This window comes from Trachurus japonicus, chromosome 24 (assembly GCF_045865225.1).
Source record: "Trachurus japonicus isolate A0001 chromosome 24, Traja_1.0".
In the NCBI taxonomy this organism is placed as follows: domain Eukaryota; kingdom Metazoa; phylum Chordata; class Actinopteri; order Carangiformes; family Carangidae; genus Trachurus; species Trachurus japonicus.
In genome coordinates this window covers 8,238,080-8,359,975 of record NC_140930.1, presented here as the reverse complement: position 1 = coordinate 8,359,975, position 121,896 = coordinate 8,238,080, and the positions used below count along the sequence as shown (strand labels likewise).

The window sequence follows — 121,896 nt, the reverse complement described above, 5'->3', positions numbered from 1 at the left end:
GATTCATTACCTAAAAATGAACTTGTTTTCAGATCATTTTCACTTGTTTCAAACAAGTTTTCAACTGAAATAAGTAGAAAAATCTGCCAGTGAAAGCAAGTTTTTGTGCTTGTAATAAGAAACTTGCTCCACTATCAGATTTTTCTACTTATTTCAAGTGAAATCTGCTTGAAAGAAGTAAAACGTGTCTAAGAACAAGCTGCATTTTAATGTGATGAGTCTTATTCTAAGTAGAATTAGATTTGTTTTGACTAGAAATTAGACAAATATTCTTGGTAAGATTTTGAGTTTTTGCAGTGTAGGCCTACAACTAGATAATTAAAAAAAACATGATTTATTGTACAAAGACGGACAATCCATCATGTGTTTGACACTATTTTATTGTTTTTAAACTAGTCCATCCCTAAAATCTGTTTGCGATTTTGATGGGAGTTTCATTTTGACCACATCTTAGTCAGTTTATCCATTTACAAGATAACTGCTGATTTTTCCCCCCTTTAAATACATGTCATGTGTTGCTGCTGAACAAACCTTGAGTCTGAGGTAAGTTGTAGTTGTTTTTTTTACTAGGCAGGAAACTATTATCTTTTTTCATTTACTTTAATGTATGTATCATAGACTCAGTCTGACACAGCACTGCTCTTGCTTCCTTAAATAAATCCTGTTCAGCAGCACCCGAGGGAGACGGTGAATCGAGGTCTGACTGACTCTGAACTGGGCCACTGGCTGAGTCGTTTTAAAGCGAACAGCACAAAGTTTCCTCTGCTGCGCACCGGGCGGACATCCTTCCTTCCTTCCCTCACTCCCTCCCTCCTTTTCCTACATGGACGTTTTCTGGATCTGGTAGAAATTACAGCTGGAGGAATTGATGTCATGGAGCTCAGAGGGAGGTCGACAGGAATGCAAACAAGCAACGAGGAAAACATGAATGAAAAAAAAAAAAAAAACCTAAAAAAAGTGACCACCCTGAAGTAAAGACTTCTGGTTAACCGTCCAACTGAACTTCCAAGTAGTTTCTCCCTCATCTTAAGAAATCAAACCCACTAATGATGTTACATGTGCAACCACAACACAAACTCAAACATGTCTTAACAGCTGTGCTTCTCCCACTTCTGCAGAAATTAGCTGGAAAACACCACTTGTTCTTTACCGAGGAATCAGGCTCGGGTCCAAAACGTTAAAGAGAACAAGACCAAAGAAGTCGAAGAAGACGATAAGCAGGTTTGACTTTCATTTATTGACGTCCTTCGAATCCGTGACCTCAAAATGCATGAGTGCAATATACATGTATAGCAGAAGATACAATCAGCGGATAAATATAAAATTCAGTAAAATAGTACTCTAGTCATGTAAACTCTGTGACACACGTGTTATAAATCACTACATGCCTGCCCGTTTACCTAAAAACACAACAACTTGAGTGCGTCTTAATATCATTATCAATGCACACTAAGGTTTTTTTTTTTTTTTTTTTTGCTCAACACTAGTTTGAGGTCGAGTGAAAGTTCAGAGGGGTGAGGTGGTGATGAGGAAGTGTCGTCAGGGAGCTAAAACCCCATACAGGACGGGACAGGACAGGACATCTGTAACAGGTTCCCACGGCAGCCCGGACATACAGTCTGTGAGTTTTTCCATGACTAAGTTAGTGCACTTCCATCGTCCTCCCTCCTGTTTTTTTTTTTTTGTTCTTTCTGAACACCGGTGGTTTCCACTCCGCCATCTAATTCAATGAATGTGTGTTTTTTAAAAGCTGGAAATCAATTCCACTGTATTCCTATAAAGTGAAGTAATGGTAAAAACTCCGTGATTTTTTTTTCCCTCCGTTCAATCACCAAGTTTTACAGCTTCCATGATAATAATAATAACGCAGGAATTCCATAACCAGCAGGAACATTGTCTGTAGTAATTGCACTGTGTGGGCCAGGACTGCAGCACTGAGCACTACTGTAACTCTAAAACTCTTCGATCTATAGGAATATATAGAGGTATAAATAAAAGCACATCAGAGAGCAAAAAATCTTCATAACAAAAAAACTTAAGAATGGCCTTTTTTTTTTTTTTTTAGTGTTGGCTGATGTAAATGTTTACATGCTTGTGGTAGAAAATTACTCTCGCTCGCTAGCGTAGCGTCTAAAAGTCCCAAGTGAAGGCAGCTACGTCACGCCATGACTGTGCATTCACACGGCGAGCAGCGTCACAAACAGGCAACAAGAGATACTGCACATAGGAAAAAACTGAATAAATGTGGCAACAGGGTATCACAGCTATATTATTATTATTATAAGTGTTAAGGGTTCCCATGTCTTAGCAAAATGTCATTTAAAAGCTCATAGTGTCACAAAGACGACACAACTACCCCACAGGTAACAGTTGAAGCCTTCACTGGGGGTTGGTAAGTTTGTATTTAAAGGGGAACTATGCAAGTCAGGCTACTTTTCCCTCCTCCTCTCAGCCATGTGCATTTGTTTACAATGAAACCGGCGAGAAATCCATCAATCAATAGAGCGGTACATGACGTTAAGTGTATATTTGTGTAGCCTTATCTGTCATCTGTCGAGGCAAATGCAGAGACTGCTTGCCGAAAAACTGCCCCCGACGGGAACTCGCGTCAGCGGGTTTTGCATGCATCTCATAGCGTGGTGAATGTGCAGGTCACAACTTGTCCACCAAAGCGTTTTGGAGTTGTTGTATTGTGTATTTGATGAGAAAGGAAACCAAGAAATCCCATTAGCCTCCATAGCGTAGCTCTGAGCAGCTCGCGGCTCTGCTCCACCGTTCTAAAAATAGCTTGCACCGACAAATAAAGGTAACAAACCTACTCAGACTATAGGGATTGGCAATGGGCTAATTTGCCAAAATGTTTAACTATCCCTTTAACCATCACAATTACTCTGAAGCTGTAAAAATGTAGCATAGTTACGGTAAAAATCCTGCATAGTTCCTCTTTAAATCATGGATTTCCCACTTTTTCTTAGTCGTTTGTTGTCGTGGCTCGTTAGCTTAGCATTGTACCATTAACCAGGAAAAAGAAAAGTCAGCAGCGTCTGCCCCGTTTTGCACTCGTCACTTAAAATGTGTTACATATTAAAAACGCCAGCAGAAGAATAAGCTCTGCACTTTCGCTATTTGGTTTCAGCAACAGCTAAGAAACATCTCAAGTGATTTTTGGTTGCATTTCAGATATTTGATAGCTAGCGGACGTACCTGACGCGCATGAGGTGCTGAGTGTAACTAGGCTCGTTAGTTTTTAAGAGGACGGTTCCCAAACGTGTCTTGAACGGTGGGGAAACCTTGGTCCAAGTCGGTCGCGGTGTGAACGCACAGTGAGGAGCAGTGTGCACATTCTGTGAGGTTCGATCCCTGCTTGCTCTACATTTAGTGGGAGAGAGGAGGGGGAGAGAGGAGAGGAGAGGAGGGTGTTTTTGGCAAGACATAAAAGAAGATCCGACCCTTGTCATTGAGGAACCAGAGCTCTTTCTTCTAATACGGGGGGAGGGAAAAACACCAGCGCACACAGGCGGTGAGATAATGTCTTAACAAGCCACTGGAGATAATTATTACGAGAACATAATGCGGTCGTTCTAAAGACGGGGGTGTTTTTTTTTCTTTAAACCTAGATGTGGATGTCTGTAGTCATGGCAGTGTGGTCCTTCTCAAGAGTGATGATGAGGATGATTTCATTCAGAGCGGTGACTGGCCTCAGCTGTGGTTTTACCAGTTGTCTAGGAAGTCGAATCCAGTCTTCAGGATGCTGCTGCTGGTGTTGAACTGAGGAGGAGGAGGAGGAGGAACACACAGGCAGATGTGGTGAAAACTCTTTTTTTTAACTTTCATTTCAGTTTATTACTTCACTGACTGGCTTCAACAAATTCATTAAATGATGAGATTTATCAAAGTATCTCCTGTTTTTTCTGCAGAAAAACGTTTACAGCAAGGTTTCTTTGGCAGCTCAGATAAATTCCGGCGTATTTGCTCATTTGCTTCAGTTTGTTTGGGCTTGTGTGGAGGCTGTGAACCGTTCTCGGCTGCAGACTAAACATCCAGACACGCCGTGAAAAAGGTTGGATTCGGTTCAAACTTGGACTGTGGAGCGATTTGTTTTTTTTTGTTGGTACGAATGCAGAACGGACCAACCACAGGACTGTGTAGGAGGAACTCAAAAATCTAAAACTATACGATTAAATTAAATCTGCCGTCTGATTGAGAAGAAGCGTCTAGGAATCCGCTTTATTTGTAGTAGGATGCAGCTAAAACAGTGGTTGTGTTGTGCTTGTGGCCTACTTCTGTGCAATTTGGCAGTAACTCAAAAACAATTGAGCTAAATATAGCAGCACCATAATAACCACCATCTGCACTCTGACAATGCAAGACCGTTAAGTGCTGCCTGATTTTAACTTTTGAGTATCCTATAAAAGAGACATATTATTCTGATCCATATTTAAGAACATCCTTACAGTGTTATAAAGTCATATGTCCACGCAAAGTTGCACAACATGAGCTATAGCGGTCCTGCCGTAACCCACCAACCAGATTTCACGTGGTTTCGGGTCTCTCTGAACGCTTGATAACGAGATCTCCTCGACGTCAGGTTTTACCGTCGAACGCCCAAACTGCAAGAGATCTGCCCAAAACACGAACACGACACCCACACCCCAACCAGCATCTGTACGGAAACTCACAACTGTTTTCCTTCCCATAAGAAGACTAGGGGGTCCAACACATACGGACGCAACTCGTAGCTGGTCATGTTTGTAAAGCCGATCGGCATGTATTTAAAGGTCCGGTGTGTAAAATGGAGGGAAAACTGTGCTTATTCGCTCACACTCACCCCTCTCGTTGGCAAAAAAACTTGTTTACCACGACTGGGACGACTGGGAGTATTTCAAGAGCGATGAGGTGAAGATCTAAACCATTTTACGATATGTCTGTTGTTTCCTCCTCCTTCTTTTTTCCCCTCTGCATTCTTCTTTGTTGGTTTATTTATGAATGCATAACTCATAATTTTCCGTTGGGGCTGCTGTACAATCATGGCGGCGCAACATGGCGAACCTCTCTATAAAAAGACCCTTGCTTTATGTATAAATAAAAGATGAATTATAAGGCTACGAAAACCAAACAAATTTTATTATATAGCGATTATACACTTATACTAATATATTCATGGGTAGTATATTCAGATTTTGCCAATAAACCTTGACAAATCGTACACACTGGACCTTTAACAACGCAGGGTAAACAAGAATACGTGGGCCTACACTGAGCGAGCCAATCAGAGGAAAACGAAGCGTTTCATAAAGTGACTGCATAGCGGTAAGGATTTTTTTTTTTACATCCCTACGAGACAACTAAGGAGTTTTTGGAGCTGAAAATCGTGCAGAACAACTCTGTGGGTGTCAAAACTGACACAATGGTGAGCAAAAGCAGTGAAATGTGTATAAATACATCTCCAATAATGTCTGCTCACCTGGGCGAAGGTGGGGCTGCTGTTGGGTGGAGCTTCCTCCACTCTCTCCTTCTCGGCGGCGGTGGGGACGGGGGGGGGCTTGGACATCATGTTGGAGGAGAACATCTCGTCCAGCGTGTTGCTGACCGACGGCAGCGTGCTCTGGGACCGCTCCCATCCCGCCACCGTCGACGACACGCAGACGGGCGGGGCGGGGCTCGGCGTGATGGAGATGGACGCCGGCGTCGCGCTGACGACGACCGGGACGGGGACGGGGACGGGGGGAGGGGGCGCGGGAGGCTTGGGCGCTCTCTGCTTCGCGGGCCTGGTGGGAGGAGGCGGGTGGGGCTCCGCTGCCTCGGGCTCCTTCGGCGGGGGGACGGACGTCTCCTGTAGACAGATCATCAGTTTACTGCTGCTTTTCATTGTTACTGACACAAATAATATTAGATATTTTACACATGTTTCAATAAAACAAGGTGAAACCAAAAAAAGAGAACTAGCTGCCCTTGAGAAGACAGTGTAGGTGGTTCATGAGGCTGTACAGAGAATAAAAGTTTACAAAAAAAGTACAGAAAAGGCGACAAGAGAGGAGCTAAGTAGGGCATCCAGAAACAAACTAGACATCACTGTGGCTTTTTTTTCCTCCTGCAAATTGGCTTCATCCGCCATCTGCTTCTCTGACACTTGTGGAGGCTTCACAGATGCCATTTCTCTCCGACCGCGGCGAGACTCTATTTCAGGATGCGTGATAACAAAAGTGACAAGTGTTGGGGTGGGAACTTGCTTCTGTTGTTTCTTTTTTATTGTAGAAAATGCTTCGCTTGGACCTCAGCATTTAAAAAAACAACCAAATTGAAGGAGCATTTTCAATTTATCATGATGTAGAACAGTGGTTCTCAAAGTGGGGTCCGGGGACCCCCAGGGGTCCTTGGGTGGGTTCAAGGGGGTCCCCAACCTTTTACCATATTTCTTTCCAGAAATTTCTTGAATTTTTTCCAAAAATTCATGCCATTGGCTGTAATTTAAAGGTACATTGACTAAAAAAAAACAACATTATTCAGTCTCAGAACAAATATTTGTGTATTTCTGGTGTTTGTTTTAAAATGTTGTACAATGGGGGGGTCCGTGGTCTAATTTGTGTCAGTTTAGGGGTCCTTAATGTAAAAAGGTTTGAGAACCACTGATTTAGAACACCTGTAGACTTGAGTGTTTACCTGTCGGAGGTAGGAGGGGAGGGATTTCTCTCCCTTCTCCAGGGATTTGATCTGACTGGGGGTCAGGGACTGGAAGTCTGCCTGCTCCCCCTCCAGCCTGGACCTCTCCGCACTGATCTTCCAGAAAGACGACTCCTCCTCCGGCCTGCGGCCCTCGCTGACAGACACCTACACAACCACACAGCAACACAGCAACACACTTAGTGAGCCTGTCCTTAAATGAAATATTCATATAAAACTCAGCAGTAAAATTCCTAAAATAACTTTTGTTTAAAAAATCCAATTTAAGAGATGGAGGTTATCTAAGGAGTTTTTCTCACTGGAAATGTGTACAACTCAAACACGCCGACAAAGCGCTGGTTATAGATATGACAGGATGTTGTTGTGGGACAAACACTGAGATGATCTTACATAATACCCCAACTCCAACAAAAACACAGACACTTCCATGTAAACACATGCAGCATTGTTTGGTTAGAAAAGGTGAATCATACCTTGGTTCCAAGCTGGTTGGAGTGAGGAGTCTTCACCGACTTTGACTCTGCATGTGAGGCAGAGATGGTCTGGTCCGTGGAGCCTGGCGCCAAGCTGAAATCTAGTTGACTCTGTGATCATATAAACCAGGATATGTTTAAAATCGCCAACGGAGACAAAAACAAAGATGAATATTTCAAAACATGGTGAAACTCTTGTGAAACATGTGAATGAATGCTTTTGATTTTGTTTGTTGTTTTTTACCTTGGTCTCCCATGAGAAGGGGGCTGAATGCTCATCTTGCCAGGTAATATCCTAAGATAGAGACATTTACACTGTGAGTTACAGCTTAATATTACACATATAAACAGTGGCATGAAAAAGTTTGGGCACCCCATTCTTTTGCAGGGTGTTGCTTTCCCCTTTTCATTTTAGAATTGTCGAAAACAAAACAAAACAAACAAACAAAAAAAACTGATATTGCTAAAAATATTGTTAAGGAATGCTTCCTGTTTAACACTATGCCTTTTGAAGAAAAAAACCTCTTCCACATGCTTTAACTGTCTCACATTAACAGACATTTTTCCCTAAACTTTGTCATGCCACGTACTCAGGGCCTCGCTACAAGAGCGGTACAACAGAAGCTGTATCTTTGACTAAACAAGCCCAATAAAAAAGTATTTTTATTGTTCACACAATCACAGTGTCTCCTGGCAAAAGAGAAAATAAGATAATTATACACCGACAAGCCAAAACATTATGACTCTCAGATGAAACAGTTTGCAGGTTAATCTCATAATAATGATGTGCGTCTACTGTCTATGAGCACAGTTTGATCTTGTTGGATCTTAGAGAAAAGGGTGAGTGACAACTGTGCTGGAGCATCTCCAATACGACAACATTTGTGATGATCCCAGTCAGCGGTAGTGATGACGACCTACTGACACCAGTCCAAGAAGGGACAAACCAAGACTGGACATATGGTGTTGGGGGATACGTATGTGCTGGAAAAAGTCTGAGTTGTTGGTCCAACTGTAAACAAAGAGGATCTGCTATTACTAACATCTCTGTGTTAGATACCACAAGGCATCTAGTGGAGCAGTCGTCAAGGGTCCATACACCTCAGCTGTTCGTCTCTTAACTGGAAAGAGGAAACGTGATCACATCACATAAGTTTAGGCCTCCCTCCACTGGCTTTCTATCCAATTTAGGATAGATTTTAAGATTTTATTGTTTATTTTAAGGATTTAAATGGACTAGCGGCACATTATTTATGTGACCTTTTAAGCCTTCAAGCCCCAGTTAGAGTGACATGGTCTTTAAAAGCAGCTTATTTTAAAAAAATCCAAGATCCAGACGCAAAAACAAAAGGTGACCGAGCTCTGGAGCAAAACTTCTCTTATTTATAAAGACTACTGAAAACATCCAGCAATTTAAGTCATTGCTAAAGATGCACCTCTTCTCCTTGGCCTTTAACTCAGGTTGGATCTGGGCATTTCAATTGCATTTGTATATGGAATTGAAGCATGAATGTGTATTTGTGTATGTCTGAACTGTTTAAATTCTGTTTTAAATTGCGTTGTCTGATTTGGTCGACTATGGTTGGTTTTTAAACATGCTATACGAATAAATTTGACTTTTACTTGGTGCGTTGAAGTTGTTTTGGTGGACTGACAGCTTATTGAGCTTATAATGTTTTGGCTGGTCAATGTAGAGAGAGTGGACAACAACATACTATTACAAGAGAGAGGGAATCGTCAGATTATTATGGCCTTGTTTGATTAACATAACTGACCGTTCTGGCTACCCAATAGCCTATGTCTGTCGTCAATACTTTAGTTTATGCTTTATACCAGTTACAAATGTCACTTTTTTTTTTTTTTACCCAGAACAAGTTAACATAACAGCATTCATTAAAAAGGGTGACATATTATTTTCCACCTCCTGCTGACAGAAAGTTACAGTTCACATAAACATCTTTGAATTTGGAGATTTTTGTTTGTTTGCTTCAATGAAAATCTGTATGTAGCCTAACATTTGGAAAAATACAGACATCCCGCATGTATAAAACAAAATAGTGTCATATCAGTACACATATTATTTGGACAAAGATACTCAATCTGAAGTCTGTGCTGCGGCTCACGTCACGTCACGTAGCGACTCTGACGTCTTCAACGTATTCCAACGGCTACGTGGCTAGCTAGTAGTTAGCAACGATAGCAAAACAAGCTACCACCCGGCCTGTAAACACTAACACACCCACAAACCCCGACTAAATATGAATTAAAATGTGGTTTTTAAATACCTCGTCTCCGAAGTGAACTATCTTCTGTCCGGTCTGAATGAGCAGTTTGGGGTAACACACCACTTCGTCGCGCTCGACTCTGTGCATAGCGTATCGGGCTCGGATGTGCGGGTCCATCATCCAGTTGTCGATGGCGCTGTCCTGCTCCTGCGGCGTCATCTTCTCCCACGACGAGCCGTGCTTCTCCTTGATCTTCTCCCTCTCCTGCATGATCTTCTTCGCCATGGAGTTGATGGAGGAGAAGTACTCGAACTTCTTCTCCTCCATCCTGTGGCCATCGAGCCCCGCTACTACCGTCGCGGTGGCCATCTTTAGCCCGCTGCCTAGTTGCCAGCTGTTGTTATTGTGAGGAAAAAGGAAGCTGATGGGTGTTCATCATCAGCGCCGACCGTGTGGGCGGAGGGAAGGAAGGAGGGGCGCAAACGGTTTCATCTGTGTGTTACCGGCGCCATCTTGTGGTAATTTTTCAAACTCGCAACAACTTAAATTTTACCTCTTTTACATGATGGTAACACCAATTCTGAGCTCCCTTTACCATTATGATGTACCAGCCACACGATGATTTTGTTGCTGATAAATAATTGTATACGTGGAAGAGAGACTGGAGAAACCACAAGAAAAACTGAGCACATGACATGACCAAGGACGGAGGAAGTCATCATTTAATTTCATGGAGTTTGTGAAGGTAACAGTTAAGAACCAAAATGGTTAGATATTTATGTCCAAAAAATGTCCAATTTTCACTCTCGAAAATGAATTTAGTTGATCGTAAGTTTCATGAGAATTGTGTTTAGACCAAAAGAGATGAGTTGTGGTAAGCCTATCTATGAGCTAAGTTACAACATGAGGAGTAAACCTAGCATGAAAGTGCACCATTTTAGCTGTCATGGTTGCTGTGGGGTAACGTTAAGTTGAGCCCCATGCCTCATACACCTAAAGAGCGTATTAAATAAAGATCTGCATATGGTTGCAGTAAGTTAAGTAAGTTCCTGAGAAGAGGTAAAGCTGGTTATGGTAAGCCAAGCTTTACTTTCAAAGAGAAAGATGAGGAATTCTTCCCAAGATGTGTGTAATTGCAAAACTCCCCAATACAAAGCTCAGGTCCCAGCAGTTTGTGTTCACTTGCAACCTCAACAGGTTCAATGTTGAGTAAAGAGGAAGGAGGGGGGTGGGTCAACTTACCCCGCTCCTATATGCTCAACTTACCTCATACATGGGGTAAGTTCAGTTGTGCCACGAGACCTCTTTTTGGACATGCTTTACTACCAAAACAATTATGTTTACACTCATTATGTTTGTTTGTAGGGATGCAACACATCCTGAAATATATGCAGATATTAGTTAGTGACCCTGAATATAAAAAGTGGCTAACTTGTCTCCCCTAATTGTCTGTTTTCACCACATTTTACCAGCTCCCCATCCGTCTCGATGTCGAGGTTACCGAGGGGAGACAAGTAGAAGTTAAGTGGAGGTTAACCAAAAAGTCAACCCAAGAACAAAGGTAATACATTCAATATGTCTTTGTACATTTTAACTACTTAAACAGGCACGTTCATCAAAAATGCAATTGAAGTGGCTGGCCAAAGGATGAAAATAAATCAAATTTTCACCCTTTATCAACTATCTGGGTCCATAGCTTTGCTATAGCAAACTGCAAAACCAAAAAGATTTATAATTAAAAACCAGTTTAGGCACTCATTTGTCAATATATTGGCAACACTTTTCTAAAATGCAGTGTCATACAACCATCCTTATTTATTTTTAATTTATTGACAGTTTTGTGTTTATTTTTCCACTGATATGATCATTTGTTTATCAATATATATTTTTGCAACAGAGATCATTTTGCATGGGTATAATGGCAGTCACAATGAAACAATAACAGATGTGCAGCAGTTGACATGTAACTCCAAGTATGTTTTAATAAGTTATGCTTTTTTATGAATTCATCAAGTTTACAATCATTTACAGATGGTCATATGTCAATACAAAACATGAAAACAACTTTTTTCTAATTAAGATATTTACAGTTTCACAAGTCATCCTTGAAAATTTTAACGGTTTTGGAAACTCCGAAAAAAAAAAATACACTGACAACGAAAACAAGCACAAATAGTCTGCACAACAAGCATACAGTGTGCTACACAGTGGCTTTTGGCCAACACAAACTGGTACAAATATAGACAAAGACAAGCTGTATGGCCCATGCATTCCCAGGCATGAATGACCACAGTAAACATTAAAAGACCATCTGCCTCTTGGGGGCAGCAGTATTCAAAAATGGGCCTACAAGAATAGAAAAGAAAAAAAAGTTTGCTTCATTGACACTTTGCTTTTCAATGTATTCTTCTTGCACATGTTGGTGATATTGGATTACTCCCTCTCAGAAAAAGCCTGTAATATTCAGTACCAGTATGGATCCAAATTTCAGTTTCTGGAATGTTTAGGCTGGCATCACATATAATTTTATTAATTTTATTTACAAATAAATAACCTCTTGGAAATGAATGCATAGTTTTACCTTCATTATTGCTTGGTAGCTATGCAACTGTGTCAGTCTTGGAACAGTAAATCTAAATGTTGTTCCTCAGGCCGTGCTGTGACTGGTATCACAGAGGCAGAGCTACTCTTTTTTAATCAATTCTTCTCCATTGATACGTGGGTAAATGGCAATAGCTGTAGCTGGAATAGTTTTAGACTTTCGTCTGGATGAGCGACAACACATCAGGTAGAAGATCTCTGCGACGTTGAATAGAAGAGAGACACAGGACATTACAAGCATAAAGATGATGAAGATGGTCTTCTCGGTGGGTCGAGACATGAAGCACTCTACAGTGAAAGGACACGGGGCTCGGGAGCACACGACTCTTGGGTCCATGATGAACCCATACAGATAATACTGCCCCACGATGAAGCCTACCTCCAGAAGGATTCTGAACACTATGGTGGTCATATAGGTTCCCAGCAAATTGCCTTTAATCTCGACATGGCCTTTATCGTCAGAGTACTTGGGAGCTTTGACAATTTCACTGCTCGAGTTGTTTTGCGAGCGTTGTCTCAACTTGTTCTCTTTGTGGATGACGTGGAGCACGTGGCCGAGGTAGACCAGCGTCGGCGTTGAGACAAAGATGATCTGCAGGACCCAGAATCGAATGTGTGAGATTGGAAAGGCATGGTCGTAGCACACGTTCTTGCAACCAGGTTGTTTGGTGTTGCAAACCATATTGGACTGTTCATCACCCCAAACCTGCAAAGATCACACAAGAAAACGTTATTTTAGAAAAATCATTATCATCATCATTATTATTGGTAGACTGGTAGACATTGGTAGATTGGTAGACATCATCATTATTATTGGTATTAATAGACTTTGGACTGAGGGCTAAGTAAGAAGTCTTTAAATAATCTCAAATAAGAACTCAGTGCTGGCATCAATATGGAGGTCCACTGAAGTGTTGGGTGAAACTAGTGGCTAAGTATTCAATAACTAGGCCTAACCATTTAAAAATGTAAGTATAGGTAAATTCTTTTAGTCCAGACCAGAACTGTGTCCAGCCCCAATGATTCTTTAAAAATATGCAGACTGATGGATGAACAGCTCTTGTGCTGAATCAGATCATTTGTCTTCTGCAATAATATCTGAACAAACGGATGGTTGTCACAGCTGTGGACTTCCATTCTGACCAGTAGAGGGTGTTACTTCAGAGGCTTGCAGAAGTAATTCAATGCTACATCACTTATAAAGCCACAAAGAGTAGAATATGAACAAAACAATGAGAAGCAGACCTTCTCTGCTCCCGCTCCGAGGACCATGATCCTGAAGATGAATAGTACGCTGAGCCAGACCTTCCCGATGACGGTGGAGTGAGACTGGACCTTGTCCAGCAGAGAGGACAGAAAACCCCATTCCCCCATGGTCTCTGATCTGATGAGGAAAGTCAAATAAATATGCCAACTGATTGATTAGTATTTCAGATAATAATCATCACATACTGATTAATAATTCATTTCAATAATACCATGTAGTGATAGGACATTCCAGTCCTCAAGACTTTTAGAATATTGAGGAAAAAACCTCACGATTAATTACTAATATCTGCAGACCCACAACTTAAAACAGTCTTATTCATGTAGCCAACTACATTCAACTGTAAAACTGATCAAACTTTTCATATAAGCAGAAATCTAGTGGAAGAACCAATAAATTATCTGGTGCAGTTGGAAAATAGGTCTGTCTCATTAATATTTCATCATACTTGTATATATGTATATTTTTAGTCACAAATCATTCATGAATTATTCTTTTTAAGCATCACAATGTTGCTATCAAAAAAAAGAGTACAGATTAATGCATTATAGATAAATATCACCAGTTACTGACAGTTACTGGATGTCATCAGTTTTATTTTATTTTATTTTATTGTAAAGCACTTTGGTCATGCTTTAAAGGGCTATATAAATAAATCTTGATTGATTGATTAATTGAATGATAATGGATAAATCTGAATTGCTAAAAATGATTGACAGCAGCAGAAAGTCTTAAGTTTTGGAGACGTGACCACATGTTGTAAAGTCTCTAATCTACAGAATGTGTAGAACGTAAAGAAGGAGCTGTAAAATCTATTACATAACAAAGACACATGTCTAGCTAACTTAATGTATACGCTAGGATGTTTGGATGTAAGATACGAGAGGAATTCATATTCAGCTGGTGTTTGCATCCATAAACATAGTATTCATAAGGAGAGCATTTTAGTGTCTTAACAATTACACATATTTGCTTTATCTAATCTCAGACTCACAAAAATGTAAAAATCCATAGATAATATCGATCGTTATCCTGACAGAAGTAAAGTGAAAAGTTTCTCTGCACTCAGGTTTTGCTCACACACACTTATATCTGACAGTCTAATGAGGCAAGAAAGTATACTCCTAATAATAAATGTTCATATCAATTTAAATATACATGTGTGTCAGATTACTTGGCATTTTATACCAAAAATAATCACCAGAAATTCAAGATTGTAATCATTACATTTTATATTTAAATTTCAAAAACTTACCTTTTGAATTTCACAGGTCTTCTTCCAGTCTGATCAGTCACCAGCTGTGGTGTTGAATGATAGAGAGCCCAGTGCACCAAGGCAAGCCAGTCTATGGTACCTTGAACTTTAGATTTGATAGATTTACGCAACAGTTCTGAACTGTCACGTTGTCATGACATCTGAAAATGACAAATCTCAAGTGGACAATTTTTGGGCTGAGCACTGAAAAGATTGCACAGGTTAATGATTTGCAGCGCTATAAAGCAAAATCCACGGCTGCTCAATGTCATTGTTCATTATCACCATTGTAAGTTTTTTTTTTGAATGGTATGTATTTCCACAGTAAAAAAAAAAAAAAAAAAAGAGAGAGAGAGAAGAATTACGCAACTTTGGCATTTTACTTTTAAATAGATTTGCTAGTTACATATCTACAAAGTCAGTAACTAAATAAAACCTCTCAAGAGACAGAGGCTAATATGGACACAGTCCACATACCCATACAGACTACAATACCCCTGCACTGAATTACATCAGAACTCAACAGTCACATTCATTTTTGTTGAGACTGTGTCAACAAAGATTTTTTCTTCATACATTTGTGTTTTACACAATGTTTTAACAAAATGAGGAAATCTAGTATTGCAAGCTTCACAAAGACCCTTTGGAGAGATTTTGAAATGAATTTGTGTGTTGAGCAGATTCTGTAGATTTTTATGGATATATTTAATCCCCTTAATATAAATAATATCATATTTATATTATACACATCTGATGTGAATGTCCTGACCCCTATACATGTATAGAGTCATTAAAATGATCTTTGAGTCAGCAGTGGTGGTTAATATCCATCACCCTACCAACCACTCCCTAGTCCACTATGATAAGTATAGCAAGCATATACTCTTATATAATCAATAGATTACATAATTACCATAAAATGAATCAGCGACTATTTTGATTATCGATTAACCATTGAAGTGTTTTTTTGGGGCCAAATTGGGAAACAAAGTCACTGATCTCAGCTCCTAAGATGTGAGCATAGTACAGTTTTTCTTATTCTTTTATTACAGTAAACTCAATATTTTAGGATTTTTGATAGATTGTCAAAAACACCACCTTGAAAATTTGTGCCCTTTTGTAGAATAAATGATCAATTATTTTGTATAGAAGACAATCAGTATGGAAGGTGGCAGCCCTACTGTAAAAGTGTAAATCACACCCTCTAAATATTGTTTGACTTGGAAGTCAAAAGTGTAAAAGTGTCTACTAGTATTAAAAAACTGATGAAACAATATTTTCAAACTTAAATTGTTTATTAAAAACAGTGCAGTATACAAAAATGTTTCTACTTCATCAATAGAAACAGACTCTTCACCATGATCATCACCAATGTCATCATTAACATTCAATAAGAAAATCATTTGAAGTCGTAGATACAGTATGACAATAACTTAAAGGACACATACAACAGACAAGGCTCTGCTCACTCAGATAAATACACCATCAGTATTGCACACTTTCCATTATTAGATTCCCATTTAAAAAGTAGAAAATGTAAAATTCCAACAATATGGCTCTTTAATATCATTAATTTATGCAAACTTCTCCTTTCACACAGTGACAAAGTTTTTCAAAACTTCTGACAAAACAAGACAATACATTCTTACAACAGAGAAATCTGTGTTGGTTCTTTAATGACCACTCAGAAGTCGTTTCTCCTCCTTGGCACCATCCAGACTTCCTCCGACACTGTGATTGCTCTCCATCTCCAAGTTCATCTTGTTCTGCCTGAGTGTGTCTTCTGAAGTTGGCCACCGGGGACTTGACAGGCTGGCTGGGTTCTCTGCTGAGGTGATTTTGTGAGAGCGATTTTTGTTTCCACATCTGATCCTGGTGCAGAGCAAGTAGAAGACCTCGATGAAGTTCAGGAGCAGAGAGACGCAGGCCACTACCAGCATGAAGATAATGAAGATGGTCTTCTCCGTGGGTCTGGACATGTAGCACTCCACAGTGAAGGGACAGGGCTTCTTAGAGCAGGGGAACATGGGGACCATGACGAACCCATACAGGTAGTACTGTCCAACTATGAAGGCTCCTTCAATGATGATCTTGACGATGAGCTGAGTCAGGTAGCTCCCCAGCAGGTTCCCCTTGATCTTCACCTTCCCATTTTCATCTGTGTACTTGGGCCTTTTAAGCACCCGGCTGCCACCAGGGCTCGACAGCTGCTCCCTCAGCTTTGACTCCTTGTGAATGACGTGCATGGCATGGCCCAGGTAGACCAGCGTCGGCGTGGAGACAAAGATGATCTGGAGGACCCAGAAGCGGATGTGCGAGATGGGGAAGGTCCAGTCGTAGCAGACGTTCTCACAACCAGGTTGTTGTGTGTTACATGTGAACCCAGACTGCTCGTCGCCCCAAACGCTCTCAGCACCTGCACCCAAAACCATGATCCTGAAGAGGAAGAGGACGCTCATCCAGATTTTCCCAATGACTGTGGAGTGGGACTGGACCTTGTCCAGTAAAGTTGACAGGAATCCCCAGTCTCCCATTTTGAGAAATGATGTTCAGTCACTGATCTGTGATGAAAAGACAGAAATAACCCAGGTTAACACACAGGACAAAATCCTCATTTTGTAGTTAATGGCCCATTCCACACCTTATTACCTTAAACATTAACCACAACTTAAGATTTAATCAATGTGCTACTGTTGGAGAGAAAAAACTCATTGTTCTGTTAAATGTAGGCCTGGATAAATAATTTTTCTGTTTTTGAACACAAGATAAAATAAGACATCAAAGCCTACTGGACCTTGGGCTAGTTATTTTTCTAAAGTGATAATTACAATTTTGAACAGAAGAGGAGAAAACTCAGCAAGCATCATTAATGTAATAAGTAGAAAGCCAGTAGAATGAGGCTGGTATAAAAATAAAGAAAAATGGAGCAACAATATTCTGTATAACAGCTAAAATGATGTGCACTTTAAATACACTAAATATCCAGAAGAAAAACAGAATCACAGTATTTAAAAAATGTACATAAAGAAATAAATCTAGATATTGTAATTCATTCAGTATAGTGTGTTCTACCAATATTGACAATCACTGAAGATTATTTTCCTTAATTTTTCAAATGATCAAGAATCTGCATCAGAGAACAGAAATAGTTGCATCTTACCTGCTGAGCTGGAAAGAAAGGACTGTCTCCCAGTAGGGTAGATCACTAACTGAAGTTGGACCTTGGAGTTGTGGGTGAGGATAGGACAGCTTTGGACTGATGAAGGATCGCGTTGTGCAACACACATCTGTCGTAGTGTCACGTTGTGCCAGTCAGCAGCAGAAAAGATTGGGAAAGATGAGAACGAGCGGGCAGGAGTGTAATAATTGACAGGTGTTGAGTGGCTGAGGTCCAGCTCGGGGTTTAGGTTTTTGAAAATAAACGGAAAAGGTGTGTGAATCATTAAAACAGGAAAAAAATAAAGCAAGTGCTAAGAATACATTTAATTTAAAGTACTGAAGCATTTTGTTAGCACTGTTTTACATTAATTAAAATCAATAGTTTCAGGTTAGTGCAACATGTTACATCATCATAAAATGTATTATCCATCAACTTAGTTATATAATAATAATAATAATGGGCCAAAAGAAAATGCTGATAGCCACTAATCAAGTACATTGTCATTAGCTCACAGTAGATCATTTACAGCCAGTATCTTCAGAATGGGGATCAACATCCAAAAATACAAAACCACAAACTGTGAAGAATATAACAGAACTACATCTGCTCGAGGTTTGAGACATTTTAAGGGCAAGGTTTATAGTAAATACACATTGCACTACTTCTTTAGTCAACAGAACACAGTTATGTAAAAAAACAACAACTGTTTTTTTAAAGTAAATATTAAAAAATAATAGTACTGGTAATTATGTTTGTTCTTCTTGTGAAAACTTTTTCTCACAGTATCAACAACAATTGTTTTTAGCTGATGGAGCAAAACATTTTGAAATAAGAGTTCTGCAGGCTCATATATTTGCAGTGGCCCATTACCAGTAGCACAGCTTAAAATTGCATTAAAAGTTATACTCCCAGCACACTATGAACTAATTGCTTTGTATGCATTATAGCAACTGTTGCTCTGTGCACAGTGTGAAAGATTAATGGCCCAATTAAAAAAAAAACAACCAAAAAACTGCAGACGTTTGGAAAGGTAAGGCTACTCTCAAATGCACTGTAAGTTACACCACAAGAGAATGAACCTGGTGTATTGCTGCAGAAAAAATCAGAAAATGTAAAACGAAAAAACAGTACAAAAACCACACACATCACAATCAGATTCTGAATTTATTTAAGCAAAATTGTAACGTTACATCATCTTGAATCATTCCCACAAAGTACAAATATCGAATCTACACTATTTCGTAATGTTTTTTTATTATGTCACTTGAATCCACTTAAAGTCATTTGAAGCAACTTTTTTTTTTTTACATGTGACTGAGCTCTGTTTGCAGAAGCTGGCTTTTTCCCTGCACACACACACACCTCTCGCATTCCTAAAGCCAAAACACACAAATAATGGAACAAGCTACAACCACTATCACAGCCTCCACGCTTCAGATGTGGACCTCCCCCACGCTATCCTCGGACGGTGCGCTCTTACCGCCCTTGTCGACCCCGCCCTTGACCCCGGTGGACCCCAGCTTTTGGCCTTGTTGCAGCTCCAGCTCCTGGTTGGTACAGTTCTGGCTGATCTCGGGCCGACTTCTAAAAGCTTTCCTCTCCAAGAACGGCGGCGTCACCGGGGTCACGGTGTAGTCCTGCCTCCTCGCCATGCACTCCTTCACCGCCTTCACACACAGGTAGCACAGCTCGACCACGCTGAGGAAGAGGGAGACGCACGCCGACACCAGCATGAACCAGATGATGATGGACTTCTCCGTCGGCCTGGAGATGAAGCAGTCCACCTGGTGAGGGCAGGGGAAGCGTCTGCAGAGGTGACGCGTCTCCAGGGTGAAACCGTACAGAAAGTATTGACCCACAATGAACACAACCTCCAGGACTATCTTGGCCACCAGATGGAGGACGTAACTGCGAAGGAGGCGGCCACGGATGCTGATCTTGCCACTGCTCTTGGTGTACTTGGGGACTTTGAAGGCCTTGGTTAGGAACAGACTGGCCTGGTCTTGCAGTTCGGCCTGCTTCTTCATCCTCTCCTTCATCTTGAATTGGAAGAACACAGAGACAGAATTAGAAATGTCCCAGCAACCTTAAAAAAAAAGACTTCCTCACAGTTTACAGAAATATGTCTGAACACTTATTGTGTCTTGAAGTGACACCAGAAGTTGTGCTTTTAGCCACTTGAGCCTCATATCACACTGTCCTTGTCAAAGAAACTTTATCAATCTAATGTCTCTTGTAGGAGGACATCGAAAACAGCAACGCAAACTGACAGACACAAAGATACAAGGCCAGCTAACAGCAAACATTTCCTTTTCGCTGAGCTTTAGCCAGTTTTAACTCCTGCAAAATTAATATATTTAGCTGCTTGATGCTCTACTGTCATCAACAGTAAAGCTTTTACTTTGGTATTGGTTGTTTATCAGGAAAGAGCTACATAAAAGGAAAGGTTGATGAGACCATGCAATAGTGGCTTAAAATAAGTTACACACAACATAACATATGATAATCCATTGATCCACTGATTGTCTTAATTAATTCAGATTACATATAATTTTTTCTGGAAAAGCAATACTTTTATTCTGTACCCCTCTAAACGCACTGTGGACGTATTATTTTTGAAAAAATATAGCTTTTAATACGCATTCTCCATATTCAACCTTTACGATTTTGATAATCCCTAGCTCTTAGTACAACTAAGTAATGCTCTCCACTTTACTATCAATCCAATGCCAAATTCTACAATATGTTATGTTTTATGGAGGTGTGTCAAACATTGAGTATGGGAGCAATAAAACGGTAACCATAACCATAACCATAACCAGAAAGATCCTAACAAGATCATTGGAAACCGCCTGGCCTGACCGCCTGGCCTGACCCATAATAATACTACCACACCTTCTTCTCAATGTGGATCACATGAAGGACATGACCAAGATAAAGCAGCTTTGGAGTCGTGACAGCGATGATCTGGAGAACCCAAAATCTAACATGAGAGATGGGAAAGGCCTGATCGTAGCAGACGTTCTCACAGCCGGGCTGCTGAGTGTTACACACAAAGTCAGATTGCTCATCGCCCCAAACCTAGATGAAAAGAGACAAGAGAGAGATAAAAGAGGAGGTGGTTCAGAACTTGAGGAAGTTAAAGGTGTAGAGCAGGTTTATGGGTATAGTGAGTCCTGTTGATATTGTTTCAGCTCTTAGGCCTCTTTAATGAACAACAGATTTGTGCCCTGTTCTCCATCGGCCACCAACAGGATCATGTACCTTCTCAGCACCAGTGCGCAGGACCAGGATGCGGAAGACAAACAGCACAGTGAGCCAGACTTTGCCGATCACCGTGGAGTGGCTCTGCACTTTATCCAGCAGGCGGCCCAGCAGATCCCATTCGCCCATTTCAGTCGCCAGTTGTCCTGCTTTCTGAGTAAAGAGATGCATAAAACAAATCACCTAATCATGCAGCAAACCATAGTGAAGTCTGATAAGATTATTCCACTCATTAGTGAAGTATACATCCACAGAAACACCCCGTCATTGGATCTGTTATTTGTCATTTTGCAGAAAAAAGGTGACACATAAGTGGTTTTGTAGTAGTAAAAGCCAGAACAGGCAGACCCTCTCCCGAGGCCAAGCTTTTATCACTTCTTGCATTCTTGTGCCTTTGCTGATAGAAGCCATGGTCGCTGATTTCTAGTCACCAAAACATACTTATCTCCTGGAAAACCAAGACCCTAACCTTGGTTAATACCAACCATTGCAAATCCTAATTCAAAGAATGTGAGACATTGAGCTCAACCACTCGTGCAAATACAGATTGACCTGCCTGAGTAGATAAGGCTGCCAGGTTTATACTGTACCGTCTGCTTTGGTTTTGAATTGGTGATAAAGTTCTTTTTAAAAGTTTCTTCCACATTTATTTTTTATGCTTAAAGTTGTTTTATTTCGCTTGAAGATTTACAGGACTATACACATTTGCTATAATATCACTGAAGTTTTTCTTCTACATACATCACCTCACTGTCTCAGCTTCTCGTAGTTGTATAAATTCACTCTGATGTACACAAACTGCAAATGGCATCCATATTGATCTTAAACAGAGAACCTGTATAACTTGGTGCAACACAAAAATATTCCAACACAAATCCATAAAATTTGTTCCTGTCCTCACACACGATCAACATCACTTCAAGTTTGAGTCAAAGGCCAAATCAGATTATTAGAGAATAGTATTTAAAATCAACTCACCGTTTGAACAAACCCACTGAGAAAAACGGGTGAATGAAGAGAGCGATGCCTCCGGAGGACGCTGACAAGGAAGAGTGAAGGAGGAGAGAAGAAGAAGAAGAAGAGGAAGCTGTCCTCCTTGTCTTATCTTGAAGGACACCATCCTCAGCACAACAATGAACCTCCAATCCCAACACTGGTCAAAAACAGCAAACCGACAGCTCTGAAGAACAACACTGCTCTTTAGAGTTTATTTCGAGAAGAGGCGAGAGCCTTGATTGAAATTCAGGCCATTCACTGATCACACATGAGTCATTTCATTTCAAAACACATTTCATCCGTTGAAAAAGAACAGGAACATGAGCAGAGAAACAAATGCAGATGAGTTTTTTGAAAAGGTTGTGAACCAAATCTCAACTCTACCGGTAGAAAAAGTGTTGCTGCGCTTTCCTCTACCATTATCAACAATATATCTTCATTTCTGCATAACTGTATGCCAAAGAGCCTTTATTTCACTTTATCAATTCAATTCAATTCAATTCGATTCAAGAACTTTGTTTATTCTATATAACTGAAGAAAATTAGAAAGTACATTGAGTGACTGTTCCTGGAGCTTTCTATATTTTGTCTGCATCAACTATTCATTTAAATGTTTTCCTCAAGTCAGAGCACAAACATTGTGATTTCTGGTTTCAGAGGCAGCAGCCCCATGTTGACTCAGCACCACATGTGTTGACCAGGTTAACATACAGTTTCTGACCTGGTCGAGCCCCCGGGGTCACGGGGAGAAAACAGTGGCAGCACGCACGATGTCAGTGTCTAGTCATGGGCGTCAATGATTTACATCAACCTGATACTTTTAAGAGAAAAACAGCATGTGTGTCCTTCAGCACGTAGATCAGAGTCAACATTTCTGATCGTAGACTGGAAACCAAGCAGCAACCAGTCAGATAAAAATGACTCTGATAGTTTGACCATGAGGAAAACACACATGAAGTCACAGTGTACTCTTTAGAATAAACACAACACAGAATGATAATAATACGGGAATGAAAGAAGACTTTATTGGTCTAATGCTGTCACACAATGACACAATATATTTACATCAACACTTACAGTTATGCACAATATCCACAATATACAGACGTCTGTTCCAGTACTTCAGTTAACACCTACACATACTGAATGTATTTTAAATAAAATTTCTCAACAAAATAAAACATCACACCCTCAAACTTCATTGCATTTTAAAGTCACTCCTCTACCCTGAGCACATTCAACTAAAGCTGTCACTCTTCATTCAAGACCACACTCTTTCTTTTTTTTGAAGAATGCATAACACACTGCAGGCACGTCTCGGTTTATCTGAGCCATAGGTTTGATCAGGCCAGGAAGCCAAATAAGCTTAAGACATATTTACATTGGAAGAATATACTGTATTCTGGTTTGTACTTTCTTTTGGTCACAATCCAGTGTGTGTGTTTTCCTTTTCCATTTTCATTGGGTTTGTGCTGTGCAAAATAACACTCAAATCTGATGATATTGCATCAAAGATATTTGCTGTTTGCTGTAAAATGATACTGGGTTTGGTTTTTGGGCACAAAATGTTTGTAGTGAGTCAGTGCTGGTAAAACACAGTGCATCCCATTTATAACACATTACTCATTTTGGCCTAAATCCATACTAATGTGTTTGTGTCAGTTACCATTTTGCTTTATTATTGCCTTCTTTTCACTTTCTCTCTTTTTTATTTTTGTAACATTTCTGGAGAGGCTCCAACTTCAGTGTTTCAATGTGCAATACAAGGAAATCAATTGTTCAGAAGATTAAATAATCTCTTATCTAATACTTCACTGGGTTGAAACATACTGTAACTTAGGCTCATGCTATAAAAATCCTGGCACTCACCTTAACTGTGTCAGAGTATAATGCTCCAATAACCATCTGGCACTGGTGGAAATCAGAACGATAAGTAAATCAAAGTTTACAACCTGAACTCAAGTCACACCCAGTTTCCGGCCTCATGTATCTGCACACTGAAGACGTTTGCACACGTTTGCACACGTTTGTTTTCTTGGTTTCTATGGTGAATTTAAGACTTTATGACTTTGTCAGATTGCATCCCAGTACGACAGGAGTAATGTGTGTGTTTTTATTTTCACTCATCATTTCCAAAATCCCACCGCAAACGACCGAGAAACTGATACCAAATCAATAGGAGAGAATTCCGATAACTCCTTCAAGCAGCTTCACTCTCAACTAATCTCACAAGAAACTTAAATAAACCTCTACATATGACTCCTGTAACAAGAAGATCTAGTTACCGGGTTAAGACTTTGTGAGGAGGAGTGGTCAGCTGTTAGCCTGAGCTGACGATGACGCGTGATCCGAGAACCCAGACCCACTCGGGAACACACCTCATCAGTCCGTACTGCGAGGACGGAGAGCAAAAACACAGCCGAGGGAAACAGATCGTTAACAAGCTGATTTAACAAAGGATGGAAGAACTGTGAAAATTTGAAATCACAACGTAACTGGGCCGTGGTACCGACCTGCAGTGTATGAGGCCAGTAGCCGGTGGTCCTGTTGGAGACGCCCAGGGTGGAGATGGCGTGGCGAGCATAAACATCTGGCTTCGGCACAAACCAGCCTTCACACGGAGATGACGATGCAGATGTTGATGGCTGCTCCCTTGAGGCAATCTGGACACACCGACACATACACACATGTTATATAACAAGAACTGACACTTAAATATTTAAAGGGATACTTCACCCAGAATCGATATTTCACCAATTTTCTACTCACCGTCATGCCAAGGAAGGGTTCAGAGAACTTTCGGAGTTATCAAAACGCTTTTGGAGTTCCAGGGGGGGTCCGGCTGGCAACGGATGTTCATATAATGGCGGCGGATAGAGTTCACTTTTGAATCATCCAAAACACACCTCTGGAACTCCAAAAGCATTTTGATAACTCTGAAAGTTCTCTGAACCCTTCCTTGGCATGGTGGTGAGTAGAAAATTGGTGAATTATTGATTTTGGGTGAAGTATCCCTTTAATTTCACAATTAAAAACCAAACAAATTTGTTCTTGTATGGTCACAACATCATCGACACCACATCACACAGTTGGGGTATTGATAGTATTATTATGTCGGTGAAACAAAAATGCCTTTTTTATATACAAACACTTTTAAAAAACTTTTTTTTTATGCAGCCAAAAGAGCCCAAGTTTTCAAATATTAGATGTTGTCTGGTTCGAAACAATCGAATTAGACAAAAGCTTTGTGAACAAACAGATATCTTTCCACGTTCCTCACCTGGAAAGGAATCAGACTTTGAACGAAGATCCCTCTGCCGCTGTACTCAAGGTGAAGGGCTCTTGAGAAATGGTCCAGGTAGCCCTGAAAAGTCAGAAGAGAAGAAAGGGATTCGTCATTGTCTGGACAGAAGAATGTGTTTGTTTTTACATGGTAGACAGAAAAAGATAGAGAAGATAGAGAGATGCAGTTCGATGTTGGCTAAGATTTTACTGAGAAGTGGTTCACTCAGCTTGTTTTGATGAGATACTTGTGTTTATGGACATTATGATCAAATTTATTCATAAATTTGTATCTCATCCTATAACATATCAAACCCTCTGCTGTCACAAGCAGCTCTCAGTATGTTTCTTGTATGTGTATGCATAAGAGGAAGGAAGGAAGGAAGGAAAATGTATTTATATAGCACCTTTCACAGACAGCAGTCACAAGGTGCTGAACACAATCAGTCAACATTTGACCGACAGGGAGACAATCAACAACAACAACAACAACAACAACAACAATGAGAGGTTGATATAAACAGTATATAATCTCACAGTGGAGGCCGTCAGTGTCACTCTTCCAGGCAGAGGTCTGCAGCAGGCACCCGATGATATGTTGACCACAGCGCCGCGGCAGCGATCCACCATCCCCGGCAGCACCAGTCGAGCCATCAGAGTGGCGACGGCAACGTTTTTATTGACCGAGTCCAACAGGTTCTCCTCAGGCATTTCTATCAGGCTCTGGGGCTGAGTGAGGGACCCGTCCACACAGTTCACCAGGAAGCCGATATCTTTACCCCTCATGGCTTCTTTAATGGGCTTGCTGGCTGCCTGGTCCAGAGAGAAGTCGGCGAGGACAACAACAGTTTCCACTCCGTAGCTCTGGGACAGCGACGCAGCGGTGTCTCTGACTGACGTGTGGTCCTGAGTGACAAAGATAATGCTGATGCCGTGTCTGGCCAGCTCCTCTGCATACGCTCTGGCCACGGGCTCTGATGCTCCTGACAGGAGAGAGGATAATATATATGGATGACAATCATGCCAGGAAGAAGTGGCAATATGATATCACTGAGGTAATAACTCTCAGTTATCACTAGTTGATTGGTCGACTGCAAAGGGATTAAACATCAAGTCAGAGCATTTTCATTCAGACTCTTTAAATGTAAACAACTGTTGGAACAGAACTGGTCCATACACTCAAAACATCACTTTTCATACCAAATGTTTATAATAATTATAACTTCAATTTATATAGCACCTTTCAAAAACCCCAAGGTAGCTTTACAGTGGAAAAAAAGAGAACTAAATGACTAATTAGGAAAGAAAAAAATGTATGAATATACTCAAGACTTTGGGTGGATTATTTTCAGGCAGGTGAACAAAAATTAGGATGTCTACTCTGTTTAGCGGTTAATCTGTCAATCTTTACTATGTTTAAATTTATGAAAAAAAAGAGAACAGAAACAAAACAGATCCATCTAGTTCCTCTTTTCCTTGTCTTATCCACTGAGCTCTGAAAACTACTGTACCCCTGCCATAGCTCTGTGTCATATCCACATGTCACAGACAGATCTATACATTTACAACATTAAAATGAACACATGATAAACTCTCATTGATTCTGCTGCTGTAATCACCTTGCTGCCTCATCCTTACCATAAATGACAGCCCAGTCACCATATCTCTGGGTCAGCTTCTTACACGGGATCATCCTTGGCAGGAAATGCACCCGGACCAACGTGCAGCAGTCTCTCAGCACCATCACCGCCCTGCTGGCCGTGTACAGCGCACCGACGAGGGCCAGGGTCTCGAAATAAGAACCGCATGACCGAGAAACTTCGTTGTACAAAAACTGAAAGCTGTCAACCGCCGCCATCGTTGGATGCTGTTGCTAGTTCGCTAGCTAAAGCTTTCCTTTTTCAGTAGAGGACAGGTACAACGTTATATTTTTTAAAAGGTAACGTTGACGAGAAAGTCAGACGTGCGAATATGTCAATAAAACACTCCGTCGTTTCTACATAATACGTTTATGGTTAAATAGATGATATTTGACAGTTTTTAAGCAGACAGAGTTGGCACCTGTACGAGCAGCAGCCGGTGTTGTGGCCCTACTGGTTCCTAATTTAACTGGTTACGGTGCTGAACAGCTGCAGATGTTTTGCGCTCCCTCAGCAGATTCGTCACAAATTCACAAACATACACAACATATTACCAGCGAGTTTCAAGCCACAATTCACATCTACCGCGGCGAATATGCTGCTGTGAGTGAGCACTAACAGTTACGTACCAGCCACATGGAAAAAAAAATAAAGTGGAGAAAAAATAATCTTCACATATTTGCGTGGGTCGGGACTCGATCTCGCTTCAGCAAAACCAATTGCACCACTAACCACCTGTCTACCTCTGTGAGCCACTCAAGCTCACAGGTGCCCGCCGCTTCACTGGATATCAGTCAATTACGTCACTACAGGTAACGTTTTGACTCGAGCTGATCTCAAACAACTGGTTACCATCGGTTTGCCTTTGAAATACACGGACAATGCCTCGGTGTTTATTGTTCTCTTTCCTCCAGTCTAATCAACATATTCAGCGCTACACTTCTCTCCGCACAACACTACACACTATGACAAAGCCTGTCGTGTTGAGAAAGTGATGAACTAGCTCGGAAATACTGTCAAAATACGCTCAACAATATGTAAACAAAAGCGAAACACTTGAGCCACTGCGTGTAGCTACATGGGTGAAAAACGTACGACTTGCATTTAATCACATTACTGTATTGCGAATGTTTTGTGTACTTACATTTCTTTACACTTCTCTACAGATCTTATTAAACGCAAAGCGTATTTATTGGCGTGCATTAAAAGAAATGTCCATTTAAAGTCGCTGTGGTTCGAGGAAGAGAGGTGAAGTTAGCTCTGAGTCTAGCTGTTTCTGGCTGCGGTGAATATGATGCGTTCAAGGGACCAGGGCAGCGTCGGACGTGAGTCGATTGTTTGAAATGTGTTTATAGAATGGTCTGATGCTTTAGATTTCGTGTGCCGACATATTTTATCATTGCCCTTCGTAAAGGTATACATTTTAATTAAAACTAGTTTGACATTCACAGAAAAAACTGACGAACTAAACAGTTTTGGGTCCATGGCGATCTAAATGGCCGACGTCCGACGCTGCCCTGGTCCCTTGAACGCATCATAGTCACAGGCAGATCGAAACAGGTAGACTCAGGTAACATCTCTTCCGCGAACCACGGCGACTTGAAGTGAACATTTCTTTTAATGCACGCCAATAAATACGTTGTGCGTTTTATAAGATCTGTAGAGAAGTGTAAAGAAATGTAAGTACACAAAACATTCGCAATACAGTAATGTGATTAAATGCAAGTCGTACTTTTCAACCATGTACACATGCAGTGGCTCAAGTGTTTCGATTTTGTTTACATATAGTTGAGCGTATTTTGACAGTATTTCCGAGCTAGTTCATCACTTTCTCAACACGACAGGCTTTGTCATAGTGTGTAGTGTTGTGCGGAGAGAATTGTAGCGCTGAATATGTTGATTAGACTGGAGGAAAGAGAACAATAAACACCGAGGCATTGTCCGTGTATTTCAAAGGCAAACCGATGGTAACCACTTGTTTGAGATCAGCTCGAGTCAAAACGTTACCTGTAGTGACGTAATTGACTGATATCCAGTGAAGCGGCGGGCACCTGTGAGCTTGAGTGGCTCACAGAGGTAGACAGGTGGTTAGTGGTGTAATTGGTTTTGCTGAAGCGAGATCGAGTCCCGACCCACGCAAATATGTGAAGATTATTTTTTCTCCACTTTATTTTTTTTTTCCATGTGGCTGGTACGTAACTGTTAGTGCTCACTCACAGCAGCATATTCGCCGCGGTAGATGTGAATTGTGGCTTGAAACTCGCTGGTAATATGTTGTGTATGTTTGTGAATTTGTGACGAATCTGCTGAGGGAGCGCAAAACATCTGCAGCTGTTCAGCACCGTAACCAGTTAAATTAGGAACCAGTAGGGCCACAACACCGGCGAAAGCAGCAAAACATTGAGTCACGTCACGGCGTACGTCAGCGGTGATGCGTTCAGAACCCCATGAGAAAAACCGCCAGAGGAGACTCGCATTTTCGAGTCAACTTTAGATAAATATTGTCGCTGGTTAGAGTTGATTCTGCTTCAAAATATCATAATAATCTCCAGGGATATTCATATTCTTGTCATGTTTGACTATTTATAGCTCTTACTGTGTATATCTCACACCTGAATGCCATATTTCCAACGCCAACAAAGGCAGCGTGTGTGTTCTTTAAAGACTTCCCACAATGCACAGCAGTCAACGCTAAACCGTCGTTTCCATAGAGACGCAACTGTCTGTGAAGCAGGATGCTACCTGGATGAAAAAAAGCGTTCAGTTCACCCAAGAAAACAAGGTGACAATGTGATTTACAGCGTCCTGCCTGCATGCGGGATATTTCTGTTTACGTGGTTCGTTGTTTTTGTGCCTCGGCGAGGTGTTTGGGTTTCAGTCCCCGGCAGTGTTAGCTGAATTTCGGCTAGAGATAGCTAGCTAGCTATGCTACACTGGAGCATTTAGCCGAGGTAAGGTTAGCCAGGGAAAACATTAACTTTGTCTTTGTAAAAAACATTGTTGATCACATATTGATCCTGAGTGTGAGCACAGAGGACGACATTTCTGACTTCAACTGGATATTACATGGAATCAACTGTGTTTACCATTTAAAATACTGCACATTACTACTACAAATGAATGTTGTAGTCAAGACCATTACTGTATTCAGTACCAGTACTGATAATAATCATGTGGCTTGATATTTACATTATTCCTCAGCTAAAAATAAAAGGTAATTTTATCTAAAACTTCCACTATATTTGATTGAAAGAAAATTAGAAGAGCACAGCAACGTTGAACCTGCTACGTTTGTCTCTCCCACGTTTGACACTGGTGCAACAAAGTTTACAGATGGTTACACAAGCATATACTTTTGTAGAACGGTTTTAATTATCTTACATTTATTGAATTACATAACATTAAGTGACTATATTACCTTGACTGGTCTTCAGAGTCCAGCTCAACCGAGACTGAGTAAAAATGTAGTCAATTCAGAGACAAGACCAAGACCTTGAATGGTCTCAAGACTGGTCTCGAGACCAACATCACAAATGTCATGTAAAATGAAACAAAAACACCTTTGTTGTCAACATATCCACCTATCCTTGATTTAGATTTGAGTTTAATCTAGATTGAAGACAGATGAAAAGTCCTCTTGCAGACTGAACATTTTGTTCCCCAGTGATGATGAACATAGATAAAGATAAATGAGATTGCACACTCAACTCTCATAATGTGTTTTGTAGAGCACAATGTGTTCTTTTGTCATCTATCATTTCACAAGCTACTCCATAAGATGTAGAAAAAATGAATAGTAATTTCTAGTGATGGCACTAAAGTCAAAGTCAAGCAGCACATCCTCCCTCCTGAACCTGAGTTATATGTGAGCCTGCGCTACACTGGGAATTGCCCACCTCACCTCCCTCGAAAGCCAATTACTCTGTCCTGTTCCATCTCAAGGACCGGCTGTAGAGATGTCTCAGCTGTCAGCCGAAGACGAGGCTGAATTGCAGTCCTTGCTCAAGCAGCTCCTGAGAAGCATCAATGACAGGATCTCTGGCGCGCCGTCGACCGAATGTGCTGAAGAGATCCTTCTTCACCTGGAGGAGACCGACAACAATTTTCACAAGTAAGGCAGTCGAACTCAGAAAGTATGACACTAACGTTACAGGTCTGGATTTAGACTTTCCTCCGTCTCTGTAGGTATGTGTTTACTGAACATACAATAGGCCTCACTCTGTCACTGCTCTTCTTATAGTTATGAGTTTGTCAAGTACCTCCGTCAGTATGTGGAAAGCTCTCTGGGGACGGTGGTGGAAGAGGAAACCAAGAGCTTGACCAGAGGAGATGGGCAACATGCGATTGGCTCAGGTCACGACACCCTGATCCACGCTGTCACACGAATGACCAGAGACTCAGCTGAGTGAGTGAAGCATAAGAAAAGTTTTTGAGCTTTGTTTGCCATGTTTTCTCCAAATCTTCATGACATTCTTTCTTTTTTTGGGTTATATTCCCATATAATCTTTACATTTTATATGATATGTGTGGTTTAAGTCCTCTAGATTCTCTCTGTATGATTGTTTTTGGTAATTTAAATGTCCATTTATGTATTAGAATTAACATAAAGACAAAATGACATCGATAATACAGTGATGTATTTTCTGTTTTTCTGACACAGGTACCAACAGATGATGCAGACCTTGAAAAACTCCATGATCATTGTCGTGGAGTCTTTGATCAACAAATTTGAGGAGGACCAGATGAGGAAGGAGGAGATGTACAGAGAGAAGCAGCACAGTCAGTCCAACAGCCAGTACACAGACAACTGCTCTGACAGCGACTCCAGCTTCAATCAGGTCAGAGATAGATACAGTCGTCATTAAACACTATCACTTTATTTGTTTATTACCTCTTCGATATTATACAGTAGGTGACCCATATAGAAATGTCCGTTATTTTAGGAGAACGTTTATAGTACTGTAAATCCAACCAGTGACCTCTGAAACTGTTGGCGGCCTACTATCAAGCAGTATTTATGAATCATAATTTTTTTTGTTGCATCTCCCTTTGCAGAGCTACGCATTCATCAGACAAGAACAGCTACAGGTCTTGGCTGAAAAGCTCGACTCCAGCAGACCCAAAGAGGTACAACCTCCAAGTTAAAAGTTCTGATTTGTCCTTGTGCTTGTTCCTGTCTCATGCACTCTGTCACTTCACTTGTGTTAGCAGTTTCGGTTATTCTGTTGCGTTTTGCCCGAACCAATCAGTAGTGAGAATAACATATTTGATATGTCGTTTTCAAAGTCGACGTAGAAGCCGCAGCAGCAGTGTTTGCTGGGAGTGGGTAACTTACTGTTTTCACAAAAGATCAAAGGAATATGTCACCCAAAGGACCAGAGACTCCGCTGCGTGCAGCACAGAAAAGACTTTGAGCTTTGTTTTTCCACAAAGATCAAAGAAATGTGTTGACTTCTGTAGGTGAACTCACAAAAACCAGCAAATCTGTGACTGTGTCGTACTGGCTTGAAGACTCGTGTATCTAGATTGTCAGCTAAATATGAAGGAGACGGCACCAGAGCTAACTGAACAAATCTAACCTGTGGGAACAAGATGAAACTGGATGAAATGGACATGCAACTATGGACGAGGCGCTGCAAGCAGACGTCCCTTTGTTTAAAAGGGTCAGGAGGCGGCACGCAGGTGAACTATTTTTATTCTGTGCGTAGGTGCGCTGGGAGGCTCTGCAGGCCCTCTGCTGTGCCCCTCCGTCTGATGTGCTGAGCTGTGAGAGCTGGAGCAGCCTGCGCAGGAAGCTCTGTGCCGCTCTGACCGAGCCCGACCCAGACCTCAGTGTGAGTCCCAGTAACACAAGCAAACCAGCGTCCAGCAAACTCACATTTCAGCCACTTTTAAATACCCGATTCTAGCCATTTCTATGAAAAATGTCAGGTTTTTACATTTTTTTCCCTCAAATATTGAGCTTTTTCCTTTTTTTACATTAACATAATACCACAGAAACAAGACGGAAAAAACACTCAGTACAACGTTGGTCTAGACCAGGGGTGTCAAACTCATTTTAGTTCAGGGGCCACATTCAGAGCAATTTGATCTCATGTGGGCCAGACCAGTAAAATAAAAAAAATAATAACCTATAAATAATGAAAACTCTAAACTTTTCCCTTTGTTTTAGTGCAAACAAGTTAGAGTTAGAGTCAGTTTATTTGCCATTTGCAGAAAAAAGACCGCATTGGAAAAGGATTTGCAAGAGCTCAAGCAGGAACACTTAGGACAATAAGACAGTTGACAACATTGTTAAAACCTAGAATAAAACAATAAAGTAAATAAATACAATAAATAGAGACAGTAGAATAAAAGAGAACAATTTGCCCCCATGGATAGGCCGGTTTTGGCCCACAGGCCTCACGTTTGACATCCCTGGTCTAGACAGTCCATACACATACACCTCACCAATACAATGAATAGGAAACAGCTGACATCAACCTTTTATGAGCAAGAGCCAAAGCCTAGCCAAGGACAACACTCCAAAGCACTGAAGCCACTGTAGAGTTGGAAAAGTGGAGATATGGCGTCCCAATGTCCATGTTTTGTATTGCCCTGCAGCTTGAACAACGTGATGTATTTAAAAAACAACAAGCTTTTTCTCAATGACTGTGTGTATTCTCAATGACTTGTGCCTCTGCTCCTCACCTCCCTCAGGATCACGTCCTGCTGTTCTTTGCTAAAAGTTTCTCCTCCGCTCCCATGAACGTTACACGAGAGATCTACACCAGCTTGGGTAGGCCGCTCTGAGTGGAGATCACTTTGTTATAAAATGCATGTGCATCACTTTAATGTTTGAATGGACCAAGGTAGTGTGTTTATTGATTGAAAAAAAATACATTTCAAATAGTCAGGTCTCTTTTTTTTCTTTTTCCTCAGTCGCAAAAAAGAAGAAAAACACTTTCCCACTTTCATGCTGGTGCTCAAGGAAAGTGTAATGTTAATGTAATCAATACTTGGACTGATATGTATTGAATAAAGCATATCACATATAGTTGGACAGAAATGGTTCAGTAAATCATGCACTAGACGAGGAAGATTCTTGGAGGCAGGGAGAAGGAAATGTATCTTTCAGGGTTTGCTAGAGAGAGAGGAGACAGGTTTTCTATTGTAGCAGGGTGCAGGTGGAAACTTCCCTGATGGGGATGAGCAGCTCAGGTTACTAGGTAGCAATAGGAATATTTTTGAATTAAACCAATCAGACGACTCTGTGTGTGAAGGTTGACTTATCAGTGCTGACACATCCCTCCAGGAAGAGCACAGATGGATTGGGTTATAAGAACACGTTAGAGACGAGATCCTGGCTCTCTACACCCTCGGCATGTCAGATCTGTACTTATCAGAGGAATAAAAATTGTAGGATTTTTAGTATTTAATTTCCTTCTTTCCTGCGTTTTTTTTTTTTTTTTGATTTGGCTCCTACCGATCTGGAAGTGAATGTTTGACAAGAATCAAAACGGACAGAAAGAAATCCTCAACAGCTCGTATCTTCACTTATCTACACAGGCAGGCACTTCTCAGCTGTCTGCCTCCAGCCCTGAATACACAGAGCTCGCTGACAGCAGAAATCACTGGAATTATTGTTTACTGAATCAATAATTCATAGGCTTCAATGTCGACAGCTTCTATACGGAGTGACTAGCTCAAGGTTTCAGGAACGATATCTGCAATGTACATTTATTGTCTACGCTGCACTGAATATATGAACACCCCATATCATCTTTGTAATAAGTATATATTTTTTTACCTTTTTCAGCTAAAAGTGTGGAGACAAGTTTTCTGTCTCACAAGCTGAGCTTCCCAGCGGGCTCGGCTACCATCGACATAAACAGACCTGAGATCATCCGTCTGCTCAAACAGGTGCGGTGTCTCGTCTCTCGCAGCACATATACACAACATCACCATCAATCACCACACAGACGCGTTATAACTTTCTTTTTCCATTATCTCGGCTCAGATTCGACTGATGAATGACTTCCAGAAGGAGGTGACGACGTTTTGGATCCGTCATGCAGAGAAGTGAGTCGTCGTGTGGGGGATGTTTTGAACATATTTTTTGTCCACAAACTTTCTTTTCATTTGTTTCCACCCTTCTTGCAGGTACATGGAGGAAGTTATAGAGAGCACCTTCTCCCTCTTGTCTCTCCATCACGACCATGGCTCCACCTCTACTGGGACGGAGAAAGCCTTGGAACCAATTCACTTACTGGCCTTACTGGATATCAAAGCTGCCTGGTTTAACAAGTGGATGGTGCGTTGTATTGCAGCTTAAAGGGATAGTTCAACATTTTGGCAAATTGGCCCATTGCCATAATCCCTATAGTCATAGCAGTAGGTTCGTTACTTTTAATTGTCGGTGCAAGCTAATTTTAGAACGGCGGAGCAGAGCCGTGAGCTGCTCAGAGCTACGCTACCGAGGCTAATGGGATTTCTTGGTTTCCCTCATCAAACTCATCAAATACACAAATACACAAAAACACAAAACGCTCTGGTGGACAAGTTGTGACCTGCACATTCACCACGCTATTAGATAACAGAACGTTACCAGACAGAGTTGCTTTCTAGGTAAATTTGTGCAAAGCCGCTGCATTTGCCTCTAAAACAACTCTGTCTCATAATGTTCCGTATCTCATAGTGTGGTGAATGTGCAGGTCACATAAAAAAAAAGGAAAAAAAAGGTACAGCTGTCAAAAAGACTTCTCCAAAGCATGAATGGGGCCGGGGATGTATTAGTGTATGGTGAGATAACATGTCTGTCAGACTGTAGCAGCTGAAAAAGTCCTGGAAAATGATTTCAAGAAAAGAGTGGGAACCCTGAGAATTCATTTATGTCCAGACAAATGTTTTTATGTTTGTCTCAATAAGGTCTTTATCTCTTTCTCTCTTACTCACATTGCAATCTGTATTTCTGTCTTGATGGGTCGACCTCTTCATATCTCAGCACGGATACTACAGTCGGACCGTTGTTCTAAGACTCCTGGAGAGAAAATACAAGTCTCTGGTGAGTGTTTCGCACAATAATCAATATCTCACACTAACACGTTCTGCACTTCTGAGAACTGTGGCCCTGGGAAGAAACAAACCTGAGTAAATGAGCGTCGGGAGTATTTTCAGTAACCTGCATCCCCCTGTAGGAGCCGGGACCCAAGGCGCCGTGTAGCTTTAAAAACATAAAACTGTGCATGAGGAAGGAAAAAATAGAGCAAATGTATTCATGCTCGCAGGGCAGCTGCTGTTTCAGAAGGATGGTAGTTTCTTTCCAGCTGGAAAACGTCTTCCTTTTTTACATTCCTGGTTCCATCCTTGGGCCTCAGAGAGCAGCTGAACTCTTCTTTCTCAGGATATATATTCAGAATAAAAACAGATAGCTGTTTTTAACCCATGCACGCTATGAAATTCGTATCCGTACCCATGTACAGTATTTGTGGATTTTCTAAATTCACTAAAACTGCACACCATGCATAACTCACACTCCTGCACCGACTGGCACAAAGAAGCGCAGGTCAATGCAGGAGTCTTTGAGAAAAAAGGGGGCACAATGGTCGACTAAGTAGTTTGGCATTTAAGAATTGATTGTGTAATCCTAAAACCTCCCTCTCAACTCTGACGCTGACTTTGGAGAGGATTAGTGTGGAATCACAGCTCAAACTTTCTGCAGAGCGATCGTAAAAGTCTTGATTAAGAGGCTCGATAAGAGCAGGTTGCATCGACTGAAATCCCCAGTGAGCCTGTTGTTTCTGGCCTGTTCACAGCAGCATCTAAATTCGACTGAGCGGAGCAGCAGCTGTAACTTCAGTCAACTCGCTTCAACCAAAAACCACATGCATCATTTTCTTTTCTTTTTTTTTTACTCTTTATTTAGATATTTTGATTTTTCTGGGGTGTCGTTTTGCTCGGTTGGTGGAGCAGGGCCGACACAAACAGGTCCATAAAACTACACAAAAACCTTGAAATATTCCTCTACACCGCTCGGCCGCAGCAATCCAAGTGTCCTAAAGGAAAAAATGTCCTAAATGACGTTATTTCGAGTAAACTATATCCCTTCAGGACACTTGGATTGCAGTGGACGAGCAGTGTGGAGGAATATTAAATGGTTTTTGTGTAGTTTTATTGACGTTTTTGTGTCGGGTCCTAATACTCTCATATAAAGTTTTGAACGCCCCTCCAGATGCACTTTGAGGAATAAAAAACTACCTCGGAGTATTCATCAGCATTAGGGTGTATTACATTTTTTGGTGAACTATTCCTTTGAAGGTGAAAAAGCCCCAAAAATATAAAGAAAAAGAAAAAAAAAAGATATTTTAATTTTCCCAGAAAACAAAACATTCACTGACATAGGATCCTATGAATTAAAACACAAGTAAATACAATGCAATAGAAATACCATGAAGTAAATCACATGGAAAATAGATATTTGTACCAAGGGGAATTATAACAGTATAATATAAATCATAGAGAAACACAACAATCTTATAATAACCCATCAGTCATCCAAATACAGAGTAAAAGTTTCACCTCTGTTCGAAAGTGCCCATCTTCAGTTGTAGACGAGTCATTGGCTCCATTGTGTCGACCCTTTTCAGTCTCTGTACCAACATGCATCATTTTCATCCCTTTATTTCTTTTTTATCTGTTTGTTTTCAGATCGTGGCAGCTCTGCAGCAGTGTATCCACTACAGCGAATCCTGTGAACGCTTCACGAGCGAGACGGCTGATCTCCAGTCAGCGGAGCAGCAGAGCAGCGGTAAGGAAAACAGTCCATAAACACATGATTTCCTCAACAGGTTTATGAACTCCATCAAGCACATCTGAACACTAATCACTAACTCTGTGTGTGGTAAACATCAGCACATCTGCAGTAATGCTGCAATACTCAAAAAAGAAAAAAATGTTGTGCCGAACAACTCTTTAAAAAAGCCTAATGAGAAAGTAATGCTTCATTTGAGGCCTCTGGGTGTTAAATGTATTAGGACCTACTAGACTTTGCAGTCATCATTTATTCAGTCTGTGAAAAAGTGTGCACGTTGCTCCTGCAGTCATTAAAACAGAGTCGTGCAGAGAAAATCAGCAGAAAGAAGAAACAAAAAAAACAAAGCAGATATTAAAACAGTTCAGAGAAATACAAAAATGGACTCTTAATGGAAGATTTGACTACATGATTAAGCTGTGGGTGAATCAGTCAAGATGGAGCGTCTCTACAAGTATTATAAGCGATTTTGCTCAAAGTGTTCGTTATACAGTATAGTCAAGGCACAGAGACTGTAAACAAAAACAAAAAGTTAGAACTGGATTCGGCTGCTTCTGTTGTTTGGATGCTAATGAATCACGTATCAAACGTTTTAGAGAGGTAGAAAACACAGCAGCACTGTGGTGTGTTCATTTTAATAGGGTGTAAAAGTCAAGTTATACAGTAGATATTATTTCACAAGCGTCACATACATATTTAATCAATGTTTCATATCGTCTGCTGCTCGTCTCATTTTCTGGTTGTAGCAACAGGTGGGTCAACATTAGTCACATTTTTTTTTCAATCTGCCAGTCTCCTGTCACTGAAGCTGTTTGTGCACCACAGCATCACAACAAGAGCATTCAGTGTAGTTTTATAGGTGGTAATTAGCATATTAGGATGTTGCAGAATCATTTTTACAGACTTTACAAACACCTTAAGTCCTTAATTACTATTTTTTTTAATGTTATGTGCATGCTAGCTGACTGTTAATGCATCAAAATTTCATCAAAAGTTTGTAATCAGACACAAAGATGTTTTTTTTTAACTTTCATTTCATTTTTTTTCTCCCTCAAACAATCAACCATATGGAAACTGGAATGAAATCCAGACGCTTCATTATAATTACATTAGTCAGGGCACCGACTCAACAGTTTCTGCCTCAAAAGGTGAAAATACAGAATATATTTAAGTTATAGTTACTTATAAGTTCAGTTACTGTACTTCGAAATGATGAAATGAAACTAAACATATTTTCCCAAAGGTTTAGAAACAGGAAGGAGTGAAATTATTGAATTTTTGCGAATGTTTTATGAGGAAGAAAATGTGTTGAGCTCATCTGTTAGATCTGAAAGAGGCACAAAATGTGTTTTTTTGTGAGCAACACCGAATGTTCTGAACTTTTGTTTGGAAGAAGACTTGGTGAAAATAATAAAGTACAACTGAACCACGGCTCTATAGGAGTGAGTTGATTTGCTGAGTCAGGCAGTGAGATGTGGCTGGTGAATGAAACTTTTGAGTTAAAGATTATTTTGTTGTGTTTATGCTCCCGAGGTCGAGCGCTGCCTCACTACACCTGTTTAGAATAACAATGACATACTGTATGTTATTATTACATTCACTGCAGTACCTAGAAACAGTTTCTCACAAACCTCTTCACCCAGTGATGGTCTGTTGTTTGTTTCTTTACAGTATTTAATCTAATTTAGCAAAATGAATATTCAGAGTAATAATCACCAGCAGCGTGTTGTTGCACATTAAAGTGTGAAAGTTCATTAAAACGAGGGTGAATGCAGCGCCGGATGGAGTGTGTGTGTGTGTGTGTGTGTTGGGGGGGGGCGTCGTGTCGGTCTCGGGGTGTTATCTCCTGTGAGACAGCCGGCTCCTGGAGACTCAACATTTTGACTTTGTCTTGGATGAGCAGAGATACGCACACACACACCCAACCCCTCACAACTGATACACACTCTTTACAAAAGAGTTGTTTGAGCTGTGCACTGCACGGTTACCACACACTCTTTTTTTCCCAACCTGTCAGTCTCCTGTCACTGAAGCTGTTTGTGCACCACAACATCACAACAAGGGCATTCAGTGTAGTTTCATAGGAGGTAATTAGCATATTAGGATGTTGCAGAATCATTTTTACACACTTTACAAACACCTAAAGTCCTTAATTTAATATTTTTTTTAATGTTATGTGCATGCCAGCTGATCAAAGTCACAAACATGGATTTCTTTTACTTTCATCTCTGTTTTTTTCTCAGCTCTGTTTCCTTAAACAGTCAACCACATGGAAACTGAAAAGAAATCTAGATGCTTTATGTGTAATTTCATTTTTATTCTCTGTTTCTATTTTCAGTTTCAGGTCAAAGGAGCGTCTACTCAGGGAAGGAGCTTGAATATGCCTTCTTTGTCCACTCCCTGTGCATCCTGGGAAAACTCCTCATCTACACCAACGGGAGAAAACTCTTTCCCATCAAAGTGAGGAAGCGCAAAGGTACGAAAATAGTTCTTTATACACTCTTTTATAACATCCGCCACTGCGTGTGTGGTTTATCATTCCAGTTGATTCAGTCTTATGTAACACAGAGCCAAAGAAGTTTAAATGGATGACTTGTGGTTAAGGGGATGAATAGCAGCCTTTCAATCTTTACAGATAATATCACATAAGAATGTGTCCGATCAGCTTGAGCATGATACCACTCCCTGCAATTCTCCTGCGTAATGATTTCCCCCCTGTCCACCCCACCTAACCCCACCTTAATCACTGATAAAGTTATGTAACGTTATTGATGCTTGGTCAGACCTTTAAAGGAGACTCATCGTCTGCTGTCGCTGCACTTAACCTTCTTTAATTAGCCATTACTCACTCTCCGTCTAGGTGAGTCTGGAGACAATAAACTCAGTGACGCTGGAATATTTGATATCCATCTGGAGGTGGAGACTCACTGATGAGTCTCTCCACACCTCAGAGTGGCCAAAGTCAGACTCTCACCCGTCGTATGTGTCATAGTAGTCGTCACTTTCTCGATCAGTTTCTATTGCAGTCACAAACTAATTGACCTGTGGTCAGCAGCTACTGTATTTGGAAGTCTTTTACATAACAGGCCTCTATTTTTAATAAATTGCACTTTTAGGTTCTTCTTTTTTCCCAATTTGTTTACAATTGAATCACTACTGTGTCAGTTTTGTTTACCACATTTAGAGCGGCAGTGTTTTATATTATACACTGTGTGCACAATTATTAGGCAAGTGAGTATTTTGACCTTATTATCATTTTTATGAATATTTTTCAACTTCAACCTGTATAAACTTGAATATTTGTTGTATTTAAGCATTATGAGGTTTAACATCCTATATTAAGGTGTGAGTAATTATTAGGCAACTTCTTTACCTTTGACAAAATGGGCCAAAAAAGAGATTTACCACACTCTGAAAAGTCAAAAATTGTAAAATGCCTCTCAGATAGATGCAGCGCTCTTAAAAGTAGCTAAATTATTGGAGCGTGATCACTGAAAAATCAAATGTTTTGTTGCACATACAGTACAGTAGTCAAAATGGTCGCAAGAAATGTGTGGAGATAAAAAGACGCAAATAACGGCTAAAGACTTGAAAATAATTAACGTGAAGCTACCAGGAACCCATCATCCTCCAGTGCCAACTGAGTGTCCAGAAGTACAAGGTGTTCAGTGCTCAGAGACATGGCCATGGCAAGGAAGGATCTAACACGACCACCACTGAACAAGTTATGAAACATCAGAACTGGGCCAAGAAAGATCTATTTTGGTAACTTGACACAGTTTTAGCAGTTCAGACTTTACTTTTTAAGATTAAGGCTGGTAAATTATTGTTTTACAGCAGCACACATTAAGACACAATATAAATAGAAAAATAAGAGAATAAAATTGAAACGATTTGAGTAAATATTCACATAACTTGAGAAAAAGTCTTTACAAGTGAGAAGAAATATGTACAAATGAATAATATGTAGTATGAACAAATAGCTACATCATATACAGCAAAAGCTATATGTACAAAATATCATAACAGACACACAGTCTTTTTAGTTTGTGACGTAACAGTGTATTTGTTTTCAGTAACGTTACAGCCACAGCAGGAGTCCACCATCCTACCACAATGATGGTCTTCACTTGGTTTTCTGATGCTTTGAAACTTTTAGAAACTTTCAGAAAATAGTGGAAAATATGAAAAAAAGGAAATACATTGTAAGTTAGTAGAAACCTGTCCAGGAAATATATTGTAATTATTGTGATAGTTCTTGAGAATCACACACCCCCTCGTCTCCATGGCTGCCAAAACTTTGATTTCCTCCTCAGTTCAGCTGTAACTATTATGTTTAATGTTTCTGTCTCAGCTCTGAATCACCAGGATCATTTACTCATTTACTCGTCGTGTGTGTGTGTGTGTGTGTGTGTGTGTGTGTGTGTGTGTGTGTGTGTGTGTGTGTTTTCAGAGCCAGTCAGCCTGACGGACCTGGTCGTCACGCTGATTTACATCATGTACCAACACCCCAAGCCCCCGCGCAGTGATGCGTCACACACAGGTGAATCTCACACACCCTCACACACACTCACACACACACACACACACACACACTAACATAAACAGCGTCAGTGGTTTCAGCATTTCCTCCTATCTCCTTTCCCCCGACTTTAAAGTCTGGAATCTGGGAACACGGTGGCCCTCCCTGTGAGGCGGAGCAGCATTCCTCAGACCATATCTTTTATCTTTTAACCTTGCACCGAGTCATGCGGTACTACGGGTCGTCTCCTTCAAGCCCTTTGCTTTATTGCCTCGTTCGTTCTCATGAATTTCGCTCGCAGCGGCCGGTGATCAATATGTTCCCCACCTTGACTTTGTCTGGGGATCGTCTCCTCTGACTGCTGCAGTGAGTCACGCCCAGCAAGTCAGAGATCTGTTTTATATAATATTTCACTGGAAGTTTGATGAAGATCACATCCTGCACGTAGCGAGAGTGACACATATTTGATAATATCTGAGTAATAGTATCATCCTTTCTCTTTTTTCCTTGAGTTCAACTACAGATAATAAATGTATTCAACATGTTTTAAGAATTCAGGTATTGAACGTTACTGAATCTTATCTAAGATTAGTTATACAAGATCATTTTGTGTAAATATGTGTTCTTAATCATCCTATTTAATATTTGCATAGATCAAAAAGGTAAATCATGTAAATTTCTCCCCCACATGAAGCCTACAAATAAGGAAATTAACACCAAATGCACAGAAGCAGCAGCTCTGCTCTGCTCTGCTTAAAGCTACTTTGACCAGATTAGATTCCCAGGATCCTGACTGACAGTAAACACGTCGTGCTGCTTGTTCCCCGTCAGTCTCAAAGGATATAAATATCACTGAATGAATGAATACACATGCACCGCCGCTGAGTTTGAAAAACAAGAAAGAAAGAAAAAAGGCTGATGTGTGTATTTGTTTGTGTGTTCAGACTCCCTGTCGCCCAGCGGCCTGGTGATGGAGGCGCTGTGGATGCTGTGTGAGAGGAGCGAGTGTGCTGCAGAGTGTCTCTACCAGGCCGCTGTCATAGAGACGCTGCTGGCTCCGGTTCTAGCTCTGCTCAGTGGACAGCAGGTCACACACACACACACACACACACACACACACACACACACACACACACACACACACACACACACACACTAATTTAACTCATTTTTCACTAATCAAGGAAACATTAACCGTACAACTAATCATGGCGATAAAAACAATTGAAATAGAATACAATTAGACAGAAGCAGACTTTAAATGTTAAGACTAATATAAATGTAATTTGTTAATTGCATGAGCCTCCATAGTTAATCACAATTAATTACAAATAAAACTCAACATTTTTATTTGTTCAAAATGTACCTTATAGGGATATAGTTTTTCTAGTATTTAATAAGGGCTAAACATACATCAGTGGTAACTCAGGCTGAACTTGCCGTTTGGATTTTTTGGAATTGCATTAATTGCATGTCAGAGAAAAAAGTGGTATTAAAAGGAATTTGCATAAAGTGTGATTATTGTGTTAACTCTAACAGCCCTACTTTTATAATACTGGTATTTAGTCTTATTCTACCGTAATGGTCTATTGTATTTCAGGAACTTTTTCAACCTGCTAGATTAAAGTTCGATGGCCAGATTGAAAGATATCTGTGACTATGAGAGTTTGTATCATTATTCCATGTGTTCGTTATAGATATTAAATTAGAAGGAAACATACTGCCAGAGTGGCTGTGAACTTGTCACAGCAGGACAGTCCCTCGTCTGCCTTTTCACAAACTTTTTTGAAACAGTGAAACCGTCGCTTATGAAAATGAAATAGGCCCTTTTCTCATTTCCATCAGTGGTGTCATTTCAGTTTTCAATATCTGCTCCCCCCTCCTGGGACCCCCCCCACCCTCCGTGTCTGTAGTTGTGTTGGGTAATTTTGTCTGTTTATTCTCCTCGGTCTGCAGGCCAAATTAAAGTCTCCCGCGGCAACGCTGACTCTCATCGCCGACGTTCTGGCTCGCATCGCAAACACCGACAGAGGATTAGCTCTCTTCTTGTACGAGAAGAATCTCCTCGTGGCCCACGGTGAGAGGTAAGACGCTGTGATTGAACGGTGATTAAACACACACTGTCATTCTGTATTCTTGATAGTAATGAATAAATTACAGTCTCCCCGACTGAACCACAACACTTCAATAGAGCTTCAAGTTTGCATAACCAATCCTTCTGGTTCTGCACAGAGAGCAGATTAGACCCGAGGATGTTTCTGCTTTTGTCAGTCAGAGTGATTATATCTGATCAGCTCAAGTGTAGCAGCAGCAACGACTCAGAGAAGTATGTTTTCTGCAAGTTAGCCAGGGTCACTCGGAGTATCCAGGTTAGTTTGGTATTCTGTTTTAATTGGCTGACCATGATGTTGACCTCAGCCTGTTGTTGTGAATTAGAAATAATACCCTGCCTCTCCAAGGCTACGACCAGATATGGACACGGTTTTGACTAACGCACTTCACAGTGCCAGTCAGTTCTGTATGTATGTAACCTCCGACCATACTGTGCTAATGAACACACTGGGGATCTCAATCAGTTTTTTGTTTTTTTTTACTGAAGAAATTAAGTTATGACTGACAACACAGACTGAGTTGAATTTAAAATATGGAAAAATAAAAAAGAGAAATGCTGCACTGGAACATCTTCCATTAAAACCACTGACAAACTGGGAAGAGAAATGACTTTAACTCCACCATAACTCGTCAAACCTAGACAATGAAAGTCACAGATTGAGATCAGGACTGCACTGTGGGTTTTTTTTTTGGTAGCCTAACAGTTCGTTCTACCTATAAAAAAGTCTTTCACTTTGTCCATTATATCGCTCTCTCCTGCAGAACCTCCGCTGCTCTCGTCATTGTGCAGTTCACCCTGCGGCTGCTGGATAAGGAGCTGTCATCGCCGGGTGAATCTGACGTATCCCATGCGTTATGTGGAGCGTTCATCTTCGTGTGTAGGCAGATGTACCACACCTGCGAGGGTCTGCAGGTCCTCCGACCCTACGGCCTGCACAAGGCTATAGCCGCTGCATGGAAAAAGGTATGACTGATCCGACATACCAAATAGCTTTAATCTTTAATCCTGCTTAATATATGGGCGTTTTTTTTGCTTTTCTTTCCTAAATTGCACCCAAGTTCACAGTTAAAAGTATTTGAGACACAAAAAACAACAAATACGTTCATTAAACACATTGGAAAACAATTTAGCACCATAATATTGGTATTGCTGTTTTAAATTGCTTGTTTATTCCAGGCAGATTGTATAAATACAGAGAAAGCTGAAAACTTCATATCTGACTCCCTATCTAATGGAGGGTGGTCTACATCTAATGATCAGTTTCACTGGCTCCAACACTCCTGTCATGTTTCATTTGTATGATGAATGCAGAGCTCTCTCTTTATTCATGCACCACAGCAAAGAAAAGCATCACGATTTCTTGCAAATGGAGGAGGGGAGGGGGGGGTTTAACCAACCATTGTAATCTGCTTCCTTTAGTTTAGCATGCTGCTTCTGTCATAACAAAGCATCAGAGACTGAATTCCTTCAGTGGTGCCGTCTGCTCTGCAAAAACAAAACTGAAAAAAACAAATGAAATTAAACTGAAAACAAAAACGCAATTGAATGTGCAACCAAAACCAAAATGAACTCCAAGCTAGTGCAGCTACAGATGAATGCTATTAGAAAAGCTGCACTCACCCTGCTGCGACTAAGCAGGAGACGACATGAACGTCTCAGTGGTAGATGTTTGTCACTTTAGCGAGCAGCCCTATACCTGCACGTCTCACCTCGCTCTTATCCAAAACACACACATGTCAAAAATTAACTTCCTGGCATCAGTCGGCATTTTCCCCTCCTTCTCTTCCTTCAGACTTTATCTGCGTTTAAATATTAATCATCGTCTTGCACGTACTGCACAGACACAGTCGGACAATATGTTCTGTATCTGATCCAAGCCCATATCTCTCTTCGTTGTGTAAGATCACTACAACCCTGACCTCGGCCCACCTCCTGTATAAAGACACAAACATGGCTCCTAAGGTGTGGAGAAAAACAGTTAAAGAGCTGATGGTGGCTATCTGATGGTGTTAAATGGTTTATAAAACCAGAATATTAATATGTGATGTATTATCATGTATTAATATGTAATCTGGTCGAATCACGAAGATTTTATTTTACTTGAGTAGTTTTTATTGGGCTCGCTTTGTTTGCACCGATCCATCATGTTGTACAAATGCAAACCCAAACATATTCATGTTTCCTCCTTATTGCTTTTTATTCAGTCCTAGATATTAACAATATCCAGAGAAAACATAAAGTCTAATTGCACACCATCAGTACAACAGTTTGCACAGCACGGTGAAACTCTAAACTAACACTAAACAAACAGCAAGGTTAAGTCAGTAATAACATTAAAATATAACTACTTCCCATTTGCACTCAGAATGAGTCCAAAGGGAAGTGCTTCAAGTCTCTCACTGATCCAGCAGCCTGATATGAATAATTCTGGCCCAAAACCCCGAGATGAGCTCATCACACACTCTCATTTACACAAAGAGATAAAAAAAAGTAATACTTTAACTAATCTTCTTTATTTCTAGACCAGTTCCTTGTCAGAGAGGGTTCCTACTCCGGTGCCGGGGGCGTCTGCTGGATCATCCACCCAGGAACTGCAGAGCATGTGAGGTTACACACACACACTCAAACACACACACATAGTTTGAGTATGTGAATCAAATCCCTGGAATTAAAGTAGTGATTGGTTATAAAGCAGGCGGCTCAGCGTGGGTATTTAAAGACAGATTTGTGTTTGTTTGGATCTGGTAGGAACTCAGGATATTAAGCAGTTGGCTTGTTCCTCCTTGTCAAACATGGCAGCGAGCTTATAAACACACACAGACACACAGACACACATGGACTCATATCTACCATGTGATAGATAACGTAAAGAACAAAAATATGTATACAAAAACAATCGTCTCACTGTAACATGCCTTTGTACCCGTTATGTAACCAGTGCCAGGGGACCATATAAACTAGGATTAACTGAGCTGACACCACCTTCCCCTGTGGTAACACCACAAACCAGTAGGTGTGATGTTTTACTATGGGCTGACTTGGTGCATCACATATTAAAGATATAAAATGTTGAAAAGGTGTGTTTGTTAAAGAGTAACTAAACCCCTCAGTTTTGGCTAATGTGCGTCTAACTGGAAATTCAAAAAATGCCTTGATTATGGGCGGGGCTCAGTCAGTCTCCACCCCACCTAACATTTTCACAACAAAATACACCAAATTGAAATATTTTGACTAAAATGTCAAGAGTTGGACCAGAATCAATCCACAACACTACTTCATACCCAAATATATTTGTTTTCAGCAGAAAAAAGTGGTTTGGGGGTTTAGTTACTCTTTAAATATTCAATCTGTAGCTCACTGCATATCTAGTTTATAACAGTGAGGTGTGGCCTCCTCCATGAGACACTTCACATTTGCCCTATTGCACAGATGAACTAAACTGAACTGGTGTTGTATATGTGCAGCAGACGTCTCCACCCACAGGAAACTACAAAGTTCAGGAGATTGTCTCCCAAACTGAACTCCCAGACTCAGTGTTTCACTTGTTCTCTGCTCAGAAAATGAATAACACAGTAGGTTTACTGAAACCGTATCCTATTAGAGAAGCAGAAGTTTGAATTATTAAAGCAGACAAACTTGTGTGAAGCAGAGAAATCATGACACTGCACCACAAGAGATGGCTTAAGGCTAGCTTAAGCAGTTACTGACATCACAGTATGAGAGTTGTTGCTTTTGTCAACAGCGTTTCAGATGCGTTAGATGTGTTGTGGGAACGCAGCCACAGAAAATTAAACAAGATCTTTGTTTTCATTTTAAATTCATTAATATCCCACTTCCTGCCATCAGTGTGATGAGTTACCAAGAAGCAGTGTTTGGAAATTCATTATGGAAATCCAGGCTGAATTACTGTTAAACAAAGAAAATGATGTTGTTGTAAAAACAGAAATATACAATTCACTTCCAGTGAGTCAAACATTGTGTTTCTCACTGCAGCTCACTGTGTCTTTCTCACTGACTTTCTCCCAGGCTCCTCTGGGAGGAAACGCTGTTGGACAGCCTGCTGAACTTTGCCGCAACTCCCAAAGGCCTGCTGCTGCTGCAGCAGACGGGAGCCATTAACGAATGTGTCTCCCACATGTTCTCTCGCTTCACTAAGAAACTACAGGTGATAACAAAACACTCAAGTCCAAATGCAGTCATTTCCAGTTTTCGTTTCATCTTCACTTTTCCAACTTTCTGACTTTTTTTTTCACCCCAATCTTTATTACCAGCCTTTATGTTTGATGAGCCAAATTGTCTTTAGCATCAACAGAGTAGCTCCTGGAAAGTGCTCAGCCTCACAGTGACTACAGTGATGTGTTTAGTCACTGCGAGGCCTCGTGGGAGGTTAAGTGACCTGCTGCTCGAGGGCACTTCAGCCGTGAGCAATGAGAGGAGTTTCCCTACTAATATTCTTCTCCTCCTAGCTTTTTAATCTCCGGTCCAAACAGTGCTGACTTTGCAGCAACTAATGTGAAATACTGGTGCTAAAGATCCCGAGATGCTGCCAAGAGTCGTTTAGTTTTAAAAGCACTAGGAGCCAATTCCCCGTTAAAATGTGAGCCGTCCAAGATAAGTTTATTTTACCACCTTCACTTTCTTTCTTTCTTTTTTTCCCACAAAGTATTGGACTTTAATGTAGAAGTGTTTGTGAGCAGGATGTAGCGATGGGTGACATAATATGGAAATATCACTTTTTGAAGGCTCTATACCATATATTTGGGTGTTTGTCTTGCCTTCTGGCCCCCAAAATGTGAGAACTAACAAAGAAATTTGTAATTTTCAGGCTCCCTAGGTTGAAATCCATGTGGTTTTATGAGCTGTTCCCTCAGTTGTCTTCCAGTGATGTAACTAGTTTTAAATTTTCCATAATACCACCCCTACCTGGTACCAGTAGAAGGGGCGGGGCAAGCAGTGGTTCATTTGCATTTAAAGCAACAGGCTCTGAAACCCTAACCTTTATATAATTGTTGACTGTTGTTTGACTTTTTCTAACTCCTGAGGAAGAGTTGCTGCAGCGTTGACCACATTGTCCGACCTTGATCACTGACACACAGCTCTAAATGCAGACGTTGCTTCAGTCACTGCTCCTGTTGAAACATCAACCAGACTTTCTACCGTTCGTGTCCCACCAGTGAACCCTCCTTTAAAAGTCACTTAGATCTTTCCCTCTTGATAGAAACTTCAGAATCAACTGGGCACACTCAGCATTTTTTTTTCTTTTTACTCATGCCACAGAGAATTACTGAATATTAACCGTTTAATCTGATCTGCATTCGTTATATTTCTCCACTCCACTTTTATTCCAGTTTTTCATCTAGTCTGTCACCTGTCTGTAGCTGGATTGCGCCGTTTCATCACCTTTATGGAAGCCTCGCAAGAATTAACTTTGGCAGTGGCTGGGTTTTTAATCCTTCTAGATGCTATCAATGTGCCAAAGTAATACGCCGTTCAGGTGATCCTTTGTCACATTGGCTTGACTTACTGCCGGTCCAACACCACCACAGCCACAGCAGATTTTTTTTTTTTGGAAAAAAAAAAGTCATTTTGCAGTGTTGCCAGTCCAGCAGATTTATTTACAGTGAATTAAAATGTGAAGTGAACCTTTTTGGCTCAGAGAATCACAGCTTTGGCAACAGAGGGCCATCGTTATCATAAATAGATATTAAAATCTGAAGATTCATCTCCGATAAGGAGGGAAAAAGAAAAATGAGTCTCTCTAGTCAGATTGCACATCTACAGTTAAAGTTACAACTGTTCGGGACTTTTAAAGCTTTTTTTTCCAGCACAAACTGAATTTTTCTATGTGCCATAAAATATGCATGGTGTATTTTTAGGTTTTTGTATTGCATAACACCCCATCCAGCACAACAACAATGCATCTTTTAAATCCCCCCCCCTCAAAACCCTCTGTTGGCCTATGTCGTCTGTTTTCCTAATTCATTCTGTGGGTGTTTGTTGCTTCTCCTGGAAAAAAACCACCTGTCACCTTTTTTTCCTGAGGACTGTGTTTAGTATTCACCTGTAGCCTGCAGCCTGTTAATATGCTGCTAGTTGCACTCTGGGTTTGATTTATTAACCTCTGCGCTCTACATATACCTTACATATCTACTGTTTTCCATAATTCATATTGCGAATGCACACAGAGTCTCGCTGCAAACCTTTGCTAATTCTCCGTGGCCTTAATTTACTAGTCATTGTTTGTGCACTTGTGTAATCGCCCCTCTCTCTGCTTTACACTTTAATTCGGGATAAAATTAGATTTTGTCCAACTTTTGATTGATGTTGTGTTATAATAACTTGTGTGTCTGCATGCTCCGAAATCAATTTACAACTTCATTCCTTCTCAGTGAACTAAAACTGCACTATATTGTGCTTTTTAAGGATTCTACCGGTGTCATAGCAGAGTTTGTGTACTGAATCGCGAATGTCAAAAATTTCTCTCAAGACAAGACAGAGCTCGGTTTGCTTCAAATTCAAACTCATCTGTTTTTCTACATTAATCTTTAATGTTTCCATCCGGTTTCTCAATCTTTCATTTATTTCTAACTAAACCAAGATGAAAGTGAAATATATATGGGGATTATTATGGGCTGTCTGTGTGTTTCTGTCTCTGCAGGTGAGCCGCTGTGAGAAGTTTGGATACGGGGTGATGGTGACCCAGGTGGCAGCGACCGCTCCGGGGGTGGTGGCTCTGCACTGTTCAGGTACTAATGCGCTTAAACACACACACAAACACACATACACACACACTCACCACCTGTGACGCCTAAAGCTCGTCTTCTAAGTTGCTGTCTAGTCGAGGTGAAACAGGCTTTGAACGGCCCGGGGAGGAACATCTTTGGCAGATTGTTTGTGTCAGAATAAATGGATGAGGAAAAAGCAAGAGAGGATTTTAATTGTCAAGTTGCTGCTGTCAGAGTCTGAGTCACAGATCATGTACATATTAATGCTACTGCAGGTGGAGAGGAGGTATACAGTAGACATAGTAAAAGTTATAAATAGCAGCGTATAGTTTCTACAGTGTCTAAGCGTGGAAGTGTAAAATTGAATTATGGATTTGTGATTGTAGAATAGTAATATTTAGGTCATCTGGGTAGCTGAGCAGTTAAGCAGTATGGCATATAATCACAATTTGCATAGTTTGAATCTGGTTGGGGGACATTATTCCACACTGTTCCTCGCTCTCGTTCTCCAACAAAGCCACTGAACAATGTGTCACAAAAAAGTTTCCAAATTAAACTGTGTAAACAAACAGAAACCAGTACCAGTTTTTTAAAGATGAAATGTCAGATCTTTTCATACTTTTATTTTCTACTCACAGTCATGCCATGGAAGGATTTGGAGGACTTTCAGAGTCATCAAAATGCTTTAGGAGTTCCAGGGGGGGTCCGGCTGGCAACGGATTTTCATATAATGGCGGCGGATAGAGTTCACTTTTGAATCGTCCAAATATTGCGCATGCGCACAAACATCAACAGAGCCACTGGGAGCTACGACTACAACAAGGCTAAAAACAGAGATCAAATTTTTTTTTTCCGAACAACTTTTCCATGTGGCGGCTTCAGGACACTTGGGTCAGTACAGACGAGCAGTATGGAGGTATCTGGATGTTTCATAGTGTGTGTTTTGGACGATTCAAAAGTGAACTCTATCCACCGCCATTATAGTCTACTTGCCAGCCCATAGGGCCACATTGTGAACCCGGAAATGTTGAGTACCCCAAAGTTTTATGTTAGAAATATATAGTATGGGTCCCCAGTATTCAGAAACTGCCGGATGCTAATTTATATATATTGGGCAATTAGCACAATTGCCATAATTAGCATAAATTAGCATAATTTCCTATATGGGCAATATTTCAACAAAATTGACTTGGCTGATCTGGGCAATATTGGAGTGGTTTTAGGGGTTATTGATGATGCTGAATCCATTTCTGACATTTTCAAAATTCAAAATGGCTGTCTAAACCGGTAGTGACCAGATTTAAACCGCCAGTGGGCCGATTTTGATGGATTTCATCTGGTCCCTTCCGGTTTAGACAGCCATTTTGAATTTTGAAAATGTCAGAAATGGATTCAGCATCATCAATAACCCCTAAAACCACTCCAATATTGTCCAGATCAGCCAAGTCAATTTTGCTGAAATATTGCCCATATAGGCAACTATGCTAATTTATGCTAATTATGTCAATTGTGCTAATTGCCCAATATATATAAGTTAGCATCCGGCAGTTTCTGAATACTGGAGACCCATACTATATATTTCTAACATAAAACTTTGGGGTACTCAACATTTCCGGGTACTCATTGTTGGCAAGTAGACTATTATATGAAAACCCGTTGCCAGCCGGACCCCCCCTGGAACTCCTAAAGCGTTTTGATGACTCTGAAAGTTCTCCAAACCCTTCATTGGCATGACGGTGAGTAGAAAACTGGTGAATTATCAATTTTGGATGAAGTATCCCTTTAAATCACAACTTTAAGGCATTGAAACCAGCGGCTTGATGTTGTGTGGCAGGTTTCGTGCGGGCGCTGGTGATGGAGCTGTGGTCGACTCTGGAGTGTGGAAGTGAAGACGTGAGGGTGGTCCGTCCCAAACCGACACCCATGGATCCCATCGACAGGAGCTGTCACAAGGTAGTGTGTCAGTGTGTGTGAATGACTTTTTATGATGATATATTATGAGTTAAAATCAGGTATGATCTTTGTCTACATGCAAAACAAATACACTGGACTTAACTTAACTTCTATTACTTTTTAACTAAACAGCTTCAGAGTAATTGTGATCGTTAACCGACTTAACTTGACTTCAACCGTCTGAGCGTCTCTTGGCCGAAAACCAACCTTGCAAGATCAACGCCTCTGACCCGGCGTCCCAGATCCCGTCTGGCGAGAAACATGGACTGCTTTACGGCACTACGACACAAACACACACCGTGATCCATAATCTCTTGTTAACCTCATCCACCTCGTCAGGCAGACATCGCTTCATGGATTGCCTTCTCGTCGGCTTCATTGAAAACAAATGTACATGTCCAACTTGCATAGTTCCCCTTTAAAGCCAACCTGAGGCTGCATTTCTTGATCTGATTTAAATAATCTAACATTTATATTGCACTTGTTCTGTAGTAGTTTTTTCTAAAGTCTCAGTCTAAAGTTTTGGGCAGCATTTCCAAGTTCAGTCCAGGACAGGATCAGAATTCAATTCGAAGCACGAGTACCATTTTTGTGTATGTATGTGTGTGTGTGTGTATGTGTGTGTGAGATGCCGGCCTCTGACAGGAGCCAGGTCGTCTCTCTCTCTCTCTCTCTCTCTCTCTCTCTCTCTTTCTCTCAATGAAACTAGCCAAGTGAATACAGACAACCAGTGAAGTGTCAACTGTGCCCTGCCACCAGAGACCTTAAAGCCGGCCTTATCAGTGGGTCAGCTGCCAGGTTACATACATGCTCTCAGACCTCCCGGTCCATCCCCGCTGCCAGCGCTCGGCAGAGGAGCCAGGACCTGAGCCTGTGCTGCAAACACACACACACACACATAAAAAAATTGCCATTAAATGTGTATGTGAGGTTTTCTGCCTTGACCTCTGTGAGACAAAACAAACTGAACACGTAGCATGGATGTTCACCTTTTTCTCAGTTGGATTCATCTCACATTAAAAAAACACAAGCAGACTATAAAACATGTAGAAGTCCGTAACGCACCTTTGACACATTACACAGCCAAGAGCAGATTAAAGATGTCAATATTTCATCTGCTCCTCAGTCTGTGTACATATTTTTACATTAAAGCTTGTTCCTTTTCAAGCTCTTTTTATGTGATTTTGTTTTTTTAATGTATGTAGTGTGAGTGGGCGGCTGTGTTCATGTGTGTGGTCATCCTTCCTTCTTCCCTTTGATGCCTGTGTGTTTTGTATTTCCCTGTTTGCCTTGATGCAGTAATGAGCACAGAAGGACTTCTGTGTTATGTGTTATGTTCACATGTGGAGATGTAATTTGATGCTGTAAAAGCGTGCGCCCATCTTTGTATTTTTCATTTTCATGTTTGCTTTGGTTTTTTGCATCAATTACTTTTTTTTTTTTAAATCAAGGACAAAATACACAGTGGAGTTCTGTGCATTAACTACAACAGGCTAATTAACGTTTTCTTCTATCATAGGATCTCTTTAGTACTTGTACTTTATTTAAAGGGTTATATTTATAGCTACGCACGTCATTGGACCAATGCCACAAACTGCTTTTATAGTTTTCATAACCAGTCCCATAATGAGTATTCCTAAAACAAAAATACATATTGCTTAATAATGAATAATGACACAGATTAAATCCGCAGTCACACTCTTTGCAGCTATTTTTTTTTCCCCCTATTGATTTCTATAACCCTGCTGTCTTTGTCTTTCTGTCTCTTTGTCCCCTCCAGTCCTTCCTGTCCTTGGTCAACCTGCTGTCCTCCTCCCAGTCGGTGTGGGAGCTGCTGGGCCGACAGCCTTTAGCGAATAAGAGTGAATACACCCTGAGGGAAATGCCCACTTCCATACCTGTAAGTTGTATTTTTTTTTTTTTTTTTACACTGTAGCAGCTCAGATATGATGCAGTTCCTCCCTCGGCCATTGGAGGGCATGTTTGCACTTTTTAATTTCACCTTCAACCACCTCCCCCATGCATTTGTTTTTCTTTTAACCTCCTAAAGCCTCAATATACTGAGGCTGACGTACACTTTCTTCTTTACACATTGTAAATATCCGCACTGTTTTCGTTTTGCACCATAACCGCCGTCTCCCTGTTTCACAGCCTCTCACTTTTACTTTCTACTCTTTTTTTTTTTGCAGGATTTGATTGACAGGCTGATTGCTGTGAATTCAGATGCAAAGATTCACTCCCTCTTCTACTATGAGCAGTCTCACACATTCGGCCTGAGGTGAGTGAGTGACTGATGCTTTCTTCGCCGTATTACTAAACATCAGTGGGGAAGCACACAATATCGGATTAGCACCTTGGTGACTACACACACACACACATACACACACATACATCCACACTTGAGCCTCCAGCAGCAGCAGACTGACATGGTTCTTTATACTTTGATTACCCAGCACTGAAAGGCTGATGAAAAGGATTTCTGTGGATAAGAGAGAAATAAGCTCGGCTGTACTGAGTGTGAATGTGCGTATGTGAGCGTGTACGTCTGTATTTATGGAGAACAGACATCCTAACAAGTGAGTTAGGGCAGTGATGGAGGTGAAGAACTATTTTAGTTTTGATTGAAGGTTTGATTGAGTTCAGAGGTTCAAGTTAATGCCCTCATTCTGTCCTATGAAGGATGTAATAATATCTGTCTACTGCAGTTAAAGGTTAGGTAACCTTACAGCTGAGGTTTGTTGTTAAAGTTAATGCGCTCCAGTTTTGAAATGACTTCAAAAAAGCTGAAAAGCAATCGGCAGCATAAAGGTATAGATGTGTTGTGTAGTGTTTGTGTGTGTGTGCGTGCGCTGCAGAGCTCTGGTGGCTGCTGCTGTGCATTCATTTGCTTTTCTGAATCACAATAGCTTTGACTTGTTTGGAGCCACGCTGACTCACTCTGTGTGCCTGTCAGTCAGCCCACTCCTATTAACATCCAGAAACTAAGTGAAAGGAACAAGAGGCTCTGTTCATTTACCACCCAGACTGACGGATTAACGGAAAAATTTAACACTGCGGGATGTTAAATGTGCTAAATGTTGCATTTTACTATCAGTCGAGTCTTACCGCCTTAATACGACGACCACAAAGTGACAACTTTCGGAATAAATATGTTAAATCAACTAATGGCTGGTAACGCGGTGATGTCTACTTGTGAAGGTTACAGTACTTGCTGATTTATGGTGGTTCGTTTTTTTTTATTTTCTTGCTTGGAGAGTTTGGCTCATCTAAACCCAGACAGCATGAAAACAAATAACAAAAGCCAAAAATACAAAATACAAAATACAAAAAGTACAGTCACCCAAACATCATTAAAAATCATCAGCACATCTCAAAACGCAGCGGACAAAAGTGAATTAAATGTCCTGTCAAATGAACCCTGAGTTTATTCTCAAAGTTTTTGGCCAAAATGACAACTGATAGTGTTCAAATGGACTTCGCTGTAGAGTTGTTACATACATGTAATGTAGGAGCTGCTATTCAACACACAGCCACATGGCCATCATGTCTACCAACAGTTGAACCCAAAAGATGCTGAAGCTTTTTAAATTTGCATCACCCACAATGCTATGCAGCTTGTTTTGATTATATTTTCTGATCATCCTCTGCCTGAGGGGAGATGACAGCATGGTATAGAGACAGTGCTTTATTGATCCCAGAGGGAAGTATCATCCCTAAAGCAACAACTACACACAAGGACATGACACTCACTGATTAATCAACAATATGTCCAACAACTATTAAAAAAATAAAAATAAAGACATAAAAAGCTGGTGGCCGGTTCTTAAACTTCATTTCATTTCATCAGTATTGGCTTCATCTGCTTTGTTGGATGATGCTGCAACATAAAACAACAACTCACAACTATCATCGCTAACTCCTGAGTGGTGCATGGAAGAATGTGACATAATATTATGATGGAAATCTCATGGATGTGAATTTTATAGTTCAATCTCTTCATTCACAGCACATACTGTACAGAGAGATGCACAAAGTGAGAGAAGAACGATTGTTTTCCATCCATCACCTCAGACTGATGTCTCTACAGCTGGAGGGTGGGAGTGGATCAGATCAGCCTCATTTATTTAACAGGTTTTTTTTTTTTACACAAGCTGATTAACAGCTCCAAAGTCTTTTTTTTGTTGAATCATTTGTGAACATCACTTCACAAGCTCAACATGTTATTGTCATGATGCTGTGCAGAGGAGTCTTCACCACAGACCAGTAAAACATGCAGCAGTTTAACACGCCACACCATCACAGGGAGCAGAGCCAAGCGCGCTCATTCAGGCGCAGGATGTTTGAAACACACCGACACGCAGATATGTTGCATTATGAAGTGTTCATCATGGTGCCACTGTCATGTTACACTGGATTCTTACATACTGTACCAGCTGCAGCATGGGGCTTTTCTCTGTGCTGTAAGGCTCTAGTCTGATTAATCACACCATGGTTTATACTGTTAAACATAGCTCTGGCCTGATTCATACTGTATGTAGTGGAGAACAGCGCCCCCTGCAGTTATAAGGTCAGTAAAGTCCTCGGAAAATCGTAAAAGTAGTTTAGTTTAGTTTAGTTTAGTTAGTTTAGTTTAGTTTATTTATTCATTTGGTTGATTAAAAAAAGAATAGACTGACAAAATGCATAGATTGGTCAGTAATACATGCAACCAAAAGGTGTAGGCTGAAGCAATAGCTTATTGTGATAGATAGATAGATAGATAGATAGATAGATAGATAGATAGATAGATAGATAGATAGATAGATAGATAGATAGATAGATAGAACTTTATTCATCCCGAAGGAAATTCTTCTGCCAGGATGCTCCAAAGGGGAATGTGCAAGGGAGATAAATAGGATACAAAGGGGAAGTATGTGATAAAATGTATCCTACAATGTCTAAAACAATAGAATATATGCTACAAGTACAAGTGCCTACACTTTGTACATAAGATTTCCATTTACATAGTGAAAGAGCATTAAAATAAAAACAAAGACAAGCAAACAACTAACAACAAGACATAGTGAAAATAAAGAGCATTAAAATAAAAACAAACCAGCAGACAAACAAAAGACAAACGAACAAACTAACTAAAAGTATGTTGATCTTTGAAGAGAAATCACAGCAGCAAGCTCACATGAACAGCCTCTTCTCAGATGTAGAGAAAAAGTCATTTAAAAAAAAACTTAAAATAGTTTCATGTAAAACAAGATAAGAATGACTTTATTAATCCCCAAAGGGAAAGTCATTTGTCTAGCAGCTGATTGCGGAAGAGTTAAAAATCCTGATGGCTGTAATATAAATGATCTTCTATGTATAGAAGTTTAAATCTAAGCTGCTACTTAGTACAACCCCCTTCCCATCACCACCACCGCCCTTCCTTTGGCAGACATCACAGCTTGCAATCACGTTGGGTGAAACCTCCTCAGAATAGAGCGTCTCTCAGCTGCAGATCACGTCAAGTTCTGAGATATTTTTAGATCAACCCACAGATTTCCAATAACGTTCAGGTCGGGTAAAACTGTGTTCCTGTTCCAAAAAATTTGAGCTTGTGTTTCCCGAAGGAGCTCATGGTTGGGATTTTTTTAAAGATCTGCTTTCGGATCATCGTCCTGCTGTGGAAGCCGGCTGTTCACTGGAAGTGTGGGGGGGAACAAAATAATTCAAAACAGTGAGGTGTAAGTAGTAGTCGTAGTGTGGTTTTTAACACACAACAGAACTCATTAATATGCTTTACTGTTTTTCACAGTTGCAGAGCCCGGGTGAACTCATTCATCACAGTGTTTAATTATAAAGCGAACACTTTTATCGCCTTCATTTATTTTCCTGTGACTGTCTACAAGGAGAGGAACAGATTCCCTCCTGATATTCAAGCCAAACTGCTTTGTTAGTACAAAAAGCTGCACACTGTATATCGGAGCAACAACAAATCACTACAGCTAAGTAGAAAACAAGAACAATCCAACCTACACAAGTCAAACAACCACATAACTGTGATAATAAAGAAATCTAAGAAAACATTTCTGCACTTATACAAGGTATTGTTCCCTCTGTGATCTTCCCCCCTCCTGTAGATAATAATATTATTATTATTATCCCACCCATGCATCAGGAACACCTGCTCCTGGTTCTTCTCACAGCTTCTCTGTGTGCCATTCTTCTTCTGCTTGTTTATTTGACACAGGATCATTTGTATAAGGCGCAATTACAGGTAGCATTAACATTTAATTATAATTGACTCCATACTCTCACCAGATGCTCGGAGCTGCACATGTTTTTACATTTTTCACTGAGATGTAGAAGAAGGAGAAGGAGAAGCCAATTACACCTGGAAAACAACTGCTGTCTGATTAAGAGAGCCTGTGTTCTTTGTGAATCCATCACTGGGAGCTAGAGAAGATGCACTTATTTAGAAGACTGTTGTGTTCTCATATTGTGAGATATACTGTAAAACATGTTTAAAAATGAATCCCGTCATGGACAGACTCTGAACTCTCTGTGTTCACCTTTAGACGAGAAGCAGAAACTCATCTCGGCTCGAGGTCAGACAACCACACGCTGCCCCTTTGTGTGATATTTCTTTAGAGGCCATGTAGATGGGGTGGAGAATAATAATAATAATAATAAAAAAATGCAGAACACACAGCACCAGGATTTGAACAAAAACAGGACTTTAAAAAGATGGGAAATTAGCTACTTGCTGGTATTTTTCAACCAATGGACTCTCCATATTTATTAGCTGCAGATTTGTTCCCTGCCAGCAAGGTGCTTGTATTTTATGAGATGTGGTGCTTGTTGAAAAGGACAAGGCTGGCGTTATTCAGTTTTTCTTTTTTTTCCTTCATTTTGTTAACAAATCTCATACTTTCCAGCTTTACTCCAAGTCCACCAGTTCCTACCGTAGACATGAATGTTTAAAAATGGATCACAGACAGACGTGTAGTGGCTCAGAGTGGCTCTCAGAAAACATGACTCAAACAGCAGAATAGTGCATTTGATGGTCTCTCTCTCTTCAGCTGCACTTTTAATGCACAGTAAGCATTTATAGCAGCGGGCTGGTGCATCTGGAATTGACTCAAAATAAACCGCTGTGACCGTGACCGGGCATGTCAACCAGCGACACTGTGTGGGTCAATTACGTTGTTTTTTTAATTGTTTTTGGACAACAATGGAGCTCTGAGGCACTTGTTAGTTTTCAATTCAGTTCAATTCAGAACAGTTTATTTGTTCCCCAGAGGCAATTTGCAGAAGCATATAGAGAAGCAGAGTCACAATAGAGGAAATTAAATATGAAAAAAGTAACACAAACTGTAAACATTATGGTACTGATTATACAATAATAATAATATATAAAGACCAAAATGAGCTGTACATGTTGCGATGATTATTATATAATACTCATAATGTTAGTGCAATAAAAGCGCAATAAAATAATATATTGCTTATGTTGTAGAAACATAATATCAGACGTCACATAAGAGCAATGAAACGAGGATAATGATGAGAGTCATATTGGTGCAATAAACAATTATAAGTGATAAGTGAGTGTACACGGTGTATAAAGAGATAGATGGCTCTGTTTATAGTTTAGTTGCATGGTGGATTTTAAATATTCATTTGGCCAAATTTAGAGTTGTTTTTAATCTTTTCGAGGGATTTGTTGCTAGAAAAATTGTTACAAAAATGAAAATATTGTTTGAATTTATCCTTGAAGCAGCCAACAGATTTTTATTACAATTTTCATGAAATTGGAGCGATCCTGCAGTTGGCTGCCGTAAGAGGTTTCCATGAAGCCATTTGAACTCAGCCTTGGCTTCCACTCTTACCACGTTAATATCCCCAAACATTTCTGACCTTTTCTATCATATTCAGCCCAAATCTAATCAAACAAACACAAACTGAGCGTTTCTCGAGTGCAGGGCCCGTTTGAACAAGGAAAAAAACGGAGGCACAATTTCCACCCCTCTTGATCTTCACAAGCTAATGAGCCAAAATGCCTCAGCCCCCTTCCCTTGTTGCTAAAAGCCTCTTTGTTGTCATGGCACCCTTCCTCCTCCTCCTCCTCCTCCTTTTTTTTTGCCCCCTGTGTAAATTGTTTGGATGCCGACACTCTGCTTCCACTTCTGTTGATGGCTCTGAACACTTTGAGTGTGTATCTTCTGCTGCTGCTGCTGCTGCTGCACATTTTTATTAATATGATCATAAGACCAGAGTTGCCATCACTCTAAATATCAACACTCGCTATAGTGCTTCTTCCATCTGCAATCCAGAGATGATGAAGATTGTATTTGTACTGCAGGACGGTCCAGAGCTTTTCAGGTCAAGGTGACATCCTTGCAGATGAGAACTGAACAGGTACTGCACAGACTTAAAGGGATACTTCACCCAAAAATCAATTTTCAATTTTCATTTTCAATTTTCGTTTGATTTTTCATCAAAACGCTTTAGGAGTTCCAGGGGGGGTCCGGCTGGGCTGGCAACGGATTTTCATATACTGGCGGCGGACACTATGAAACATCCAGATACCTCCATACTGCTCGTCTGTACTGACCCAAGTGTCCTGAAGCCGCCACATGGAAAAGTTGTTTAGAAAAAATGAATGCAATCTCTGTTTTTAGCCGTATTTAACCATTGGATGTATGATGTAAACACGGAATGTGAATTATCAATTTTGGGTGAAGTATCCCTTTAATAGGACCAGAGAAAAGTCTTTCTACTGTATCAGGTCAGAGAGCTTTTTTTTTGTTCAACTGTTCAAAGTAAACAAGATCTAAATAGATTAGTACGTAATAAATAAAAGATCATAAACATTTCATGGCATCAAACAAGTCGGTATGTGAAAGCAGCCCGAGGTGGACGAAACAAGCCAAGCTCATTACTTTTCTGTTGTTTCAGGCTCAGTAACGACAGATTAAAAAGCAGAGATTCCCCACCGTATAGTGAAGTTTCATGGCGTTGGTGGGATCTGCATGTTGTTGCCGAGGCCCCAAATGAAGCTTCTAATCGAGCTTTGACGACGCACCGCCTCCGGGCTTTTCACGCTGCCACCTTGATATGTGCAGATCATTAACTCAAAGCACTTGTTTTCATTGTGCAGAGTGGTGGTGCACCAGTTTGAACAGGAAAAACTGTTTATCTCTGTTTTGGCATTTCCACAAACTTATGGAAATGAATTCCATAGGTTCACATTTCCAGAGATTTTCTCTTCATGAGTCTAGTTATTAATAGATTTTATGATGAATCAATTATAAACATTCCCATCACTACAACTTCTAAATGATCTCCCGACTGCCTGCTGTATACCCCAACAAAATTATTGACCATTTGCGTCTCACATAGAGCGTGGCTAATCAATCAGTGGTAATGATCGTCGGTCATTCTGGCAAGAAAATTACTCTTGGGGTTTTAATTGGTTTAAACTCAAGTCTTCTGATGCGTGCCGGCTCATAATCATCTGTCATAAATGGGCGTTTCGCTGCGTGTCCGTCAACGTCAAAGATGGAGTGAGGGAAACTCCTGGTCGGCCACGAATAACAAGTCGGATTCTGGAGGTGATGGATCGCAGCCGGGCTTCTGTACTGTAATCTCCACCTCCCAGCCTTGGCGTTTCTCCGTCTTTCTTCCTCTGTGTCCAAATTTGAATATAAATGTCTTTATTCATAAATAGGACACTTGACTTCACGCAGGAAATAATCTCCAATCACTCTGACTGAATGTGGTCATCGACTTTCTGTTTCAGACTGCAGCTTATGCCGGTTTAGCGCCGCTGCCCCACTGTCCTACTTTGTGCCGTTAATTAGCGTGTGCACATTACCCACATCAGGGTGTTTGGCCTCCCGTGGAGCTAAGTAGGCAGTTTATTGTGTCTCGTCATCCACCGAGTGCATTTACAGTAACACTTTGCTCAGAGGCAGACGATTGGACTTATGAACAAATTTGTCCATTCGTGACAAAAACGGAATAGAAATGAATTCTGGCAGCGAGCAGAGTTCAGTCAGAGGTTATGTTATTAAAGCAGCAGTGGTCTGCAACCCAACAGTGTCTGAAATTAACAAGTAAATCGAGATGAAACAGCCAATCAACTGATTTGTTGATAGCAAAAATGAATTTGCAACAGTTTTGATGAGGAACTGATGAATCGACTGCGTCCAACAATATCTGAATGTTTTGACTTCGGCTTGAAGAAAACAGGCTGTTTGATCATTTCAGCTTGAAGTTATTATGATGGTGATTTACTCAAGTAATTGATTAAGTTTAAAGGTATAGTTCAACATTTTGGCAAATTGGCCCCCTTGCCACACTATGAGATAATAACAGCGCGTTATGAGACAAGAGTTGTTTTAGAGGTAAATTCATGCAAAACCGCTGATGCGCGTTGCCTTCTGGGACAGTTTTTCAGCAAGCAGTCTCTGCATTTGCCTCGAAAACAACTCTGTCTTGTAACGTTCTGTTATTATCTCATAGCGTGGTGAATGTGCAGGTCACAACTTGTCCACCAGAGCGTTTTGGAGTTGTTGGATTGTGTATTTGATGAGTTTGATGAGGAAAACCAAGAAATCGCATTAGCCTCCGTAGCGTAGCTCTGAGCAGCTCACGGCTCTGCTCCGCCGTTCTAAAAATAGCTTGCACCGACAAATAAAGGTAACGAACCTACTGCTATAGGGATTATGGCAATGGGCCAATTTGCCAAAATGTTGAACTATCCCTTTAAGTTTAAAAAAATAAAGAAAAGAAAAAAGGAAATCAGCCGATGAACTTATGATAAAGATAATCCTTCCAATGAACCACCACCCGCTGGCTACAAGGTTGGAGGCATGTCCTGGTTCTCTAGTTCATTGTCTCAAACTGGGCGAGGTCAGAAGGCCTGACAGACTCTCAGCCTCTTGCTGTGCTGCTGTCAGACGGAGTGAGTAGAGCTGTCAATCAAACCGCAGTCCGAGCAACTGCCCAGCACATCAGGAAACGAAGCAGCTGCTTGAAAGGAGAGGCGTTTTTTCCCAAGGACTCACAAGACACAACGCATGCACATAAATGTACGAATAGAAATTGAAATGACATTTTGTAAAACTGGGATACAAGTGGTCATTTTAAAAAGAATTTCAAGTGTTTAAAAATAGACTTGACATTTCTGTTCATTTGTTGTTTTTGATTACTTATGTGAATGGAAATGCACGTATGTAAAGCTGTATGAGACTGATTTAAAACCTCAAATGACTTTAAACATCAGACTATCTGCATTAGATTCCAGAGGAAGGTCAGAGACAACACTATTGATTCAGCTCAGACAGAAGTGGTTGAGTCATCCTAATATAACCGTGTTACGTTGCTTTGCCGCCTGCCTGTTAGCTGAATAATGGCCCAGTCAGTGAAGAAATGTGTCACTTTAGACGGGCTCGCCTTGGGGGGGTAAAAGGCAATTAGCCATTTCTGGAAAGAACATAATCAAATTTCTGATGGTCACACAGTATTCCAAGCATCTGTGTTTGTGTGTTGACAACAACTGTGAGGCTGGACGGATAAATAAACCAGCCCCGGGTTCTGGGTCCAGTTAGATTAAGAAGGTCAATACCACTCTCGTGTGAGTGGGTGAAGATTGCATTCGCCTGGCCAAGCATAAAGGCTCGAATTGCATTTATATCCTGTTTGTTTGATTCATACTCAATCATATCACAATACACTAAATAGCATTGATATAGAACTGGGAAGACATACAGTATTTACTGTACGTAATTAAGTAATTGTCTCCCTTCTAAAACCACAAGGTGTGTCTTTTTCATTTAGGTTTGCATAGAGATGAAAGAAATGAGATCCAGTCTGCTACGTAGGGAGCTCTGGCCCCTAACTTCAAATTTTAAAAGTGCAAGCAGAAAAGTTTGGGGCACACACTTTTAATGAACTTGCAAAGCAAATATTCACATTTCCTTTTCATTCACATACATTCGCCTGCCTATCTATAATGACAGATTCCAGATTCTTTGAACTCACAATTTGGCAAATTTACTGGTTGCACATTCACAAGTAGAAAAATGTACTTGCACTGTCTCAAATTTTAGGGGCAAAGTGCAGCAGGTAGTAATGCTCCATAGTTATGTTTTGGTGCCGGGCGACACCTAGTGGCTGTAGTAATTATGACAGGAACAGTTCGACGTATTATAGAGAGGTAAAGTCCACGTCAGGAGGAAGTTGTGTCAACGAAACACATGAGTATGAAACAGGAAAGTGTTCGATTCCCATGTGAAACCAGCAGTTAAGTTTATGTTGCTTCCATTATCCATAATAACCATTGGATAAAGTTGGGTTCTGCTGAGGAGGTACTACACGTTTAGTAGTACTTTTAGTGCCTAAACCAACCGAAGTCATGACCGTTATTACAGTAGCCATGGCAACGATAAGAGCATGCAGTAGTAAACAGGAGACACTGCTGAGGTTTGTAAGACAAGGAAAGTCATCTTTATTTATATACAGTAGCGCAATTCATACCATGGCAACTCAATGTGCTTTACATAAAGACAAAACATTTAAAAAGAACAGCATAAAACAGCATAAAAACAAAAAAGTTAAAAGCAAGAGGAAAGAAGAATAAAAAAATAGTATCAACCTGTACGGTTGCGTATGTTGGAGGATGTTGATGACGCTCAGCAGAAGCAGCTCTGGTGCAGCTGGGAGGAGGTGGATTCTCACTTGGGATTTTCAATGATTTTATAAATAATTTCCCCAATTTAAGTGTGACCAGTAGTAATGCTTAAGTTGATGCAAGCCTTAAAAGCTTTGATGAAGCTCCCCCCCCCCCCTCTCTCTGCAGATAATGGAGCGTATAAAGCAGAAAGCTTTCTCAGGCTCTTACTTTTTCTTTAGTTTCTCAAAACACCACTGGAGCTCAGCAGCCTGCTGCTTCAGCCTGGTGTTATTACCAGTAACTGAAAATGAACCGTGAAGCTTTTCCCAAGGGCTCCTACTTAACAAAGCTTACAATTGGCTACGGCAAGCTGGTGGAGGAAAAATTTGTTGACTGATCCAGCGCTTGCAGACATAGGACGCCAGAGGAAATAGACAGCCGGAGTCCAAATGCTCAGTTCTGGGCCGTTGTAGCAGTTTATGCCACAATACTTAAAACTCTGTGCTGCTGTTTATGTTACTGTATCTCACAGTGCCAGTCCTCTCTGTGTTTTAATGTATTTTTGTTGTTTTTGTTGTCTGTCTGTGTTTGTTTGACGAAGGCTGCTCAGCGTCCTCTGCTGTAACCTGGACTCGTTTCTGCTGCTGGAGAGCCAGTACAACATCTGCTCCATGCTGCTGCAGAGTCAGAGGGAGAACGCCACCGAACCAGACTCCAGTGAAGGGTATGAACTCATCAACACACACTTTGCATTCGGGCATCAGTTCCTTTGCAGAGATCGGCCTGACTGTCCTTTTGTAACTTCCAAAAATAAAACTCTAGTTCGTAGCAACTTCAGTTCTGCTATAAATCCTGCAGTAGAGTCGATTCAAAACTATTTATTATGTGTTTCATTTCTGTCTTTTGTCATAATCTTTGACATCAGAGCCGTGTTTTGACTGAAGCTCTGTAGTGGTTGTAGCTAAAGCTTGAGAAGCTTTTAGATCTCAAGCTTTATTTGACTGCAAGAAAACAGTTACTTCATTTTAGGGAACATGTTTATTCACTTTCTATGAAGATCAATATCAGTGTCATCTTTGTGCATTCAGTGTAAAGCTGAGGTATGGAGCTGGTTATCTTAGCTTAACTTAGCATAAAAAGTGAAAGTAGGGGTAATCTCCAAATTCAAAGATTCTCTATTTCATTTCTCAGTTATTCGATCTGATTTATGAACACTAATTCTTTTGTTTTTACTTTGAATAGTTTACATTTTGACTGTTAAAGACTTAAAATGAGGGAGATTTTAGGTTCTCAATGAAATTCTACTACACAAAAGGCGTAATAGCATACAGTAATGTGGGGAGATAAATATTTAGATATCATTGAAAAGTTAAATAAATAAAATGCCAATCTCTTTTTATGAATAGATTTAAGGGGTAGTTGAGATAGATAGATGGGAAGTCAACAACTTTATAGCTGGGGGAACTATCTGAGAAGTTGGACTCATTAGTTTGTTACATGTCCATCAAAAGTGTAGAGATGTTAAATGTTTTAAAATCAAAAGAAATGAGGAAAAAATGTGGCTGAGTGAGGATTGTTTAGCGATCGTCAGTGCCACACTGGACTCTTTGATGGTATTTGAGTCTGGCACCCAATTGACCCTTCGCCAACTCCTCCCACAAACGGCTATTGTCCAATCCTACGTTAGCAACCGTAACTATAGGCCTGGCAAGCTTTCGGCAGTTGAGTCATTACGTTTGCTTTTGTGGACACATTTTGAGACTAGGACGAAAAACATTTGTTTGTAGAGAAGGATGTTGCTGCTGCTGCTGCTACTACGGTGGCGGCAGCGGCGGCGGCAGAAGCAATATAGAGATGTTCAGATACGAGCGGACTTTTTTTTCGACGTAAATATGGGGATAACCATATGTTCACATCCGAAATGACAGCTGTACTTTTACGGCTTTTACCTGGACTTTTAGGCGAGGGATCCTCCAGGCAGGGACTGCTTTCACTGACTGATACAGCGGTGGGAGAAAAAAAAACAGCAGCGAAAGCTGTATGTGGTTCACAAGCCCAAAAACTTGCAGTTTGACAACCAGTGAGATGACCTAAGTCTTCGTGGGTTGATAGACGGTAAAATGACCAGCCCTTACTGCTGCTCTGTACATTGTCCAGTCCTGTCGTTGAACAAATGTTTTATCCTCCTGCGTGAGTCACGTCACTGAAAACTCTGAATGATCTTTGTGACTTCTTCTCTCTATTATCTCAGAACAGTTTATCCAGAAATTTGCTGATGTTTCCTTTGAAATCGATACCAAATACTGCCAGGAGCATGGCTGGGAGTGAAAGCTTGCCCGGCGTAGCAACAGTAACCAAGGGGGCGGGGCTTACGCGAAGGGTCAATTCAAGGATTCTCTAGCACCACATAACCTTTAGGAATTAAAATGTTTAATCTTGGTTGTATAATATAACAATGTTATGTATCGGGATATCCTGTATATAGAACTATTTCTGTGCTGCTACACTCAGTTTCCAACATCATGAATCCAGCCACACAGGTACAGTATGAAGGGGATATTGATTTTCTAATCTAACTTAAATAACTTAATAAAATGATATTTCCCCGAGTGCTGAACTGAACTGTTCCTTTAATGCACTTTCTGCAATTTGACTTTTTTCTAAACATTAATGTCAAAGTGTGTTTTTCTAGAAAGTTCAATCTACTCCCGGTGCAGAGCAAGGTGAACCTAAAGGAAGTTATGTCAGACATCGGGACATTTCAATATCCTCCACATGGAGCGTGTTCAGCTCTCACAAAGTCATTCTCCGTGGTCCTCATTCAGAAAAAAAAAAAGCTTTTTGCTCCTCTCTGCATCATCCTGATATGACAGAACACTTTCAAATGTAATCATCGGTCAGGATGAGAAATTGTTTGTTTGTTTGCCTTGTCACAAATAAAATGAAATAAAGCAGAAGGAAAGTGAAAAGGCCATTTGTGAGAAGTGGGTGTTGAAGAGCCTCTCTCTCTCTTTTGTAATGGGCGGCGGAGCCACAGCTATCGGTTATGAATGGAAATGGCCCTGAAATGCCAACTCACACCGCATGTCTGAGTGCTGGCTCAATTTTGGAGAATGATGACTTGTTAATTTATCCTCCCATCTCTCTTTCCTGCCCTCTCCTCCCCCTCGTGCTCCCATTATCATCAACTTCTCTTCCCTTTGCCCTCCTCTCCTCCTCCTCCTCTTTCACTTCAATGTCATCTGAACTTTACTTCTTGGCATCTCACTCTTGAGTCATCCTCCTCTTCTTTTGTTTTATCCTTTACCCATCCAACCCTCTTTATTCCTTTGATGCTCTAACCTTTTTTTTTATTTTTAAATATCAATGACACCCAAATTCTCGCCGAAACTGCTTATTTAAGAACAATCTGCACATTTTTATTCTACTTCAATTGTTTGAACCATGGGTAATGTGACTTTTTATTGCTTGAAAAAATGATGCGAATTACATCTTGTGGCAAACTCTTGGAAGGAGCACTGTACAAGAATATAGTCCTTTTTTTATTACCAATTTGGAGTCCAAATTGCCTCATCTATAGGAACTATCCAGCGAGGCTGACACCCTGCGACCCTAAAGTGCCTTTATAATCGTAATGTTCTCTGATCTTATCTGAAAATTCAACATGGAAATCTCATCTCTTTCTTCTCTAACTTACCTTGCAGCAATGATACGGCCGCAGCCAGAGGCTTCAATCTCTCTGCAAAGTTTTGGGACTTTTCAAAGACTCTTGTCTGAACTTTTCTAAATTGGGCAACGTTTTGAAGTGTTAATGATTCTGTTGCAATTTTAATTTGCATGACCTTGTCTATCAAAAGTGTTAAAAATGGATTTTTATTTATTTGTACGTGTGTTATTGTGCTCGAGAAGCTTAATGTCTTTCTTCTTTAATCCTTTATTCCAGATGTCTATCTTCAGCATGAATATTTATAAGATTAGTCACGAGTCCGTTGCAATTTTTGTTGTTTTTTTTGGCATCATTCAATCTAAGACGGCCATCTTTGTCTCATCCCCTTGTGCCTTCATCAGGGGATTCATCATCGACAGTCTGTCAGTGGAGAGGAATCATGTGCTGGTTCGCGTCAGTGTGGTGGGAGGTCCGTCTGAGAGGAGGCTTCCTCCCCGAGCCCTGCAAGAGGTCAGTTTTCATTCTAACCTGATATAGAGTTGTGGTGGTTTCTTTCCATCCTGTCTTGAATTCTTGATGTTTTGCATCATTTATAGGATTTGACATAAAGGAGAGAATAAAAAAAAACCTCCAGTATTAGAAAATACATGGAAAAAGTTGCAGCAAGTGCAAAGAATCCAAACGTTGATCCTTTTCCTGAGATATTTTCTTCCTACTGATCTTTTGGGGGATGACAAACAGCGACTACTCCACTGCAGGTGTTTTTGAACGGCTTCACACACTGATTCATACCTGCATCAACATTAATTGGACTCTTGGAGCTCTTCTGTTGTTGTTGGCTGGTTGTTTTTCTTTTTCCTCTCTGAGAACAAAAAACCTTTGTGGAAAAGGGAAAAAGTACCATTTCCACTTTATGTAGTCATTAAATCATCTTTTTAATCTTTTCCTTTCACTATTCCTGATTAAAACAAACTCATCAGTCTTCACTGTGATTCTGATCCAAACACGTCCATCCATCAGTTTCTCTTCTGACTCTGCACCGCTGGTAATTTTATTACAGATGAAAGGAGTCTCACTCATTACCAACTTGGCCTCAGTTGTTGTTTGAAGCCTGTAGCCTTATTTACTCAGCATGTTCTGAGATGGATATCAATTATTTAGGTGTTGTTTACACTCAGCGGCAAACGGGAACTAATTTTCGCTGAGGTCAAGGAAAGGATATGGAAACGATATCTAAGGAGGAGGCTGTAAATGAGTTTAGAGACTGTTTCCTCAATGTGTCACAGGTCTCTTTTGTTCATCTCTGGAGTTACTTGTAGAGAATACGAGGAGCAGACGACTGTTTAATACGTTTACTAAACAAATAGAAAACTCTCAGTCAGAAATGAGAAGAGAAGCGTTGCTGTGTTGAAACCACGATCATTAAAACATCTTAAATCTTAAAGAAACAATTTTACTTATGTTTAGACTTATACTAAACTGATGGCAGTCCTGGACTTGGGATACTATGACCCCAAATAGTAACTGTAGTTACTGTAAGTACTTCACTGCTACTATGTCATGTTTTATAAAAAACAAACAAAGGATGAACTGTATGAATGAATGGACTGTTTGACCAGGAGAGATTGGGACCATAACTACGTATAGTAGAGATGATTCTTGGTCATACTGCTTGTAATTTAGGTCACAGTTTATATCCTATGGTTAAGGTTTGATATATTATTGCCTCTTTAACATATTTGATTGGGGTTCGGTTTGGGCCATTTCTCAGTTATTCTATCTGATTTATTATCACTAATTCTTTTGTTTATAGTTTGAATAGTTTACATTTTGACTGTTAAAGACAAGTTAAAATGATGGAGATTTTAGGTTCTCAATAAAGATACACTCCACGAAGGGCTTAATGACATACAGTACAGTAATGTGGGGAGATAAACATTTAGATTTCATTGAAAAGTTAAATTAATAAAATGTGGAACTTTGTGGTCTCTTTTTGTAAATAGATTTAATGTGTAGTTCAAGATCAAAGGAAGTCAACAACTTTATAGCTGGGGGAACTATCTGAGAAGTTAGACTCATTAGTTTATCATGTGTCTGTCAAAAGTGTAGAGATTTTAAATGTTTTAAAATCAAAAGAAATTAGAAAAAAGAAAAAAAACAAACAAACAGCCAAAACAGTTGAATTATTTGCGACAGTGGTCGGTCTCTGAGCCGTTTGAAGATTGTTTTGCGATCGCCAGTGCCCTCCTCCCCAACACGCTGGACTCTTTGATGGTATTTGAGTCTGGCATCCAGGTGATGAGCTTCTCTGACAACATCAGAAAAAGATGCAGAGATTATCGTGAGCGACGGGCAGAGACAATTGGATAAAGGGCTCTGCTGTCCAAACCCATTAAGCCGTAGAGCCCATTATTTTGGTGAGTTATGGCTCAAAAGTTATGGTTCTTCAATAATAAGTTGTGACAGGTGTAATGAATGCAACTCTAAATCGCTGCATGTTACAAAGAAAAGAATAAATGAAGGGAAAGAGGAGGAAAAATGGAGCAGAGGAAGCTGATTGAAGACAAATAAACACTTGTTGTGATGAACTGCAAAGAGCTCAGTGCTCAACAATTATTCATCACTGTATTAAATTAATGTCTAACTCTACTGTTGTGTTCAGAGTTTCCAGTGTTTTAAAGTGCTTTCATCAAACACTGTCATCAAGTACTGAATTACAGATAAAATGTTAATAATCCATAATGCATAACACAGTGACCCATCAATAACCCAGCAGACTCATGAGCAGCCGTAACATCTGTCAGGTCAGAGCAGCGCAGGAATAAATCAAAGAAAATAATGAAAAAAAATCATAATTCAACTCACATTTGTTTAAAAACCTAGAGCTGAAATATTGTTTACTGTGATTTCCATTGAGGTTTAATGAATGTGTCAAATAATCACCACAGTTTCTCTCCTGCTCGCTCCAGACTGGAGATCCGTACCCGTGGCCCATGTTTTCCAGCTTCCCTCCCCCTCACTGCTACAGCCTGGACCCTCCCAAGATCCTCCATAACTCCCAGGGTGAGGGAGATGTTTGTTACTGAGGATGCCAATATTGTTGTTATTATTTATCACCTATAGTTTTTTTCCCCTCCTTTTACAGACTCTGAGATCAGTGCATTCCTGGCATCATCCAGAGACACGAAGGGCGAGGAGAGCTGGATGGTGATCTGCCGTCGGCTGTACTGCAGAGTCATGACCTCCAGACCCAACGTCCTGACTGGGAAAGGTGGGTGACTGGTTCTCTACTGTAGGTAGCTGTGGGCATTTCCTGCAGCCAGGATTTTCTATATACAGTTATGGATAAAAATATTACTAAAATCAATCTTGGGGCGTTAGCCTAGAAATCTAGACGCACCCTAGTGGCAGCAAATATATTTGCTCCGTAGGTGGGTCTAGAAACGAGCCATAGGAACTTTTTGAGTCTCGAACACCGTTTGTGTTCACCAATCACAGCGCTCTATCTGTTTAGAGAGTCGTTGGGTGGGCTTAAGGCGATGACGACATACATTTTAATTGGCTTGTCAGGCTAACGTCATCCAGCTCTTTCCTCTGATTGGTCGTAGCGCTACCCTATTGGTGCAGAGGCAGTTTGAAAGACAGCCTTCATCCCGCCCCCTGGATTGAGCCGAGGTCTACCGGTCGTTGCGAGAGTATACATTTTAATGATATAGTCTGGCTTGTCAGGCTATTGGGGCGTTGTGTAGCTCAGTGATTCCCAACCAGGGGTACGCGTACGCAGGGTTTTATGTAATTAAAAAAAACACCTTTATAGGTGCTTTTGATTAAAATAAAAATGAAATAATGTAACGCCCCTCAAAAAAATAAGCTGTAAGGGAAGCACTGCTGCTGTATCGAATGCGGTATCATATTGAATATTTTCCTGGGTATCAGTATCGAGTTTGAAATTTTTGTAGTAATGTGGAGACACTTTTGTCCACGGCAAACACAAAAACAGCCAGGAACAACTAAAATGCAGGAGAATTCATGTAACATGTCTTCGTACAAATTAAAGAGAGAAATTAAAATGATTTTCATTTCATAATCAGTTGTATTACGTTCTACGTGACCACTTTTGTAGAATCATCAGCACATACAGTATGACTGAGGGGCTATTCATGGCACGGCAAAAAGGCTCAGGGGTACACAAGACCAAAAAGGTTGGGAACTGGTATATAGCTCACTGGGTTATCTCTACCATCCTGTCAATAAAAGGCAAAAAGCCCCCAAAAATACCTAAAAACAAATCTTAAATTCTCACATATGCAGCATATATCAACATTTCTTGATCAGGAATAATCCTTTGAAATGTAGCATCTTGTTTTCAAGGGGTCCTTAACAACAAAATAAAACACAGTTAAGCAAAAACTAACTAACATAAACTAACATAATTGACAAAACAAGTCAACAATAAAATCATGACAAGACAAAATACGGAACAAACAAATGAATATATCAAATTAAACTTGGTCGATTATGTCCACACATTTAGAATGAATATGAGTTGAAGAGAAAGAGGTAGATAAATAAAAGCTTGTAAGAATGAATTATTAGCAATAATAGCTACAAAGCTACAGTAACAACCATGAGTTTCTTTTATGGACTACAAGCAGGACAAGTTTTACTGTCTTCACAGACTTTAATTAACATATCAATGCTCTCTCAACCGCAGATCATTAAACAGCCAAACTTATCACAAGTTCGCTGCAGCAGCTCTGCTCTCCTCTCTCTGAGTGACTCCATTCGTTGAGTTTCGTCGGAGCTCTCTGTGCCTGGAGCAGCAGGGGGGGAACGACATCTTATTTCACTATAACTCCAGTGTAAATTCAGCCGCCTTCACCACAGTTTGCAGTGTCGAGGCTACTTTCACAGACAGAGGAAGAAAGACTACAATATGTATGTGTCTTGGAGAGATGGATGCATTTACACCTTTTCAACCTCTTACCAAGATGGTGCAATCATTTTTTTCCCCCTATTTCTCAATTGCTCCTTGGGCTTTTTTTTATTTTTTTTTATTTTGAGATCTCTGCTGCTGTCTAATCTGCCCACGACTCACGGGGTGAAATGTAAACAGAGTATTTGTTTCCATCATAAAAGATGATAGCAGTGTGAAACTCTATCATAAACAGAAGGGCAGAAATAACCAGGCAGTATTAAAGGTTATGGTGGTGATAATGGCAGATGAATACAATAATCAATCAGCTGTGAGTGATGCAGTGTAAAATATATGTTCTACAATAACAATACACAACATCACAGCTTACAATAACTATGCTTTTTCTAAAACAAGAGGAGCAGCAACATATGGTTCCTAGAGACCGTCGTGTCGACCAATCAGCACCACTCTGTCAGTCCAAACTCAAAAGTTTGGACACATCTTCTCATTCATTGTTTGTTCATTATTTTCATGACTTTCTACATTGTAGATTCAAAATGAAGACATTAAAACTATGAAGGAACTAGGGCTGTTTTCGACTAAGGATTTTCATAGTCGAATCTGATTCGTCAGATTTTGCCGTAGTCGACTGATCGTCGAACCTTTTTTTTTATTTTTATTTTTTTTAGATAGCGATACCGTTTCAAACAAAAGAGCTAAAACACCCCAAAAAATATGGTAGGTGTAAAACAAATACCTTTATTTATTTTCCACACTTTGGATGATTTTTAGTAGCCATTGTGAGCCAGTATGCGTTTATGTTACGTTGCCCTGGACAACGCTCCTTTTGCTCGGACTGTGAGTGGCAAATCAAAGGATAGCGGTGGTCGTGGACACAGAGAAACCGGGTAAAACATGTAGTATCAAAACAAACGGAGGTCAGAAGGACTCGACAATCCGTACATTACGTTAATCAATCCTGTAACACACAGTGTGACCGCGGCACCGGCAGAGAGACAGACAGGCTGCAGAGGGACGAGATTACAGCTGTGACTCCCGACACTGATGGTGCGTTCATTACAACTCGGAAGTCGGAAAAAAAACAAGTTCCTCTTCTAAAAAACTCTGACATGTCAAACTTTAGGATGTGTTAGGGACTAATTCATCTGTCTAACCATCAGAACTATTGACACTTGAAACGGTAAACACAGCTGATCCATCGAAAAAAAAAATCACCGCTGGAGTTAATTTATTTTCCGTGATTGAAAGCAGGTTCTTGAATGTAACTCGGTCAAAGTCAGATGTATCCTCACAATGTTTTGCTGTTCTGTCAGGTCATGCATGATAAATGTTGACAAAGTTAGACTGTCAGACTTCCTTGATTTTAAACTTTGGCGGCTCTGCCCCTCGTCTTTTTACCACTCCGTGAGTGTTCTGCAATGACTTCTGAGTTCTGACTTTGACGGTCCTAATGCTCACCTCCGCTCATTTGAAAAAAAAAAAAAACCTCTGCTCATTTGATTGTGCAACTGCAGTGGGTGATTTATTAATACGTAGTAAGAAGCTAAGACTACGCACACATAATTTTGAACTCTTTATTAACAGAAAGTGTGCAGATTTTGTATCAAAATAGTCTTTTTATAAGGAAAAAAGACATTCTATGTAACAATTTATGCTCAGCAGCCGTGGGCACCCCCATATAGTCAGAATGGTATGGTCTTGGTTAGATTCGACTACGAGGTTCATAGACGAATCAGTCCCCTCCGAATCGAATCGTCGAATAGTCGACTTTTGGAGGTCAGCCCTAGAAGGAACACATAAGGAACTAGGTAGTAAACAAAAAAATGGTAAACAAAGCAGAATATGTTTTATATATTTGATTTTTCGAACTAGCCACCTTTTGCTTTGATGGCAGCTTTTTGCACACTTCTGATTCTGTCATCAGCTTCATGAGGTCCACAGTCTTGAAGGAGTTCCCAGAGGTGTTGAGCACTTGTTGACTGTTTTGTCTTCACTCTGTGGTCCAACTCATCCCAAAACATCTCAGTTGGGTTTAGATCAGGTGACAGATAACACTTTTGTTTGCTATGTAACTCCATATGTGTTCCTTCATAGGTTTAAATGTCTTCAGTTTGAATCTACAATTTTCATTTTCATTTAGCCTCTATTTTAACAGGGAGGTCCATTGAGAGCATAAGGACACCCTGCAACAAACACAATTCAAAACAGAGATTACTAATACATCAATGCAACACAGTGAGAACAGAAATCTATAGTGCAAAATATAATAGAGAACCAGACTAAGAGTAGCAGGAACAAGGCTGAATACTCAGGACAATGTAGAAAGTAATAAAAATAAAGAAAGACCATTGAATGCAAAGATGTGTCCAAGCTTTTGTTACCAGTGTATCTGGCCCAGATGTGATATTCATTCATTGTTTCCCTTTAAAGTTTGGTCTCATTTGACATGGGCACATATAGAAAAGTGCATAAAAACAATGAAAAAGCTTAAACTGAACAGAAACGGAGGTAGTATCAATATTTAACCCTACTGTACCTTTGAAATAAAGAAATAAACATTTTGGGCACACCTAAACCAAGTGCATAAAGAACAAAATAGTATTCACAGCCTGGGCCGCCATGTGAATAGGCCTGCATTAGTGATACCATGGTAACAACACGCAATTAGCGCGTACTGTATTGTAACAAACCTGAAGCAGGAGTGTGTGTGTGTGTGTGCACCTTTTTACTTGTTCATATGAAATGCACAAACTCAGATGAGTCAGAGTGTGAGGTAACAGAGCTAATGTCTCCAACTAGCTCTCTATAAAACTACATGTGTAAATGTTTTAATAATTATAAGAATGATAATGGAAAGAACAAAAAAAATAATTCCATATGACACAATTAGATTATACTACGCAGTGGATTCTCTATTCAACTACATTAGCTGCTGATGTCTTCCATTGTGCTGCAGGTGCACCCAGACTGCATTAATCTAATGTCCGTGAACCTTTTAAGGACTCATCATCACCGCCATTGACAGCCGCAGTAAAATGGCACTGACGCCTACTTTTTTATTTCCCCTACGTAGGAGTAAATAGCGGTGATTCAAGGAGAACAAAAATACATCCAAATGAAGGAGGGCTCACAACCTTGTCATTAATGCACGTACGCGCCGTGATTGCCTCCTTTCATCATCAGCACACTGTTGAACTCGCTCTCTGCTCCGCCGTGCTCATTTAAAGCTTTTCACTGGAAGACTGTGATCAAGATGTATCTGTTGAGTTTCCCTCAGCTGTGGGAAAAAAAAAGAAAAAAACACCATTTGTATTTTGCATGTAATTTTTGCAATTTTTGCAATGTTTGCAATTAATCACGCAAAAAACCTGGCATTATACTTTTTAAAAAAACCTCCAGTGATGGAAATTGTAGCTTTTATAGGCTGACTACTAATGTAACCTACTTCCTCGGCAATTTATTGAACGTTTGCTCTGCTGGGAAGACGCTGTGATTAGTACTTGTGTCTTCGATAGGCGTCTATTCAGCTGCAAGACGAAAATGATTAACTATACTATCTCTTCATCAGAAACACTCGTGATTAGAACTGTTTGCATGTTCAATACCTCACTATCTTGTAAGCCTATTGATTGCTTAATGGCTCTGCCTCAGTCAGCCGAATGCCAATGAGATGAGATGCCTTTCACCGGAGCTCGGAGTCGTGTGAGCGGTTATGATCAGCGCTCATTGTGTGTTTTTTTGTGGGGGGTTTTTTCCCTCTAAACTTGCAGCTTGTGAAATACAGTAACGGTGCGGCTCCACTGGTGTGTTTACAGCAGCGTTCATCACTTTGTTGCAGGTTAAACGGTTGAATAAACACGACTTCACTCACTAACATCCTTTTTCACTTAGCATTTAGACGTGAAACTCTTAATTCCAACATTTGACAGCTGCCTTTTTTTAATGCAGCTGTGATATATCTCACTTCTTCCTGTGGTGACACATGAAGAGTCCTGATTACACAGGACCAGATAAGATCCTATGTAATCAGCTTTAACTGGATCTGGATCTGAAGTGGTGCTGTCACTGTAACGTATTTTAAGTATGTGCAAACGCAAATTAAGATGTACTTATATCAATGAAGGTAGACTATAATATAACCATAATATTTCCCATCACAGCATTGCAAACTACAGCCTCCAGAATGAAATAAAACTGAATGAAAGCATCAAAAACAGTTTGAACAAACAGTGAACATTGAAATGTGTTATAACAATCAACTCACAACAAGATTTTAAATTAGGTATTTCATTTCTGTGCCAAAAAATAAATGTAACACTAAACATCATGTACTGTAGAAGATGTCTTATATTTTAACACCGTTCAGTTCATGTGTATATTTATTCAGTGGCAGCTGCGACCTTGTGGCTTGAAGTGGAAATTGGAAATTAAACAATATGTCAATCACTTTCAGTGGATTCTCCTTGGGTCATGGCGGTGGCTGTGGATTTCACCCCACTCGCCACAATGAGCTGCAATTAGTTGGGAAAAATCATATGTTAAATGAATAAATGGAAATGTAATAATGTATGACCGCGCGTTTGGTTCATGTGATACAGTAAGGATTTTCTCAGCCTGTCATCGGGAGCAGACTGAATAATTTCAGTGGTAATTACAGCTAAATTAAACTAATACATAATGCAAAAAGCAAATACGGAGTTAAATTAGGGATACGATGTGGAAAATATTCTGTCAAATCAGTCTGTTAAGACATTTTATATGCTGGGAAGAGTAGGCCGAGTGTGCTGTAGTCGATGCAGGATATCAACAAAGAAATGTCTTATTCCAAGAATTTAAAGCAGATATTATTGGTCTAAATAATGTCTGTGAAATAAGTCTTAAGTCATTACTTATCTAAGCACCAGACTCTCCTCTGTTCCATATAGATTAAAAATAATCGCAGCTTTTCTCCTGTATTATCTGTGTTACCTCTACAAGCCTCATCACGCAGGGTTTCCCCTCTGTCTCAACAGTTACATCTACAGTACAGTGACAGTGACCGTGGGTGTCGACTTTACATAGCAATGTGATATGAAACTAAAAAAACAAAGCTGTCAGGGTCTGTTCAGGGTCAATGAGGGGCGGTGGAGCTGTAAATTACCTGTAAGCACATTTGCAGAGAGCAGTCTCAGATGTAATGCTATCAGAGATCACAACAGTAAAGAAGCACCATTGTGTCTGATATTTTTGAATTCATAAACCTTGAGTTTACCTTGAACACAGTATTTATTGTAGCTGTTCTGTCTGTGTATGTGTTTTTGTTTCCTTCCCAACAGTTCTTGCTGACCTTCTGGAGAAGGCTGTGGCCCATCTATCCAGCTCTGCCACGGAGTGCTTCTTCTCTCCACCTCAGTACAAAGGTCAGTACAGAAGAGCAACACACTGAGTGTTTTTTTTTTTGTTCTTGACAATTTAGACAAGAGAAAAATAACTAAAGGGCAGAGTGAGCCAGAGTCTCTGTTAGTGGGACGTCTGTTGTTTCCCTCTTGTTACTTTCTCAATTATTAAAATATATTTTGGAAGAAGTGAATAATTTAGTTGTTGTAGCTATTACATAATCATGTTGAAGTCTCTGTCAGGCCTTATTACATACATTTATCATCATCACTGCAGTGCAGTGCTGCTTATGAATTCATACAGTTGACTTTAGGTTAAGTTGTGACACCCAGTGTTTGTGCACAACAACAGACACAATATGTTGAGTCAATGATGGAGGTCGACTTGGAGGCTTCATCATGACATCAGCTTTGTGCTTAAAGGCCTCGGATACTCGGTCATGTGGTGTATGTGGTGTGTGTGTGTGGGGAGGCTGACTCAGGAACCCCTGCAGAGACGTGTGGGAAGACTGTGGAGCAGCTCAGCAAAAAGTTAATGCAGAAATAAACTTCACTATGTTTGTTTTTATAGGGAGAAAAAGAAAACACAAAGAAGATGAGAATTTGGTGTTGGGTTACTGCAGTGATTTATTGAGCTACTGGACTTCACCTGGCGGCAGTGTGGTGGTGCACCGTTCAGTGTGTTTACATGGACTTGAGTATCCTGGTTATGATAAGGTTTTTCAGTTTATGCATCATGTAAACATCATATACCGATTTCAAAAAAACCCAGAAACTCCAGTATCCCCATTTCTCAAGAAACTTGGTTTTGCCATCTGGAGAACTATGAAAGAGAACAGGAAACTGTGGCATGTATACGCCATATCCTGGTGTCTGATCGCTGCCACTAGGCAGGCAATGAAAAAAAACACACATCGTCATATTGTATGTCACATATGTCACACAGTCGATGAAAGGATGCCCTGAAAGTTTGCTCTCCACTCTGAATCCATGAACCGCATTAACATGATCTTGTATCACTATTAACGGCAGCATGGCAGTAGCAGGTCAGATGGCGTTCAGAGGTCAGAGGTGAAGGCATATGTTATTATTGCTCTCTTCCTCTGTTGCTAAATATAAGAATGAATGAATGAGCCGTACTTGCAACATGATCAGCGTTTATGTAACAGTGCCGAACCAGCAAAAACAGATTTCAAAATTGCTGCAATCAGTGTTAAAGAAGAGCTATGTAAGTCCGGTCACTTTTCCTCTTGTTTTGCTAACCCTCCTCCCGGCCATGTGCATTTGTTTACAGCAAAACTGGTGAGAAATCAATAAATAGAACCGTAGATAACGTTATATATCATATACAATGTTACAACATGTATATTTGCGTAGTTTAATCTGTCATTAACAAGAGATTACGGGTTACAGGCGCGTTTGTGTTGTGATGCCACAGAGACGAGAGCTGGGACACCGGTGCGGCGGCTGCGATCTTGCAAAGTTTGTTTTCAGCCAAGTGGAAGACACAGAGCCTCCATTCTCCAAGTCAATCCATTTATTAAACCATCACTATTACTCTGAAGCTGTTTAAGGTAAAAATGTAGCCTAGTTATGCTACAAATCCTGCAGTTAGTTCCTTTTAAATAAACATCACAGTCATCAGAAACCAGGATACTGGCATTCATCATGTAAACAGAGATATTAATAACCAGGTTTCTCTACGGCTTGTAAAAGCAGTATCCTGAATATGATCATAAACGGTATATTGCTCATAACTGGGATACTCAAGTAAACACACTCAGTGTTGAAGACCCAGTAGAGGATATTATAAGTTGTGCAGGTTGTGAAACTTTTGATTTGTGTATATAGACATAGATTTGACTGACACGACCCGACTGCGAGGTCTTCAGTGACCCGCCTTTAAGGACGTTTTCCTACTTGGAAGGGGCGAGTTAGTCAAGTCTTTGTAGCTCGTCTGAATCAGCAGACGGGTGTCGGGGAGGTCTGAAGGACTTGAGCTTCTGGCAAAATGTCAAATGACTCAGGAAAGGAAAGTTTTTTAGCCCCTGACTGGGGATATTTTTCTCTTTGGTGGAGGTCACTGAGGTAGATGAAAGCTCAGCAGCAGCAGCAGCAACAGCAGCACATCTGGGCCAGATGAGAGTCGAGTTTTTTCTTGAGATGTTCTTGAGGCTTCTGAGAAGTGTTGGTCTGTCCTTGCCGAGACAGTGTTGTGTGGAGGTTGCAGTCTGTCTCTGTGGACTCGCAGACTCTTTCTAATTTTCAAAACAACTTCAGCACCATGATAAATAATGTGTTACACTTCCCCAAACCGAACAAGTGAATGATTTAGTACAGGCTGGCTTGTTTGGCTTGCCAGTGGGCTAAACAACTGGAACATACTGATAGTAGCCAGAAAGAAAGGCTGCTAATTAGTGAACACCCAAATCTTTGCAAAGTGTAATTTTCCTGAAGGTACAGAAGAACTAGACATTATTTACATATTTATTTTTTCTACAAAACTACAAAAAAAAATGCAGTTATACCAGGTCATGGTGTCATGACGACGCCCTCCACCTGGAAAAACTTCTTCACAACAAAAAGTCCAAACCCTGTGATACGACATCACTGAGGAAATGCAATTGCTTCCTCATGTTTAATCAGGTTTAGATGATATTTTCCACATTAGCTTAAATAATCACAGCCTCAGCGCTGATGGAGTTTCACTACTTTATGTGTCATTAGTGGAAATACTAAATAAAATACACTTGATGCGACTTGATGTCTGTGAATCAAATCATGTTTTGATGTGTGAGCAATCATCAGGCACTGATTAGTAACATTCATCATAATTCTGAGACTGTCGCTGCTGCCGTGAACTCATACCCAGAGAGAGTCAAGTAAAGTTTTAATATATTAATGTAGAACGAACAGTCAAGACACGTAAAGCAACAACAACTACACTTTATATAAACTTAAAGACGGAACAGAACAGCTGAGGAGGTGAAATGATGCCAGAGAAGATCAAGTTGTAGAGAGAAACTATGCATTTCCTGAAGGAAATACGGTTGAATGCTGAAAGCTGGAAGCTGAATGAGCTGAATACATTTTTGAAACAATGCTGATTTAAGTGAAGAATTGCTGAAGCAATCTTGAAAAGATGAAACGGTGTTGAACCATTACTAATACAACAATATCTGAAGAGTAAAAGTAGAACATAAAATGGAGGCTATACAACTATACTTTACATGAACTCAAGGACGGAACAAAACAGCTGAGGTGAAGTGATATCAGTGAAGATCTTGTTGTGGAGAGAAATTATTATTATTAAGAAAAAAAAAATCCAGACTGAGGCAGTAACTCTAACTATCGTCACCGCCAGGTCCCCGGGAAAACATATTCAAGCAATTACCACGCCACTCAAACACATTTAATTTGTCTCGCTCTTGCAGCGGTTTCATTTTTTATGCAAATGCATCATCGCCTATGGTGACAGCTGGTTTCCAACATAATGACGGTACAAAAAGCTTCTGAGAGCAGTATGTGTTTTATTACCAGAAGTAATAAATGAATATTAACTGTAAAATATGATTAGATATCAATGTCAAAACACCACAATATAAAGGTTAAAGATGTGATGTGGTCCGTTAATCACAGAGCAGCTATTATCAACTATAATCACCGTTTACATTAAATCTAATCTTTTATTTCTATACTTAATATGACTCCACTGTTTTATTCTGAAGTAACATTAATTATAACAGCACATGAGCTACAGACTGCACACTCTGCTCTGTATGAAATGCACAACAAAGGCATCAAATAAAGGGAGGAAACAGGAAGTCTGACTGGGAGTGACAGGTGGAGAAAAAAATCAGCCGCTCTGATTGGCAGCTGGTGATCGTGATTGACATGTGTACGCTTTTTAAAGATGCAGAGATCTGAAAAAAACACAAAGTAGTCTGAGCACTGAGCCATCGAAAAGTTTAAAGCTTTTGTTTTTCACGTAGTCTCCAAAGATGACGCATTTATTATTATTATTATCATTATTTTAGTCTTCAGTGGCAGTCAAGGATATTTTTATTATCTTTGAAATCGTTTAATATCCCTCTGCTAATTGAAGAGTTTCATCAACAACTTCCATAAGACTTTATCTCCTTGTTGTCCACTGTTCCTCTACACACACACACACACACAGACACAGACACAGACAATGCAATCAAGGCTTTAATTGATGCAATCATTCCACTAGATTACCTTTGTGAAGGCTTTAGACTCATATACTTAGGACAAGTTTTCTTTTTCAAGGTCCTTGTCCTTTGTCTTTGGACTGTGCTGATACATTTGTTTCACTAGTTGTTGGAGGTTCAGTTGGGATATCTGATAGCACAGGCAAAGGAAGTTATTTGTCATTTAAGTGCTTTACAGAGGATATAAAAAGAGATGCAGTTGTTGTGTGGGATTGAAAAGGAAGAAAAACACGAGGTAGATCGAACTAAACTCATTCAAGAAGATGAATAAATGGTCTTCAGGCTGAAACTGAACAGGGAGGTTGCAAATAAAAGTTTTAGAGCTGAGCTGTGAGTCGGAGCAAACCACATGTTTTCTGGAGGCTTGTTCCAGATGTGGAGTTCATCATGAAACAGTCAGAGAGTTTTCTACATTGTTAGAAACAGTGGTAAATGGATTATTTCTGCATCAGTGTGATGGAATACTTTCATTTAGGATGACGAGACTTACCTGTGTAGATATTTATTATCCATAGTCAGTTTTCATCTTTAGAAACCCAACTATCTCATGGTGTAAATCAACATTGTGTTTTTCCTGGGGGGTTAATATCTTATCTGTATTTTTTCTGCCATCTTCATCTAAAAGAGCATTTTCCATGGTCGTGGTATGTTAGTGATGTTATTGTATGGTAAATGCAAATATCTCCTCCATGTTCATGTATTCAGACAGATGTCCCTGAGCCACCGAGGAGCAACAGCTGAGAGAATATTTATATGTGAACTATGAAAGAATCCATTCAGATCAGATGTTATGATGATTTAGCAGAGGGTCGTTTGTCAATAAAAAGCAGCGTCTGTGGCGTTTCTGAAGCTGCATTGCAAATAATGAATAACAGTAATTAAAAGGGATATGTGGAATGTGTTTAGAGCACTTTTATTTATTATGCATTTTTCAATAAGGAGAGCAGCTCGTCAGCCACTTTCTTCTTCTCCTTTTCCTCTTCCTCCATTGAAGACTGACATATTTCCCTCGGTGTATTGAACGTCTTTTATCAGAGCTGCCTCTGTTACATCACTACAGAGGCATGTGTCCTTCTCTGGGGGGGCAACGCTGATGAAGAAGCTCAATTCTGAGTGTTTGTTTTAATGATTTATTTATCCAAGTTCACTCAAACACTTCAAAGTTGTTGATTTTTATTTTTTTTTCCACTTAAAGACTTTTTTTTTTAGAAAATCGGCCAAACTTATTTACATAATTTCATTAATACATATCAGTTATGGGGGAATAGTCCTCCCAGGATTTACACACGAGGTTGTTGCCAGTGTTTATATATTATACTTGTTCTGTCCAGGGCCTAAAAATAGATTTAATTGAAGATGTGAGTGATACATAACGTTTATTTAATCAACTTATATAATTAATCTAGGGTAAGCAGCAGCGGAGAACAGGGAATACAGGGTGGCTGCAAAAGAACTGATGGAAACTTTTAACAAATTTGTGAGTGAGAACGGAGGTCAAACAAAGAAAAAGGACAAAAATAAGACCCAACAGACAGGTCTTGTTATGAAACGGTGCGATGAGTAGTTGTAGTGGTTTTGCGTTATTCAGACACATTAATAAAAAACCCAGTAGAGGCCGTCGTATATAATCTCACCCATCAACAAGAACCTGTCATGGAGCTGCTGTTTCAGTCTCTACACATCTCTTCATCGTTTTCAAAGGTTCTCTGGTGTCCTTTCTGTTTCATACTCTCTGTCTCTTTCTGACACACACACACACACACACACACACACACACGCACACAGACACACACAGCTATTCAATTTGACCGTCTAATTCTCCTCCCACCAAATAGCCTCTAAGGAGTCCAGGAACCTGTCAGGGTCTTGTTGAATTCTGCAATCTGCCAGTTACATGTAGTGTGTGTGCGTGTGTGAGTGTGAGAGTGTGTGTGAGTGTGATTGACGTTGACTACAGTCTCAGCCACTCTGCCCTACTCGAGTGCTCCCATTGTGCGGAGAGAACAGACTCATTTGCCAAGTATTAACCTCTGTCAGCCGAGCGTTCTGACTTGTATCTGCTCACCCTTCATGGTCCTGACTCCTGCAGCCGCCCGTCCACCAATCTCATTTAATTCACCCACCTGTCTAAATTGGGCCAAGTGGAAATAAAGAGCGAGAGAGAGAGAGAGAGCACCTTATTTTTTTTTATACGGCTTTAACATCTTAACACTTTCTCATTCAAATGGATCGTTTCACCACACTCTGCCTTGAGTTTTAAACAGACTCGTCTTCACTGTTTTAGACCAGGTAGAGGAATAAGAAACCATGGAAACATTTTAACTTTACTGATGTTAAACATGTGTGTTGTCGTTGTGAGAATGGACAACTTGCTAAAATCAGAGACAACACCAAATGTTTCAGTTGTTTTTGTACACTTTAGATTTCTCCTGTTTTTTGTTACAGCCGTGGCTGCTATGCACAATTTAGATTTTACATAAAAACACAATGTAAGGTATGATACATTTACATAGATAAATTAAAGATAAATTCATGACACACAACCTCTTTGGATTGACAGAAAAGGTTTTGTGTCCAGTTCCTCGACAGTGTTTGAGTTGTTGTTATAGTGTCAACCTGACAAGTGGTTTTATTTAAAGGGGAACTATGCAAGTTCAGTCTCTTTTTCACAGTTCAGTTTTTGCCCCCCCCCCCATGTGCATTTGTTTTCAACAAAGCTGGCAAGTATATGTGTATATTTGTTAGTGGTGCAACGGATCAATAACCTCATGGATCGGATCGGATCACGTTTTTTGAGTCAAGGATCGGATCATTTTCAGATCGGTTGGAACAAAAACCTGCAGCCACACCAGCTCTTCCTGGAATAGTTTGGATGTGCCTGGCCTAAGTTTTCCCACTCTACGCGGCACGCACAACTTTTTTTTTTCCATCAACCGATTTGCGGACCACTTGTGTGCTAATCCATGAAGAGTAATCGAAACGGATGATGGATCAACAACGATCCATTGCACCACTAATATTTGTGTAGTCTTATCTGTCATAAACAATAGATTACGGGTTATGTAGGTGTGTGTTTGTGTCGTGGTGCCACCGAGACGAGAGCTGGGAAACAGGGTCGGAGGCTCTGATCTTGCAAGATTGGTTGTCGGCCAAGAGAATGGAAGCATATAGCCTCCATTCTCCCTGTAATTTAACCATCACATTTGCTATGAAGCTATTTAGTTAAGGTAAAAAAAAAAAAATAAATCTTGTCTCTCTCTTTAAATTGAGGCTTAAAAAGGAGAAAGGGATCTGATATTTCATAAAAGAATCTGAAAAATGAAAACTCATATGTGCAACTATTGCACAAATATTCCTGTGTTTAAAACTTGACTTTTAAACACAGAGTTTAAAATCGCACATTTGCAACTTTTTTATACCAAGAAAAGACATACAGTATCTAAAATAATAATAATTCTCTTATTTCTAAAACCAACTGAAAAGTTTGATAAGATATTCCGCTGCAGGTGAGATACAAAACAAGCAACATCTTTCCAATTATACAAAGTGTAGATATTTTTTCTTCCTTGATTTCTTGCAAATGTGTTATTTCATAATGTCGGAGAATATTTGAGTATTTTTCTTGTCAATTTGCAACTTTAAACTCATAAAATTCTTTTTTTTTGTAAGTTCTACATTCAGAACTTTACCCTCTGTCTCTTCCTGCTCGATTTTTATTTAACCTTCAATAAAAACCTAATCCACTCCTTGGAGGAGATTGATCTTGGAAACAGCAGCTACTTTAAAAAACTCAAGATCCACTGACTCACTTGTTCTGGAGCTTTCAGCTGGGTCATTGTGTCTTTTCACTGTGAACGAAAAAAAAAACCCAATGTCAACTCCACATTTATCTTTAATGCTGCACAAATAGTGGATGTGCTCACTCACACGGCTCCTTGTGTCGACGTTGTTGTTGCACTCATCTCAAAGGATTTCCTCTTAATGTGTCTCATAACAATGACTCACTCTCCCTGAGCCTTTAATTCTGCAGGCTGCTTTATTGTGAAGGCTTTGTTTTAATTCATCTTAAGCACAGAGGATTGTAACCGTTCTGGAAACGGAGAGCTGCAGATTTCCCGACATCACTCTTCATAACTTTTCGCTCGTCAATTAGGAGCAGGTTTTCATAACTGATGTCACAGGTGCGTCGCACGAGCGGCGTCTTTTTGACGGTCGGCTTCATCTTAACAAAAGTTAAATGATTGTGATTACAGTTATTACAAAGTGTAAAATAGACTCCGGTGGCACAAAGCTGGAGAGAAAGGGAAGGTGGGAGAGGAGTGGAGGAGTTAGTGAGTGAGGGAGGGAGGGAATAAATATAACAAGAGAGCATTCATCTTCATTAGACAGTAATTGCCATCAGCAAGAGGTTTTTAGAGATGTTAATATGTGAGGAGAGACGGGTGAGAGAGGAAACACAGAACCAGTTGCTGCATCGTGGCCTCGTCAGAAGCGATTCTCTCTCAATTAATGCAAGATTTGAAGCCCTGTTATTAATCTACATTGTCCAGCTGTGATTTTTCAATAGTAACAATATTGAATTATCGCCTCGATATGTAGATTACAGCCAGGCGGATTATTGTGGTCCCCATGCACCCACCATCCCTTCGATACGATATTTCTGCGCCATTAGCCTGTAAATTGGATTTGAAGTTTATCCTGCCACGCTGGGTAATACCTCTGCTCATCACAAACTGTCTGAAGCAGGGGATGCATTAGCACAAATGTAATAATATTCAGTATCGCCCTCCTCTTCCCCCCCAAAGTCAGGAAAGCAGTGGAAACGTCTCCCAAAACAAAATATCGCTCCCGCTGCAGTTTATTGCTTCATCCGTCGTTCCCCTCTCCGCAACAATTACAAACTGTATCTCCGAAAAACTAATATATTTTTTATGATTCTGCGCACTTAATGGTGCTAAGTAAGAGCCCATGAGAACAGCTGGGGAGTGATAGAAAGATTTAAAGCTGCCTGGTTGCTCCGGTGTTATTCAGCTGCTGTAGTAGGAACTCAGACTCCGACTCACACACAGATCCAGTCCTCAGATAAAGAGCTGTCTCTCTCACACCGCTTCAAAATTTCAATTGTTTTTTTTTTCTTCCAAAACTCAATCACACTCCTAAAAAAATAAAATGAAATCATGAGGTGTGACTCCACCGCAGTGAGAAAAAGACTTAGCAAAATTACCCGAGCCACCTTGACACAGCAGCAACTCGCAAAAAAACATCACAGTTAAGTTATGCAGGATTTTTACCTTAAAGGGATAGTTCAACATGTTGGTAAATTAGCCCATTGCCATAATCCCTATAGTTTTAGGAGTAGGTTTGTTACTTTTAATTGTTGGTGCAAGCTATTTTTAGCACGGCGGAGCAGAGCCGCGAGCTGCTCAGAGCTACGCTACGGAGGCTAATGGGATTTCTTGGTTTCCTCATCAAACTCATCAAATACACAATCCAACAACTCCAAAACGCAATGAGATAATATCGGAACGGAAAACCAAGAAATCCCATTAGCCTCCGTAGTGTAGCTCTGACCACGCTCCGCCATTCATAAAATAGCTTGCACCGACGATTAAAGTTAACAAACCTACTCCTAAAACTATAGGGATTATGGTAATAGGCCAATTTGCCAAAATGTTGAACTATCCCTTTAACTATGCTACATTTTTACCTTGATTGATCAGCTTTGGAGTACTAGTGCTGGTTAAATCAATGACTTGTAACTTGTTCCAGGGAGAATGGAGGCTCTCTGCCTTCCACCTAGCGTCTCTTGGCTGAAAACCAATCAGAGCCTCCGACCCGTTGTCCCAGCTCTCGTCTCTGCGGCACCGCCACACAAACCCGTGATCTCTTGTTTATGACAGATAAGACAACACAAATACACACATTGTAACATATGAATGGATTGCTTTCTTGCCGGCTTTGTTGAAAACAAAACGCACATGGCCGGAAGAAGATTTAGCAAAACAGCGGAAAAGCGACCAGACTTACACAGTTCCCCTTTAAACGCAGATGGCTGCTGTTAAACGGCCAACTGCAGAATCACCTGGCAACAACATCACAACCTGTAGCACCTTCACAAGTTCTAAGTCATGATGCGTCGCCATCTTTCCTCCGTCTGCGCCCTGTCATCCCACCTGTTAGTGATCTCTAAAAACTCCCGTCCCATATCATTCCCACTCTAGGCGCCAGGCCTTGATGCTTGATAACGGCCACCTCTCATCTTTAATCTCCCTGTTTTTTTTTGCAGCAGCAGCAGCAGAGGAGAAGAGCGTGAAGAGTGCTGTATTATCATCTGTGGAACAGCTGGGAATCAACATCTGTCTCAGGTATGTGAAGTGCTTTTCTTCAGCCTTTCGACCTTCATTCAATAAGAGTCTTACAGCAGCAGTAGCAGTCAGTGTGTGTGTGTGGGGGGGTTGAACCTGCTGCGTGGAAACTCTTCAGACCGACTCTTATGCTGAGCAGCTAACTGGAGTGTTTACTGGAAACTGCTGCTGCTGTTCAGATGTTCAGGCACTTCAGGATCTGTGTAGGTGTTGGGTGACGATGTAATACTGTAATGTTTTGAATTATCATTTATTTATTTTTTTTAATGTGTGGGTGTTAAGGGGCTAAATGATGGAATCAACATTTATATTATAAGTAAGTAAGTATTATATAAATTACAAATCAGTTATTTAGGAGATGTCAGGGACTCATTGCAGAGTTTATCGGCCTAATGTTTCCAGACGCATTGCAATGGTAGAAAAATGGTTTATGGGATGAATGGTGCTTATCTATCTATCTATCTATCTATCTATCTATCTATCTATCTATCTATCTATCTATCTATCTATCTATCTATCTATCTATCTATCTATCTATCTATCTATCTATCTATCTATATTTTATTATAGATTAGCTCATTAATCAAGAGTTAAACATTTAATACTTTTTAAATTTAATAACTCATTAGTGTCAATGTAGGAAGAATACTTAGTGAACTGCGTATTTAACCAATGTTTAATATTGTGTATTTCTTATAAAGTGTCATTGAAAAAAATTAAAATTAAAAAACAAAATCACAGACATAAATAATGAACTCTGCACCTAGAATCAGAAATACGCATAAACTCACTCTGTGCATATTTATTGTTCAGATTTAATTAACATTGTTCATTTTCTAATTGTGCACAGTGATTTATCCTCAATAATTAGACATTGAGTAGACTCAGTGGTTTGCATATGAATACCTCCGTACCTCTGCAATACCTCTGTAATTGACTGTAACTCTGGGTTTTCAGTCAGTTGATTTGAGTTTCCTGAAGGTAATAACGCAGCTACGGCAGCAGAGCTCCACCATGGACCTACATTTAATCTTCCATTTCCATTTCCCCATCAGCTCGTTGAACTTACAGCCGACAATTTGACTGTCAGAGCTCACCTGTGAACCTCATCATGTAGTGTAGTGCTGCCACTCCACAGCACAGCACAGCACATTACCTTCAGGCTCTCATTTTTCCAATTTCATTTTATCCCTAAGCTCTGTAAAAAACAACAACAACAACAACAACAACAAAACATGGCACGCATGTTCCCAGTTCTTTTATTATAAATACCTGTTTGTGTGGGGGGAAATAGTTTATGCATGTTGGTTGTGTTTGCAGTGCACATTATTCATACACATGGCCTCAGGTATTGGTTTCTATGTCCCAGAAGTGTAGAAGAAAAGGAGTTTTTGTTTTCTCTTTTTCTTGGAGCCCAAATGTGCTCCACAGATGTACAGAGGGAGAAGGTTGTCGCTGAAGAGACAGAAAACAGTTCTTCCAGACAGATAGGAGATTAGAGTAAACTGTGCAGAAGGACCGACGACCTACAGTACAAAGATGCGTCCTTCAGAGGATCTGAAAACTCAACTGAGGTGGTCTGTGCTCTGTACACTATTTTATTTTTTTGTATTCAAGGCAACTTAAACTGAAGAGTCACGATGTCCCTCTCTGCTCCTACGACTGAACTCCCCATACCTTGCCTTCTCCTGAGCACGAAGCCGGTGTCTGTCCTTTACGTCTCCACCGTTAGGACCTCTGACGTGCTCTTACTGTTCTCTCGCTGCTCGTTCTCGTCTTTAACGACGCGCCGCTGCTTCGTTACAGACTGGATACGACTCTTTCCTCGACATCTCTTTCCCCTGGAGGGAGCTGTGCAGCTGAAAAGCTTCAGAGCATGTTCTGATAGACAGTGTGTCGTGTTTGCACTGCAACAGAACACACACACACACACACACACACACACACACACACACACAGAGCAACATGTTTTAGGATTAAGAATTGTTGGAAAAGAATTTATAACTACTGTATTCTTTGACTTAATAAGTGTCAGTATGACACAGAGTTAAATCACACTGTGTCTAACTTGAATGTAGTTTTGATGAGTCCTATTGGGAATTGGCATGAACCCTCAGTATTTCTTTCTCTCTCAGTTGAAAGTTCAGTAAAATACAGTCGGCAGGCAATTTATTAGCTTCTCAGTTCTTTTCTTCCATTTATTGACAGATTGACAGGACTGCATCACATATACTGTACCACAAATGTCCTCTTCTACTGCATCCCAAACGTCTTATTGGCTGGAGTCAGATCTTTACTTTAACTTTCTTAGAAGATGCTAAATTGTGGCCGTAAACGGTGCATGCTGTCAGCAACAATACTCAGACAGACTGGATAGTGATTGGTACTGGGGGGGGGGGGCAAGACCCCACACCCCACACCCCACACTCTGCTGCTTTAGCTGAAGTCAATACTCTTGACAGCGTCTCATTCGTGTTCTTTGCTCTTGTATCTCTTCCACCTCAAAGTTTAATGGACTACAGACTTTTACAGTCTGAGAAAAGTCAGGAGATTTTTTTGTGCGAAGTAAATGGAGTGTGTGGAGATCAGCCACTGACACACTCAGACATCCTGCCCTTTGGCTACATTTGAATACTTCCACTAGTACACTTGCATTATACTATGTTCTTTCTTCTGTAGTTTGTTGTGTAGAACAATGGTTCTCAAAGTGGGGTCTGGGGGGTCCTTGAGAGGGTGCAAGGGGTCCCCAACTTTTTCCCTAATTTTTTTTTTTTTTTAGAAATTCTATGACTTTTTTCCCCCAGAAATATTACATCTTTTCCCAGGATTTCTCAAATATTTTCCAAATATTCACTCCATTGGTCCTAATTTGAACGTACATTGAAAAGTAACAATTTTCCGTCTGTCAGTGTGAACACGCTCAAAGTAAGTGTAAGTACGGAAGTGTGTGAATTGAGACACGGCACTGGTCTGACATTGACAATCATGTCTTCTAAAGTTTTATATGAACATCAGCTGAAGCTGCTGAACAGTCTCTATGGTTTCCACTCTGCTGCAACATGACTGGACTGGTTGGATACAGTAAGTGCATGACCAGGTGTTCCTAATAAAGTGCCTAGTGAGTGTATACAGCAGTATAAAACAGGCACGATGGGAGTTTAAAGAAAAAAATAGTGGCTCTGAAAAATGATTAGACTCATAAAGTCTTATTTCATTTGATCTTCCAGAGCGGCTGAGTGTGACACGGAGCAGAAAACAGTCTCACAGGAAGTCGTGGATTTTTTAGCAAAACAAAACCCCCGATGCAAAGTAAAGGGAATAAACCAGATCTCCTTCATGTTTGTTTTGTCTTATCCCCACAGGTACGGCAGCTACCTCAAGCTACTGAGAGATGACACCGCTGCTGCTGCCGCCGCCGCCACGCACGACTTAACGCTGCTAATGAAGCACATAAAGATCTTCTTGTCCTCGCAGAGAGTTAAAACTTCCTCGGAGCTCTGTATCCTTTCCTGGGAGGCGCTGTACAGTAGGAGGAAACACTGCAGCTGTAAAATAAGAGAAAGATATTCACCTCTGTGGTGTTGTGTACATTTTCTCTGGCAACACTGGTTGTATATATACATTAGTGTTGGATCTGTGTTATAAAGTTTATAGCCTTAAAAGTAATCTAACACTGTTTCCAACATGCTTCACATATTACCAGAGAGCTACACCAAAAGGGAAATGTAAAGTATATTTACATTATCTACACATTTGTTTCTAGAATTACAGCTTTAAGAGTCACATGACAGTAGAAATGAGGTTTTATTACATTTCATTGTCAGGTTGTAGATGTGCCTGCCGTGCACAGTGTGGGGGGAAACCCACGCATCATAAAGTTTCTTGAATCTCATAACAGACTGCAAATAATTGTAATAACTGAGTAGGATGATATTACAGCAGTGAGTGCTGCCAAATGTGTAAAATCAACTTTCATTTTCTCAAACACAGAAAGAAGACGAGCAATCTGAAATAAATTGACTCTTATTGTATTCTAAAACGAGCAGAAAGTGAAGTGCAATAGCTCACTGTTGGCAATGCAGACTAATACTTCCACATGCTGATAACCCATGCCTGTCTTTACCTAGAGAATATATATATATATATGTAAATGTAGAGTATATGTATATAGTTCTGATATTTTCCCGCTATTAATCCACAGCAGAGGTCAGAAGAGCAGCGTCAGTCTCCACAGACGTGTCCACCTCTGTCTGACCAGCAGCTCTCAGATCGTTTTCATTTTTTATTCTGAACTGAACAGTTCAGACGTCTTTTGTCCCCGATAGCGACTGATATTCTTCCTCCTCTCTCTTCTTTAGAAAGTTTCCTTTTGTATGTGGACAATTGAGACACGAAAACAAGGAGTGGAGATAACGCGTCGTTCCCCCGCACACAAATATAAAACACGCTGACATTTTCTCTATAAAGGAGCAATAACAGAGAGGCCGCGCTGACATTTGAGCTGATACGAGGAAGTTGGATGTGAACAAGCTTCTTTTATGCAGGGTGATTAGATATCATAGCTGCATGCATATGTCCTACACTTCTGTTATGCTGGAGATACTGATAAAGATTTCCAGCGAGTCCTGGTAGGTTTAAATAAATAAATACATCTGATTCCAGTAAGACCAGTAGCTATACGTATAGTTCAGTTAAAGTAATGATCATCAAAAACAAAGCATTGATCTTAGAGGCAGGACGTGTCAGTATTCTTTTAATGTGAGCTTTTCCAGTTTCATTCATGTTATTGAGTGACGGTGGATGGAAAAAATGCCCTGGTTCTCGTGGGGGCTCATCGTTATTCATAATTCTTTATCATTCTAAGTGATGTCTTGACAGAGTGTATTACAAATGGATGAGACCTGTCCGTCAATCAGATTCAAAAGAGCATGTAGTGAGGTTTCACTGATGAGTTTGTTACTGAGGAACGAGCCGACGTTTTTAAACAACCAGCTCATACTGTTGCGTTTCCTTTACTGTACCCCCCCCCCCCCCCCAGAGCTTTTAGCTACAGCCTGTTATTTTGTCTCATGAGTACAGAATTAGGTCAAAATAACCCTTATAGATAAAAAAAAAGACATGTGGTTCCAGCTCATATGTGAAAACATGTTAAAAACATGCAGAGAGATGTGGTTTCTGAAGCTCATTAAAATACCCAATGGGATTACATGTGTTTAAATTCTCATATGAAACCCATAATAAATCAGGTAATAATTGTCTGTTATATGGGCAAGATGAAAAAGTGGTTTTACACAAAGTGATGCTCACAATCACATCATGTGAATACTGATTAGTTGGATAAAGCCTCAGATTTTGTGTCTTAAGTCAAGGTCCACTTACTAGCTCTTCCTGGGGCTTTCAGTTGCATCTCAATATGTTTCTTAATCCTTCATGCAAATGAGCAAAGTCTTGAATGGAGTTTGTTCATCTGCACCTTGGCCTCAGTTCTCAAACTTCAATGAACAAGTTTTGGACTTTATTTGTCTATGTTGGGATAGGGTTGCAGGGAAATGCAGAGAAAATTAGTTTAATAGTTGTTTTTTTAGCAACACATTCAAATCTTAGTAACAACTAATGTCTCTGCACCAGTTAAACTACCTTTTTGTTGCTGTTAAAGAAGCTTTAAAAGTTTAAAATACTTAGAATAGACCATAAAAAAGCTGTCACATTCAACAGCGGAGAGCAGGAGAGCAGTTAAATATAAATTAGTTTTCATCGTACTGAACCGCTCTTCTTTTTGTCTCTTTGATTGAAAACAAAATTGTTGGCATTTCAGCTGAAAGTAGTCGTCATTAAAAAAGAAACACATTAGATATAAAAGTTCCTTGTCTAATTTTCTTCAGTGACTAAAATGTGACAGACTGAGTTTGTAAAGCATATTCTACACGGTGTTGTGTTAGATTCACTGAACGTTTCAAGGGTAAAAATTAAATTGCGACATAATAAATCCATCCGTGTGCACTCTTCCTAAACAAACGTTAAAGGTGCACACTGTTTGTTTTTTTAATAAAAGGTGGCAGCTCAGCAGAAAGACATAAAAGCAGGACGTGTCATTACCCTGCAGTTGTTTTCTGTAGTCGAAAGCAGATTGTGTCCTCACTCTCAATTAACCGCTCCGTGGTTCTGCTGGACCAGGACTCAGACTGAGGTACATATATATATTATCAGTGCAGCTCTTTTGCTTCCAGCAGGTTCTGGGTGAAATGATATCAAATGTCTCAATGAAAGTGAACTGAGCCTCAGCAAGGACGCACTTGACAGGAGAAAACTTTAAAACAGAAACCTTGGAGGCTGCTTGTGTTGTGACTCTGGTCTTTTATTGCGTGTTAGGGTAGAATTGGATCTCGGAGGCTGTGAAATATTGTGGTTAAAGGGATAGTTCAACATTTTGGTAAATTGGTCCATTGCCATAATCCCTATAGTTTTAGCAATAGATTCGTTGCCTTTAATTGTCGGTGCAAGTTGTTTTTAGAACGGCGGAGCAGAGATGCTCAGAGCTACTCTATGGAGGCTCATGGGATTTCTTGGTTTCCTTCATCAAACTCATCAAATACACAAACCAACAACTCCAAAACGCTCTGGTGGACAAGTTGTGACCTGCACATTCACCACGCTATGAGATAATAACAGAACGTTACCAGACAGAGTTGTTTTAGAGGTAAATTCATGCAAAACCGCTGATGTGCGTTGCCTTCAGGGACAGTTTTTCATCAAGCAGTCTCTGCATTTACCTCTAAAACAACTCTGTCTGGTAACGTTCTGTTATTATCTCATAGCGTGGTGAATGTGCAGGTCACAACTTGTCCACCAGTTGTTGGATTGTGTATTTGATGAGGGAAACCAAGAAATCCCATTAGCCTCCATAGCGTAGCTCTGAGCAGCTCACGGCTCTGCTCCGCCGTTCTAAAAATAGCTTGCACCGACAATTAAAAGGTAACAAACCTACTGCTAAAACTATAGGGATTATGGCAATGGGCCAATTTGCCAAAATGTTGAACTATCCCTTTAATCGACTGTCCAGGTATTACTGACTGTGGCATCAGCATCGTTTCACACTAACATCATTTCACTTCCTCTGACTCTTAACAGATAAAATTGAAGATCCAGGCACACTCAGCTTTAAATTCCAGTGTTTACGTAACTAATTCTGTTTATACAACCACCTGCTGTCGCCAGAAATGATCTGCTAAGTCACATTAGCCTGATTTGTTTAATTCCGCCTTAATATACAGCGCAAACTCTGGATCGTTAAGTAATAAAATGCACAGGCTGTTATTTAATTCAGATCCATTTTTATGTCTGAGGTGCTGTTTTCCCCTGATTAAATCTCTTTAATGTTTTTAATTTGTGTCGCACCAGCTAACGCAGAATAGATTTACAGTCCACGTCTATGTATCTGAGCTATTTATTTCCACTGAGCTTTGTTTGTTTTAGCGTTGCCATGAGTCTGAGACATTGATCTCTTCCACCGGTCGTTCGGCTCTTTAACTCTGCCCACCAGTCACTCAGCAGGATGGTTACCCCGGCCACGACTGGCTGGCCTCCACCGTTTTCCTCATCATGTCTGGAGACACGGAGCGATCGCTGCGTTTGCTGCTCGGCCTCTCGTCTCTGCTCACATCCGCCTTCATCTGGCCTGCGGGGATACATGCATCTGTGAGTGAAATGTCTACAAACACAGAACGATCTCTACGCAACGATTTATAGATATATTATATATCACACTCACTGAAAGTCTTCCATCTTTAATTTGTTGTTTTTCTTTTTCTGGGGGGGTTCAGTCTTGATGAAGAATTCAACATTTTCTAGAGACAATAAATGAGGGTTGAAACTCTAAATATTCAGTTGAAAGAAGAACAGATTAACAGAATTATTAATCAATAAGCAACCATGTTGATCTTTTTCAATCATGTCAAATTTCCATATGATAAAATGTGAAGCTGTGATTGTTTTTTTGTTTTTTTCCTCTTTGTTAACTCATATGATCATAAACTAAATACAGTATATGAATGAATCAAACTGGTATTTGAATAAATCAATTAGAGTTTTACAGCTTTTTTATGTTATTATTTTGATATTGTGATTCATGAAATAATTAATAAACGTACCAAGTTAAGTTTTAACTTCCATTGTTAATTTTCATTTAATAATGAAAGTAATTGTAAGTTGTAGCTCCAGTGGTAAAAATAAGAGATTCATATTGAACCTCCTGACTGACTGATGCACAGTGTATCATATCATATATATTACATACAGTATATACATATATATTACATATCAAACAGATGTTTTGACATGTGTGAGTTTCTTTATAAACACCAAATAATTAAGACACTTCTCTTCATATACAGTATCTGCAGAAACATATCAGCAGTGAAACCTGTCCACTTTGGGCTTAAACTGACTATAATGTGAAAAGCACCTACAAATGTTAACGTCTCTTCACTTCTGTCTCCGTCGTGTCCTCATTTGACCCCAAACAGCTTTTCAACCCTCACAAAGAAAAACACAGGGAAACCCTAACAACATTTTTCACTTAACGATTTTTCAGTTTGTCTGTGTGTGTCTTCATTTTTCAGTGTTTACTGATCTGAAGGCAGAAAGAGAGAGGAAGCAGGACAAAGGGAGGAAGATGACTGAAGGAGATAAATGATGGAGGGGGGGAGAGAGTTCAGCTGAGGGGAAGAAGTCCACAATGAAGTCTAGTTTCAATCGTTGTAAATTGCAGGGCAGCACTGAGGTGCAGAGATTACGTCTCGCTGTGATTGAACCACCTCTGTCATTTTGTCGCCTCTCATCTCAGTCAACGATGCCTCAAACGTTTGTTACCTGCTCTTTTTTTTTTTGCAGCGGGTGAATCTCAGGAAGCTTCCAACTACACAATGTGATTTAGTCAATATCACAGCAAAGGGAAAGGGACAAACTAATTAAGATTTAGGAGAGTGTGTGTGTGTGTTGCTGACTCACACACCTGTGCACAAAGTGGTCTGATCTGATCTTTGTATTTATAATGAAGCTTGTGTCAGATGTATTCAACACTGTTTAAAGAAGTAACATTGAACATTATTTAAAGAATTATTTGAATTTGAAGATGAAGTCGTTGTGTTTGTGTGGTGACAGGTCCATGTTCCCATGGCGGCGGCTGAATCGGGGATCTCTCCCGTCTACTGGTGCACGGCTCACTACGTGGAGCTGCTGCTGAAGGCCGAGGTCCCTCTGGTCCACTCTGCTTTCAGGATGTCTGGTTTCACTCCATCACAGGTACCGGCTCACTTACCAGCTAATGCGCGATGAGGGATTTTAAATCTCATAATTAGTGACGCTTTTTTTCTTTCTTACAAAAATGAGTTTCAGTGAAAATAGCTAAGCCTTTCTTTCTTTTTTAAATGTTTTCTTTAATGCTGTGATATTCTTGCTGCTCAATCCAATGTATTAACTTACTGAACCCACAGAAACACTCACAGAGAGTTCGACTGATGAAGTCCGAGGACAATATAGTTTCTGTCTAGACTTAATCAAATTCTTACTTTAGTGTCTTTTGTGGAGTTTCCATTTTCTGAGCCTCTCAGATCCAACACAGAACAGACATGACTACTGATGGAGGGATTAAAGGGGGGGAACTGAACGCAGCGTCACCAAAAAACACCCAGACAGTCAGACAGCGGCCCATTTTGCTTTGTCAATATTTAATCAACGATATCAGTAACGGACCCAAAAACAACCTTTATATCCTGACTTCTGGCTGACCCCAGAACAACTCCCCTGTTTATCCTGCTTTGACTTCAGTCGACTTTAAAATACCAATATACAGCTTTGACATTAAATCTGTCTTCTCCTCTTTTTTTTTATATATATACTATAACAGTTAGATCTTTGTGCCTCAGCACTTTATTCTTTTGACACAGACTTTCTCGCTGGCAAACAACGAGGTAGAGAAAAAGGTTTCTCACCTTGAATCCTCTTAGCGTTTGATCCCGTCTTCTCTGTGCATCGGCATTTTGACAGTCGGAGGCTTCACATAATGTAACGGCATCAGGGAAGCTCATAAGACTCGCAAATCAAAGATCTGAACCCGCCGTCTCCTGGGTTTAGTAATAAGTTAACATTCGGCTCATCTCTCGCCTCTTCAAGGAGATAATGGGCACCTGTTCTCTCAGTCAGAAATGGAAATATCTATTCGAAAAGTTTGAGCTTTGAAGCAGCGGAGGAAAAATGAAGTATTATGCACCTCCTGACACTCGTACAGTGGATCAGTCAAAATCCATCTATACAACATCTAAACATCTGAAACTGTCAAATCTCTGTGGAGAGCAGGAGCGCATGACAGGAGGAGACTCTTAAACTCAATTTGTATCAGCTCAATCATAGAAGAAACTGTGTGTGGGTCGTGTTTTTACTAATTAACACAAGTATTCAGGTGCAGTGATGTGTCTCAGGTCCTTGCTCTCCACTTTGTACCAAACACATGATGGTTTTGAGTGTTTTTTTATCCAACAATGTAAAGCATTCAAATTCATCCACTGTCTATTTCATCACTGATTAATCAGATGTTTTGTTTGCTGGACTAATCCATCAATTATTTCTTCAATGAAAGGTCAGAAAATAATCAGAATATCTCAAACTCTACGGTGACTTCATCAAATGTCCAAACAACAGCACAAAACCCAACAATATTCAATCTATTACAACATGAATTATGAAAAGAGTTGCCAAGTATTCTTATGGCGACAGACGGATGCCAATTAACTGGAGGAGAGAGGACATTTAAATTTTAATTACATCCATAATTAACATTAAAGTTGAAGTTGGAGTTAAAATGAACTGCAGTCATTTTAGGTTTTATGTGTCTATCATTATCAATTATGCCTTAAATGAAACCTTAAAATATCCTGCAGCTTGTAAGCTTAAAGGGATAGTTCAACATTTTGGCAAATTGGCCCATTGCCATAATCCCTATAGTCTAATGGGATTTCTTGGTTTCCCTCATCAAACTCATCAAATACACAATCCAACAACTCCAAAACGCTCTCATAGACAAGTTGTGACCTGCACATTCACCACGCTATGAGATAATAACGGAACGTTACGAGACGGAGTTGTTTTCGAGGCCGAAAAACTTCCCTCGACAGGAACGCGCATCAGCGGTTTTGCATGAATTTACCTCTACAACAACTCTGTCTGGTAATGTTCTGTTATTATCTCATAGCGTGGTGAATGTGCAGGTCACAACTTGTCCACCAGAGCAGAAGAAATCCCATTAGCCTCCATAGTGTAGCTCTGAGCAGTTCGTGGCTCTGCTCCACCATTCCAAAAATAGCTTGCACCGACAATTAAAGGTAACAAATCTAGCTAAAACTATAGGGATTATGGCAATGGGCCAATTTGCCAAAATGTTGAACTATCCCTTTAAGACACCAAAATGTTTTTTTTTCCCCATTACATGTCGAGATGTTTTGTTCAATGTCCAATGTGAACAAGCAAACACTTCAATAACTCATCGTCATAGTATCTAGTTTGTATTTAATGAAAATCTTCAATGCACTAAGGGAAATGGTCACGCTGAGATGAAAGTGAAAGCTGATAATAACTCAGAGCTGCAGACTGAACATAAAAAGCTGAGAACATTGATTGTTGTAACACACAGAGGCAGAGGGACGATGTCTCGCTGAGCCGGCTGCTGTGACCTGACCCGCTCAGATTAGTAATGGCCCTGAAAGCCTGTTTATATGGCAGAGCGAAAAACGAAGTAAAGAAAAACCGAGTGAATACAGTACAGTCGCGCTCACCTTTCAGCCTAGCTCACGGGAACACCCACCCACCAACAACAGCAGCATGAAAAGCACATTTTGCCACCATCAGAAAAAAAAAAAAAAGAAAGAGAGAGAGCTGCTCTTGGAGAGACCTTGGAGGGATTTACAGTCACACAGAGTAGCTACAGTACGAGCACTTGTTTTACTGCCTCAGGGTTCAGAGACAAAGGGCAGCGCCGATGCAGACGATCCCTGTTTTCATTACAACACACAAATTAGGATGTCAGTGCTTTCATTACAGTTAATCTGAGGACAGGGCGCAAAAAAAAGAAAGAAAAAAAATCTAATATGTTTATGGAGCGTAAGTGGTGCTTGTTTGTATGCTTGAGCAGACTCGCGTCGTTAGCGAGCGCGCTGGCTAATTATTGGCATGACAGTTAGTTAGCGCCCAGCGTGGGCTCTGTTTGTTGTCTGCTTAATGTGTGGAAAGATGCATGCAAGGCTGTGAAGCTCAAAGCTGCTGATGGTGCTGAGTTCTGCCCAAAAAACACAAAGTCTATTTTCTACCAAACAGGACGCAGTTAGTGAAGAGCGATTATCAGGGTGACAGGGTGGAGATTTTAGCAGCACAGATTTAATGATCCGATGTCAGTGGCTATTTTTGTTGCTTTAGACTGAAACATCTCAACTGAATGGATCGCATTGAAATTTGCATAAATATATATTCTTTATCCCACGAGTATGTACTGCAATAACATTTTTTGTTGTTGTTTTTTTAAGTATTTTTTTTGGCTTTTTGCCTTTATTTGATAGTACACAGTAGAGATAGACAGGAAAGGGGGAGGCAGAGAGAGGGGGAATGACATGCAGGAAAGGGCTGCCCGACACGGGATTCGAACCGGGGTCGCCTGCGGTGAGGACTGTAGCCTCTACATGGGGCTTTACCCACTGCGCCACGCACCGCCCCCTGCAATAATGTTTTAATCATCTGACTTTTCCTGTTGCACCCTCAGGCTACTCTGTGTCTATTATTAATTAGCAAATGTTACTACGCTAGCAGGCTAACAACTGTGAGTGTGATGTGAACATACTAAAAAGCTGACAACATCTACATGTTTAAAGGCCCTTACACACCGGACTAGTAAAATATTCGGCAAATATATCGAATGCATTCACACTGGCAGCGATGCGAATATGCAACAGATGCGACATTTATAAACCGAAGTTTCTCTTTGCGTCGGGTGGTTCTTCGCTTCCACGACATCATGCCTTAAATCAGTTTAATTATCCCAGCCAAGCTGTTCGGAGATGCTTCAGCACACATCGTCCTTCATTTCGTTGTCTTTGCAAAGTTTGTGTCCCTTGTCAAACAAGACAATGTGGTGAACACGGGCTGTATTGTGTGAAAAGCGATGGTGAGAAGGTGGTGAGAGACACAGGTTGTTTACATTGTTATCATGTACCTCCTTGTCATGCTGCTGTACATTGGTTGATGTATTTGTTCGCCGGGTTAAAGCTAAAAAAAATCAACCTCATTCCGAAAAATTTTCACCATGTAACATTCACTGACTCTCTGAAAGCAGAGTTTCATTCATTTCAACATTTCGATGCGCGAATTATTCACACAAAAAATAAGTCCCCGGTGTGAAACGGCTCACATTTAGACTGTTAGCCTAAATGTGAGCCTGTGAGGATGGACTGATTTTAATGGTTAAAGGTCAAAGGTCACTGTTTTGGACCATAAAAGATGTTCACAGCTAGCTAATCACTAAATTCCATTGTACAGTATGTAATAACATTATTGGGGTAAGATAAAGGATGACATTTTATATCTAAAAGGTCATTATTCAATACTGTAGCATATGTATTCACTTATGATACAACTCTTGTTAACAGAAATTCTGCAGTTTCCAGTTTCCATACATCAAAACATCGGCAGCAATAACGACTTCATGCTTAAACATAATTTAAATAACATGTTTAACAGCAGAGCCTAAACTGCTCTTAGTGCTGTCTTGATTTTAATTTCTTCTTTAGCAGATTAAAAACAGTCTTTTCCTCCTCTTCCTTCACCGAGAGCAGGTGGGAAATCCCTCGTTGATCCAGCGCAATAATATCATACAGAATCCGAACGCAGTCATCAGCCGTAGATATAAACATTAGGATGCATCTGCTCGTCTCTTTGTCCCCTAATCCCACCCCAATATTCAAGACCGCTCTGAGTAATCATTTCATTTTTCACTCTGAGCAAACAGAAAGAATCTCTCACAAAGCTGATGAAGCAGCGTCAGCAAATGAAGTAAATACAGACTTCAGACATCACCGGTGCAAACTGATCAACTTTCAGGGAAGATTTTAAAACATGAGTTCTCTGACTGTTGTGTTTATGAAAACATCCATTAGGTCGTTATTCAGCTGTATGGGGTCATGGTGTTTTGATTTAATAAAAAAAGTCTGGACCTAACATAAAGTGTTACACTATTTCTATGGAGTCTCACATGAGAAAATATACTCATTACAGTACTCCAAACTCCGTCTGTGCAACGTTACTGTTGTGAGGGCTTCTGGGAAAACTTGTGTTACCGTTTTACTAGCAAATACAACATAAGACGAGTTCCTCAGCCAAACTGCCGATTTAACACCAACACCAGCCTCTGATGGTTCCTTTTACTTCATGATAAAACAATATTAACAAAAGTAACACTGCCCTAAGAAGATAATTTAAATTTTGTGTTTGTTTAGGGAGATGAGACTAATTCTAATAAATGAGACGTTAACTAGCTAAAATTACAGCGTCTCAACACTAAAGGTTCCTAAAACTGTCTGTACCGCCCAGATGGCTTTTCATTTCTTCCTCCAAGTGCATAAAAAGAATTACACAAAACACCATTTGAAGCATTTTTACAACATGGCAAATGACACTCTCAGTACTTTCCACCAGCGTGTTGATTGCAGCACATTGGAAAATTAACACTAATTCGTTTTTGAACGCGGATGCTAAGGATGCATCCGGTGCCAGCGTTCCTGCCCCCTGCCACCTGGACCCGCGCGCTGGTTTTCCCCCCATTACATTACAAGCCTTGGATCAGCGGCGATCTGAAAAGGAGAGGAGAGCTGTCAGGTCTGGTGCCAAGGACGAAGCGAGGAGGAGGAGGAGGAGGAGGAGGAGGAGGAGGAGGAGGAGGAGGAAGGGCACGGTGTGATCTGGATGCTCCCCACAGACAAGAAGCTGGGGAATGGACTCTAGGGACGTGAGGATGGACACGAGGCAGATTACAGGCTTCCACATCAAAGAGGCTGTCGGCAACGAGCTGAATGTGTTTCTCAATGGGTTCAACACCGGACCGCCAGCTGTGATCTGTGCCCTCCCCCACTCCAACCACACGGGACCAAGGCCTCATACCCTCCTCATACAGTATACTCCGGCACCACCAAGACAGCTTGAGGACCGGTTTGTAGCCAGTGTGTGATGTAATCCACAGAAGTGGCTCGGAGAGCAGCAGCAGCAGCAGCAGGAGAAACACTTCACTGGTCTACAACCAAGGAGCGATTATGTAAGGGTCCTTGGGCCGGGTAATCAGGACCATCAAGACCAAGAAGAACAATTTTGTGGCAGTCGTTTTTTAAAATGTGGTAATGTTTGGATGACGGAGTGGGCTCCCAGGGCAACAACATGTAACTGGATGATGTCGTCAACCGTTGTTATTGTGTTGCTGAGAAACACACAGATGTGTACAGTGATAAAACCTCAACCAGTTCTAGCTTATTGATCCGTATCACTCTTCTGGATCAGGTCTTTTCTAACTTCTTATTGAATTATGAATCATTTTTTTAAACTCTGAAACCAGAGGGTTGGCTTTTTAAAAGATATTTTTAATGTCTCTCATTTGCACGCGAATGTTGGCTTGTTCACATTTTCGATGTGAGTGTGGTTAAAGGTCAAAGGTCACTGTTTTGGATCATAAAGACGCTCCTAGTTGCTCCAAAGTTAGCTGGCTAACTTGACTGCAAGCAAATCATGAAATAACAGTGTGTACAGTATAATGACAATAAAGTTTCCATTCATTCATAACTCACTAATTATGACACAGTTAAACTCTTTTTTTTTAAACTCTAAAACCAGAGAGGTGGCTTATAAATAGACATTTTTAATGTCTCTCATTTGCACTAACTCATCTTTTAAATGTGTTTCGATGCTTTATATCAGTTATTGATTTAGTAAAAGCACAGAAACATGAATGAGAAAAGTTGCATGCAGGCGCTTTACGTTAAACGCAGTTGTTTGTAACTTTTTATGCGTATTTTGGTCATTTAATAGAGTGAAACATACAGTGACAAGAAGATTGATGAACGAGGGAAGATTTATTATCTTATTATTTGATTTATGACAGAGGAGAAGAGTGCTCATCTGAAACATGATGCATTATTTTTCCAAAGCATCAAGTCCGTCCTGCAGATGAATACTGGGGTCATCTTTTCTTTCCGCTTGTGTCAGATGTGACCTGCTGAGACAGAGACACACATACATTTATAATGTCCTGTTGACAGCTGTGTGTATTGTCAGTAACTTGTTATCTCTCTGTCCACAGATGTGCCTCCACTGGCTGACCCAGTGTTTCTGGAACTATCTGGACTGGACAGAGATCTGCCACTACGTCTCCACCTGCGTGCTGATGGGTCCCGACTACCAGGTCTACATGTGTGTGTCCATATTCAGACACCTGCAGCCGGACATCCTGCAGAGGACACAGTCCCAGGAGCTGCAGGTGTTCCTCAAGGTGAGCCGAGACGCTGCACATCTGTACGACAGTCATAAACACACACAGAACGTCCTGTCGAGCTTTAACTAAAAAACTCGGGGTCTCAGGTGTTTGGTGTTTTCTGCACACGTTGTTTTGTGACCCTGGAAACAGCAGCTGTAAAAACACCAACAAGGTTGAGTTAGTTTTTCAGGTGGAAGGATGAACTTCAGTGTGATGGAGGGTGTGGAAGAATGGTTGGTTGTGTAGCTATAAAACTGCAAATACATACAAATATCTTCACTACAGGTAAAAATCTTAGGGTAACTTTTACAATAGAACAACATATGAACTCAGATAACCCCCCAAAATTATATATTATATAATAAAATCTCAACAATGATGCCAGATAATAGTTTTATATTCTTTTGCTGATGTGTTTTGCCAAACAAATCTCAATCAGAGCATCACACGTTGGTATCTTCACACAGCATCTCTGTGTTGCACGTGGAGAATAAATCATCCCCAGGACTTTAGGGGCAAAACTAACTTCAGTTTCCACGGTGAACAATAAAATAGACACGGAGACAAAACATCACACCGAACCACACACGTGTATAGAAAGAAAATAAATCACATTTCTGTGTTACACCTTTATTTCACAAACAGCTGCTTTCACTTCATGCAGTTCAAATAAAACCTTTTTATATGTGGAGCTGCTCAGGAATCTATATAGTGTCAAAGATCTGGATATGGAGATCACATTTCCAGCTTCACATTGCACAGGGAGTTTAATCTCATAAACAGCAACTTTTTTATGTATGTATAAATTACAGATTATATATCAAATTTGAAATTGTAAATCAATGACCTTCTGAAAGCTTTATGACCAGCTGGTTTTCAAATACCTGATGCTATATAAGTCTTGTAAACACACACAGATGCTCAAACAACATCATTCAATAAAGTTTAAAGTAATGCCACACATAACATTTCTCTGAGGTAAAGATCGTCGTCATCCACTAAATCCACTCCTCCTCTCATTTCATTTATAAGTTTAGTTAGTTAGCTAGTTTACGGGGGCAAAACTAATGATGCTTAAACATGAAAATATCTTATCTCCTCTTAAAAAAGTGTGAGTTTTCAGTTAAATTCAATAAATATATAATAAATCCTGCTTTAGAAGTGATTGCTTTGTGCTAATGTCTCAGTTCTGACTGGTTTGCACAGATAAGTCTTAAAATGTGTGCAACACCTTCTCATCACAATCCACGCCATCTGGCTACAGTAGCCTAGCCTACACAGATCAGCTGTTATTAAAATCCAACTCATCAACAACAGGATCACGATATTAGACCACCACTCACATTACACAACAAACAATTAATCCACACTCAAACCGAAGCAACAATAATGTTAACTGTACTCAACAAGCTATTATTACAAGGTATAGCCTACAACAGATATGACAGGCAACCTCGTGTGTGTGTGTGTGTGTGTGTGTGTGTGTGTGTGTGTGTGTGTGTGTGTGTGCGTGTAAGAAAGAGAGGGGGAGAGAGAGAGAAAGTAGGTAAAACCTGGTAAGTTAACTGTTAGCTACCGTAGCTCAGGCGTTGGTTTCCGTCAGGTAAAAGCTGCCGTTTATTCCTCAAATGCAGTTAAAAAAGTTGTTGAGCCTCTCCGGTAGTGTTATCCATCACTGCAGTTGTAATACCCGCTAAACTGCTGGACGCAAAATCCGAGGGGGCGTCTGTTTGTTTACAATTCACGAAGGCAACGTAAACGTAGGCGACGCTCACACTTGGGGTTACGCAATGAGGCAACGTAGCCTCCTTGGCGTAGGCTACAAGTCTGGGGGAACATACTGCGCATACACACCGTACGGGCAGGAGAGACAGAGCAGCTCTGTGCCTCTCTGAAATACAACGAGACGGCAAGTGGCTTCTACGGCCGCTGCCTGGCCGGAGGTAAACTCATTGAGTCCCCTGACCGCACGTCCCTGCTGGAGAGCAGTGCGTGCGTGCGTGCGTGCGTGCGTGATTTAGAGTGAGACAACCTACAGTAACCCCCCCTCTCCGCCCCTTAGAATAAGTTTTAATGTTGAAACATTTTAAGAGTTAGTTTTGTGTTAGTCCATGCATAATTTGCGGCCGCCTATTAACGTAGCCGCTCCGCTTTATTTATTTAGCCTATTCATTCATTTATTTATTTATTTGCAGCCGCGGCCGCCTATTGATTCAACCCTTCGCTCCACTTTATCTATTTGGTGGAGCCGCCTGCGGCCGCATCGCCAGGCGGCCGCAGTGGCATTTGCCCACATTGCCCAATGGCCAGTCCGTCCCTGGTTCTGACCCTTGGGGCTCATGTCTGAGATACCTAACACTGATAGATCTCAATTAGGATGGATGTGAAGCTGTCGTATGCTGATTTCATGTTAATAGAGTTATCCTGCAGCTCTTGAGTTGCAGTGCAGCCCCCAAACATCTGCATTTTTATATGCAAACTCTCACACTGTTGCTGCTGCTGCTGCACCGTGCAGCTGCCCTTGTAAACCCAGCTCTCATCCATGATTCACACCCACAATGAATAAAAAATCAACTTCTTGAATTTGTTCACAAAATCCTCCCACTCTGGTGTATTTTCTTTTTGCCGAAAAAACTATAATGTGAAAATAACTTTCACTAGAATAAGTTCTGCCTGGTGAATTACATTACATGACGATGAACGCTGAATTTAAAAGTGACCCCGGAGATGTGACCAAAAAGGTCTAAAGTCAGGAAGTGTTTCACCACTCGTCTCGTACACAAAGCAACATTAAACACCGGCTCTCTGGCTGCTTGACATCGTCATTACTCAGTAAGCATTTCACTCCGGCTCGTCTCCGGCTGATAGCTCTGGTGTTAACATCTTCATACCACTGACAGGTTTTGTGAATAAAAGATCAGTTACGGAGGCTTTATCTGAGGAAGTTCCTCTAATGAGCCGTAGCATCAGATACTGCTGCAAGAGACGGCTTTGAGACACACTATGTTTGCGTGTCTGCATGTTTGTGTGTGTGTGTGTGTGTGTGTGAGAGAGAGAGAGAGATGGTATAAAAAAAACTTATTCTCGTCCTGGGCTGAACTGTTAAAAGTTTCAGACACGCTCGTTTGCATCTGACGACCTTATCTCCGGCCTCTCTCCCTCTGTGGGAACAATGTGAGAGAAGTATTTTTACTCAGACAGATGTGGTATTATACATCCACACACACATGCACACACACAGTTATCCTGTCTCAGTAGGGGGTATATCTATATTTAATTTTAATTAAAATGTGAAAACAACTTGTTACAGAGTCTGGTGAGTAATCATAAGACAGTGGTGACAGTGAAGTGGGCACAGAGACACTGTTACCACTTTTACATCATAGTATAATACAGTAGTGTGCATATTGTTTTTCCACAATTGTTAAAGCTGCAGTTCCTCTAACGGCCACTAGAGTGTGGCTCCAACAGTGAGTCAGTCCCCATAGACTCCCATGTTAAAATGTCCAACTCTACAGCAGAATTAAACATGTTTGCAGCCTGGTACGGAAACAGTTTTGCTTCTTAAAGCCTATTTCCTCCTCATCCTCCCTGACGACTCTGCAGGAAGTGATTTTTTTTATCTAACTCAGGCGTTAACATTTTATTAACGCACATACAGTTCTGCATAATTGATTTTAGACTTCCAATTTCGGGATTAGCTGCGAGTTCAGTGGAGTCGGGTTCTGGCAGGATGACGACGGTGGATCTGCTCACTCTGAGCTCCAACACATAACTCATCTCTCAGACACATTTAAGGAGGATTTTTACTCGTATGTACAGAGGTTATGGAGCGACTCTGGAGCTTCTGCTGTAGCTGACATGCAGGTTAATTATGAGCTGAGGCTATAGAGTTGTTAAGAGATGTATCATATGGACAGTCAGAGCTGTGATTGGTCGGTTTTCTGGAGATCGTTGACATCTCAAGCAAGGTTAAACATGTTGAAGAAAAAAAAACTCATCTCAAACTGGTTTCATGAACATGACGGTGAGTTCAATGACACCTATAGGACATGGTACAACAGGAGATTGGCCACAAGAATGTGCAGCTGACAAATCTGCAGAAATTATGTGCAGTATCTCTGAGCAAAGTTTCCAATATCATCTTAAAGGTGCAGTGTGTAATATTTGTCAAGGTTTATTAGCAAAATCTGAATATACTACCAATGAATATATTTGTATAAGTGTATAATTGCTATAAAATAAAATCTGTTTGGTTTTCATAGCCTTATAATTCTTCTTTTACGTATACATATAGCAAGCGTCTTGCTTAAAGGGATAGTTCAACATTTTTGCAAATTGGCCCATTGCTATAATCCCTATAGTCATAGCAGTAGCTTCGTTACCTTTAATTGTCGGTGCAAGCTATTTTTAGAATGGCGGAGCAGAGCCGCAAGCTGCTCAGAGCTACGCTACGGAGGCTCATGGGATTTCTTGGTTTCCCTCATCAAACTCATCAAATACACAATCCAACAACTCCAAAACGCTCTGGTGGACAAGTTGTGACCTGCACATTCACCACGCTATGAGATAATAACTTTGCCCCGACAATTAAAGGTAACGAAACTACTGCTATTACTACAGGGATTATGGCAATGGGCCATTGAACTATCCCTTTTAAGAGTGTTGCCATCTTACGCCGCCAGTACGGAATGGAAGATTTAGCCAACCAGAGAGCATGTTTCAAGAGTTTCATGTTCTAAACAATAGAATTATTTAATAGATAAATAATATAGTCTGAATGCTAGATGTCACTGTTTTCCCCTCATTTTACACACTGGACCTTTAAATCTATGACACAAAGAGTGAGCGCAGCTGTTGTTCCTGATAAAGTTCAGAAGTGTATACTGTATTTTCCAGTGATTTCACCTCCTGTGGAAACTCAGGCTGAATATTAACACCGCTCATTCATCATGTGAGGACAAGGGCTAAGAAAACTTTGAAATCTTTGGTTAATTAATGCATTAATTAGCTTACCTAATGATCTCTTCACAGCTAATGGTTCATGTATTGTGAGGTTTATGAGGGACATTAAGCAGCTCCTGTCACCTGTTCACTGAATGAAGACACTCAGTCTGGACGTCGCCGCACATCGAGACACACTTAAGGCGTCCACATCAGTTAGACCCGCGTTCATTGCATGTCCTCCTCCTCCTCGCATCTTTTCCAGCCCTCCTTAATTCTCCCAGAGGAAAATAAACGGACCCAAAAATACTCTCCCAAGTGATTTATGCTGCTTATCTCTCTCCTCTCCTTCACGGTTTTAACTGTGTCAGCAGCTGTTTCCCGTAGCGATAAATGAACAGGGGCAAAGTAACTTCAGTCCTGATGATTCCTCAGGATTAATCTGGCTCAGTGAAATAAAGAAGTGAAGTCTCACACTGTGTGTTGTGCTCTTATGTTGTGACAAGAGGGATAGTGTTACATACACTGTCTGCTTATAGACTTTTCACACCCAGAAAATATGGATTTAATAGTTTTAAAAGTGTGAATGTGGCCGGAGCTGCTGATAATAAAGCCACACTTTATTAACTTCAGTAGATCACAGAAGTGCAGTTGGCCACCTCTAATTCATTACAGCCTATGATTAAAAGATGATTTTGGTCTTATAAAGTGTGTTTTATGTAGTATAGCCCCGGTGCCTGAAGTAATCACAGGAACCCCGAGTCCTCCATCAGACTGAAAACTCATTTCTTTGTGACGTTACTGACTCCCCTCTGAGCGATCACCCGTCTGCAGTCGCTCTATTTGCTGCTTTTAAATAATAATAAAAAAAAAACCATCGCTCCATTTGCTCTTAATCTATTTCCTCTCCGTTCACCTCGCCCTCACTCTGCGGCTTCTCTACAATCATAAAAACATAACATGACCTCACCGAGACACTGAACTGCACATAGGTTTGTTTTGATGGATGGTTATCTTTGGTGAGCTCAGGCCAAAGTTGATGAGAAAGAAAAACTAAAACCAGCTACATAGAATTGCTTTTAACATCCTGACTTGGTGATATACTTTATGGTTAAAAAAAAAAACTATAGACTGACCAGGAAAGATCTGCCTGAAACATAAAGTACATAATGTCAATCAATACATGACTTCTATCCAGATCTGGAAACAAGTCGTTCTTCAACCTTTTGTATTGGATGTTGAACACTACTTCATCAACAGGTTCAAATGGCTGTGATAGAAGCAGATCAACCACAGTGAGTTTCCTTTCTCAGCTTATTGATTTTGAATAATTTAAATAAACCACAGCAGCAGCTACTGCGAGGCTTCACCTGTGGATAACTGCGCTTTGAGTTAACGCTAAAATCGACACACAACAAAGCTAATGCTAATGTTGATCATGGACAATATAACATTTAGTGCTAGCCTAGCATGCTAAGGTTTTATATTAAACACAAACTGCAACAGTAGTTTTGCAAATATTTTCTCACGAAGTGTTGAATAATTAAAAAATAAATAAAAAATTAACAATTATTGACACATGTCACTCATAATCATAAATGTGAACCTCATGTTTATACATAAACTTCATTTAAACTTCATACACATACATGTGAATCTGCAAAAATGTTTATATTTCTTCTGCTATATTCTAAGGAGGTGGAGTTTTGTATTATTTTAATTTATTTTAGCACATTTTATCTACCCATATCATTGCTTTTTCTATTAAAGAACTTTGTTTGTAGCTAAAATAAGTCAGCAGGATTCCTCATCAGGAGACTGTGAACTCTCAGCACCACATTTAGACCATTTAATTATCTGAACCACGGTGGTGAACAGACCACCTGCACCACCTGTGTGTCATTAGAGTTTAAAGAACAGTCAGGAAATATCTGATCTCATGCAGAAGACACAGGCGGCGACTGTGAGGTCTGGACCTCCGCGTTTGAGAAGCAGCTAATGGTCAAACAGCAAAATATTTACACTGCATGTGTGAAAACCTTGAGCGTGATTATTAGAGGAGAAATGAATGAGCAGCGGCCGCCTTGTTGTGCTGCTGACTCTCCTCACTGTCACTGTTATCTGCCTGCTAAAATAAACCTGTAATTAGATTCTTCACAGACTCATTGTGCGTAGCAGAGCGCTGACACGTTGCAGAAGTCATTAAACACCTGGACATATATATTATATATTTTAAAGCCCTGGGCCTGGATAATGGCCGTGGGTGAAATGACGGCTGTATTGTTATTCAGAGCGCGGCGGCGGTGCGGCGTCCTCTGGGTGCAGCAGCGTTTCTCAAGCTGCTAATTGATGATGCCACTTGTACCATAATGCACAGCAGTCACAGTTATTTGCTCTGGTGCAGTGTTTGCGTCGCCCCCGAGGTTGGGTGTTGACATGACGGATGCTCCACTGACTCCCAGGCAGCAAATTACTGAAGGTGAAATGAGCAAATGAGCCAAATAATATCTGTGGTCAGGTCTGATATCGTGTCTCTGAGATGTTGAAGAGATATCTATGCGTGTTATTAAGACGTGTGCTCCTACCTGGGCGGCGGAGGCGCTCGTACGCATTAAGATTTCTCTGCCGCTTTTGTTTTGCTTTTCCTTCACGTAAAAGCTTATTAACCGAGCGCTACAGCGAGGATGTTGTCTACCGGCCCTTCGATCCCCGAGATTTAATTTGATTTCCCCGTGACTTTGAAATAGATTGAATGTAAAATATTTTAATGAAAGAGTTACATCCAATTATTCACAACCCACCTCCGAAAAACAAAGTGAGCGATAACGGAGCGCGCCACCTTCAGCCCAACAACACAGGGCTTCTGTCTGACTGTAATAATAACTGCAGCTGTTTTTTGTTTTTTGTTTTTTTTTACTAAAACTAATGACCTGATGAAAATTACAACAACAAGCTGCTTCAAAAAGTACTTTGGAAACTTTTAATGCCCTCATCTGTACTTTTAAAGTGGTATCAAGTGATTTCATATGGATTTTACCAAGTAGAGGGAAATCACTCCTTCACACGTTCACTACTCCCTATACGACACGCATTGCATTCTGGGATTGTTAGGCATGAGTAGGGTCCATTTAGTAGATGTTACTTTCACTTTGAAGGACTCAACTACAACATAAACATGTTTTAAATTGATATAGATAGATAATGAAGTCGTCACACAGGAGCCAAGACGTCCATAGTTTTTAGGCTCAAGCATGTCAAACTAAATCCTTTATTTCCCATAATGCCTTTCCCCATGTTTCAGTTTCTCTAACATTGTCTGTTATGAAAGTAGTCTCAAGAGGTGTTTTCTCACTCCTCCTCCACCTCCATGATGCGTTCACTGACCTTTATGTGTAGAAACCAAGGGGGCAGTTGTCGGTCTGAGAAGTGAAGCTCACTTGCGCGTTCAAAAAACTGCAATCCCCTCTGCTTCCTCTGGGGGCTGGTGTCAGAAAGCAGCATTCTCCATAGACCCCCATGTTAAAATCGCTGACTTTACATCCTCAATAAACATGTTAAAAGCCTGGTGTCAGAACGTTTTTTGGTCTCAATCGATAGTTTCTACCCCCGCACACACTCTGAGGGGGGTGAATTTTTTTTCAACTGTAGTGTTTTACTGTTATTAGGTTAAAATTCTCGCCAATTAGAGCACAGAGACGTTGAGTGACAGGTCCGAGCAGGTCCGTGGACAGCTGCTTCGAGGCCAGTGGGCGGGTTCTCGGCCGGCCAATCCAACATGGCGCTGTTCAGGCCGCCATATTTGAGTCACAAAAACGACTCCCCAAAACCAATGGGTGACGTCACGGATGCTACGTCCATTCTTTTTACAGTCTATGGTAGAAACAAACGGATGATTTCCCACCGTGTCGATAACTACGACCGTGTCTGTGTTTCCTCTGCAGGAGGAGCCGATCCAGGGCTTCAAGGTCGGACACTACCTGGAGTTCATGGAGGGTCTGGAGCGCCGCTACAGAGACGTCATCCTCGCCGACATGAAAACCGTGCGAAGCCCCGTAGAGTAGGAATGAACGTCTCGAGAACAAAAAAACCAACAACAACGAACAAGTTTTTTTTTTTAGCCAAAGTCACGTTCTTCCTCTCTTGTTTCTACCGTCGAGCTGCAGTCGAGCAACAGGAACAGAAACAGTTTGAGTTCTTCCCTCGAAACACTTGAAGTCCACTCAGCACAGCGGAGCCGCGACCTCTCCGTTAACCCACAGTGTCGCACCGACCCACTTCTTCCTTTTATTACTAAGAGCATCAATACTGTTGCTTTTTTATCGTGGAGTAAAAGCCAAATACACACTGAGTGTTTATCTATACTGTATATGCTACACACAGCTGAAGCTATATAATAATAATAATAATTTTATTTCTATAGCACTTATCAAAATTGAAGTTAAAAGTGCTATACATAAAAAACACACAATAGTTTACTATAATAAAATAGCCATAAAAACAACAATAAGATGATAAAAATCAATATTATAAATATATATTTATATTTAATATTTAAAAGAGGATATTGTGGTACTGTATACAGATTCTACATACCTGATATCTCGACCCTTAAACACATCGTTGTCTTTACGTAACATTTGCTGACAGTGACAGAAATATTAATGGACACTAAACATGATTTAATAATTTAATAACATCATTTCTTTTTCTCCGTGACCTGTACATGATGTAAATATTGTGTGATGATTGTTTACAGCTGCTGTTTTGTTTTTTGTTTTTTTCCCCCTTCCCTGTAAATATCTGTATTTATGAGTTTAGCTTCTCACTCTGTTACACAGGTTCTGATGAAACATGTACTGTATGTTACTCTCTCTCTCTGTGTGATATAAAGCGTCGGTCCGGACTAACAGCAGCTCTGTGATCGCCGTGCTGCCTCCTCCAGGTCGCCCTGCATCATTAATGCCGCCACACGCAACAATGCATCACGCAAGACCTCCTGTGTTTGTGTTCCTGTGCAGGTCTTTGCATGAAAGATGCATGAGGACGGTTGTATCATTGTGATAAACTCTCATTAGTAACCAAAGCCCTTTCCCCTCCTCTCTCTCTCTCTCTCTCTCTCCCTCTGCTGTCCTGTCGTCCTTCTTCACACACACTGAGGCCTGAATAATAAATGAGCTCATCACATCGTCCGTCCAACACACAACAACTGCATTTATCGGGGGAGGTGGTGGCGTCCAGTGAGAGGAACTGATCAAATGTTTCCCCAGTAAAACTGCTCTCCTCAACATTTACATGTATCGAACCTGGAGTTGAACTTTGAAGCTGCATTCATAATCAGTGTTTTTTTATTTATTTATTTATTTTTATCCACTTGGGGGCAGAGCTGAGCAACGAGCCGCAAGCACAAGCATGTTTTACATATCGCCGCCTTGTAAAGTCGATGGAGCGGAAGCGTGAGCAAAGAGTTTTACTAATTTCATCTGCACAGGGGGCGTCGAGCGGTTTTCATCACAGACGAAGCCGATCATGTGAAACCAAAACAAAGAGCTGAAGGGCGATAAAACAGCTGCTGCAGGGTTTCATGTTGATGAGGCTCTGATGAGACCCTTGTATAAAAAAGAAAATGGCAACGGCAAAGTTTTTTCTTGCTCTTATAAACCAACATTATTTATTTTAAAGGGATAGTTCAACATTTTGGCAAATATAGTCTTATAGTCATAGCAGTAGGTTTGTTACCTTCAATTGCCGGTGCAAGCTATTTTTAGAACGGCGGAGCAGAGCCACAAGCTGCCCAGAGCTACGCTACGGAGGCTAATGGGATTTCTTGGTTTCCCTCATCAAACTCATCAAATACACAATCCAACAACTCCAAAACGCTCTGGTGGACAAGTTGTGACCTGCACATTCACCACGCTATGAGATAATAACAGAACGTTACCAGACAGAGTTGTTTTAGAGGTAAATTCTTGCAAAACCGCTGATGCACGTTCCCGTCGGGGGCAGTTTTTCAGCAAGCAGTCTCTCTGGCAATGGGCCAATTTGCCAAAATGTTGAACTATCCCTTTAAGTATTAATGAAACAACAAACTACAGATTATTGTTGAATCCATGTGACATTTTGGAAAATTACTTTGATATTAAAGTTTAAGATTTGCTCCCTATTGTAAACGGTGAGTAAAGTTTCTTATCTCCAAGCGAAAGGAAGTGATTGATCTTTGCTACGTTGCAATGGTTTTTTAAAAGAAAATATGTTTCCTCCTGCCGTCTACATGAGTTTGGTGTTTTAGAGCCTTAAAAATAAAGACGTGGAAATGATTGAACTGATTTTTATTTTATTGGGTGTAGTAATCTGTCTCTTTATATATTGTGTTTTGCTTTTTTCTCTGTGTGCTGCTGGGACAAACTAATTCCCCCCTCAAAGTTCAATCAATCAATCAATCAGACACTGATTCAGTTTGAAAACAGAGACATATGGAGACGATGTCCACAGTCGTTTCCTGATTAGGTCAATCTGCTCAGCTACCAGTGGTGAAAGCAACACAGATAATCAATCACAAGTGTTACTGACTTCCCTGTCTTTGTCTGTCTTACGTTTTGCAACAACCTGCTTCCTTTGCACATGATCACTCAGCTACATGTGGATTTCCAGGCCTGATCGTCTGGATGCAGATTGTTTTTGGTTTAAAACACTGTTGTAAAAATGAAAACACAGGATGTCGCCTGAGGGAACTGAGGGCTCTGCTTGCTGACGATCTGCTGAGCTGCTGTTGCTCCTCAAACACATGATTTAAGCTGCTGTAACCAACAGAAATCTGCAGCACCCAACACAACTCCAGACAAAGTTTACTTTTTTTTTTTTTTCTTTTTTTTAATTTTAGTGAGTTCATTGGGAAATTATAGTGTGATTCCAGCTGCTTTCTGGCTGTAGCTTTCTGAAGATACTTAGAAATCACTTTGATAACTCACTCAGGAGAAGAAGTTGTCACAATTGAATTGATTTTTAATTCGAAAATGATGAAACAGTTCATTTTGTTGTTAAAGATTTGCATTTCGTGCAGCAGAGTGGAAATGTTTTTGTCTCTACATTGTAAAGAAGCAGAACAACAGAGACAGAAACCCACCTGTGGGTGAAAACTCAAAACTCAAACGTCTTATCAAGGAGCAAGCAGATCAGATAAACATGCAGATGTCAGGCCGCCAACGCAGGTAGAAAACCAATAACAGAGCTTCAAACCTGATTCCAGAGCCAGTGCTGATGATTTTAGCTAATCTGCAGCTTCACTTTCTAAAGATACGGAGAAACAAAGACCCAGAGAGAGGCTCAGACAGCGAGAGGCCTGTCAATGAACACTGCAAAAACTTTCCAAGAATATTTGTCTTATTTCTTGTCAAAATGTCTCATTTCTATTCAAACTAATCTCTTTCCAATTAAAATAAGAATCATCACCTAAAAGTTAACTTGTTTTTAGATCATTTTCACTTGTTTCAAACAAATTTTCACTTGAAATAAGTAGAAAAATCTGCCAGTGAAAGCAGTTTTTTGTGCTTGTAATAAGAAAGAAAAACTTGCTCCACTATCAGATTTCTACTTATTTCAATTGAAAATCTGCTTGAAAGAAGTAAAAAGTGTCCAAAAACAAGCTGCTTTTTATGTGATGAGTCTTATTTTGAGTATAATTATATTTGTTTTGACTAGAAATGAGACAAATATTCTTGGTAAGATTTTGAGTTTTTGCAGTGTAACATGAGCTATGGTTTTACACACAGACTCATGTTGCTCCTCGGCCTCGTGCGTGACGTAACCTGTTGTCACGGACGACGCTTTTAGGCTTTAAAAGTCTTGTTGGTAATCAGAGTAAAAGCTCAGATCCTCTTTGTCCTTTAGACTCTTATTGATCGTCTCCTTTCACCGCCGCTCTGTCGCTCTGCTTGGTGGAAAATTTAACATCAAGCTGTCGCCACACGTCACTGTGTGCTCCAGTTTTTTAGAGAGTTTGAAGTGGAGACAGACGCAGAGGAGGAGGAGGAGGAGGAGGTGGGACGGAGCTCATATTAGACATGTCTGTCAGCGGTGTGCTGTGTTTTCATCAGCTGAGTCCGTGTGGACGCTGCAGAGCAGGAGGGAGAGCGGGGGATTGATTTAGACAGCGGAGGCCTGAAATCTGTCAAAGCTGCACTGAATCCAGAAGTTGTTGCTTTTTTTGGGAGTTTTTTTGTTGTTTTTTTCTTCAGGACACAGAGCGAGAACTCAACTCGAATTGCTGTGAGATATGAAATGAGTATGGGACGGGTGGATGACTCCAGACAACACAACACAACACAACAAAACAAGCTTCACACTTCACAAAACAAACTGTGCAGCAAACTTGTGTGCAGCAGCAGCAGCAGCAGAGAGGGGACAGCTGACCCCCTTATTCTCTAACACATGAGCAGCCTGGCAGTGAAGCAGCAGCAGATGACACAGGCCGGAGGGGAGGCTGACCTTCAAAATAAAAGACAAAGAGGACGAGAGAGATAGAGAGATGATTTGTTTTCTAAGAACGAGTCCAACAAACATCACAGTGTCAGCCGGGCTGTCATTCAACAGGATGCAAAGGTGTCGGTTATTGATCGTTTAGCAGAGCTGAGCCCTGGTTACAGATCATTGTTATGGATTTAGGAAGAAACAACTGAAACCACAGAGGAGAAGTTCAGGTGGATTCAAATGCACTTTAGACTGAAGCTGAGTTACTGCACATTAAACTACAGGTCATTCTCAGCTTCATTTCTTTAAGTTACAGTCACGTCATCGTCTCACAGTTGATCAATAAGATCTCAGCCTCTTCTGCTGAAGCGGTCTCCAACCTGTGGTTAATGGGCCACTGCAGGACCATGATTACTACAGATTTAGTCTAGTTTAGTTCAGGTCATGTTTATTTAGTTAGGTTAGCTTAGTTTAGTTTAGGTTGGGTTGGTTTGGTTTGGTTTAGTTTGGTTTGGTTTAGTTTAGTTTAGTTTAGTTTAGTTTAGTTTAGGTGTCGGTTTGGTCTGGTTTAGTTTAGTTTAGTTTAGTCGGGTTTAGGTTAGGTTAGGTTAGGTTAGTTTAGTTTAGTTTAGGTGTTGATCTGGTTTAGTTTAGTTAAGTTGGGTTTAGGTGTTGGTCTGGTTTGGTTTGGTTTAGTTTAGTTTAGTTGGGTTTAGGTTAGCTTAGGTTAGGTTAGTTTAGTTTAGGTGTTGATCTGGTTTAGTTTAGTTGGGTTGGGTTAAGTTTAGGTGTTGTTCTGGTTTAGTTTAGTTTAGTTAATTTAGTTTAGTTTAGTTCTTGGTCTGGTCTGGTCCGGTTTGGTTTAGTTTAGTTTAGTTCAGTTTGGTCTGGTTTAGTTTGGTTTGAAGGTTTTGGGGTTTGATATCAGGTTCAGATTTAGTTCCAGCTCATTAACAGAGAGAGAGGAAGATTTCCCTCTCAGCCTTTTTGACCTTTTTATATATTAACCAGCTTTGATTGTAATTAGACGATGTGAACTGTAAATGAACTGGAACTAAGATGCATTACACTACTATTATTTCCCTGTTTTGTTCAGATCAAAGACAAACAAACTTGTGGTGTGAACACGCTCTTACTCAGCCGTAAAACAACAACATCTATTGATGTTTTGTGAGCTGAACTGAAATAGACTCTATTGACTTCTGATGAACTCTTCTTACTCAGCGCCGCTTCCTTAAGTGCCCCCCTGGGCCCCGCCTCAGAGAGCTCGCTCAGGAAAATCACCGGGGGACTGGAGTCTGGTGCCCAGTGGGGCTTGAGCGGCTTAATACTAGGGCTGAAAAGATTTCCATAAAACCTCAGTTCACTTTGCAGAAATGGACGGGTCGGAAACCGAGAGATCACGACGACATAATTGCAGCATAGATGAGTGAGTGCGCACATGAAATCATGAAATGTGAAACGATGCTGCAGAAAAAGAAAAAAGGAAATAAAAAGAACCTGGACAAAGACTGTGGAGGATTTATTTCTGTCTCCATCACACAGGCTGTTCAGACATTTTCAATTGTAGGAATATAGCCTAACAATAAAGAATACAGATGTTAAAGTTGTTTGGCATCTGGACACATGAGACTGGCACCGTCCCAGGAGGATGAACCCTGATCAGCTTTGACAGCTTTTTTCTGTGAACAGTGACACGTGACGTGACATTTGGTGCAAACATTCACGGTCCCAAAAGGACTGATTGTAAAACCTCTG

At 40.4% G+C, this 121,896-nt stretch overlaps 6 protein-coding genes across 12 annotated transcripts; 1 reads left to right on the top strand and 5 right to left on the bottom strand.

The window, feature by feature from the left end:
• Nucleotides 1-1,218: 1,218 nt before the first annotated feature.
• On the bottom strand, nt 1,219-9,810 carry c24h1orf198 (chromosome 24 C1orf198 homolog). Of its 2 annotated transcripts, none has more exons than XM_085770349.1 (6): nt 9,440-9,810; nt 7,399-7,449; nt 7,155-7,265; nt 6,661-6,828; nt 5,465-5,833; nt 1,219-3,768 (listed from the first exon to the last, which is right to left on the bottom strand). In XM_085770349.1, exons 1-6 carry the CDS (start codon nt 9,746-9,748, stop codon nt 3,712-3,714), a joined length of 1,065 nt encoding a protein of 354 aa, XP_085626475.1. In that variant the 5' UTR covers nt 9,749-9,810; the 3' UTR covers nt 1,219-3,711. The 2 variants fall into 2 exon arrangements, with proteins under 2 accessions (XP_085626475.1, XP_085626476.1); XM_085770350.1 differs by having other exon boundaries at nt 5,465-5,830.
• Nucleotides 9,811-10,877: 1,067 nt separating this feature from the next.
• Nucleotides 10,878-115,760, top strand: tbc1d32 (TBC1 domain family, member 32). Of its 6 annotated transcripts, none has more exons than XM_085770337.1 (34): nt 10,878-10,940; nt 30,787-30,955; nt 31,085-31,249; nt 31,505-31,682; nt 31,900-31,971; nt 32,553-32,678; nt 33,544-33,622; nt 34,643-34,746; nt 34,844-34,905; nt 34,987-35,137; nt 35,828-35,887; nt 37,531-37,630; nt 39,972-40,109; nt 42,087-42,176; nt 43,100-43,242; nt 44,112-44,239; nt 45,030-45,231; nt 46,791-46,870; nt 48,295-48,433; nt 50,927-51,014; nt 52,828-52,946; nt 54,727-54,846; nt 55,136-55,224; nt 66,203-66,325; nt 69,670-69,778; nt 72,238-72,331; nt 72,414-72,539; nt 79,523-79,606; nt 90,101-90,179; nt 93,542-93,678; nt 97,720-97,874; nt 99,339-99,479; nt 106,558-106,746; nt 115,617-115,760. In XM_085770337.1, the coding sequence occupies exons 2-34, from the start codon at nt 30,801-30,803 to the stop codon at nt 115,734-115,736; spliced, it is 3,945 nt and encodes a 1,314-aa protein (XP_085626463.1). In that variant the 5' UTR covers nt 10,878-10,940; nt 30,787-30,800; the 3' UTR covers nt 115,737-115,760. The 6 variants fall into 6 exon arrangements, with proteins under 6 accessions (XP_085626463.1, XP_085626462.1, XP_085626461.1 ...); XM_085770336.1 differs by lacking the exon at nt 10,878-10,940 and adding an exon at nt 29,528-29,795; XM_085770335.1 differs by lacking the exon at nt 10,878-10,940 and adding an exon at nt 29,529-29,626 and having other exon boundaries at nt 90,110-90,179.
• On the bottom strand, nt 11,352-14,668 carry LOC146961313 (gap junction Cx32.2 protein-like). Its single transcript, XM_085770356.1, has 3 exons — nt 14,503-14,668; nt 13,226-13,364; nt 11,352-12,686 (listed from the first exon to the last, which is right to left on the bottom strand). Exons 2-3 carry the CDS (start codon nt 13,352-13,354, stop codon nt 12,063-12,065), a joined length of 753 nt encoding a protein of 250 aa, XP_085626482.1. The 5' UTR covers nt 13,355-13,364; nt 14,503-14,668; the 3' UTR covers nt 11,352-12,062.
• Nucleotides 15,779-17,691, bottom strand: gja13.1 (gap junction protein alpha 13.1). The gene is made up of 2 exons (XM_085770353.1): nt 17,663-17,691; nt 15,779-17,063 (listed from the first exon to the last, which is right to left on the bottom strand). The coding sequence occupies exon 2, from the start codon at nt 17,034-17,036 to the stop codon at nt 16,176-16,178; it is 861 nt and encodes a 286-aa protein (XP_085626479.1). The 5' UTR covers nt 17,037-17,063; nt 17,663-17,691; the 3' UTR covers nt 15,779-16,175.
• gja11 (gap junction protein, alpha 11) lies at nt 19,050-22,032 on the bottom strand. Its single transcript, XM_085770352.1, has 4 exons — nt 21,905-22,032; nt 20,927-21,079; nt 20,558-20,743; nt 19,050-19,701 (listed from the first exon to the last, which is right to left on the bottom strand). Exons 2-4 carry the CDS (start codon nt 21,053-21,055, stop codon nt 19,096-19,098), a joined length of 921 nt encoding a protein of 306 aa, XP_085626478.1. The 5' UTR covers nt 21,056-21,079; nt 21,905-22,032; the 3' UTR covers nt 19,050-19,095.
• hsdl1 (hydroxysteroid dehydrogenase like 1) lies at nt 22,926-27,278 on the bottom strand. The gene is made up of 5 exons (XM_085770351.1): nt 26,843-27,278; nt 25,742-26,187; nt 25,203-25,286; nt 24,436-24,585; nt 22,926-24,314 (listed from the first exon to the last, which is right to left on the bottom strand). The coding sequence occupies exons 1-5, from the start codon at nt 27,060-27,062 to the stop codon at nt 24,243-24,245; spliced, it is 972 nt and encodes a 323-aa protein (XP_085626477.1). The 5' UTR covers nt 27,063-27,278; the 3' UTR covers nt 22,926-24,242.
• Nucleotides 115,761-121,896: the final 6,136 nt, after the last annotated feature.

Bases quoted from the DNA above. Each gene is read 5' to 3' on its own strand.
- gja13.1 (XM_085770353.1), bottom strand. From the start codon at position 17,036: ATGGGAGACTGGGGATTCCTGTCAACTTTACTGGACAAGGTCCAGTCC.
- hsdl1 (XM_085770351.1), bottom strand. From the start codon at position 27,062: ATGGCGGCGGTTGACAGCTTTCAGTTTTTGTACAACGAAGTTTCTCGG. The intron at 25,287-25,741 runs GTGAGATTATAT...CTGACTTTTCAG, and splicing joins TGACACTGACGGCCTCCACT to GGCTACCTGGACCATTTCTC. The intron at 24,586-25,202 runs GTGAGGAACGTG...CGGTGTGTCCAG, and splicing joins AAAGTCTGATTCCTTTCCAG to ATTGCCTCAAGGGAGCAGCC.
- c24h1orf198 (XM_085770349.1), bottom strand. From the start codon at position 9,748: ATGGCCACCGCGACGGTAGTAGCGGGGCTCGATGGCCACAGGATGGAG. The intron at 7,450-9,439 runs GTATTTAAAAAC...TCTCTATCTTAG, and splicing joins TAGTTCACTTCGGAGACGAG to GATATTACCTGGCAAGATGA. The intron at 5,834-6,660 runs GTAAACACTCAA...ATCTGTCTACAG, and splicing joins TCCCCTCCTACCTCCGACAG to GAGACGTCCGTCCCCCCGCC.
- LOC146961313 (XM_085770356.1), bottom strand. From the start codon at position 13,354: ATGGGGGAATGGGGTTTTCTGTCCTCTCTGCTGGACAAGGTCCAGTCT. The intron at 12,687-13,225 runs GTCTGCTTCTCA...TGATCTTTGCAG, and splicing joins TCGGAGCGGGAGCAGAGAAG to GTTTGGGGTGATGAACAGTC.
- gja11 (XM_085770352.1), bottom strand. From the start codon at position 21,055: ATGGGCGAATGGGATCTGCTGGGCCGCCTGCTGGATAAAGTGCAGAGC. The intron at 20,744-20,926 runs GTACATGATCCT...CTTTTCATCTAG, and splicing joins TGCGCACTGGTGCTGAGAAG to GTTTGGGGCGATGAGCAATC. The intron at 19,702-20,557 runs GTGTGGTAGTAT...TTCCAATTCAAG, and splicing joins TGATCCACATTGAGAAGAAG to ATGAAGGAGAGGATGAAGAA.
- tbc1d32 (XM_085770337.1), top strand. From the start codon at position 30,801: ATGTCTCAGCTGTCAGCCGAAGACGAGGCTGAATTGCAGTCCTTGCTC. The intron at 31,972-32,552 runs GTACAACCTCCA...TTCTGTGCGTAG, and splicing joins ACTCCAGCAGACCCAAAGAG to GTGCGCTGGGAGGCTCTGCA. The intron at 48,434-50,926 runs GTGATAACAAAA...CTGTCTCTGCAG, and splicing joins GCTTCACTAAGAAACTACAG to GTGAGCCGCTGTGAGAAGTT.